Source organism: Tribolium madens, unplaced genomic scaffold, assembly GCF_015345945.1.
Source record: "Tribolium madens isolate multiple individuals breed KSU strain unplaced genomic scaffold, Tmad_KSU_1.1 Scaffold_20;HRSCAF=117;Tcas5.2_LG4, whole genome shotgun sequence".
NCBI lineage: Eukaryota > Metazoa > Arthropoda > Insecta > Coleoptera > Tenebrionidae > Tribolium > Tribolium madens.
The window spans coordinates 7,078,202-7,218,365 of NW_025400985.1; the positions used below are offsets into that span (position 1 = coordinate 7,078,202).

Here is a 140,164-nt window from a genome sequence, read left to right on the forward strand (position 1 = left end):
TAAAAATCGAGTCAAACCAAATTGAGGAATTTGTTGAGTCCCTAAAGTCTCTCAAGACAATTGTACGCTCATCTGTAGTGACTCAAAGGTAACTCAAATATAATCTTCAACCAAATTTGATTGATTTTTAAGAGGTGTGTGTAAATTTTGTAATTCGAAACTCTTACAATTCGACCTAACGCAATCCGAATTCGACGAAATCAAGCAAAAAATTATTGATAACGTAATCATCGGTAAAGACGTCTATGCTCGAACTACTGCTGAAGAATTATCAAAATTCAAAAGCTTTGTTTCAAATATGCCGAGCTTTGACGTCGTAATCGACGGCTTGAACGTGGCATATTCTGCAGGGTTGAAACAACCCCCACAAGTCACCTCCGGATTGGTATGTCTTCCCAATTCATTAACTTGTTATTTAAAAATTGTTTAGGTCCAATCAGTAGTTGCACATTTTGTTAGCCAAGGCAAAAAAGTGCTCCTTTTAGGGCGCAACCACATGAACAAGTGGCCTCGTAACAATTGGGGTTACATCAAGGAAAACGCTACGATTTTTCTGACGGAAGATCTGTCACAAGACGATCCGTATCTGCTCTACTGTGCCCTCAGTTCGGGCAAAGACACGGTAATAGTGACCAAGGATTTGATGAGAGGTCACAAATTTCTTCTCAAGGACGTCCGCTTGAAAATTTTGTTCGACCGATGGCTGAGTCAAAGACAATACCAACTAGTTTTTGCTAAGGAGGGTGGGAATTGTATTTTTAAGGTACGTGGAACGAAATCACGAGTGGAAAAATACGATTTTGTGTTACAGAAACCTCCAAATTACACGCATTTAGCGCAGAGGAATGGACATTTCTGGCACATTCCCTGCAAATCTGAGAGTAGGTTTATCACAAATAAAACGTATTGGTTGTGTGTGCAAAAATAAATGACCGATTCCTGTAAATAATAATTTTATTAATTAATATTATTAAACTAAGAATCTTTACACCCAGTGCAAGCTATATTTGCAAAAAATAAAAAAAATAAATAGTGAAAACAACCAACTTTAATTTGTTTCAGTCGAATTGACTAGAATTTCGTAACAAGGTTTACAAACTGCAACATTATTCTGTTCCAAATGCCCCGGAAGTATCGTTTTTTTCGTTATACATCTCGTACAAAAAATATTACCGCACCGTCGACAGTGCGTTTTTTTACTCATTTGATCGAAATAAGACGAGCAAATACACTCGTGAGTGTTACGTAATGATTTCCAATCGAGAGCCACTGATTCCAAGTCTTTTGACAAGTTTTCTGCAGTGATAGAGGGCGCTTCTTCTTTACTCTCTGCTTCCTTCAGAGGATGGTCGTGGTCTGCAGCCTCCAACTCGCGTGTTTTTTCATAATAGTAGCGATTGTCAGTTGGGGTTTCCCGACTTCGACTGTCATTTACTCTATTAAACTTATTCTCCACAGCTTTAGCAATGAAACTCTTCATTGACGAAATTCGTTTCGTCAGATACTTGATATGATCGTCCAAAGAATGTGTGTGATTCACTGTAGCCAATAATAAATCAGTTTGGGGCTCACGTGGATGCACCCCGGACTCGAACCGGCAATACATCCCTCTCCAAAACCTAAAACCTATGATTAAATCTGAGTAAATCAATAAATTTGCTTACGTTATGTTCTGGGGGATTAAAACCGGCACTAGAACTCCGGGAAATTCCCCGGCTTCGTATAACGGATTATCGAATTCGTTCACACAACTTGCCATGAACCCCCATAATGAGTACGTTCTTTCGGATAATCGCAACTCGTTCTTCTCCTTCTCGCTGTTTCCGATAAAAGTCCCATATTGGCAAGAGTGGACATGATCGTGCAAAGTCAGCAAAAATTTCTCATTGAATTCGAACGCTGAAGGAAACTGTTGCATCAACTGCCACGTGCAGTCCAACAATTGGGTGAAAACCGGGGAAATTTCTTTACTGTCACCTTGGATGTGGCCGCAACGCTCTGAGAATTTATGTCCAAAGGCCAACCAATCTTTCTCGATTAAAACCTTTGAATTTCTTTTCAGTAAGAGATAAATAAAATTTAAAAAATTACTTGAAATCCGGTTATTGTACGGTAATAAGGCTCTAATAGCAAAGATGCTAAAAAACACACTTGTGCTGTACGATCCCAGCCGTCTGAACAGTGCACTACGACGTTTATGCCGTCTTCGACAGCTTGTGCGATGAACCAAGAAGTGTCCAAAATCGATTTTATGTGACGCAACCAACCGCTTGATTCTAAACCGCTCAAAAAGCTGTTCATTGTTGGGTTTTTCTGCTCACAAGCTGAAAATATATTTTTAATTAACACTAAATTTTCTCATAAATTATGTATGGATTTGACTCTCTCATACTTCAGTGCAATCACAACACCTACTTTCAACCACTTTGGTTAAACTGTTCCTCATGACGTGAATGTTTTCAACTCCCAAAAACTGAAATTTGATATTTTCGTAAAACGCTTCGTTTTCGTATCCTTTCCCAGCAGCTCTATTGGCCATGGCGTTAATCTGCAATTATTTGTCTTTTCTTGTCTTTTTTCTCTGGTTTTTTACCTTTGGTCGTGTATCAACAACGTACATAAAATTTGAATTGGGGTTAGTCCTCAAGACATGATTCAGCATTTTCTCATCTTCCAAACACCTAGCACTGAAACCTGACAAAGGTTGACTACACCTACTAATACTAGCTTTGTTGTGATGTAAATAAGAGAGAACTGGTAAACGTCCTTTTGAGCGAAATTTGGAACTACCCATCAGAGTTGTAATGTTGGCAGAGACGGGAACAATGAGATATTTGGGATAAGTTTCACATAACTAGAAATACGGAAATGAGGCATTTACGCAAGTTATGTAACAAATTACAAAAACCTCATAATCAGTGTTAAGTTTGGTCACACACCACTGGTCATTTGGAACCCCCATTCGTTCATATTCTTTCTGAAGGTTGAAAAAATCCCAGCCTGTAGCTTTAGGGATGTCTTCTGTAGGCGACGTGTAAGTAAAGCAATACAAATCCTCAATATTGCTCGGTTGGGATAGTTGCTGAAGGCTGATATAAATATCATGACAATCCCTCTCTTTAGGTATCACAAAAGTAACAGACAGGAATGTTTTAGTACGGATTAAAAGCGGCGATCCTGTTGTAGTCAGCGTCAACTTTTCAACGTTGGCAATATGCATGTGCAAGATCTAAAGTTAAACCTTGAAAGTGGGCTAAATTGGGTTAGGGCCGCTCTTACCCATGTCTCCTTTTTTGCGTCAGGATCGACGAAAATCAAATGGGTCGCCGTGAGGTAGAGGGTGCCCAACGATGGGGTTTTGCAGAATCTATCCAACATTCGCACATTTTCGACCTGAAAAAACACAAGTTGGATTTTGTGTGAATGATTTGAAGTCTCTTACTTTAGGTGTTTTAATTAATTCCATAACTCGCTTATCACTGTTGTTTTTGTGTCTTGTGGACTGTTTGTTGACACGTTTTATCAGATTTAATTCGGTCTTTGAACACAGACACCATCAACTGTCATGTGTCAACATTTGACGTTTGTTGACAGTGACAGGAAAATGTTTCAGGCAGCGTGCCAAACAAAAGTGTATTGTTGGTGATCTGTATTACATATTTAAAATTTTTATTTAAATAAATTTATTTAATGCAATTTAAAAGATACAAGCAAACAATTGTATTGTAATAAAACTTTATTTTTTTTTGTCTAATGTTTAGTATATTTTCTTTTAAGCACCATCAGCAACCTAATCAAACAATAATTTAAATTTTAAAAATTATGGACAATCAAATTAAAAAAAAAGTGGTCGTCGATGTGATATTTTAGTATAAAATGAATTGTTTTTGTGTAAATGAGCTTACTTTGAATTGCAAAAATAAATTGTCATGAAGTTTGGTAATTTATCAAATTAATGTTGTTGTCAAAACGTAAATTATTTATTATTTATTAATTTTTTGTATGACACTGACGACCATTTTTTTTTAATTTGACTGTAGCTCATTTAGGTCACGCCGATGACAGGTACTGTTTTTTATTATCTAAATAAATGTACGTTTTTAGTTCTTATAATGTATTTCATTACAATGTTTTTTAATTTCTATTATGCTACTTGTATAGCGCAAATATTTTTTTATTTTTTATGTTTTTAGTTTTATCGTCATAAGAATACTTAATTATTTTTTTTTATCCACAAGCACTCTTTAGAGAGACTATTCCACACTTTAGATCAAGTATCAAGTACCAGTTTATCCACTAGTGGAATAAAGTAACTTTATTCCACTGTTATAGTAACCAGCGCACCCGTAACAACTTACTACATTTAACCGAAAGCACATTTGGCGTGACGTTTAAATGTCAGTTTAATTTTTAATTAAGTTTGGAATAATTTGGGCCTGTGATTATGGATAAAACGTTATATTGCAGTCGTGTGTTAGTCGCGTTTTATCCACTTAAGAAAATTAACCGCTCGAACTGACGTTCTCGCGATTAAACATTCTTGCGTGGATAAAACGCTACCTAACACACTCTTACAATAAATAACTATTATATTTGAATATAGGCCACTCTCTTAGGGAGGAATGCAGAAGAGGAAGAACAAGTTTATTTATGTTATCGTGATTTTATTTAGTTTTTAAAAAAGTGTTTTTGTTTTATGGTGCTTCAACTTTAATTTCTCTGTAACAATAATTTAATGTTTATGAACTCACTAGATAAAAACTTTGAGAATCGAAAACTATTTTTTTTTAGTTAATGGAATTTCGTACTCAAATATGTGCGTGTACCTTTATTTAAAAATTATTTCTTCAGTAAGTATCAGTCTTTCAGTTTTTTTGTCAGTTGGCTGTTTTTCTAATTCGTTATTTTTTTTCGACTTGTTATCCACTACTTACTTACTTACAGATAATTGGATAAAAATCTGGTCAATAAGTTTTGGAAGTTTGTACCAGTTAACATAAATATGAGGATTTTTTGAAGAAATAATAATTATGTACTTAATAATTAAAAATTCTTTATTTTTGCTATTCTTTAATAAAATGAAAATAAGTACCTATAGGTAGTTGAAAAAATTAACTGTTTATTATGATGTTTTAAGTTTAGTTTATTTTATTTTGTTCTTGCGACAGATACCTAAATTGTACCTATTATGAACTAATGCAAAAATTAACAGTTTTATTATTTTGAAACTAAAAATTAATGTAGATCAATTTTTTTCTTTTTTGAATTATGTGTATAATGTAACAAATTGTTCGCTTGTTAAAAAAAAGTATTCACATAATAAAAATTTGAATATTTCACTAAATATAATCACACTTTTTAAAAACTTTTAAACCTAAAACAGTTTATGATTTTTTTCTGCCATTGCAATTAAATTTTTGTTGAAAAAGAACAATATTTTTACTACTAGAAGAACTAATTTCATAATTCAATTTTTATAATAAGACTTTCCTTTTATTTCAATTTTGCAGCGTTAGTAGTAGCCAGAAAATTTGGAAAAAAATCTGTAACATTTTCCAGTTCTAATTTCATGTTTAGGGGAACTAAAACAACTTGAAGAATAAGAAAACTGAAGATTGAAGATTAACTTTTGATCACGTCATATCCAATCCAAGCTCAGAAAACAGTTATGTGTACTTTGTTATGTGTACAATGGACCAATTTTTGCTCTAATTTTTCTTGGACTGTGGTAAAATTATTTCCTTTATTCATTTAATAAAAAACTGACTTTAATCGTCACAAAGACAAAAAAAATAACCACTTAAACACACGTTTTGTTACGAAATTCTGATTTTAATCAATTGAGGTTAAGTCACTTTTTTTGTTTATGGACTGAATTTACAGGTGTTTGTTATTATTTCTTCTAAAATTTGGATCACATATAGAGCCAAGATTTGCGTTTAAAGTTATAGACAAGATTCTAGAAGAGAAGACGCGTATTTTTGTTGTTTCAACCCGTTTAGTTACAAAGCGAAATAATTGCATTTTTTCTCAAAATTTCATGTAATTGTTTGAAAATAACCTTGGAACTGTCTTTTGCTTATGCATCCAAGTATGTTTACTACTTTTCTATCACAGACAAGTCGAAAATTTTGCCCCAACATTGTCGGTTCATTAAACTCTCTAATAAAAAGTCAAGCCAAACCATTCGTGGTTTCGTGCATTTAACAAATTTCATTTCGTGTGTGCAGAATCGCAGTTTGTAACAATGACCGACAACCATGAAGTTCCCAACCCTAAAGATTTCCTCGCCCAAATGGGCCCCATCGAGACCCTTCTGGGTTCATTATCCTACAACGACATCGACAATGTCGACGGTAAAACCCAACAATTACGCACCAGCGCTCGCGTTTTCAAAAAAATGAAATTTGACCTATCATCCGTTGAGAAAAAAGTAGAAAAGAAAGAAGAAGTGAAACCGGAAGAAAAGCAAGAAGTTAAAAAGCCAGCCAATCCGTTCTGGACGAGCGAAGAGAAAACCATGTTTTTTGAAGGGTTGAATGAATACGGCAAGGACTTTGAAAGCATACACGGGTATATTAGTACCAGGATGAAGAAAAAAGGGCTTCCTGAGGACCTCATCAAGAATAAGCTTCAAGTCAGGCATTTTTATTATAAAACGTTTCACATGCTGTTGGGGCCGTTGAAATTTAACGATAGTAAGATAGAAACATTTGATTCGTTTTTGCTCAATTATGACTTGTAGAAATCCCAAAAAACGTGCAAGAGTTGTACACTTTGATTAATTATGGCGAAATGAGAAGAAAACTCGGGAGTGTCTCGAAAAAAAATTGTTCGAAATTGAACGATTTAATTGCAAACGGTTCTGTTCCTTTGAGACTTAAGGGTAAGACTGTCAGGGTTAAAACTCCAATGTGTAGGGCGTTGAGACGTTTGAACCAATTAGATGGTAAGTCATTTTGAGGTTTATTGCCACTCTGGAGTAACAAATTTTAGAAAAATATGATGATCTTAAATTACCAACAAGAGTTTTGGTCGAGCTCAGACCAAAAAACATGGTTTCGTTTCTCAAAGTCCAAAGTATTGCCCAAAATCCGCGAATCAAGGTCGCACTCTCACTCCAAAAGCGTTTGAGCTCACTTATCACTTGTATAAATACTCGTTGGAAAAGCTCCGAGGCTATTGTTGTATCCTTTAAGCTGAAAATTTTACAAAACAGTAAACTTGTATGTTTACTTCCTTAATTAAGTTTTCAGTACGACAAAGCTGTGATTTCGACAAACCCGGTTACAAAAAATTGCGTTCCTGATTCGAAAACAATTGATGATAGTACGTTATTGTTGAATCCACTCTTAAGACTGTCTCCTCCACCGGAGGCTCATGTCGAGTTGCCTTCAATAGATATCAGTGAATATTTCACGGGTCAGAGCATATCACTTAATGCATTTGAATTGAGGAAAGGAGTTAAAAAAGAGGAGCCCGAAGTGCCCCCCAAGACTGAAAAATTGCCGAACAAACCTGAAGACGAAGAAATCCCTAAATCGGTCACTACCGTCGTAGATGAGGCAGTCAATACAATCCTTTCGCTACAAGTTCAGAATAAAACTGACACAAAAAGTGCTACCAGTACAAATCCTAAAGATATTCCAAATGAGGAGATAATGTCGAGGATCGAGCAGATCAAGCAAGGTTGGACTTTGGAGAATTGTGCCAGTTTGACCATTGGCGAAATCTACTTAATGGTAATGATTATTAAACTTAGCATAATTGTTATTGTTTGCTTTTAGTACGGGTGTGACTCAAAAATGGTCCTCGAGTACAGTTGGGACTCTCTTATAAAGTCACCAACAGATGATGAAAATAAACAAGCAAACGACTTGAGAAATTCGCTCAAAAAACTAATGTCCTTAGCACAACTGCAAAGCGAAAAACCTGTGATGAAATGCACCTGCGGTCACGTTTGTGGCAAACCCAACACGCAACAATTTAAAAAACCGGTGACCAACAAAGTTGTGAAAAAAAATCACGTGAGCCATGAGGTGACCCATCGTTGGTCAGTTGTGTGACTTGTTGATAACACAGTTTTCTTTAGACAAATCATATTCAAGAGAAAGTAGAGGTACCTGAATTACCAAAACCGACACCTGAACCGAAAAAAGTGCAGGCAGAGGAACCGTTCCACGATACGAGCTGCTCAGTTGTTCATTTGTTCAGCCAACGTGATGTAAGTTTGTCATTTCAGGCGTAGATGGCGCTCATATCGAGTTTTAGAAGTTCCGAGTGAAGGGTCGAACCCGCTTCAAAAATTTGGTTGTCGAACGTAAATTAGTTCCTAATAAATCTGAGAATAAGCATGAAATTGTGTCTATGGATATAGTATCTCAGGAGAGCAAACCTGACGATATGCCACTTGTTAATTCTAGTGGGCTTCCGTCGATTTTGTTGGGTGATAATGCCACGTGTAGCAGCGGGAAGAATTTCAGCGGTAATTGGTCGGTAGGTGTTCTCGGAAAGGTTACTCATGTTTTTTGCAGGTCTCTTGAGTGATAATCAATCAAATTCGGGCATGTCGACCGGATTGTCAAAAATTTTGAAGGAGAATGAGAATCAATGGATAAATGCGGACGTTGCCGATTATTCGCTTAGCAGTCTTTTGGGTCACTTGGACTGTCCGTCTAAAACGAACCAATCTATGCTCAGTCTTTCACACAACGACACGCAATTGTCCCAAGATGTAAATAATAATAATGCCCATGTAACATAAGTTGTAAACGATGTTTTTTACAGGTCGATGCTCAACTTCGGAATTTACTGATTGAAACGAGTGTCGACTACACAGCCAAATTTGCAGATCTAGCAGCCCAAGTTGTGGAAAATAAAAAGTAAAACAGATCAATTGGCACAAACTTAATATTTGTACTTTTATTATTATTAATTTATGTATAGCGAAAAAAATTTTATTGTGAAAAATTTATATTTCCTAAGGTTGTAAATTTGCAATAATTTTAACATTTATGAGATTGTATGTATAATACTGACATAATAAAAACTCTTTAACTAAATTTTGGTTTCAGTACCCCATTCCTACCATCTCTGATAAATACACCAAAAACAATTTTTTTATTCTCTCAAGTAGGTACAACATTGCCTTTCATTATGACTTACATGATAATTTAAAATATGATGTATAAATTAAATATTAATTAAATAACAAAATGAAAAAGTAAGTACATTTATGAACTAAAAAAATCGTGGTGGTGGGGCCAAAACTAATTTCGAAAATAGTAAATTATTCTTTACATAACATTTCCAAATACAAAGTGATCCAGAAAGACTGTGTATGTTGGTAACAGATTTGAAAGTATTTTTGTTAATAATTTGCAACACTGCAACCGGAAACGATTTTGCTTGACAAATACTTAACGTACAACCCCTTAAGATTGTTGAACTGATGTTAATCAAAAGCGTATTCCAATGGTAACCTTTCAAAATTAGAGTCAGGATTGCCAACAGATTTATTCATTCTGGATCACTTTGTATTTGAATTTTTAAACTATGCTCATTGGTGTGCAATTTTGTTATTTTAATATGTTATTGTTTAAAGCTATCAAAAAGCAATCGAGTACTTAAAAGAATTTTCTAAGGCTTTGATTTTGATTTTGAAAAATTAATTTCTGGCACCAAATAAAACAATGGTCAGTGGCATTAAAATTCTTCTGAAAACACTTGGGTTATTTTCTCAACCTTGTAAAACTAATAGATATACTCTACAATGCAACTCAAAAGCGGTTTTTCTATTTTTACTCTAAGAATACCCAAGAAAAATGCTATAATAGCGACGGGAAATAATCAATATTCCTCAAGTTATAATGTTTGTAACGGGGTTGTTCAGCATAACCGCGCGAAACGTGACCGTATCACAATCTTCTTCCCACCATGTCAGTGACTCCAACGAAATGATAGACTACAAAAGCACTTCCAGTGATCCCCTAATTGAAAGAGTGTCTTCAGCAAATCTCGATGGCCCCATTTCACTCACATGGTTATGGGAAATAATAGTACGCACAAAACGTCTACCAGGTAAAAATCTTTTTTGGAAAACCCCCAATTAACTCAGTAATCAGATGATTTAGATCCGAAAGTTCCTTTTATTGTCCTGCGAGATCGACTGAGAAATCCTGAACGCGAAGTCCGCCAACATGCTTTGAGAGTTCTCGCAGATTTAATTCCGGTGATCGACCAGAATCTTCTAGACAAACACTTGGAGTTTCTCCTCCCGGATTTAATCATAAATCTGTCACATCTAGCACCAGCAGTACGGAAAAGCACAATCGATGTTCTCAAAATATATTTGAAACACAGTCCATACCCAAATGAAGCCCTCAAAAAATTGATGACTGCTGTCGCCGAAGATAGTCATTTGAAGCAAGGACTTCTAATGGCAGTTCCGTATTTTTCAAATTATCAGATTAGTGAAGACACTTTGATTTTTTTGATACGGCAATTATTCGCAGCTACGAATCAGGATTTTCTCAAAGAGACCTCAATCTGTTCTTTGATTAAGACAAGATCTAGACTTGGGACTGAAAGATTTAATAATTTGATAGGGGACAAACTGAACGAGTTTTTGGAACTTTGTAACCAACAAAACATTCATTTGAAAACGATTGAACCCAATGTAATTCTCGAAACTGAGATAACTCTAGAAACAGGTCCAGCTATCACAATGAAGATACACGAAGAGGAAGAAGAAGAGAACTCTTCAAGCAACGAAATTGTAAGGTATGTGTAAAGAGTTTATCAATTTTCACTATTATTCAGGAAATTAATTACAAAAAGACGGATGTGTTATTCTTTTTTTGTCAATCGATTCGCCAAAAAAATTTGAGTTTTTTTTTAATTTTATTTTTTTTATTACTTTCTGATTTTTTAATGAGTGACTTTTAGACACACCGAAAGCGATTTGGAAATGGTCACTCGGAGTCCTCGCAAAGTCCACTTTGGGGGTGAAGTGGTTAAAATGCGGACCCCTGAGAGCGACTCCACTCAGCAATCAAGTGACGATAACGATATCCACACTTCAGTAATTATAGATCGGCCTACCAGCATTAAAATCACCGTCAGTGATAACATTGCTGCTATCAAAACTCGGCATAAGAGTATGATTCCGGTTAGAATTACCACAGGGTCGAATCCGGCAACTCCCCGGAAGAAAATCAAAGCGAGAAGATTATACAAATCTGCGCCTGATCTTGGACGAAATTCCAAGATTCCACTCCCCTTTAACGGGAGTTCTAAAAAGAAAAACAAAGACAAGGAAAATGAAGAAAAATTCAGGCGTCACAGTAGAGGTGAGGACGAGTTTAGTCCAATTCCCATCCACGAGGAGATTGAAGTTTTCCACAATTTAACACGAAGTCCTCAAAGGCCTAACACGGAATCCGACTCTAACACATTTACCAGTTTCCAGATTTGTCAAGACAAAGAAAATCAAGATTCAAGTAATTTGTCTACTTGGGAAATTATCCTTCGTGATCTTAGTCATAAGGTAAGCAGCGTGTCGTGTATAAACACCTATAACTGGGTCAAAAGAAATATGAAACGGAATAAATTAACATAATTTTTGTGTGACTAGCCAAATATTTGCATTTCGAGGGTAATAGCGTGCCGAATTTTCCTTTATTGGTGAATTAATCAGCTATTTTAGGCCAATTTAGAAATATTTTTTTAGAAATGTCATTGTTTATCGATTATTGTATTAGGTTTTGTTCTACATTTTTTTGTGATTGAGGGGGTGATAAAAGGGCGTTGACTCGTCGCAAGAGCGGAAAGTCGGGTCATATCAAGAAATATACACCTTGAGTGATATCACTTAGAACATTAATCAAACTTAAAAAAATAAAACTTATCTTTGGTAAAATAAATGCAATAATGTAATTAAAAAAAATTATTCGCAAACGTCACAAAAGTGACTCTTTTATGACTAAATGACACAAAAAAATTTTACCTTTCAGGCATGGAGTAAAAACTTTGTTTTTTTGCTTAAGCGTTTTTACTTTTACCATGACATATATCACTGTTATCTCTTTCTTATCTCTTTTGCTGCTTCAGCAATTTTTGAAGAGGTACATCAGCATTCGACATTTTGCATTATTAACTGGACTAGTCATCCGCTAGTTAAATAATAAACACTTTCAAAAATCTTAACACAAATTTTGATACTGACGCGTGACGTTTGTTATAATTTTATTGCAAATCGTCTTGATTATTTTGTTCATTTACTTGCTAATTATAGTGTGTAGGTTTTTACTCTTGATCTGAATACGTTTGCGGATAAAATAGTATATGTTATTTGGAGTAAAAATGAGTTTATATGATTTAGGTAATTATTAAATTATTAAATAAATGTTCAACTTCACTTCATAAACTATCATCACTTTTACTCACAATGTCATAATATACTATTTATTTAATTTTGAATAAACAATAATCATACTAGTGTGCTTATTTTTTTCTAGGACGTTTGGATTAAAAGTCGGGCTTTGGACGACCTCAACCAACTTCTCCGCAAAAACACGCCAATTACAATCACATCTCAACTTTTCGAAAGTTTATTTTCGTGTGAAAAACAACCACGCCTTCAGTCACGAGCTCAGGTCAGTCTCATTGTTTAATTTTCTCAAACACTCACCCTTTTCCAATTTTCAGGAAACTCTCATTCTGACTATTAACCGAATCACTCCCCAAACTATCACTGAAACGTATCCTCAACTCGTCAACGATTCAATAAGAGTATCACCACCTCCAGGTGTCCGCCTCTCCCTCCTTCTCATGCAACGAACTTCTCCTAGAAAATTCTTCGAAACCTTGAAAGTCGAGCCAAAAGACCGAGAAGCTGCCCTCCAAGCCCTAATTGCCGCAACTAGGACTTTTCCAAGCTCGGAAATCGACATGAATCGCGGGATTTCAATGGCTTTTGATGCTATGAAAGATTCGAAAAGGGCAGTTAGACAAGCTGCGCTTGAAGCTTTGGCTAGTTTGGCCCAAGTGGCTGGAAATACGATGATACTCGATGCTGTTCATGATATGTCAAAGGATTTGGACGATTCGGAACATATTTTGACTATTGTGCGGATGAGATTGTCGAGAAGACAACTGCCGACTGTTGATTTAAACGGTAGTGTGAGATACTCGAGTCCTCGGGAAGAAGAAGAGTTGGAATGGTTGTGTGGAGGAGGTCCCCATCTGACAAAAACTTCATCTTTGAATTCGATCAAAGTGTCGAATTACTGGAAGCACAATTTGCGGCACGAAATAGTAAGTTTTTGTTTGGTGACGTCAAACATGCAATGTCACGAATGGGTACAGCAATATTGATCAAATGCAGACAATATGTTGTTGTGTCGGCTGTATGCGTTAAAAGCTGTGTCTTTGAATGACTTTTTTGTCGGTTTTTTGACCCCACTTTACAATAAATCAAAAATTTTTGGTTTCAGGAGGAGGTGAATGACAATTCAAAAACTGAAAATGGGATTCTCTGCCCTGTCTACGTCCTTCGCGACACTTCGCAAGTCAATGGTCGCCACTACCGGAATTATGATCGGGGACGGTCAAACTCGCCTCCAAGTCGTCAAGATAGCTTCAGTGATAGCAGTGGGAAAAATCAAGGAAAACGGTTTTTCAGACAGAGTGATCATCAATTCCGGAAGAGTTTTTCTTCGGAGCAAATTTATAACGGAAGTTATAACAACTCGATGTCTAGCAGCAGATCGTCAACGACTTCTACTGGTTGGTACTTAAATATTCTCTAGGTTTCAGGAAGGTTAAATTTAATTTTTTTAAGTTTCTTCTCGGAGTGGTCTTTGGTTGAAGGATTTTCGATCAGGGATTCCAGTTCCAATATCCTCTGATACGAAATTGAAATTTCGAACGCATAGACATTCATCGGACTCTTTTAATGGCCCTTTGGTTGCTCAAGAGCCGATTAAAAACAGGTAAGGACAAGAATTTTATGAAATAAAATGCTTTTTTTATTTTCTTTGTTTTTTATTTATTTATTAGTAATGAGTTGCATAAGTTTAACTTGGGCACTTTACAAGGTTGAATTTTAATCGTGACATTTAATTTTATTACACCCTAGATATTTTTAAAAAATGTTATTGATCACACGCTAACGAAGCTTGAATAATTGAAGCAAGTAAAGTTAGTTCTGTCGACGATAGATAAAGCATTAAATACATTAAAATTAGCACAAATAAAAACAAGCAAAGCAAATTTTTGCTTTTTTACTAGTGGTCTTAACAATAACATAATGTAACACAAAAACACAAAAATACGATCTCCTTCTGTTTATTATTTTTAACGGTTTCACTGCTTTTACAAGATATATTGAAAAAGTTTAATCTATGGATGATTTCGTACACATTTTTAAATTTTAACTGAAAACGGTCGTACAAAATGCCTATTGTGACACCAAAATAGACAAAAGCTCTTGTACGTTTACCCTTACTTATGCTTTGAACACTTATTTGTTCTTATGCTCTTTCTGTTTTTATTATGCTTTGCGTTTTTATTTGCTCTTATGCGCTGTTTTTCTCTCTCTTGTTACACTTATTAAAACATGTACACATGTTTTAAAGTTTACGCCATTATGCGCCCGCCATCTTTTATTACTAATTTGAATTCGTATTTGAATTTGACTTAGTGAAAAATTGCTGACTTGAGCGGGGCTCGAACCCCGGACCTACCTACCAGAAAGCGGATCACTACACGTCGACGTCTCAATTTTTCTAAAGTTTATGTTTTGCATTTTTACAACGTTTTCGTAGTTTTCTAAGTTTCTTAAACCCCTAAGAGTGGGTTTAATTTTGAAGTTTAAAATATTTGTCGAAATTTTGAGCGATTTTTGCAACCCGGAGCGGTTTATTATTAATAACTTCGAATTTATTGACGTTAGTTCTTTTTGTTTGCTAGGTACCGTTGGAAAGAAAATTTAATTTTTTATCATATAACAAAAAGATAATTTTGTCTTACGTTAAATAATTATCGAGAAGCTTGCTGTAAAAATTAAAAATATCCAAAATATTAGTTCAACTATTTATTACTTCTAAACGATCAAAACTTTTGCAGTTTTCTTGACGCCAATTGATTTCTCTGAACATTTTACATATGTATACATAAAAACATTACAACGTTTGAGGTACAGTTTTGCCACAATTTACAAAATAAAAAAAGTTAAAATTTGTAAATCTTTTGAATCTGAACTTCTGAAGTTATGACAACATCGAAAATAATTGTATACAAAATTCGAATGTTTAATTTGGTTGTTTCTAAAGTATAATTTTAGTTTTAATACCACCACAAAAAAGTTTTGTTTCGCTGCGCCACTGTATACAGTACTTATAAAATTCGTTGTTATTTGTTATTCACGACGTATTTTATAGACTAGCGTATATTAACTGCTTACATAAGAGGTAACTTAAATGCACTGTAGAGACAGTATAAGATACTTGTGTTGGAAAAAACATATAATTGAAATCGTCTCTAATTAGATTGTAAACCAAGACATTCTCATTTAGTTTCACCGTAAACCTCATCAACATTTTTTTTCACTCTTCCTACTCGTCGAACTTTATAAAAGCTTATTGTTGTAACCTGACATACGTTTCTTGATTTACTGTCAATAAATTTTGAAAAAGTAATTTTTTTTTCTTGTTCGTAGAACACGTTTTTGTTCGCGTATCTCGTCGTTCTTTGTTCTCACAACAAATTTTCTGGAACACGACGCATTATGATAATAAATTATCGATTTTCCATTTTCCGGAAAACTCTCAAACATCTTGCCCTAATTAATAATGTAGCCCAGCATAACTCGACCTATTAAGGTCACAGGTGATGATTCGCTCGCATGTCTCGTCATAATTACACCCATCTTGAACCCATTTACAAACCCATCGAACTGTCGACGCACCGTTGAATCGATTTTCTACTCTATGTACCTATGTGGGAGCGTACTAATTACAATTATTGATCGCTTTCTGCATACATTTTAAAAAGGTTATTTCGCCGCGAAATCGTAACGTGGAATAGTTCCTGGAATTAACCCCATTGCAGACCCTTATCACCTTTTGATATCGTTACGACGTATTCTGCCATCGACCTATGACCGTCTGCTTTGAGGCCACGCGGAGGGGTAGAGGTGGTCAAGACAATCAATGCGGCCGGAAAATTAGTTCTAAAACACTTTCAAGTGGGAAATGTTGTGCACAAACGCTGCGTTTTTCAGTGAGAAAAGTGACAAAAAAGCGAATCCGTGGGGCCTTCAAGAGCAGAATTGGTCATGGTCGTGGTGTATTTGTTTCAAAAGAAAAATTGTACCAGTTGATACTCCAATCAAAAATGAAGAAAGCACTCAGTGAGTGACTCTGGGCCTAATTTTTACACCAAATCTTGTTATTTCTTCTAGAACTAAACTAGAAACTACCCAACTCACTCCAATTCGGCTGAACTCAACTCATAGTTTTACTCAACAAATTCCTCCTCCGTCATCAGGGTCTGAATCTTCGGGCTATTTTACACCACCAGCTGAGCATCACTTGAAAGAAGAAGAAGGTGAAGAAGAGAATAATAATTTACAAGAACCTAATTTTCAAATAGTCGAGTCTGAAAATTCTGAAGTTCACGAAGTTGAAGATATTGTGAGTTAATTGAAAAATTTATATTTTTTTTAATTGAGTATTTTTAGAGACAATCGTCGGCAAGTTCTGCTGAAATCCGTGAAGTTTCTTACGATGAAGTCGACAGGCACGAAATCAAACGTTTTAATTCGTTGGAAGATGTCGATTTTACGGAAAATCGCCATTTTTCCGAACCTAGGAGCAAATCCCGGACTGAACCCTCAATCAAATCCAGTTTACCGGAAATATCTGAACGCAAAAACAACTCTGCCCCCCCACTCGAACTCCCTCTAGTGCCTTACAAATCCCCCGAAGTAACCCCAATTAAATCGCAACTCCCGGGTTCAGTAGCCTCCAACGAAACCACACCCAAGAAACTATCGGTAAGCCAATTTAAACCAATTTTCTTTATTTATTTTATGAAATTTTTATTAGGGTCAATCACCAAGACGCCTTACCCGACGCAACACGAGTTTGAAAAGAACGGGAAAATCGCCCAAAACACCGGCAATTAGTCGACCCAAGGAAATTCTAAACCAGGCTTTAGCCCAAATGGAGAGCTGTGATTGGGAGACAGTAATTCAAGGCTTAAATTCTCTCACCAGACTCTCACATACGACTCCGGAAGCTTTAGAGCCGCAAATGCATCAGATTTGCATGACTTTAGCTAAAAATATCAAAAATTTGAGGTCTCAAGTATCCAGGAGTGCGTGTCATGCCTCGAGCGAACTTTTCAATTCGTGCAAAAAGGGCCTAGAAATGGTAATTTTTTACGATATAGTTAAAATTTTGTTTTACTTTTTTTATTTCAGGAGTTAGAGGAACTAGCCACTCCTCTCCTCCACCGCACCGCCGACACCAACAAATTCTTGCGAAGTGACGCAAATGCGGCCCTGGACGCCATGGCTCTTAATATGTCGGTGCCCAGAGTCGTTGCTGTGATTGCCAATAAAGGATCGACTCACCAAAATGGGGTTGTTAGAGGAGCGGCGACGAGACTTATGAGTGATTTGGCGATGAGACTCGGTTCTGACAAAATTTTTCAATTACCGAAGGAAACCAGGGATAAATTTTTCCTAGTGGGTGCTAATGGTTTGACTGAAGGGAGTTTGGAGACGCGAAAACATGCGAAAGCACTGATGTCGGCGCTTGTGGGCCACGGGATGTTTCACAAAGTGTTGGTTGAGGCTGTGCCTCAACACACATTGAGGCATATTGCCAAAACCATAGCTGGGTTGAAGTGAGCAGGGCACTTCTTCCATTTATGTTTCTAGGAGGTAGGAGAATCAATTGTTTTAGGTTGAGGTTTTTATTTATATAAAATTTATGGCAAAATAAAATATTAAATATAAAAGGGTGTTTTTTTTTTTAATACATTTTTTTTTCACAATTATTATTTTTTTCAAACAGTCTACAGATAAAAATAGAAGCTTTTGATTATCAAAGGCATATATTTTAAACATTTAAACAAAAGTTCGAATAATCAAATAAACACCTATTACCTGTAATCTCTAATGTGATTTTATTTGTTAAAATATTTTTGACAATCCTGATTTTAAAATGGGAAAAAATTAAACGCTAAATTATTAAACTAAATGAAAAATACATTTGCTAAGTAGAAATACTAAGCACTAAGAGGTAAAAATATTAATCGCTAGGTGAAAATAATAAAGTTTTATTACCCATAAAAAATTCTTACTAAACAAAAGTAAATTCCCAATAAAAAATGTTGTCATTGCTGGGAAATGGTTAAAACAGGCATGTAGGTAATAATAAATATCGATACTATTAAATTAAATTAAATATCGATTAGAATATTTTACTAAGCAAAACAGTATTATTTACTTAGCATTTGATACTTGGCATTATTATTTTTTTACTTATTACCTAGCAAATCTTATTTTAATACTTAGCATTCTTACTTAGCATTTAGATTACTTGTTTGTCGTATTGACCATCTAATTCTTATTTTCACCACTAGAGGTCTCTAATGTTCCAAAATTCGATTTCTCCGAGTCAAGTTTTAAGAGTCTTCAATAATAGGTAGTTCAATGTTAAGAAAAGTACTAATTGTATAAAAATGTTGTCTTTGAACATAGGAGATATTTGTGTTTAAGTTTAACTTAATTAAACTAAAAATGAAATATTTTTTGCAGGATTATGAAACAGCAGTTTGCTTTATTTTCTGTTTGTGTGAATGTCACTAGTTGGCGCTCTATTCTTCGCGGATAAGCTGTTGTATTTTCCAACATTGAAAAGTTTGTTTGAGAAAATCCTGAAAATAACAATTCTAGTTGTGCCAGTAAATTACATCGATTCTTTGATTACAAATAATTTTAGTTTGTTAAATAAATTATTTTAATAAAATATGTAATTGTTTCTGTAGTAACATATTACGATAGTACCAACAAGGCAATTTTAGTGTTGTATTATTACTAAACCAGGAACATAACATGCAAACAAATTAACCCCATGAAAGAGGCGTAGAGACCGTGGGAGAGCGCCATATGGATGCCCCTTTATGAAATCATTTATTCATTAGAGTTATTACATTGTTCTTCATTAATGCTGTTCTTATTTGTTATTGTGCGTTTTAACTTTAAGGATTTGATAATTGAGCATAATGATTTTTGCGATTTACGCCTCTACATACTTATAAAAAATGTTCGGTTCATGTGATTAGAGGCTTCTTAGTAGTTCTTAGTTCTTTGTGGTACCGCAGCTCCTCTCAAATTTCTTCACTAAGGCCCGAATGACAATATTAACGCGGTGTGCCGTCTCAAAGGCTTAAAACGTTTTGAAAATACGAATCGTGGCTTGAATAGGAGCGGAACTGTTTGTAAGCCGAGACAATTATTGGCGTAACTCAACACCCTGTATAAATATTTGATTAGTGCGTTGGGTTTTTTTGAAGAATTTCAATTCGAAGTATGATCATTAAGTGAGATAATGAGAATTGCGTGCTGGTGTAATGAGTAGGTCGAAGCGGTAAAGGTGGTAGCGCCATATAATAAGATGTGTCAAAGATGTGATCCACTATTGTGAAGAGTCTGCAAAGTCATCGCTCACAATGGACATGTAAGCTGACTATGCTATCATTACGGCAACACTATCACGTGTGTTAACAAACACCCTCTTCTTTAATTATCAGTGGACCGCGAGAAGAGATTTTGATGAAGGGAGATTTACTTGGAAGAGGAATAAAAAATTTTGCAATGATAATAGGTAGCACTTATTTTGCTTTTGTCTTGTTTTTTACTTTTACCAGTTTAGTGCTTTTAAAATATCTACTTATTAGGTAGTAAGATGATTATAGGACTAATCTCGTAAAGGTTCACTTTGCGACGTGTTTTGAGTCTGCAAAATAGTCATTCACTCTCTAATAAAATAATAAAATAAAAAAAGGTAAAAAATTTGCATTAAAATTTTTCGTAAAAGACAACCGAATTTCATTACCTCAAATGTTACCGATTATTGGCAATGTAAACTGAAATAAAGTACTTACCTATATTAAAAGATGCAAACTTTACTTACATTGCTTTTTTTGTCAATTTTCCAACGCGAAAATGCAGATTGCACCCATTCAGATGAGACCAAGTTGAGTTATTTTGACTTCCTTAAAACAGCATTTTAGAGGACTAATCCTCTGAAAGTCCATTTTGCGGCGTAATTTGGGTTTGTAAAATAATAATCTTAGTGAGCGAATGCAAAAAAAATATAGTAGGTAAAAATATTGTACTATACAGTATCTCCCCGGATTGAGTTTACAAGAAGAAGAAAAAATTATCTTTGATTTTACGTCAAATCTGCAAAGGAAAAACATTTTTTGCTTCATCTGAAAGAGAAAATCTGTAATTAAAACATCATTATTCTGATTCATTGGGAAGAAAAGTTCATTTTTCTCTTGATTTTGGATTAATTTTTTCCTGCTTTATAACTCCTATCACATTGGCGGTTTTATTTTCTTGACAATGATGTCACTTTTGACAATTAATTAATTAATTATTTAATTAATTATTAATTTAATTATTAATAATTAATTAATTAAATGATTATTGTTGCTAAAAATGACTTTGTATTTTTTTTCTTAAAGCTGTTTTTTTGAGTTGCCGTTTATTAAAATTATATTTTTCACCCACATTTTTGTTATTTAACTTGCGTAAACTTATTTATCAAAGTGACATCGTTATCAAAAAAGTAAAACCGCCAATGTGATGGAATTTAAAACGCAGAGAAAAATAATTAGTCCAAAGTCGAGAGAAAAATGAACTTTTCTTTCCACTGAGTCAGAACAATGAAGTCTTAGTTATAGATTTGCTCGTTTTAGGTGAAGCAAAAAATGTTTTTCCTTTTCAGTTTATATGTATTACATCAGCTATAAAAATCAAACTTTATTTAACTTAAAATCAGAAATAAATTGTAAAAAAACTGTGAATTAGTGAACCAATTAAATTAAAATTCAAACACAATATAATGAAAAATATTAATATCTTTTATATTTTTTAGAACCTTAAAACTAGGATGGATTTTTAAAATATTTTTTCCAATTACTTAGCTCTTTATTTCAAGTGTAACCTTAAAACTAATATGGGTTTTTAAAATATTTTTTTTAATTACGTATCTCTTTATTTCAAGTGTAAAACTTAAAAAAACACACGTTTATTGCAAAAGTATGTTTTACTTCAAGTACAAATTAGAAAAATAATTTAAAACATTTTTGTAAAAAGTTGTGCTCTGCTGAAATGACTCCTCATATTAGAATTTTTAGATAAGAATTGGTTAAGTCTTCCGAATATGTATATGTACACTTTAGAACGCACTGAAAATAAAAAGAAAAACTAGTTTTAGGGACAGTAGGTACAATTTGTATTTTCATACATTTGTATGAAAAAGTAGGTACATCATAATCAAATACTTACAAATACTTACTAATTATTATTTATTATTATGAAACAATAATATTTTTTAAATGGCTTATAGCACAGCGCTCCCAGGGAGTTGAAGTTACCTATTTTTTACGATTTTTACCTTATTGCAAACAAATACTAAAAAATTTGTTAACAATAAAATATTTAAAAAAGAAATAATATAATTTTTATATATGTTTTGTGTGTACATATTTTGTGTCTTTTATTGAGTACAAAAACATTTATAGTAAGGTAGTACAATAACCCCGACAAATAAAAATAAGTTTTTTATTTTTTACTTTTTTTTTGTAAAATTCACATTATTTAAAGTATGTAGGTAATCACAAAAAGTAAAATCACATTTACATATATTTTTAAAAATATGTTGAAGTAAATATGTGTTACAACAATTTAAAAGTAAATATTTCCATGATTATACCTATTAGCTTTTTTATATTTTTGTAATTCGTTATTTTTATTTAGTTTATTTTGATACATATTGAAGTCTAAATTTGACAAAAAAAAATATTTTTTTTTACAAAAAATAGCAAAAAAAGGATAAAATTTCTCCCAAGAAACTGATTTTTTTGCCGTTGCTCAACTCAGTACAGATGTAATTAAGACGGCAACAACCAGTAAAAGTGGCATTGCCACTGCACTGGGCGTGCTCGCCTCTGTTTACGCCCAGCCATTCCACAACATCAACACTTGTTCCAGTGTAGGATAATCAAAAAATCTTCAAGTTTTTCCATTAGAAACAATCAGATAAAAAAGCGACTTTATTATGTCTAAACTAAGAAACAGCAAATTGTTTTATCAATATTCGAGATCTTTAACATCAAAACGCGATTAGAAGGGTCATAGACTAACATTAATTTAATTATCTTTTGTATTAATGAACATGTGTCATGTGTCAGCGGCTCATAAATATTGAACAAATATTTCTTGACATTATAGTCTTGATCGATTGATGGAAAGGTATATCACGTATTGTAATGAGAGATATTTCCCATAATGCACCGCGATAATTTGATTAAATCTTCTTTTGTACCAGAAAAAATAAACATCCACCTGTCACTCTTTGTCCCTAAATTTTGTATGGCTTTTACTCTAATTAAAGAACAGCGAAGTAATGGCGGGTGTGAGGTGCGGTACAATGATGGCCGCCTTGACGTCTTCTCGACATATAAATACGATTAATATAATGCAAACCGTGAACATGAATCCCCTTCCGGTCGCTGACGGCTTTCAGCTGTCGACATGTTACCACAGACCTGTAATTTACACCGCAACCGGCCATTGTCATATGAAAATCCCCAACAATGCCCTTAGTTTGTTTTTACTAATGTTGCAACATCTTCCAGCAAAATTTTTCCAGCTGTAATCGGATTAAAACGGTCACCGCGATTCTCATTTTGATTCCGAATGACTGAACTTCAAGTGTCACTTTGATGAGGGAATACCATAGGTGGGCACTGGCATGGAAAACGCAAGCGACACACTTAACGCTTGAAATTTTTTTCAAAGCTTTTAAAACGGCGACAGGACACTTAAATTTCTACATAAAAGACGGGAAACTTTTGTCGTGGTGTGAATGACGGGAGATTATTAGGTCTAAGTACTAGAAAGGTAACGAGTTCAATTAGAATCTCATTGTTGCCTAAAGATTTTTTAACTCAAAAAAAAATGTTTTAATAAAGAAAGAAAATTGACAAAAATATATGATACTTACTTCTTTTAAAATCAAAAATGCCTATGTGTTTAATTATACAGGGTGTTTCACACAACATTACGAGGCTTGCGCCTATGTCAAACTAATCACTGTTTCATTAATAATCATAAACTGCAGTTTTTCAGAAACAATTATCATTTGTTCTATCAAGAGACGGCATAAATATGATTCTAGTTTATCTATCTTAATCACTAACTAACTAAAAATGTTGTAATTCTTGTAAGGGTGAACAAATAGGGGAGATTATCCAATTTTTCAAAATTTGTAATCGAGTTCGTATCGGAATGTGTATGATTGATTGCATCTTACAGGCGGAGGCCTCGTAAAATTATGTAAAACACCCTGTATGTATGTAAGTGAGAAAAAAAACAACAAAAATATGACTTTGCTCACTTGAAAATAATATAGTGTAAGTGTGGAGTAGTAATAAAATAACAACTAAATTGAACGAATTAATTAAAAATTGTATTCTCCATTTTTTTGTTGCGCACCATTGTAATTGAGGTTTACGATAGGGTAGGTAAATGTAGGAGAGTTGGACCAGTGGGAAAGACGGACTTTGAATTTTAAAAGCTCTCATAACAAATGTTAATGTTTTAAATTACAGTAAGAGAGTGGTTAAAGAAAGGTGATTTAATACAAAATTAAACATACATATTTTACGCAAAAATTTAAACCACCGCCTCCTTAATAAAATGTATCAATATCCCGCCTGGGCATTTCGTAAAAAATGCATTGGTGCAGTGATTCCGATTTTTTCGTAGTTACGGGGGTTACTAAGGAAAAACAGAATAATTTTTAATTATTAACGAAAAATAACGCAATTAATAAAAGCTGGGAAGGAAGGATACAACAAAACAAGATACTCCAGAGAGAATTGATATTATGAGGTTGAACCCTTTAAGCTAAAAAACTAGATTTGTCAAAACTTTTCCCCAGATTAAAGCGCCAACGGGAATCAGTTGAACTCAAAAAATGCCCAGGCGAGAAAAGGATTATTTCTATGGAGACGGCGATGATTTAAACCAATACAAGTCGGCATTACCCCAAGTGCTCATGTATACGATCGAGAGGCGCCAGCACCGCACAAGAATATTGCCATTCCCACCGAGGTTTATGTATGCTATTTTATTCACAATCACATTATTTTCAGTCAAAAATTTGAATAAAATAAAATTCTAGCAAAGTTAAGGTCCAAACGTGGTTGGCCATTCAAATTGCGTTTGGATTTTAACATTTCAGATATGCTAAAGAAAATAGGAGAAATAATGTGTAAGTGTGATATTAAAATTGTTGAAATGGAGTAGTGCACTCTCCCAGACGTAAGAAAAACTGCTACAGAAACAACTAAATACTAATTTAGCAAAATATTAGGTATTCGTAACTTCTTAACGTTGGCAAACCTGCATATTATCGCCCAAGGGATAAAATGATATTACTGCTCACGGGATTTAATGATGTGTTTTCCAACTTTTAAAAGGTTCGTAATCGACATATTACATTAGTGATTGTGAATATAATTAATTAATGTCCAATTCTCATATCAAAATTTCTCTTTTTCCCATCCCAGTTTCAGAGCTTATGTATTCGCGCGTTATTATGTTATTATCATATACCTTCCCAAACTTTTCATTTTATATCAATAGTGGGTCAGTGGCGTACTTACTTTCTTGAAATTTTTTCTCTTACTGTGGACTATTTTTGTAAATGAATATAATTTTCATAACTCATAGTATTTTCAGGATCTAATAGTATAGTATGTACATAACTAGTAGTAGGTATAAACACCACTTTAAACAAAACTCAAGCAAAGAGAAAAATGCCAAGTAAGATAATAAGATACCAATAACGTCGAAAAAATGTTTAAGTAAAAAATTATATCTGTCAAGAAAATTTTGATATATATTTGACCTTTTCTATGTCTATTTACTATTACCTACCGATAATCTTGTTTGTATATGCTTTTTCATAATTATCCAGTAAAGATACAAATACTTTAAATAACGTTAAACATAATTACAATTCAGGATACAGCTTCTTTGTCTCTCCTTCTAATAGTCTGCAGCAAAAAAAGTGTGAAACTATTTTTAAAACAAAAATACCTAAATAGGGTCAAAGTGCTAAATTTAAACTCTCACAATTTCGAAATTTCAATTGATAGAAATTTTTAAACTTTTTCCATGTTCCTTACTTTCATCTTACTTAACAATATAGTATATAAAAATCTACACGTTGATAATGAAAAAATTAACTTTAACAGAACGATTATATTAATTTTTCTATGTAGGTATTTAAAAACGAGTTTTTTATTTAATTTATAAAGAACATATTATGACAAAAAATATTAGTTCATATTTCCCCTTCTTCTCCTACGAATAAATCTAACAACAATTTCAACAGACTGTAGCTAGGTATTTCGATAAAACAAATAAATAGTTTTTTCGAATTTACGTACATACAAATTCATTTGAAGTTGTTATAAAAGTTATGGGAGTCATATGTTTATGGTTTCAAAATCCAAAAACCCCCAAATTTCCTTGTAATCGTAGATGCCGCTCATCGACCCTTATAAATCACTAATAGGTTTTGAGCCCTTTGTTTAGAGTAGATTATGTAAAAGTTCCGTGTTTGTGTGCTTTATGCTGTGAGAGCCGGCAGATGCCAAGCGGCTAGTTGCCGTCGACCAGCATATAAATATTTCAGCAGCTGATTACTGGCCTCTGACCGCAACAACTCGGTAACAAGTACTACAACACGATCGTCGTTTTGAATTAAATATCTTTGTTTCAATTATTAACAAGATATCATCCAGACAATTTATTTGCAGTGTAATTAGAATAATAACATGTGTGATGTGGGGACGAAACTCTGAGGGGTATTTTCAAGCCGTGAAAAGAAACGAAGAATTCCGACGGTGCGGTCAGAGGACGATTGTATCGTGTTTGGTGCATATTAATATGGTGTTAACATGTCTCTACATCGCACCCGCCTGCTGGGAACCAACAGACCCCTGCTGGAAAGCAACGACCATCAAAATGTTCAGTTTTCGATAAAAATTACAGAAATCTTCTAATTTCTGAGAATTGATGGTAACAAACTTGCCAAAACTTTACTACCAACTCTGTCAGAATGACACTTAATTCCCCCAACTTGTCATTGCGAACTGAAGTAGACAGTCATAGTGATTGTTTGAGGATCACTCGGTATCAAGATTGGAGTGTCAATTCCACGCAGCGTTTTATACAAATGTTGGAAATAAAAGCAAATCTTTCCGAATGCAAAGTTCGATTCGCACTCAATTAATGTTATTGCGAGTTTAAATAATAAATTCGAAGGGAATCATAATTGGAAGCGAATCTCGTTGCTTTGAAGAATTATTGGTGGTTTATTGTTGAAATATTTGAAGGGTGAAAAGAGTGAAAAAAAACGAGCGGATTTATTGTCGATGTATCGGATGAACTTTATCGACGTGTATATCAAATTCTATTAATTGTAGAGAGTCGGGTTGGCCTTTTATCTGATCCGTTTTATTCTGTATCAATGGCCGAGCTATTAGGCTTGTATTGTGCCTATACTTCAGATGTTATTTAAGACGTAAAGAAGTGCCGCCGCCGCAGCAGCGAAAGGATATCGCATTCGAACCGTTACCAAATTTTATGGAGGTATAAGACACCTTGTATTGTTATTGTAATTTTACAACAGGTTCTGAAATAAAGTGCAAAAAAAATCGCAGTGCTTGTGACAAAGCAGATTTAATGGAAAAGCACATTTTAAACCAATTTTCAGTTAAGTTCGAACAGATAAAATAAAAATTATGTCTAGTTTAGTTAAAAAATACGAGTGTTTTTCCCAATACTTCATCATTGAAGCGTTTAGTCAGGGATTTATTGCAAAGCTGTAGAAAGTTTCAGTTTAGTTACTAGTTTTTAGTGGATTAAAACATTAAAGCTAATTTTGTTATAGGGTAAATGTGGAATATATGCCGCTCGAAATGATTCACTCCCAGAGTCAATAACTGAAATCTGTGCAATAGATAATCTTAGAAGCTAGTTTACGTATTATTGTACAGGGTGTCCTAAGTTTTCGGGCCGGTGCAAAAATAAATATTTTTAATTGATTAAAAAAAAAAATTTGCTAGTGCAAACGATAGAGGATTACCTATAGTATAGTTCTCAATTTGATTTTTAGCGCATATCAGTAGGACTCTAAAAATCAAATTTAGAAAAAAAAAGTTTTAATTAATTGAAATTTTTTCTACATGATTTATTCTAATGGTAACTGTGAAAATTGAATAATGTAAAAGTTAATAGATTCTGAGTAATTAACATTTTAATATTGAAAATTGGGAATTGTGGTAATTTATGGCCAAGTTTGAGATGATCTGCTGCTAATGCATTGACAATAGAGCGGAGGCTTCACAATAAAGCTGGTTCGTCATAATGTCACTGCGGACCTTTTTCTTTTGTTTCCCATAAATTATTCCAATTTTCAGATTTTTACTATGAAAATGTTAATTATTCAAAACCTATCAACTTTATCATTGTTCTATTTTCACAAATACCACAGAAAAAAATCAGAAGAAAAAGAATTTTATCATGTAGAAAATATTCCAGTTAATTAAATGTTTTTTTTTTCTCCAAATTTAATTTTTAAGGTCCCACTCACATACGTTAAAAAATTTGTACAATATCAAAAATCAAATTAAAGTGTATTTAATCCTCTATCGTTTACACTATCAAAATTATTTTTTAATCAATTAGAAATAGGTTCTTATTTTTGCGCCGGCCTTAAAACTTGGGACAGCCTGTACACTCTTTGTCAGTTATTGTCTTATATGATTAAGGTCCGATTTCTGGTACGATTAAACTTCAGTTAAAATTTAACTGTTCGATTGTTGCTAAGGTAGCGTTGATCTGATTGGTGTTGCCATGGTTTAATCGAGGTTTAAATTTATCTATCTGTTAAATAAGTTTACAGAAACCGGACCTCAGTTATGTATTTAGTTTTTGAACAATAAATTTGCCAAGTTTTTTTCTACAGGCTATTAGAAGAGGAAACAAGGAAGCTCTATTCTAAATTCTAGCTCTGTTTAATGTTATTTGTTATTCACAATTGTTGTACCTTTACTAAATAATTGTAAAAAAAACATATACAAAATTATCATTATCATTAAATAGACATAAAGAATGTCAAATTTCAAAAAATAAATGTCAAAATTTTTTGACAGATACAATTTTTGAAACATTTTTTCATTTTTCTGGTATCTTATTTTATTTGAATTTTTTCTCTGGGGCGCGAGTTCTGAGACATCCTGTATAGATCCCACATTTACCCTAAACTAGTTTTTGAACACAAAAAAAAAAGAATATAAAACATTTGCATATAAAGTTTTGATGCTACACCACCTGCAGTTTTTGTTAACAAAACAGATTTTTATAAAAATGTTTTGACAAGAAATGGTTCTATATTGTTTTTAAAACTGAACAATTTATAATAAAATATTTTATAATCAGAAAGAAATCAAATTCCATTAACTTAACCCAATTTCAAACATTTTAAAATGACATAGTTTCCAAAAAATTGTGTCTTCATTCAATGGACAATGAAAAAGCAGATAGCGAATTATACCTAATTGTCTTTTTTATGTTTAAAAGAGAATAATACAATTCGTGTCAGAATTGTTTCCGGCTTGTGTTATGAAAATTATAAAATAACATTAATTTCTGTTTTAATTTTGTATTAATTTCGGCTGTGTTTGAAGAACTGTTTATCGTCGAGATTTGCGTTATCAAATGTGCAAGTAATGTGAAAAACATTAATCTCAATTAGGCAATGTGAATAGTTGTAGAGGCTTCTGTCTGATTGTTTGTAGTATCCAATGTCTGGCTTCTCAACACGGCAATTAATTTGAGAATAAACCGTAAACAAACGCGTGGGAGTCTCTCCGTTTAAGTTAATTAGTAGTTGAAGGGTGAAAACGAGCATGCATCATCATCGTCGGGGGAAAGAGGCGAGGGCTCCGACTCAAACATGACACCCGGCCAGATTCAGAGATAATATATAAAGAGATCAGCGATCGGTTAAAAGCGGCAACTACAACTTTATTTACGAGAAAAAAGAAAACACGCCGCTTAATGTAGCCGCGTATTTTTATACGCTAAATCATAATCGGACGGCGTTAGTCAGTAAACGGGCGACTTTAAAGCCGGGGAGAAAAAGACAAGCTTTCTCGACTTGTGATGGATGAAGCCGTCCGAAAGCCGAGATGAAGTTGTTGTGGGCACCTCGTATGGGTGAGAACCGGAGTCAGGTCGGCCGATAAATTACAATTATCTGCTTATAGTGAATGGGCACTCAAAGAGAGAGACAGCCGCCCAGCTAAACAACGACTTTATTAGTGACACAAAGAGAGCCGATAGGAGAACCCGAAATAGGAAATCGCGGAATACATCAACACCTTTGATGAAGACCCAAAATTCTTATCCGTAAGAAGATTAAAAGAGGAAATTTTTTACCCAAAGAAAAAGGAACAGTACGATGACTTGACAACATTCCATAAATCCGCACAAGTTTAATTTACCCGACGCTGAACATGTTTATTAATTAATATTAGCTTATGGCAATTAATGTTATCTCTAAATAACAGCTACATTAATACTTGTACAACATGTAATTACTCGGTGTAAGTCTAATCTTAACTCATCTAAACGAGTAGATGAACAAAAAATTAAATGCAAATGATTACAAATTTACATTTGAAATATACTTACAAGAAGATTTATTTCTTTGTAAATTTTAAAGAAGCCGCCACTTTGCCTCCTTAAAAATTACACATTCGCTTACTGGAAAAAAACTCAACTAAAATCAAAAATTCTGCAAGATTTTTATTAAATTAAAAAGTAAAGTAATTTATTGGTATTGTACTTTAAATGCTGATTGACAAAAAGCAAGTCAAATGTTAATTCGAATTCAATTATCAGTTACTTTGCACTGTTAAACGTTAAATTAATCTCGAATAGAATTTTTTTCATGTTCCTGGTATATTATCTTACTTGAAAATTTTCTCTGGGGCGCGAGTTCTGGCCATGAGTAAATAATTCAGTTTTGATCACGAGAGCTTTTTTTTCGAAGTAAACTTGACATTTTAATGAGTATTTTGTTTTCTGGCAATTTAACGAAAAAAACTGCTCCTGAAAAAATTTCCGTAGGACGAGCAGTTTTTTGAACTCAATTAAAAATATCAAGTTTTTTTCGTAAAAAAAAAACAGCTTGAATGTAATTCGGTAAGACAATTTAATGAATACGTAAATCCGATGATGCAGACCTACTAGATTCAGACGCTTTCAAAAGTTAGGTTCCGTTTTGTGGCTGTAATAGTTAGGGCCATCGCCGTCTCCATAGAAATAATCCTTTTCTCGCCTGGACATTTTTTGAGTTCAACTGATTCCCGTTGGCGCTTAATATGGGGAAAATTTTTAACAAATCCAGTCTTTTATCTGAAAGGGTTCAACCTCATAATATCAATTCTCCCTGGCGTATCTTGTTTTGTTGTATCCTTCCTTCCCCGCTTTAATTAATTGCCTTATTTTTCGTTAATAATTTAAAATCATTCAGTTTTTCCTTAGTAACCCCCGTAACTAAGAAAAAATCGGAATCACTGCTCCAATGCATTTTTTTACGAAATACCGGGGCGGGATTTGATTAAGGAGGCGGTGGTTAGGTAAACTTTTGTAGCTGTCATAGTGACAAAAACACCACGGCTTATGAGATTTTTAGTGTATGAAAAAAATTGTCAGTATAAAATGATAAATGATCGGTGTTTAATTTTTGCACAGTAAAAAAATTAAAAATGATCAGTATAATATAATATTTTGCACAGTAAAAATAATAAATGCTAAGTAAAGCAGGCACAGTATTTTAGTGTAATTTGTTCAGTATGTTCAGTAAAAAATCTAATTTGCACAGTAAAAATAATAAATGCTCAGAAACTTTAATCAAAATTAGTAAAATAACAAAATTTAAGAAATTTTCAGTCTTGGTTACATAACAATGTATCGCCTTTGCTCAAGAATGTTATTTATTATTATTTTAGGGAGTATATTTATTAGCAAAGGCCGGTGAGCAAGAATAATTTTTGCAAGGGTTGAAAACTGTGCACAAGTGGTAATCAGTCTAATCAGCGTATTATTTTATTTTTGAACGGTTTGCGACATTCCAGTTTTGCTCGAAAACATTTTGTTTGTAAATGTGGAATAATAATTTAATTAATTTTGCTAGACATTCATTCATTTCTTTTACTGTGCATTTATTATTTTTACTGATCAAAAATAGGTACTTGTCGTTTAAATAATATACTGTGCAAGTAATTTGTTGCCTAAAGCTTTTAGCTTTGTGGCTTTTACGAGTAAGTTTGTATTTCTCCGAATCATTTAACTTAGAGTGTAGTCTGTGATCAATATTTTTTTTAAACGAGGATCGGTGGTGCGTACATTAAAAGGAAAGGAATATTTTTTTGTAATAATTGCATCTTGACGTTTTGTTGAGTCACTTTGTATGCGTTTATGGACTGGTTATGAAAAATAAAATTCTCTTCTCGTCAGACTAGCTCACTTGTCACATGCTAATAATCTCTAATTGCCGTTAAGACTACTAACGCTCGTCTTGATTGTTTGTCAACTCGAGAATATCCAAAGTGTACAAAGTATCTTCCATATCGTCTTATCTCGCTGTCAAATGATCATTCGATCGGAGATCTGTAGATGTAAATCGTTTTAAAAATCGTCTCATTTCGTCTTTGTTTCTCCGAATTCTGTAGCGTGTTTGAGCGAGACACCACTACTCCAACACACATCTTTTCCAGTCGACCAGGTAACTATTTATATGGATCTTTTAACAATTGAGTGACAGTCAAAGAAGCCGCCAGATGTACATTTCTTACATGTTAAACTTTTTATTAATGATTTTTCATTTTAATCCTCTGTGACCCTTTTCACCTATCAGCGAGTCAAACGCGGCTCGATTTTTTCTCCTCCACTATTATTAAATATTGACGGGCGCAAATTATACGACATCACAAAATTTTTGTTTGTTGTGATACAGTTTTGTAGAGTGGCGTGTTTTGTGATAGGATCGGGAATGTGGTGCCGAAGATGGATGAGATAACTTCAAATCAAGAGCGAGAGCTCATCGATCTCTGCGCATTTTTATGTATGTACCGGCCGTCATTATCAGCCATTAAATGCCGCTGACAGTTGGAGGGGCTATCCATCAAACGGGGCCCGGATTCCGAGACAAATGTCATCAGATAGCGAGCTATACGAAATTGTTTCTTCGATTATCTTTACCTTGTCTGAAAGCACCGATCAAAAAATGCAAATTTTTAAAACAATTTTTTTGCTGTCCCCAAATTGCTCAATAAAATATGTAGCACAAGTAGCACAACCGAATGGTATTGACGTACGAAATTAGAAAGTCGAACAAAATAATAACCGGATTGAGATTAATGAATCTAACAATATCCTCAACACAAACATACCACTTACAAGTTTTTTATCTCTTAATAAATTATTAATCACGCTAATCGCTTCTAAACCTTTTAATTAGTGACATATTTTCATACAACAAAATGGGATTTAAATTTCTAATTGAGTGGTTTTTTCTGATATCAAGGCCGAAATCGATTAATCGGAGTCGCCCTTCCTATGTCGAACTTTTTCAATAATTAATAAGACAACTATTCGACATTAACAACTTTATTTACAGTTTGTACAATTAATTATTTTTAGTTATCACAGTGACAGGTTTGAGAAGTCCTTCATCCTCCCTCGGTACCACTGGGAGAGGTATCTGGATGGGACACTGGGGGGCAAGTCGCAAATTTCCATACATTTCAAACATCCCAGGTCGTAGAAAACTTGGTCCTGGATAAGGACATCGTTGATAAAGCATCGGGTACAAGTGTCCGAATGGGGTAAAAGGTGGGTAAAATCCCCCCAAGGCTATTGTCCGTTTAAACGCCGCCAATCGTGTCCTGGAGGCGGCTGTTGATCGCCGCCGAAGCTTACCAGTGCTGCTCCCTATAAACACATCCTCAGCTGAAGGATCAAGCATCCAGTAATTCCCTTTCCCTGGATCATCATAATGACGAGGAACCTTCACGAAGCATTTATTAAGACTGAGATTGTGTCTAATCGAGTTCTGCCATCCTTGTTTATTCTCTTTATAGTAAGGGAAATTCCGGATTATGTATTCGTAGATTCCGTTCAAAGTGAGGCGTTTTTCCGGGCTATTTCGGATAGCCATCATGATAAGGGCATTGTAGCTGTATGGTGGTTTTTCGTTGGGTTTGCTGTTTTTTTCTAAAATCAAAAATAACTACAGGTAGAAGAGTTATTAATCATTACACCCACACATGTGGGAGCTGGAAACTACTTGTTGACGGGTTTTAATTAAATTTATTGGAGGCACGGAACTAAGAGAATTTTAATGGGAATGGCTGAGTTATATGCTTGATTAGCGTTTGAAATTCTTCTTTGACAAGAAATATGTAAAAAATTGATTTATATTCACGGAATTTTAAAAACATCTGCCCGTGAATAGTTACATATCTTCATAAAATATAGATGTAGAAGTGAAAAATTCAAATTTTTATTCACACACTTAATATGTATATTTGATTTAATAGTAAAATCATAACAATAATACTTATTCCAATACATTATTTCTGTATTTTTTTCCAGCACTGGACATGCGTTTCTCTGACTTAATAAAATTATTATCAAAGCAATAATAAATATAATTACTATTCAAATTATAAGAAAGACAATTTTTCTTTAAATTTATTTTATTTGATACGAGCAATATCCATAGGGTAAACATTTTTTTATCGTAAAAGCTGATAATAATAGTTATTTAATTAAAAAAGTTATGGCCCAAAGGAATGTTTAAAGTCCGACGTTAGGAAATTATAATTTAATATTTTCAGCGAACTTGGTGTAAAAATCGAGAACGCCTATTTTGTCGTTATGAATTTCATATGATTCTGTATGTTATGATTGATTACAAGTGCCTATAAAAGCCAAATGATACCCGCTTATAGGTGATTAGAAACAAGTTTATAGGACCAAAATACAATAAAATTTATTTTTACTATGCTTTCATCTTTATCTAATTTAGGTATGTTTCAGATACTGAAGTTAAACCACGAATCTTAAAATAAACGTCGAAAACAAAATGAAAATTAAATATTGAATAATAAATAAATATTCTCTTTTTAAAAGCCTTCTCACCCTAATATTTTCGGCTCATAGTTATAAAACTGTATCCAAACTCGTGAATAAATTAGAAACAATCACTAAAAATTTTCAACTAACCTTCACTTTCTTCCGCTTCTTTGCTCCCTGCCGGCTTTTGCGAGCAATCCAGAGGTGGCGTGTCATCCCCCGTCACATCCAAATCGCTATCACTTTCACTATCCTCTTCTTTCACTTCACTTCCGGCCAAAATAGAGTTAATTGTGAAAGATTTTTGTTTTTGTGCCATAACAAGTTTTGAGTCGGGTTTATTAAACACCACCATATTTATATTTACATTGTTGTTGAGTGTTCAACAAGGATTGTAATGTGCAGATGTGTCGACACTGCCATAATCCTTGGCAACTGTGTTGTTCATTTATTCAGGGTGGGCTTATATAAAGTTGGGGCTACGCCTCTTCGGTGTTTTGTGCCGTTTCCTGACCAATGGTGGGAAGATGAGAGAGACCTGTTGGCCGGCCTACGGTGTGTATTGCCAATAGGTCTGGGTGTGGTTATTCGAGCAGATGTTTACCAAAATAATTTTACTGTTTTTAGACAAACAGTAAGGGAGACGGTGGGAGAGACAGAAAAGACTTGGAACTACAAAAAATGACTTTGGAGCTATTTTGTTAAAATCTAAATATATGTATTTACTTGTGTGTTGAATATACCTAAATAAAATTCGGGGTCAATTTACATTAACAGATTCCTACAATTTTATTGAGAATAGAACCAATTAGGGTTCAGTTGTATGTATGTACTCACATATTTTATTAATGTTTTACATTAAGTCAAAAAATCTAGACTCTTGTCATCTTTCGAAATTCTTGGATATCTGATTAGGTATTGTCTTGATATCCAGAATTGATTTTTCTTAATTTTTGATTATAACTATAGGTAGAAAATTGCAACAGTAATTACCTATTGCTATAATCTCTAGTATCAAAGTGTTTCGTTTTTATTGTTACAAATTTAAATAGGAGAATATTCAATTTTAAGACAAAAGTTTTTCTATATGAACATGTATCGCAAGGGAGCTACACCCCCTCAAAGGGATGCATCTTTTAATGAATTTTTCCAATATTTCCGAAACCATTGTAGATAAAATTACAAAATTTGGTACAGATGATAAACTTTATAGGTACACGAATTCAAAGATAAAATGTTAAAATTTTAGCGTAAGAAGTATCTACTCTTTTGTAAAAGTAGGTAATATTTTGGCTGTAGTATCCAGCCACTTTCAGCAACAAAATTCGCAAAATTTTAAATTTTATATTTTCTTTATAAAAAAAGGTCTTTTGTGTTTTTCCGATACAACTTACCGATTTTGAGTAAAATCATTACATCATTATATCATTAAAATTTATGTTACAGACCATAACCATCATAAAAATTAAAAATTAATTTGGTTTTACCTTTAGGACATCTCTGATTAAAAATTTGGATATTTTACCAAAGAAAAATTAAGATCAGTAAAGTCGTCGAGTCATCTTGGAATTCGTTTAAGTGTATATAAAGGTTATTAGCTGTGTACCAAATTTTATAAGGGAACAAATTAAATGCACAGTATATTATTTAAACGTCAAGTATTTTTAATCAGTAAAAATAATAAATGCACAGTAAAATAATAAATGCACAGTAAAAATAATAAATGCACCGTAAAGACAAAAAATTACTACCCATTTTGTAATTTTGTCTATTCTGGAAAAAAACCCTTTAAAAAACGCACCCCTTTTTTTTGAAACATGTTTATAACAAACTTCTGTTTTAAAATCGAATATTCTACCATCTATTTAAATTTGTAACAATAAAAACGGAACACCTGTATAGTACTTCCTGGATGTTCAATCTTTTAGCTAAAACAACTTTTTTTTTACGTTCACATTCAACTCTAATGTTGAATGACAATGTGTTTCAAATTCAATAGTATCTAATTAAAAAAATGTGTAACAGTTGGTTGTCATTATTTTTTTTGCAAAACCCGAAAATTAAAAGGAATTTTGAAAAATGTTATTTTTGATAAACGGTTACATTTTAATTGTACCTTACGCTACACTAATTATTTTTTCGTAAAGTAGTTAGTTTACGAAAAAAACGCTTGGTTCTATACTTTTTATTCACCGTGTACCTATAACAACGAACAGTTATTTGTATAAATATAAATTTTTGTCTGATGAGCAAATTTTTGCCCCGACACTATATTGGTTGTCAAAGACTTTCGGGGTTAGTTGCCACTAGTTATTTAAATAAAAAAACAAAAAAATTAGCCAAAAAAATTTAATAAGAACAATAAAACTAAAATTTAATGTTGAGAATAAAAAAAATGTTAAAAGTAAGCTACTCGTAATAATTTAAAGAAACTAAAACTAAAAAAACTAAGGTTTTTATAATTAACCATCTCGGAGATTTTTGTGACTATCAATCCCTAACAAATATTTCAGATAAATCATGATTTGACAAAAACACTATAGAACCAAAATTTTGATCATACAGCATACAACGTTGTAGAATAACAGAAAATAGTTGAGAGATTGATTTTATTAATTAGAGATAATGGAGAATACAGGTTGGCCCAAAGCTAATTTTTTAAAATACATTAGTTTTTTAAACAAAGTTGTGTTCAACTTTTGATTAAAGTAGTATCGTCATGTTTTTAAAAATAATGACGTTATGGCCTAGGCTGTTTTTTACAATGCATCCTCTAGGTATAATCAAACTTAGTTAGTACATCGTTCAATAAAGATTTTCAGCTGCAAAAATACAAAAACACCAATCATATTATTCAGAGAATAGTTTCAAAGCATTTGAAATTACGTTTACACACTAACATTGATGTAAGTACAGTGTAATCAAAAAGTCTTGCTATCACGTAGGAGTAAGTACTATGTTACTAGTTATGTTACTTACTAGTTGAAGACGTATGTCGCTGACAGTTTGTATGTCAGTTAGATGTTAAAAAATTATTTAACAAAATTAAAATATTAATCTAAGCAAATTGAATTACTGTATAAAACACCCTATAATGAGATGTATAGTTGGTGGGTCCCTAGGTGGCAGCCGCGACAGAGTTCTGAGACGTGTAACAAGCAACCCTTGTGACAATCTGCCCCGGTCTCCCCTACCTAAAGGAATTTTTTTGTGAAAAAAAATTATAATATACACAATGTGTGGAAAATAATTATTATTATTCTTTGCTAAAAAAAAACAATTAACTTAAACAAAAAATTGATGTGCAAGTTTATTTGCTTTAGGTATTACAACAATAATAATCAAAAGGTAGAAATAACGCCAAAAGTGATGGTCAAAAATCTCTACGACCCAGGTAGATATAGTATTTTTTAATTTGTATTAAATAAAAGCCCAAGAGAGGTCCGACAACTTTCAAAAAACACCTAGACAGGTTGAGCTTGTGGCATGTGACAATTCTAAAGAATCCAACATCCGAAAGATGAAACGAGTCGAGCGACCAAACTCCTAATTTAAATTTAAATGATCGCACATTTACATGATTGCAATAACTTAGTCTAAATTATATGCAAAAGTTTCAGATTAATAATATTTTTGAAGCAGGTGTTAATCCCTTAAAACTCTTTTAATTAATATCGCCGAAAAGCGAAAATATTTATATGAATTAGGAGAATTATCGATGAACGTTCGTTTGAAGATAGAATCAGCCGCCGACGTTGCTGTCAATTCCTTTATCTTCGGAGTCGAAGAACTTAAGACATTTTTCGATATAAAAATGAAGGATGGCATGTTTGATTACTTAAAAGCACCGATTAAGTCTTTTATCTTCGGTAAATAAACAAGTGAACGTTTGAAGCGTAAAGCGGGATTATTTTGGCACACTATAAACACTTAGTGTAGAACAAGAAACCATCAAAGATGTTTCCTACTATCAATAAATATTTTAATTCCTTTGAAAACGTAAATAGATAAGCAAATGGTACACGTTTCCGCTCAGATAAAATTATACGAAACGATGCACTCCAACTCAAGAAAAACTAAAAAATTCATTTTGCTCAACTAAGTAATTTATTTTTCAAAGAAAAAATTATATGATTTAGGTCATTCCTCCAAGAATTGTTGCAATCGTATAAGCCAGACGTACCAACTAAAACAATGTGAAGAAAACAAGAATTGCAATCTATACCAACAAAAATTACTCCAACGTATTCATTCCTGTTAACATGCAACATCCCTCCCCCCGTCACACTTAACTCCTTCTGCGACTTCATCAACATGAAAAGAATATGTTTCCGAATTTTCATACTCCGAGTATTTTCCCAGTTCATGTTATAAATTGCAACTGAAAGATTTTCGGCCTTTCAACCAATAAAAACAATTCTTCACCACACTAACCTCAATTTCAACATTACTGGTGATAATAAAATATAAACCGACTTGAAACAACATTCCACTTAAATAACATGCACTTTTGATCGAATCGCCAAAACTCGGAGACCTGAAAAGAATGTTCAACCAAAAAATCATATTATGTTTTTACAACTTGCTTGAAAAGAATTATGTAAGTGTGCATTGAGGCACAAGCCACAGTTACCAAATACAAAACAATAAAATATGATGAAAAAATTGTGTTAAGCTTGGCGTGAAAGCTGAAAATTTTTTCAGGATTATTTTACTATTGAAGGAAGAAAGTACTGACTGTAGGAGAAATTTGTGGTGTTGGGTGCAGTGTACCATTTTAGTGAAGCTTTTCGCATCGTGGTTTAATCCGAATTGAAGCGATCTGATCATTCTTTGAAGGAGGATAAACTGGATTCTGAGGTCAGTACAAATAAGAAGGTAAAAACAATCAAGAGAGAGAAGAGCCCACATTATTTCAAACATAATTAGTACTTCCATTGCGTAAATTATGCTGATTTGGTAGCTATCTTCAGGCGTCCAACATACCAAAGGTACCACTTTTGACTTGTCAGAAACTGTGGTAAGACAAAATAGGACGATAGTTAACACTCCTCCCAAAACAACGACTTTGACAATTTTGGTGCAAATTTTCATTTTTTGTTCGAGAGTTTGTCCTAATTTGGTGCCAAAAACGTTGTAATCCCAGAAGTACAAACCGCGTTCTTTGATTATTTCAGATATTAAACCTCCATGAACAAACATAACGTACTTTCTAGACAAAATCTGGAAAAAACATTTCGCCTTTCGTAAACAAAACTGTAATTGGGTAATACGTGTGCACAAGTAGTCAGAGATTCGAATAATTCAGCCCAAAGTAGCACATCTTTATTTTCTCCATCTCTGGCTTTTCTCACAATCAGATAAATAAGAAAAAGCGTAATTGGTGTGAAAACACCAATAGAAATAATTTTTCTTGATAACTTGCTCTCGGGTAGTAGACCGGTCCCAACTAAGAAACCGGTCGGAAAACTTAAATAATTTTTCGTCGACATTGTGTATGAACCAAATGAATTTCAACCTTTTAAAGCTAATCAGAAATGTGATGATTAATTGATAAGACAATTAGTGCGTGTACTTTAAAATTCTGAAAGTTTTGCTGAAAATTGGGTCGGTTTTTTCTTTGGAAGGAAACATCTGGAGTCGATCAGAAATTTGTTATGAAGGCTTGCATCGGATGCACACTTGAAACAGGGTCAAAACCAGTGTGTGCAAGTTCGATCGTAATTTTCCTGTCTAATTAAGGGATTACAAAGATCGCTTTTTATTTCGTAGTCAAAAATGAGTTTCCACGAAACTTTGTAACGAAAGCGCTACCAATAATAAACAAAATGAAGCGGTCGGAAAGAAAATAAATAAATTTTCGACGAAAAGTGATTTTTGTGTTTTCCCCTCAAATAAAAATATTTTGAACGCGCCTTGTTACATTTTTAATCACTTATTCAGAATTTCATTTTTATAAGAAAACTTTAAGTTATAATTATACGTCTAAATACAAAGTTAGGTTTAGGAATAATTAAAAGAACCAAGAGAAATGTTCGGTGAGTTTTATTTTTTGTAGTAAGTGAAACAACTCAATTTATAATTACTTCAAATTGCCTAAAAGAGTATTAATTATTTTAATAAAAAACAAAAAGCTAAAGTGAAATTGTGTAAAGCATGCTCTTTAATAATATGGCTCTATTTTATAATAGTATAACTTCTCCAAAAAATTTTCTATACCTAGATATTTGTATCCTGTAATTTGTAAAGCGAAATTTAACATTTAGGAAAAAAAGTAGAAGAAAATAGCATTTTGATAAAATGTTCCTGAAAGGGTGGATATTAGGTATATGTAGAGGCTAAACTACTACCCCAAATATGAGTGGTTAAAGTTGATGCTGTATATAATTTATTATATTTATGGGCAAACTAAAGACTAATGGTTCATTATAGTTTCTGCTTCCAAGACATTTCCGTTCATTTAGAATAACAAAAAAAATAAAACTAAAATTAACAGAAGTACGATCCACAAATCTATTTTCAACAATAATCTAAGTTTTAACTATAAAAATTATCCAAAATTAGATTTAGGAACACAAGAACAAAGAGTAATGTTCGGCAAATTTAATTTTGTCCAATAAGTGTAACTCGAATTTCCAATTAGTTCAAATTGCCCAAAAGAGTAGCAATTGTTAATGCGAGACGAAACATCTGAAAAAAAGTTTTTTTTATTTTTCTCATAAATTTGTTACTCACCATAAGATATTCGTTTCGATTTATATGCAACATGCCTCCGCCTCTCATTTCCAATTTTTGTTGTGATTTTAAAAGCATGAAAAGAATGTGATGTCTAATTTTTACGTTTCCGTAGTCTTGCCAGTTTAGAAAATAAATTGCTGTTGACAGTTTTTCAGCCTAGACAAAAATAAAAAATATAACCTTCTATTCAAAAGGTATTGCGTTTTTGACTTTCAAAGAAAGAATTTTGAAACATAATTATTATACTTGCTTCAATTTCCACATTACTGGCAGGAAAAAAATAAAGAGCGACTTGAAACAAGATTGAAACTGTGTAGAAAATGCTTTTTATTTCTATTTCGATAGTGACTTGACTAAAAAAAAATTAGAATCTTTTTTTGGGCAGGATTGTTCTTACCTGTACTTTAAGGTGTATGCTTGAACCGTTATTGCAGAAACCGACATAGCATATTGCACTAAAAAATATTTCGAAAACACTTTATTCAATTTTTTATGAAGCCTAAAATGAGTTGTTAATATATATTTTTTTAATTTTAACTGAACTAGTAACATTAACATCTTATTGTGATGTTTTGCCAACTCCACCAACTTCTCCCAACTTTCCTTTTCTGAAATTATTCTAAATTTGATCGACTTTAACATTTTTCTCATCATTTTATACTGAATTTTTATATCCATACAAACCAAAAGATAGAATCCGTCTGTGAGTAAAATGTAGTATAAAACAATCGTTAAAAGGATATATTGTGACAAAAAAATCAGTTCGGTAGCGTAAGGAAGATTCGGTACCCAGCAAATGAACGGTAGTGACTTTTCCTCATCGGTGAGGGCACTTACACAAGTAATAAAGATGGTTACGAAACCACAAGTAATAAGAAATTGAGCCAGAGTCCAACAGTTTTTCATTTGTTTTTTGAATTTTTTTTCAAGCTCTGGTCCAAACAGGTCAAAGGGCCAAAGGTTATAACAATCATTGAAAATTTCCAATATTAGGTTGCTATGAACGAAAATCAGATATTTTCGTATCATTAGCTACAAAATTTCGAAACTAAAAATTTGGAAAATATGAAAAAACTTACTTGAGTTAAAGTTGATATAGATTCCAAGACTTCCATAATGAGAAAAATATCGTTATTTGTATCCCAAAATTTGTAAGCTGAGAAAGCAAGCAGGAGCAACCCGAGCGGAGCAAAAATGTATTTTGATAAAAATTTTCTGTAAAGGGGACTGTTAGCTGCAAGTCCAGTACCCCCAACATAAGACTGACAATTATTTAGATACTCCATGACTGGTAGATGAAACCAAACTGAAGTCTTTGATAATGATCAATGAGTGGTCAAAGTTGGTATTTCTTGCAATTATTTTATGAGAAAAGTAATGACTGGGTGTAGGTTTCAAGTCTTTTCATTCATTTTGTATGAAGAAAAAATTAGAATTAGCCAACTTTTTCCAACAGTTGCAACTGGTTCATGGCTCATCTAATTTTAAAATAAATTATTTAAGATACCTTATAATTATTTAAAAAAATAATTATTTTTTTAATAATCATATAGCTACTGATGACTGTCTCCTTTTCTCCCACATAATCGATTTTTTTCGTCTTTAGAGCAATTTTTTTACGATTAACACACTTTACTCCTTTAAAAAAAAGTGCATCAGCTGATGTAAGTATATCATACTTTTAAAAATCGGGAACACCACCACCAGTGCGAATTTACAAGTCCCATAGTAAAAAAAAACGTTTTTTGAAGTCAAAGATGAATTGTAACAGATGCTCTACCGATAACTAATAGGAGTATGTAACAAAGAAAAATAAAATAAATAAAATTTCCACGAAATGTAGTATTCCTCCAAAATCTATAAATATTCTGAAAATGGATTATTACATTGATAATCACTTACCTACCTACAATTTTAAATAGGTATTTCAAACAAAACCTCAAGAAGAAGATTATTCCAAGTCAGACTTAGGAGTAATTGAAAGATAAAAGTTTTTGATAAATGAATGAGTGGGCAAAGGATGATTTTTATAAAAATAATGACTGGGTGTTGGTTTCAAAACTTTTCCATTCATTTTAAACAACAAAAAATATAACTAAAATTAACAGAAGTACGATTCATGATTCTATTTTTAACAATAATCTAAGTTATAACTATACAAAAATTATTCAAAATTAGTTTTAAGAATAACTACTAACTACAAATATAAAGAGCAATGTTTGATAATATTTGATATTTTGTCTAGTAGTTAAGTGTGTAACTCTAAATTATAACTATACAAAATTATCCGAAATTAGATTTAGGAGTAACTACAAGAACAAAGAGCAATGTTCGGTGAATTTTATTCTGTGTATATTCTGTGTTCTAAGTGTATAACTCGAATTTCAAATTAGCTCAAATTGCCCAAAAGAGTAGCAATTGTTAATGCGAGACGAAACATCTAAAAAAAAGTTTTTTTAAATCCTTCTCACTAATTTGTTACTCACCATAAGATATTCGTTTCGATTTATATGCAACATGCCTCCGCCTTTCATTTCCAATTTTTGTTGTGATTTTAAGAGCATGAAAAGAATGTGATGTCTAATTTTTACGTTTCCGTAGTCTTGCCAGTTTAGAAAAAATAAAATAAATAACTTTCTAAATTGCGTTTTTGACTTTAAACTTTTAAAAAAAGAATTTTGAAACATAATTATTATACTTGCTTCTATTTCCACATTACTGGCGGGAAAAAAATAAAGAGCGACTTGAAGCAGGATTGAAACTGTGTAGAAAATGCTTTTTAGTACTGTTTCAATAGTGACTTCACTAAAAAAAAATAGAAATTTTTGTGGCAGGATTGTTCTTATACCTGTACTTTAAGGTGTATGCTTGAACCGTTATTGCAGAAACCGACATAGCATATTGCACTAAAAAATATTTCGAAAACACATTATTCAATTTTTTGTGAAGCCTAAAATGAGGTTTTAATATATTTTTTTTTAATTTGACTGAACTAGTAACTTTAACATCTTATTGTGATGTTTTGCCAACTCCACCAACTTCTCTAAACTTTCCTTTTCTAAAATTATTCCAAATTTAATGGACTTTAACATTTTTCTCATCATTTTATACTGAATTTTTATATCCATACAAACCAAAAGATAGAATCCGTCTGTGAGTAAAATGTAGTAGAAAACAACCATTAAAATTATAAATTGAGATAAAAAAATCAGTTCTCTGGCGTAAAGAAAATCTGGTAACCAGCAAATGAACGGTACTAACTTTTCCTCCTCGATAAGGGCACTTACACACATAAACATGATAGTTATGAAACCACAAGTAATAAGAGTTTGAGCCAGAGTCCAACAGTTTTTCATTTGTTTTTTAAATTTTTGTTCAAGTTCTAGTCCAAACAGATCAAAAGACCAAAGGTTATAACAATCATTGAAAATGTCCAACATTAAGCTGCTATGGGTGAAAACCACATATTTTCGTATCATTAGCTGCAAAATTTCGAATGTAAAAATTTAGAAATTTGAAAAAAAACTTACTAGAGTAAAAGTTGATATAGATTCCAGAATTTCCATAATGAGAAAAATGTCGTTATTGGTGTCCCGTAATTTGTAACTTGACAAAGCAATCAAGAGCAAAGTGAGCGGAAAAAAATGTATTTGGATAGATTTTTTTCTGTAAAGGGGACTATTAATTGCCAGACCAGTACCCCCAACATAAGTCTGACAATTATGTAAATACTCCATGACTGGTGGATGAAACCAAACTGAAGTCGTTGATAATAATCAATGAGTGGTCAAAGTTGGTACTTCTTGTAATTATTTTATGAGAAAAGTAATGACTGGGTGTTGGTTTCAAGTATTTTCATACATTTTCTATGAGAAAAAAATCTAAAATTAGCACATAACTTTTTCAAACAGTTGCAGCTGCTTCATGCCTTATCTAATTTTAAAATAAATTATTTAAAATAATAATCATTTAAAAGAAAAATTATTTAATTTAATAATCATAACTACTGATGGCTTCTTCTTTTCTCTCACATAATTGATTTCTTACGATTATCACACTTTACTCTCTCAAAGAAAAGTGCATCAGAAGTGGTGACAACTAATGCGTATACAAGTTCCATCGTAATGTGTATATTTTGTAAACGGCTTGTTACATTTTTAACAACTTAAAACCCCAATTACCAGATTATTCTATGAAGACTTAGAAATAATTGAAAGATAAAAGTTTTTGATAATCAATGAATGAGTGAAGTTGGTGGTTTTTGTAAAAGTAATGACTGGGTGTTGGGTTCAAGACTTCTCCATTCAATTTGAATGAGATAAAAATTTAAAATTTTAGCACACAACTTTCCCCAATAGTCCCAGTTTCATGCTTATCTAATTTTAAAATAAATTTATCAATGCTACTAATGGTTGTCTTCTGTTCAATGCTCCCACATAATCGATTTCTTTTCGTCTTTTGAGCAATTATTTACGATTTACGCACTTTACTCGCTGAAAGAAAAGGTGTGCCTAATTGGGCAAATAGTTAAGAATTCGTAGAAGCATTGCCCGGTTGTAAATAATTCAAGTTAAATTGCTTTCCGGTATAACATGAAACCAACAGAGACATTGAGAGGCTACCGGCGTCCAACAGCGCCTCCACAAAACGGTCATAAACAAGAAGCGATTTCTTGGACAATGATTTGGCAGTAGTTACCGTTTCGACCGTCTGTAAAATTCGAAATAATGTTTTTAGTGCCGTTATTGTGCGAGAGATACAACAAACGCATTATGGGTGATAATGGAAGATTCTTGGTGATAAATCACTGGTTTGGTGTATTTTAGAGATCCGTTTAGCTCAATCATGAATCACGAAATATTTAAATTGTATACTCGGCCGTTATCATGTTTGTTTACGTTTCATTCATGCACAACATCGGCGTCTTTGATCTTATAATACTCTTTTTTGTTGGCACTCGGAGTTTGAAAAGATTCCGTCTTAATAACTGCCGACGTTTCATACGAATCATTACCCATCTCGTGAGTTAATTGCACGATCACTCCTGGTCGAGGCCCCCTTCCAAATGCTTATTTATGTTTTCGGCATTTTTGTCGGGATGTTTTGATTAAAAAAAAATCCGAGCCGCGTTCTATCAAAACAATAAAAAAGATAACTATATTAACGTGTCGGCAGTAAATTCGAACCTTTATTAACGTCGAGAGACGTTAACGTTGGTAATTTGTTGCTTGTTTAATATACATATGCCGCGTTAAATATTTAAATTCACGGTGTATTAATTTATTAAAAATATTTATATGCCCAAATGGTACCTGTTTGGAGCCGACTCGCACCGGGACAGGTAAACTAATTAGTAGTTTGTATGGATAAATATAAGCGGCGACGCTATTTAGAGCCGTAACTCCAACCCTAATGGCGACTACACGTCTTAATTACTTTTTACACGGGTTCAATCAAAACAGCTGCCCACGACACCTGAACACTTAAGAAATGAACATCTACATCGAATTTATTAAACCGCTTTCAGGATTTTTTGCTACAATTCCAATTTACACAAAATTAAATTTTTGCTCAACCAAACAGCATTTTCCCACAGGGGAATTTTTTCAAGTGAAACCAAATCAGGCATATTGTTTGAAATTTTAAAATTCTGTCACAAGCATTTTCTGCACTGAAATCCTTTTTACTTTGCGAAACATTTATTTGGTTGGTATTGCTACAGTTGAGATAAACGAAACCATTGAATCCGATTCACAACTTTTTTTAGGTGGCAGATGAAAAACTGCTTCGTTCGTGACAGTCAAAGGATGACTGTGACAGTATAATTGACAGTTTAATCTGTCAACAACCCATCAGCAAAAAAAAACTAAATTATGATAAATTATTTTTTTTTAAGTTATTCGTTACAAAAAATATTGTACCTAAATATTGTACATACCTTCCTGCGGTCGTGCTACAAACAAATTGCTCATGTGGGAAATTGTATTTTCCTAACACGTTAGGTAAATTACTATTTCAAAATTTAAAGTTTTAATACTGCACAAAGAAAAGATTCTCATTTTCACTAAAAATATGTTCATATCGTTTCATATTCAAAATTACCACTTTTTCTATTGGTGACAACATGTTCACCTGTTCTAAATCCACTAGATTTTTATCCATTGAAGTAAACATCAGAGATAATCATTACTAAGTTACAATTTTGTTAATTCTGTTATGAAGATTTTTTTCGTGTAGCGAATATGAAGTGTGTACGTACGAGTAATTTTATTTTCATGACTATGTCTTTTTTATTTTGTTATTTTAATTATAGCATTTATATAAATTAAATTCATAAATTTCTTTTGTTTAGTAGTAAGTTTTTTTTATTGAAGGGTGTCTAAAAAGGCTTTGATATCGGATATGAATATCCTCATGTGAAAAGCTCCAACTCCAATTTCAAATTAGACAAATTTACAATCTTTTATAATCTTTTTTTTAGAAAGAAATATACCTCATATTTAAAATATAATTGTATATATTATATACAACATATTTTTCAAATAGTGGACCTAGAAACAATATTTTTTTTAATTACTCCTTAATATGATACGTTTTTGTTATAATTTGATTCACCTTAGTGCTTTTTATTGTTTTTGACTTGTTTTGTCTTATGATTTTACCAAAAGTGTGTCTAATTGGCAAAAGCTTGCCCGCGCGTCTCCTAACGAGTAAAAAATTGCCAGAACTACAATAGACCTAATCACCATCCAAGCAAATAAATCATTTCTAATCCAAATGTGACCGCTCAATGAAATCACAAAAGCGGTCTCAAACACAATAATAGAGATATTGTAACCATGGGTTACAAATCACTCATCATGTTATCCTTAAAACCCCCACCATAAAGCCCACATTGAAATGGTTTATGTGGTATTGCCCGAGATTAACACGTATGTTTAATAAATAGCAAGATTTGGCAGCTGTGTTCGAGCACTGGTGCTATTGCCAGGGTAGTTAACCCTCCTCGACTCGCCCAATTTATTTTTCACTCTCTCCAACACACCACCAACTCCCATAAAATAACTGAACCACCACCTTGACTATTGTTGTGACACAATACCCAAACAATTTGTAATAATATCGATGCGCTTTTGTGGCCGGCTGTGACATTTTCGAAAAAGTTTCCTCAAATTTAGGTTAAAGAATGAGCCGCGCTTCTAAAATTACACCGCCAATTAACTACTTAAGAAGTAATAAAGCGAGTTAGGGCACGACGAATCCCACGGAAACGACGTGTGGGTCACATTGTATACAAATATTGACCTCTGACAGATACACATTCCCATATCTCAGACTACCTACACTCAATTAGAGCTTTTAAGTGGACTTTAACTCACTACGCATTCAATTGAACTGTTTTCACGATTATACACAAAAAATACCCTCCCCCTTAGGCAATTGATGGGTTCCAAATGCCCCCTTTTCAAAATTTGAGTAATTTAACTTTTTTCAATGAGATTTTGACCAAAATTTAGCGGCCTTTAATGACACGTAGGTGTAGTGACTGCGGCCTGTTGGCCTGCGGGTCAATTAGGCATTAAATGAATGTTGACGTGCCTTTGATGCGACACTAAATGACTCATAGTGGAAGATTTACGTAACTTGAAATGAATGAGAAAATATTTCACCACCGGTTCCAGAAAATCGCAACAATTGTAACGTTGTTCCTGTCCATCATCTATTCTCCCTTCGCTTTGTCAACTCCACGCCGACGTTGATTGGCCTAATTTCTCATCTCGGGCGTCCCAAGCGTCGCCGCCGTCACGACGCTCTATCGTCTCATCGTGTGGTTTGTCAACTGTGCAAAACCGTCTGCTGACTCTGTATCAATAATTACACCGATCCCGTCTCAAGCTCAACACTCCTGTCATCGTTTTTTCCGGAAAAGGGCTCCAAGATTAACTTAACCGGCTTTGGTCAGCCTGTCCAAACCCAGGCTTTCGATCCGAATTTGTTTACGGGTATAAAGAGATTACACCAAAGGATAAGACCAGCTAAGGAGCTTACAGGACCTCCACGGAGACGTCCATCTTAAAAGTTTCTAATTACCTGAAAGATTTTCTGATATATGTATAGGGGGGACTCCCGGGGCGAGTACCAGGAGTCATTGCTTTGTGCCCCTGTTATTACGTTGGATATCACACTGAGTAAATCACAACAAGCGCTTTCGAAAGTCCATGTTTTTCTATTGCCGAAAGCTCAGCAGGAATGCAGTGATAAACATCATATTAAGTGATTGGGGCGTTCTCACGACTCTTTCATGTGCACACTTATAACAACACAATCAATGTAATAAAATATTCAGTTTTTTCAAAAAGTCGAGTGGGTAGGGCAAAAATTTCTCACGATTTATTGTGAGTTATTCAATGTAAATTTTTTGTGTTTAATCAAAATCGGTGGTGACGTCGCGTCTTCTTCAATATTTCCTGTATTGGAGAGTCCTCGACTTGTTGAGGATTACAGTGAAACAAAGACATTGCAAAAGCCACCTTCTGCACTTGATAGAAAACACAAAAGTCGAGAGCAACTACGTGAATAAACGCCAGTATCGTAAAACCCAAGTCGTGTTCTAACAAAAGAAGGGTAAAATTTCGAGTGTTTCCTCAGCTACTGATTGAATTCCGAATTATTTCTGCCAATAAATACATCATCTCTTTGTTAAATTTCCACAAAAGAGTTGACTGATGGCACTGATGGTCCCGCAGGGACTCTCGCACCTTTCAATTGTTTCCGCTAGCCGTCCAATTTGTTGGTACCTGGTATTGTTTTATTCGCACCGTCATCGTATTCAAAGCCATCTTCAGGAAGCTCGCGATGTACCCCGTTATTACTCCTCTCCACGTTGTCTAACTTGTAATTAAGTCAGCAAGCCGACCGAAAAGCTCTATTTTGAATAGCAATACAAGTAAATTTCACAAATATTATGGTCGGGAAGCTTAGACGTTATGGTAAAGTTTGAAAAGGAGACCATTAATCAAGCGGTAAAAGCGCCAAAGTTGAAACGCTCATGGGCGGAGAAGTCTTTATAAGAGCGGCGACTACAAAGTTGACCGAGGAAACACAGTAGCCTGAAGACGTTGATGTCTTTATGTTATGGTAACGGTGACAATGCCACGTATTGACTTTGACTGAAATCGACCGACATAAAAGCAGAATTTTGCCGAAAAGGACCAACAAAATAATATTATTTATTTAGGGGCCAATTTCAACTCGGGGCGGAACTGGCAAAGTCAACTCTAGGGTAGGTACACGCAAAAAAAAATTCGTAGTTAATCACTTTGTCACCGCAACAGCCGCAAAAGTTTACAAATCGACTCTCCCAACGAAAACTAGAGTAACTCACAATTTACAGTTTTGAGAAAAACTGCATTGAATCTTTGATTGTTAATAAAAAATCAAGGAACTATGTATTTAATATTATTGAAAATTGCTGATGGTTTAAGTTTTGGTAATAATATAGTTCAAGTATTCAAAAAACAAATTTTCTCATTTTTTTTTGTATTTTAGGCCCTACATAAGCCATTGTAACTCAAAACCAATTTTTATGAGTTACTATACCTAGTTTTCGTTGGGAGAGTCGAAATATAAATGATAATAAAAGTAGTAAAAGTAGTAGATTAAAAATAAAAATTGTTAAAAAAATTTCATTTAGGTGGGTACGTTTATAATTAGACGATGAATTTTCTCCAAGAGGATTGGGTGAAATTAAAACAAAGTTATAAAAATTTTATTCGCCAATAAATTGCTATCATCCATGTGAAGATTTACATTAAAAAATTTAAAATCGTCAAAAAATTATTAAAATCTAATTTGAAACTAAAGGAGTAGAATTAACTCATTATTCCTGTGGCTATTTAAAATTATAAAAGTGAAACGGAAAGGGTGGTGAAGCCAACAGTTTCCCGAAGTGTGTTTGTAATTAGTTTTGGAAAATATTTTTTCTTCGTCAGTTTTTTTAATAGACATATACATTTCACATTTCGTTTATCTATGTAGAACTGTAGAAATTTTCTATAGTATTTTAGAAAGTCTCCAAACTTTTGATGTGAAATGTAGGTATTATTTTACGTTCTGAATGTTATGTAACGTAGAAAAAGTAAATTGTATTTTTTAATTTACGGGGCCACAAGCAGGTAACCTTTCGATTAGGCTTGATTTATTCTCAGCATTTGCACCCCTCAGCCACAACGTAACCTTCTGTTCACAGGGTGTACGCATGTAAAACATCCCCCAAATAAGACATCTCAATGTGTTTGGTTTTGTTTGGGGTAGCGGCCTCAAATAAAATATTTCATAAATCATATTTAGGACGTATTGTGGGGAGGTGCCTTAACCGTAACGGATAAATCGGTTCACGCGTTGGTTCCTCGAATGTTATTTTTTTAATCGGCGAGTGCTTTATTTCAGCGTGATTATTAAATGTTTATTTAAACTAAGGCACGTGGCTTTTGTATGAGATTTTTCGGAGATCAGATTTGCGGACATCGCGGACGTGACATAACAAAGGGATCAGAGGGAGGATGCACCCTATAAATGCACTCTTCGAGAGCACTTGGATCAATGTTACCTACTACCGAGTTTAAGTTTTACGCTAAATTGTGATGAGGGCTTTTGTCTAACTTCAAAGAATCACGTGCCGAGATAAAACGAAACGATTGCCTCAGAAAACAAAATAAATTAAAGCCGTTTCAAGGGTAATCAAAAATAAGCAAAAGTTTCAGGGTTTTTTTTCCCGTCAGGCAAATTTTGTTTCCTTTTGACTGTTCCATTCATGCCCAAAAGAAACATTTTTTTAAGTTTATTTTGGGGAAAGAACACAATGGGTGCTAATAAAGCCGTTGTTGTAATCTGAATCGAATTTTATTCAAAATGTAACTAAATATCCTAATTCGAGGTTCAAGATAATCGGACGGGGGCAAACAAGCTAACAATAGCAAAACACAAAGTATTATGTTGCTTATTTTGTAATTTTACGATCAACTAGCCTAGATAAGGCCGTAGAGGGAAACATGTGTATTCAACGACCCATCTTTAAATAAATAGATACAGTTTCATGACCGGCTTTAGTACACCCAACTAGAATTTTTTTTTTTTTGATAAACCTAGTCAACAGATGTTTATTCAGCTTAGTGAAAATTTGTCGGTGTCAAAAGTCGAATTTGCCTCGTGCTCTAGTCCAGCTGCTTCTCAAAACAACACCGGATTGAAAAAGATGAACCGCAACGGTCAATTGTTTAATTCGGGTTAAATTGAACGGCATTTGGTAGTTTTTAATGGAACAGGCACGAGTTATAATAAATATTATGACCCCACTTCCTTTCCAGCCACTCGCTTAATTGGCTAAGTAAAGAAACAACCATAAAAAATAAAACAAAGCGTTTACGTTGTTAAACGACACGATCGTGGACCAGTGGCGTTGCTAACTAAAAAATCTCAAAAAAAGTTCGTCGTTCAATACCTACCTAGCTAATAAGTTAGTTATAATTATGTAATAATAAATCAGTCCACTCCTTGGAAAAAAGGGTAAATTTACAAAACACAATTTATTTATTTTGTACTCAATGTTAAGAGTGCTTTTATCAACTAATTTCAGTAGATAAAGTAGTCTTTTATCGTCTTGTAAAATAAAGTAATTTTTATCTACTGTGTATATTCAAGAAATTCTGGTAGGTGAGTACAAAATAAAATAAAACACGACGATAAAGATTGTTTATATACTCGTGAAAAAAGTCCACTCGTGACTTCGTCACTCGTAAATTTAACCTTTTCACTCCTAGATAAACAATTTCTTTATCGTCTTGTATAATAATAGTTATTTATTATACAAGACGATAAAATTGATTTTTATCTTTGAGAGCGTCGGTTCGTCAGCCGAGACGCTAATATGCTCGAAAAAATAATGCAAATTTTATCGTCGTGTACAATATAAAATTTTATTCAATCCTCACTAATTTTGTAGTCAACTTGGTCGATATTTATAAATGTCAATGTAAAATTTAACAATTAAATCTAACGTCAAAAATGGTTAGCAACTAACAACCGCAGATATACAACAATGGATGTATTTTTTATCATCTAGACGATAAAATTTCATTTTAATATGAAGAAAAGAGTAGATAAAATTCAATTTTAACATAGAGGATTGAATAAATAACTTTTTTTTTTGGAACGTTAAAACCAATGAAAAAATTATATTAGTACAAGTAGAAATATTTAATAAACCAACTGTTTTCTTCAAGTAAAAACACTCAGAACATATTTTACGCATTTTCTGGTGAAAAATCGCTTGTGTTATATGGTTTGTATCCCGTCAACTGCAAGAAACAGTCAGCGTTTAATTTGAAAGGATTTTTTTCATGAAGTTACCTATATGCAAACTTCTAGAATTTGTCTACTCGAAATATGTCGATCAAAAATGTATAAAACTGTACTATCTGAAAGCTTTTTAATAAAAGTAATTTAAAATTCTTCGAATTTATGATCATAGGACAAAATTAACTCTTATTTCTTCTTATTTAAGGTGAAACTAAATTAAAAATAATTAAACATATCAAAATTGATCCTTTTACTCCTAACACTTCATTTGTTGAACCATTATATGCAAGAGTAGCTACATACATTCTGCCATTTTTTACAAAGATATTAGCCGAAAAGGTTTTAGCTGATATCCTGTTAAAAAATGTGCATCGATGTGCCCATTTTCCTTCATGTGTGTCGCCCCCAGCCGTTAAAATTTCGTAAAATATCCTCGTCGACATCTCCCAAGACGTAAAAGCTTCGTTTTTGTTCCAATCCATTCTCGTTTATTGTTCGTGTAGTCGCCACAATCAAAAATTTGTTAAGGTGCATTTAGTTAACTGGTGCGCTTAATGCCTCACAAAAAGGCTTTTCGAAGCGATCGCTCAAACGTCAAGGGGAAAGGTTTTAAAGCACACCAACACAAAACACAAGCCGCAATGTAATAACATTACTTTAATAGCGCAGAGATCAGATAAACAAACTCCGAGCCTATTCAAAGCCCGAATCAATCAAGCGGCTCTCTAAAACGTCTTTAGAAAGCGGCCAATCAAAGCTTTGAAAAAATTTTTGACACTCGATAACAAATGTGTGTATAAATTTGATTTGGTTGTTTGCAGCTTGAGTCGGAGTGAAGTTTTAAATGGGGCAATCGCGAATAGACGTGGACGGAATCTTGAACGGATTCTCAATTGGCTCTGAATTGCGCTGTTGACTTCACATTATCATTCCCTACATCCTGTTTTAGTTAACCAAACAAACACGTGTACCAACTAAACGAGACGAATTTTCCAAAATACAACGAGTGATAAATCAAAAGTGTCAGATGGACACAAAAGTTTTAGAAAAATGGTACAAGTGTCGGAGCAGCTGATGAATGGGCGAGTAAACAGTTGAACTCTTAACTCTTTAATGAGATAATCGAGTCCAGTCAGCTGCCCAGCACTCGGCCATTCATCAATTAGCTTGCATTAATTGCAACGGAAATGAATCATTTTTGATTCACAAATATCACTCATTCACAAATCAGGAACGAATCCGAATCCAAACTCTGATGAGAGAGGCTTGACCTCTGCTAGAGTTCAAAACAGTGGCGTAACAGAATAAGTGTCCATTTTTTTCAAAGTTTACTTCAAACTTCAGAGAGATATGATTAGTCTTGAAGGTTTGAAGGCTTTCCTCCAACCCACTCGTATTCTCCGAATTGTGTTCTCTGATAAATCTCCTTAAGTAATAAGCCCTAAACATTTTCAATAGGATTTAAATCCAGAGGTGGTCAGGATAATACCCTTTTTCTTTTTCAATGTTGGATAAATGAGCAACGTGAAATATTTGTGTGCTGAGTGTGAGTTCAGTTTGATCCAGTTTCTTCTAAATAGCCGCATCCGTAGGTGTCTCAAGTGTCAGAAGCCACCAGTTCGAATCCATCTGAAAATTACGTCGTTATTTACACAGTACGAATAAATTCCCCTCTCCCGCTGAGACATTAATGGTGATTACAAACGTAAATTATGCTCAAGAATCGCCGTTTAATCGAAGAACACATCGAGTGATATATTCGCGATTTCTTTGACTTATTTAAAGGTCGGCGATGATTGTCGTGTAGGTGTTGAAATCGGTTACGGAGCCCAGCTGAGGAATGTCTGGGTTAGATATGGGCCTATATCGTGTTTGGCGTAAATTAACACGTCTTATGCCTGCTGGCACTCACAAGTCCCGCTGAGTATCCAATTTTGTAAACCATCACATGCGTTTTACTATCGAACAAAGTAGCCCCCTTATCGGCCGATTTTTCGGAGATTCTTCGAGTGGGCCACCCAAGAAAGAGTGACATTTCTGCATAGCGTATCGATTCAGGAATGCCACCCCGACTCCAGGGTGGTAAAATGATACAAACGAACAACCACCAACTTTGAGACTCAATGTTTTGACACGGCGGCCATGTGTTCACTGTTAAATAATCTTCAGCGTTTGATCTTGCCGAACTACACTTACACATGCCGAAAACTAAATATTAACGAAAATTTTAATCTTAAGCCTTCGGTGAAAAGGCCAGTCTTCCGGTTTGGCTAAGTTGGACAAGAAACGGATTTTTTGGGTAAATATTTATCTGGCCAAAACACAAAAGATGGATTTGGGCCTAATTTGGAGAGAGCTTCTGCAAAGTGACCGCCCGTGAAGAGAAAAGCTGATTATATTATATCAATTAGTTTTTTTTTCTCTTAACGTTATTTTTATATTCTTACTATTTCTAACTACTCGTATATGTTTTATTAGTTTCTAGATTAGTGTTATTCCACAAAAGTCTAAATAAAAAGATGAAAAATGTTTCCTTTATTTTATTTTAAAATCATTTTATTTTAACATCGTTTAACTTTTTTAAGTAAAGATTTAAGATTCATAGCTATGTGTACTTATGCAAAGTTTTAATTATTTCTCTGGAAACATTAAAAGAAACCTTTTGCAATATTTACTTTTGTTACAAATATCTAAAAGACAGTTTTCGCGGACGACGTTTCCGGAAGAGGTGAAACCGAGTCTGGAATAGCAGATGAGTCCGCAAAAATGTTTTAACACGTAACAAACAACATTTTTTTGTTAAAGATCCCAAAACAGGAATTCACACTTTTTATTATTTAAAAAAAATTCGCCACCATAGTAACCAATTTTATTTTTTAGTCCAGAAAAACTGTTTTTGGGGACTGAGTACCTAAAATAACCATTTTACGTACTATTTTATTGAGTCCGGAAAAAAATCATTTTATGGACTCAAATGACTGTCTAAAAAAGCTGTTTTCAGGAGCGTGTACAAGAAACGATTTTTTAAAACGTTTTCATCGTTATGATAATAATAACATTGTTAGCCAAACTCATTTTAACATTCTACAATAAAGATTTAAGGTGTTTGTTTTCTTTTTGTTTTAAAAATAACGCGGTTACAAGTTACAACAACAAAACAATATTTGAATTTTTCAATGTATTGAACAAAAATAGGTACTATATTTTTTAAAATGCCATTATGTTATAAACTAAGAATACCTATAACTATATGTATTGCTTTACCTATACTTGGTAAAAACAAAACTATCCCATCCCTAATTTTTTTTTAAGTAAAATCAGAATAGGTAGTTGATGATTTAAATGGTAGTTGATTTAAAAAATGATTTAAAAAATAAAAATGTACTTACCTACTACTTTTATAGACCACAACTTTTAATAGTTTTACATTTTATATTTCAACCCTCCTTTAGACATACTTACTTTATGTTTGTGAGAGTACTGAATGCAAATTTTAAATCTTTATAAATTTTACTTAGAGGAATTTAAAAAAAAAAACACTTCAATTGAAAATGATTCTTCTTGGCTGTTTTTGACTCTCTTTTTTCGTTAAGAAACAAGGCCAAAAAATACACCTATACTTCTTAGATTATACTAATATGCAGAATCTCTTTTGTTTCTATTGGTCTTACTTTTACATTCTTCTTCTTGGATCTTCTTGGTATGGAAACGATGAACAAAAACACGATTAGCCCGTCACACCAAACTTTTATTTTAATAGCACAACGTTCTAGTTTTTTTCTCACCTGAGGATGACCACTTTGTGGTCGAAACGCGTTGTGCTATTAAAATAAAAGTTTGGTGTGACGGGCTAATCGTGTTTTTGTTCATTACTTTTACATATAACCATGTTTTTTTAAGAGCCATATTACAAAAATGTTGTCTCATTGAACCTACCTAGATAAAGCAGTATAGAAATAACTTCAGAAATACCTACCTATAGTAATCAACTAACATATATGCTTATCTATGTACTATAGATATACCAAAAGTTTACAAATATCCTATTGTACCTATAACCTTACAAACATACGAAATCTCAAGCTTTACAATATTTTTTTTACATTTAGGTTAAAATTTGGTGTCGTGAAAATTTTTTCTAATGCCTATATGGTATTTAAAAAAAAAGGTTATTATAAGAAAAAGATTGAAACAAATGAGTTTGAAAACTTAAAATCTACATAAAAAAGTTAAAAGAGAGCTTTTTGATCTTTTTTCTAAAAAAAATTAGATATACTAATAAAACCAAAAAAGCCAAAAAGCCACTTTCAGAACTTTTAACTTTCAGAGGGGTTTCGAATTCGTATTCAACAGATGTAGGTATCTTTGTATTTCAGGAAGAATAAATAGGTATTTAATAAATAACTCCAGCATTTTTTCTATAGTTTTTATTGCAAAATCTGGTCGCGTAAGTAAAAAAATATATTATTAAATTACTAAATAGGTAGGTTACAGGTATAAAAAAATTATTAAGGGTTATAACATCAAAAGACGCGCACTTTATCATTTAAAAACAAAAGATTTCTTCCTTTAATTATTATAGAAGTAGATATTATTTTTTATACCAGAGCATGTTATAACGGATATTATTACTCTAACTGTATATCATATCAATAAAATTTTAATTTCCTTTAATAACAATTTTATTTGGAATATTTACGACTTCGTTAATTATTCTCTTTGCGTGTTCATAAAATAAATTATTAATTATTTATCAAAACAAAATTATGTAAGAATAAAACATTTTTCCAACATCGAGATAATTTAGTGATTTGTTGAAACGAAATCTTGTTTAACAACTAGGTAACATAGGATTTACACAAATGAAATTTAAGCCAACAGCGAGAAAGCATAAATTATCGAATTGCTCATTATAATAATTTTCAACAGTGTAATAATTCGTTTTCTAATCCACAAGGACAGCAACAAACACCCCGTCAAGAAATAATTGACACATTTGGGTTCAGGGCATTAACCTTTTTTGTGTTTGGTCAACAGGTAGCAAGCCATAAACGGTAATAAATTAAAAAATAATGACATTTTATGGCCACGGTTATTATTTAACAAAAAACCGAATTTTATTTCAATACTTACCTGATGGCCTTTGCTAATTGTACTAGCCGTCGGACGGAAACCAACACCCATGAAAACTCAGTTTATACTTGTTCAAATATATATTTAAATATCTCATATACACTATACAATTCTACATAAGGTACATCACATTCTATCTTAAAATCTACTCGAAATATACAAATATTTACAAAACTATACACAAAAAATAAAAAACTGGACGTTTCTAATGAGATCAAAAACTCGGCCACAATCACCATCAACTCTGCCTCGAGATCACCGTCACTGGTTTAAACAGACTTTCTGGACTTCGGGGCTCCGGTGAACTCGATGTGCTGGATGGAGATTGCAAAACTTGGTGCTGGGGCACCCGGAAGTTGTACAAATCAAGAGGCTGTCTGAAGAACGGCGCTGAAACTTCAGTCGAGGGGGCTAATAACCGTTCCATGTTAAAACCTTGTTGGGGCACTAGTGGTGTAGGCTTGGGTAGCATAGAGGCGGCTTGTAGATACGGGTTGTACCTTTGATAGGCCGCCAACATTGCTGAAGTTCCGGGATAAAAGGGATACGGAGGCGGAAATGGTTGCAAGGGCTGGTAGAAAGCACCCAGAGCAATGGTACGTTTGAAAGCGGCAAGGCGGGATCTGGAAGCGGCTGTTGACCGCCTCCGGAGTTTTCCGGTAGTGCCTCCAATGAACACGTCTTCGGCAGAAGGATCGAGCATCCAATAATTGCCTTTTCCGGGGTCGTCGTAATGTCGAGGGACTTTGACAAAGCATTTGTTCAGACTTAAGTTGTGCCGGATTGAATTCTGCCAACCTTGCTTGTTTTCACGATAGTACGGAAAGTTGCGCATTATGTACTCGTAAATGCCATTGAGAGTGAGTCTTTTCTCCGGACTATTCCGGATTGCCATCATGATAAGTGCGTTGTAACTGTACGGAGGTTTCTCTTTACTTTTCTTCTCTTCGGACTCTTTTTCCGGTGAGTTTTTCGAACAGTCGAGCGGCGGTGGCGTTCCGGTAACATCCAAGTCACAATCCGAGTCACTTAACTCTGTTTCTGGATGATTTTCCGGACTTTTCGGCGCTTCTAATGCCGTCTCCGGCAAGATCGAACTGATCGAAAACGACGATTTGAGTGGAGTTCGTGCCATCGTCGGAATAACTAAAATCGTTTCTTCTCTTTTCACCATATTTACATAACAAACACTATGAGAGAACACGTCTTGACTCAAGCACGACAACGCTAAGACTGGTCGACTAAAACTGGTTTTGCTTGCGAGAAAGCTTTTAAGTTGTGAACCAATGAGAAGTGGCCAATCCGAACGCTTAGATGTTGAAAGCTCCGCCTCGGAAAGCGAGGACAGGCCCAGGATTAGTGGGGGTTTTGTCTGATGTATTAACTTGTTTGCTGACACAAGAGGGTTGTTGTGTTTGTTTTGGAAATTTTGCTGCTAACATTTGGTAACAGTGGATGGTGGTGGTGAATGCAGGCTGAGAAGTTTGGGGATTATTTGACGGGTACCACCTGGTTAGGCTTGGGAGGTTATTGAGTTGGGGGTACAATAAGATTTTTCTCAAGCGGATTAGGAAGTTTGATTTAAAAAGTGCTCAGGAATTTCGTCGGAGATGAGAGCAGGAGAAAAGGGTTTAGATGACTAGATTTTTTTCTATATTTCTAACCCAATTTCTTAAAAAAAAATATCAAGACAACTCTTAATAAACTTTAAGTTGTAATTTTTTTTTTAACATTACTAAGCTCAGACAAAATCTAATTCAAAATACTTTACAAAACTTTACAAAAAAAGTAAAATACCTATCTCCTTTTATCATCTTCCTTTATAGATAGTTCAAATTTGCAAACAAAAGAAATGTGGGTAATGTGTGGTATTTCTTAAATATGTACCTATACTTTTTTAATACTTTATATATTCCTTCACTTATATTGGTGATCAAAATAACCTGTATACCTAATTTCGCAATTAAGTTGGTGATACATATTGAAAAATGTAGAGAGAAAATATTGAACATGTCAGCTTTCATACCTATATATTTTGTATGTACCTATATACTTTGTCTCTATTTAATTTAGGATTGCAAAGTTAATTTTAGAATCACTGAGCACTTTATTTTACTTAAATGAAGGCACATTGGGGCAACAGTATAGGTAAGTAGGTATATCAACTTTTCAAAATATGTTTTCTTTTTAGGTAAACATTGTAAAATCAATAAAATGTAAGTACTTATACCTACAGGCTGTATTATAAAAAAGGCCCCAGGCCATAACTTCATTATTTTTAAAGATATGATTTCTTCGAACAAAGATAAACAGTTTTTTATGATAATCTGTTTGGCATAGATGGTCAATCAATGCTGTTTCCTGTTTTGCCGAAAGTAACATCCTGTATATTTCACTATTTTTGGATTCCTCATTAAACTGTCATTCAACAACCTCACTTAAATTAAATTAAAGAAAGTAGGCTGTGGAAAGAATAGAACATTTTTATTCATTTTATCTATAAGACAATCAAACGATTGATAACGAAAAACTGTTCAACTTTGAGCAAAAAAGTATTATAACGTCTTTAAAAGTAATAAAATTATGGCTTACGGCGTTTTTTATAATACAGCCTGTATAAAAAAAAATATTAAGAAAATATTTTAAAATAAAGTTGTCACTTTAAATTTAAATCTTTTTTGATTGTCTACCTATACTAATTAAAAGAAGAACACCAATAAACACCTAAAAGAGTAATTGTTTCAATATTGCGAGTATATAAAAATTTCGAAGTTATGAGAGTTTAAAATTTGCACTTTGACTCTTTTTATTTCTGTTGAAAAATAATTTTCTAAGTTTTTTTGCTACAGTCTATTAGAAGAGAAAACAAAGAAGCTGTATCCTGAATTTGTAACTCTGTTCAATCTTATTTGTGGCTTTTATTAGGAAAATTTTTGTACCTTTACTAAATAATTGTAAAAAAAACATATACAAGATCATCAATATCATTAAATAGACATAAAAAAAATGTCAAATGCCAAAAAATAAATGTCAAATTTTTTTGACATTTTTTTCATGTTCCTGGTATCTTATCTTACTTAAAATTTTTCTCTGGAGCGCGAGTTATGGCGCACCCTGTATATTATAGTTTTCAATAAATTCAGTATTCTTTAATAAATAAAATGTGAACGTCATTTAAATTTTTGAACAGCAATAACAAGATAAATATAATTTTTTTCCAGTCACAGATAACAAAAAAATAATTAAGTATGATTTTTCTTTCCTTCTTTGGGCATTTAAGTTTGTAAATATACCCTCAATAGATTTTTTTTTGAAATGTGGTCTTTTTCTTCTAAACCTTTTCTTCTAGACCTTTTCTTTTAAATTGACGCGGTCTAACCCAAAAAGACCCAGATTTTAACCTGACTCTGGCCGCGAGAGCCTATGTTTTTACATTTTTTTTTTTGTTTCACAGCAATTTATATCTAGGAATATATCAGTGCCACCATCATTAGTAAAATAGCCCGCATGATCAACTTTTAAAGGATTTACCCTACAACCATCAAAATTCCAATTTTGTATTTTTATATTGCTGAACTAATATTTTAGGGTTGTCAAATAAAAACGCTTATTTTTATAGTAGACTGTATAACAGCTTTGCGCAGATAAGGGTGCAGCTGCTAAACTGGCGCTTTAGTTCTTAAAAAAATCATAAAATTCAAATTAAAAAACTTCAAACAAATAAACTGTCGAATAAATCAGAGTAACATAATCTCAGTGGGTGTTTTTTCTTGAATTTGAAAAAAATGTTCAATCTATGAAAGCAAATATCGCAATACGATCCACGGTTTAAATTTGGGTAATAAATAAGTGGCTTCGATCTGTATCGCGTTTCAATTTGTGTATAATATTTATAGTTATTGGCTCCACCGGGACGTCTCAGCCCTTATTTGGTGACTTTGCAGGGGTTGTTTCATGTACTCGGACAGCTGTTTAGCTTCTCCGGTTCAACATCTAATTGACATCCGACTCCAGCGTGATTTTATTATCATTTTATTTAGCTCTTTACGACCGAAACGTCGCGAAAACCGCGTAATTAGAAAACCAAGCCCTCAACAAAAGACTCAGCCAGCCTCTAGGCGTATTGTTGGAATCAACAATTTTATTGTTTAATCTCAACAGACTGCGAATTCGGCTGTTCCCAAACCCGGAATTTAATCGTCCGGAAATGAGGGTGATTTCGTAAAAAAAGCACTCGTTCACACTTCATTTACCCATCGAGGAGATCCAGCCGAACCCGCAGTGGGACACCAACAATGGGAAATGGGTCAGAACGTGGTCAATTCTTCGAACGTTTGAACAATCCCTTGACCGCATGCGGTTGCTCAAACCACTGTCATAAATTTTAATAAAATCGGAAGATTTTATTGAAAATACGGAGATGCTATAAAAGTAGAGAAAACTGTCATAAATGGTGGCCAACCTTCCATTTAGTTAACTTTTCGAACAGCAATAAAAACAAATCGTAAATCTCAACAAGATTTTTGGATAGAAAGTCGGGAGGGCCAATTAAATGGAAAGTAAAACGTGAAAAGCACTAATTGTTAGTAAATATTTTGCTTGGACGATTGTCAACTTGTGAGGGAGTTGGATACGGGAGCTGACACTTTTATGTTTACTCTAAACACATCACAGGAAGTTGGGATTTAACGAGATGAGATACAGGTATTTTACTCAACCTTTCATGTCGCCGGAGCTTAAGATCTTGATTTAATTGACAGTCTGAGAACTTTGAAAACGTACAAACTGTGAAAAAAATCGAGAACATTTAGGTATGATAAAGAACGCATTTTTATTGAATTCAAACGAAAGAATACAACTTTTAATTTGATTTTAGTTTTTTTTTAATTTTTATTTATATTGTCATTTAAATACATTACTATAAAGGTCAGTTTCATAATCAATTGATGTTGATTTAAAATGTAAAATTTTTGTCAACAAGTCCATAGTAGGTACCTAATCAGTTCATTTTAAACCATTTAATTTAATGCTCCTTGGAATTCGATTATGAAATAGGCAATATTTTAATATTCAATACACCAAATATGCATTTGCTGTGAAATCAAACCGCTTGTCATTTAAGAAATGTCAACCACAAATGTTAACGGATAACCAATATTGCCAACATTTGGTAAATTTTTTGAAAACCTAGGGTTGTTTTCGGACAATTTTGACGAATGCAAAATCAACGTTTCTGGAAGAAAAACCAAAAATAGTTATTTTCGATACAAGGACGCTGTCAAATTATTTTTCAGGTCTGAGATCGAATTTTGCGGCAAGAAACGAAGCTGAATAAAACGTGAATTTTTTGAAAATTTTGAGGTTAATTTTGACAGATGTCAAATCAAGAATATAAATTGAAAAATTTATATATTTAGTTATACCACTGTTCACCTTATGTATCTAAAGAAACGATCATGAAAAAAAATTACATTATTTTAAGTTTTTTGTTTTGCACCTATGTTGTGATCTAACACCCTGAAGTTATGTTTATTATAACATGAGAAATAAACTAAAAAATAAATAAAATTTAAAATTTTATGTTTTTCATTAATACAGGTACAAATATTAAATACAATTTAATTTTAATTTAAAGTTAATATGTATAGTAATAAACCATCTACTAATTTAAAAAACAATATAAACTCTCTTTCTTGCAACAGAAACGTCAAACATACAAAGTTAGACGATGCTAAAATGTTTTTTCATCTCATTTTAATAAAAACATAAATAATAATAAAAACATTTAAATTTGAGAATTTAATACTTAAACAAAAAAATGAAACAATATTTTAATCGGTCAGTTTCACGTAGGCATAAAGAAATCTTAATTTAGAATTAAATTCTTAACAAAATTTTCACCACTTTTTTAACGAAATTTTGAAAATTTATACTTTGATTTGAATTTCTATCTTAACAGAAAAGTAAATTTTTATAAGTAGATTAATTAGCCTTTGATCTGAAGTTTGATATACAAGGTGTGTCAGAACCCGCGCCCCAGAAAAAAATTTCAAGTAATACAAGATACCAAAAACATCGAAAAAATGTTTGAAAAGGATTTTTTTAACAGGATATTTGTGAAAAATTTTTGACATTTATTTTCTGACATTTGACATATTTTATCTCTATTTAATGATACTGATGATCTTGTATATGTTTTTTATAATGATTTAGTAAAGGTAGAATAAAAGTCACAAATAACATTAAACAGAGTTAGAATTTAGGATACACCTTCCTTGTTTCCTTTTCCAATAGCCGGTAGCAAAAAACATGGTAAATTATTTTTCCAACAGAAATAAATAGAGTAAAAGTGCAAAATTTAAACTCTCATAACTTCGAAATTCTTATAGATTCATTTTTTTTCACATTTTTCCATGTTCCTGGTACAGTTGGAGACAAAATACTTTGGTCGTCAATGTCACTTGAGTGACATTGAATTGTAAAGCATGCTTTAGAACTGTTAACCTTATTTTTAGCTACTGTCATTCATAGTTGACAAGTTGTATGTACATATTTTTGATAGGAAAATATAATAGCTGTCATTAATTTGAAATTGTCATTCATTTTAACGTTAAAGCTTGAATTACATTAAAGTGTCCAACTGTATCTTATTACCTTACACTGCATTTTTCTCTGGGGCGCGAGTTCCGGCGTACCCTGTGTTAATGTTAGTACTTGTGTATTATCTATCAAGGTTTTAACTGGGAATGATAATACATCTAATAGTTTTTGTATTTCACAATAACATTGTGTACCTAAGTGAAACAGTTTGTACAATTTTGTTTTTGACAACATTTTATGCAAGATTTTTGTCGTTTTAAATAAAAAAAAATGATGGAGATTATATTTCATTGAAACTTATGTTTAGTTATTCTTAAATGTCATCATACCTAGCCTGTATTATTTATTTACTTAAAATGTAGTGGCATACTCTAATTCAAATTTTTAATAATTATTTCAAACTATTATTAAAGTCGGAATCTTTGTGATGTGTCTACGAAACGTTGGTAAAAATGTGAAGTGAGATCAAATCAGCCCTAATAATAGTTCCTTTCTCGATACACGTGTTTTTATCACTCCAACCATCCCAACAAAATGTCATTGTTGTACAATCTCACTTCGTAAATTTCTCCGACATGTGATTGTGTTCCATTTACGCCTTAATTGAAGTATAGTGCAGTATATCTATTAGAGAAGTGAGTAGATAATAGACCCGCATCCTAAAAGTCCAAACACGCACAATCCTCATTGTAGAAAAATTGTAAACCGCGACACCCCGTCACCTAATTAATATTTCCAAGTAGTTATTTCCCCAGCACCCCTATTTATTTTAACTCTGGCTTTGTTTCAAGCTGTTGTGATGGTGGTTTCGAAAATAGATTCGTCACGAAAGTCGATTTATCAGCTGTAACGAATTCCCAAAGCAGTCAAAAATCTTTGGAATGATTGAGAGGTTTTCGAGAAACATATTGAAATGTCGACTTGTCTTTAAAAATAAAGGGCGGCCTAGTTCTCCGCCCCTGACCGGTCGGTCTCTATTCAAAATCTCAAACATTCTTTCTGCAAAAATAATCGAGCTTCAGGTACCCCAGAGACGGAATTAATCGGTTCAATTACTGGATGAGGGTCATTTGATTCATTCATAATTCGGATATTTCCATTTCAATGTTTAATTCAAGCACCCGCATGTGTGGAGCACTTCTCACGATATTTTGACTTGTGTTAGGATCGGTGTTGGGATGAATGGCTCCCATTTTGGACCAATTTAAGAAATTCAGACGAGTAATTGTGAGATTGTTTGCGTCACAGCTGCTACGACAGGAAACGGACGAGCTTTTGGCACGAGTTACATCTTTGTTACGTGGTTTAGCAGCTTTCAGGTATAAAAAGTTTTGTGTTTGAATCCTTTTAATTTCTTCCGAAAGCTTTGTAAACCCAATAGACAGTCAAAAAAATAGCCACGTTTTTTAACTACTTTCAATTTTACATCAGATCAGTTGGTCTCTGCAAATAACCCAAATTCAAATTGTTAGAAAAAATATGAGTGACATCTGCCCTATTTTTCCTGGCCACATTGTTATCTCCATGGTCAACTTTATGGCACCGTCGTAAATTATCTAACTATTGAGAATCGTTTCTTCCCTGCAGGGTTACATTTTTACTTTTCGTGTTATTGTCGTGTACTCTTTATTTGATTCAGTGCAAGAGTATGGAAGGTGTCGACTTGTCAATGTTGAGCCTAATTTACCGATTCGGTGTGACACGAGACCAGGTGGGTTATGTCCGCGTAATGAGCGGCTTATACTCTCCCCAAACGGTGTCATGTGGAACCAACAAGCTCTCACTAAGACGGGGTGGATGGGCTTTAATAAAGCTCTCATTCAAAAAATTGTATAACGAGGACAATAATAGCACACCCTGTAAGAGTACATTTACCATCTTAGTCAATTACCAGAAAAAACAAAATTGGTAGGGCGTTTTTTCGTGATAGGTATACAACTTTAACATCAACATAATTTTTGAGTTCAACTATAAAAAAATATAAAAATCTTCTTGCTGGTGACAAAGTACCTACTTATAAATGTGAAATATTAAACAGATCAAAAAAATTCTTATTAATAATACTATTTATACAACATTAAAATTTAAAATCGCTTAAAATAGGTAAAAATAAATAATATTTTTGAGTTTTCAATGTCATATTACGCTCAAGAGGCTTGATACCAATATATAATTTCGTCAAAACTCAATTTCTTCTGATTTTAATGTTTTTAGGGTACATAAAAAGTTCAATCTCTTTTTTTTAATTTAGGTTTTTGATGAAAATTTTTATTTAGTATTACTATTACTACCAAATAACCGAATAAATTTTAAGGTGCAGATTTTTACCGTTGCTTATCTAAACTTGCATCTTTCACTTAAACATTTTTTCCCTCCATGCATGTTGGGCAACATGTGAAAATAGTAATAACAATTTAACGACTTTGTGTTGTAAATCACTGTAAATAAGACAGTTTTTAAGCCGTTACATATCAAACAATCCACGTTAAACATGAAAATATTGTGTGAAGCATCCGTCTTTCCGTCATAATTTATTTGTTGAATTCTTCATTCCCAAATCGTTATGAATTGTTAATGGTTTTTCCCCGAACCGGACATAAGTCACTCTGATTTACAGTGGGATTTTATGTGCAATAAAACATTGTTGGTTTACGCACTATAATTACTAGTTTTTATTGATTTGAGAAACGTTAGAGATCGTAAACCTCACTCGTACGTGCTGTCAGTTTCAGTTTTGGAGATTTTTCGTATTTTCGAGATTAAGACATCTCGTTAAAATCTCGCGTCGTCGGCGAAACACAAAGTCCGCACAACAAACACCTCCATTTATTTCGCCTTAGTGACATTTCGCATTGGCCACGGAGCTTACAAGCAAACACGTGGTGTTGCCTTTGTTAATTATTACCTTTTCAGCGCATCCAAACCAAATCCCGTCGTGCACAATGACGCCAAATTGCAGACAATGTAAGCCGAAAAGTCGATTTTTGGCCACAAAGAAATGTCATTTCGGCGTCAAAATCCAGATTTTCGAACTCTGAGAGAAACTCGATTCACGTTTTGGACGGATTATCGCCACGGGAGGGCCCCTAGACCTTTAATTATTTGCTATTTATTTAGATTTAGGACGCTGTAACAATAGGGTAACAAGAACCGAAACGTGGATTGTTACGTTATCCCGACAGTGTGTTGTTTGAGCCGCGTGTCAACTGTTTTCACAACGTGCGCACTTTTTTATATCGAAAAACCAGAGGGCGGCTTAATGAAATTAATTAGGAAGAAATAATAATCATCAACGGATTTTTGTAAAAAGGAATAAAGCCGTCAGCAGTTTTCGTTTAAACACACGAGTTTTTCTTTGTTTTCGGGGTTTTCCAACTTGCTAACGTTGTTGCCAACCCTTAGCGGACAATAATTGATTCAATAAGTGGAAAAACACGCTCCTCTAACCCAGACATCACCAAACATACCGATATCGCAAACTACAATAAAAATAAATAGGAGGGTGAACCGTGCCATTTTTAAACAAACAACAAATTTTCTTCGAGATTTAATGAAATTTGGGGCAGTTTCGAGTGACCCCCGGCTCGTTATTTTTAAACGCGTATGGCTCACGTCTCCGATATCCAATTACGGACGCGTCCAGTTGTACCAACTTTGCTAACGACGTCCTTTGTTCTCACAAAACTTGTTAGCAGTTCTGACATTCTATAAATTCAAATCCGAAACAAAAAATTTTCCAAAAGCTAGTTATTTACACTATTTTTATAAAAACAATCTTAAAATAATATCTCCGAAATATTACGTTTATTAGTCCATTGAATTGGAATTGTTACCTACTGAAATTAGTTTTATTTGTTCTGCTATAAAATTTATGCAATTTACGTAATGTGAGAGTAGAGCCCAACAGATAAGATTCTTCTCTATATTTTCGTGTTGAAATTTTGCACACAGAAAAGTCACAAAGTAGGGTAATTCTAGGATAAATGTCTATAGTTTTTTCAATCAGTTGTAACTTTTTTCTGAATTAAAGTATGTTGCTGGGAAAAGGGGAAATTTTGAGGAGTTAAACTCCCCCGCCAGAACAAAATCAGACAAAATTATTTTGTAGCAGAAATAAAACTAAAATTATCTATATTTTAGAAACAACAAAATTAAATATTCGAATTTTGTATTTTCCAGGTTTTCATCACTTCAAAAGATTCACAAATTTTTACTTTTATTTGTAATTTGCGGCTAAACTGTACCTCCAACGTTGTAATGTTTTTATTCATACATATGTAAACTGTTCAGAGAAATCGATTAGCATTGAAAAAAATTGCAAAATTCTTGATCTTTCTTCTTGAAATTGGGTACCGAAAATCTACCAAAATTTCGACAAAAATCGGAAAAATTAAAAACTTCAAAACTGAACCAGTTGCACTTTTAGAGGTTCAAGAGACTTTTAGAAAAGTACAGTAGAAATGCAAAAAATAAATTTTTGAAAATTTTTGTATAAGTCTATAATGAATAAAGGATGTGCCTAAACTCGCGCCCCAGAGAAAAATGTAAGATAAGATACCAGAAACAGAAAAAATGTTAAAAAAATTCTATCTATAAAAATTTTGAAGTTATGAGAATTTAAAATGCATTGCATTTTAACTCTACAGGTGTGTTAGAACTCGCGTCTCAGAAAAAAAAATTTAAGTAAGATCTGGCAAAAAATTTTGCCATATATTTTTTGACTTTTGACATTTTTTTATGTCTTTTTAATGATGGTGATGAGCTTGTATAGGTTTTTTTTTAATAATTATTTAATAAAGGTACAAAAATTTTGCCAGTAAAGCCACAAATAACATTAAACAGAGTTACAGTTTAGGATACAGCTTCCTTGTTTCCTTTTCTAATAGCATGTAGCAAAAAAAATAGGAAATTATTTTTCCAACAGATATAAATAGAGCCAAATTGCAAAATTTAAACTCTCATAACATAACTTCAAAATTTTTATAGGTGGAATTTTTTTAACATTTTTTCCATGTTCCTGGTATTTTACCTTTCATAGCATTTTTCTCTGAGACGCGAGTTCTGGCGCACCTTGTATTTATTTCTGTTGGAAAAATTATTTTCCAATTTTTCTGCTACAGCTTATTAGAAGAGGAAACAAGGAAGCTGTATCTTAAATTATAACTCTGTTTATTGTTATTTGTAGATTTTATTGGTAACATTTTAAAATTTTTATTAAATAGTTATAAAAAAACATATACAAGATCATCAGTATCACTAAACAGACATAAAAAAGACAAATGTCAAAAAATAAATGGCAAAATTTTTTGCCAGATAGAATTTTTTAAACATTTTCCCATTCCTGGTATCTTATCTTATTTGAAATTTTTCTCTGGACCGCGAGTTCTGACACACCCTGTATATTGAATTAAAGCATTAAGACTGTCGGCGGCGTAGTGGTGTAACGGCATAAAGTCCCGCTTTCCGACATTGTCCGGCGTTCGAACCCCGCTCAAGTCAGCAATTTTTCACTAATTTAAATTGAAATACTAATTCAAATTAGCAATAAAAAATGGCGGGCCCATAAGAGCACAAACTTTAAAACATGAGAGAGAGAAAGAGAGAGATCATAGAAGCAAATAAGAACGCAAAGCATAATAATAAAAAGAAAGAGCATAAGAACAAATAAGTGAACAAATCATAAGTAAAAAAAAGCGTATACAAAAGCATTTTTTGATGTATTTCGGTGACATAATCGGCATTTTGTGCGACTGTTTTCAGTTACACAAACTACTCTTTGTGGCATCGTTTTTAGAAACATTTTATGCTACATTTTTACTATCACTGACTGCGCATGATGTGAGAAATTGTTGTAGATCGTATTTCTTCAAAACTAACGCAATTTGAGCTATTTTCAATTTGGGTAGCACATACGGCATAAGTGAATACATAAAAACATGCCCCTATAAAACAATAAAACTAATCGCCAAATTTAGAGTCAATTAAACATTCAACAATGTTTAATTGCTCATCACAAAATAGTGTTTCTTTTTCCTTCAATAACCGTTTTACCCCTACTAGGTAATAGGTATCTTGTTTCAGTCCCCGAATTTCCCATATAAAAAAGAACAGTTAAGATAATATTTTTTATTAATTCGAACAAGAATATAGAATAATATAAATTCGAATAAAAACAATTCACGCCTAAAACTAGAATACAAAAGTCTTAAAATATGAGATACATTGTGCACTTAATCTACTGACTCGACTGCGTACTCGGAGATAAAACATTACAATTCGAATGAGGCTTCGTACACGAATGCCCTTCACACTTAACTTTAAAAAACCTCAAAAGTGGGCTTCTAGGCGAGGAATACTTCTTCGGAGTCGACTCCAACTTGGCCACTTTTGGAGGCGTAGAAGTCGACGCCGTTTCAAAATCTCGTTTAAACTTTCTCTCGGTACGCAATTTTGTCAACCAGTCTTGATCCTTTTTTTTGGGAGGTGAAAAATTCAAATGAGGAGCTACACCGTCTATTACATAATTAGGCAAATTCATAGTTAACGATTTATCATCATTGTTTTCCAAATTTTGAAAAAGTCGCCTCGGGCCTAACTCGCCATGAAACCTTTTAGTTTCGTTGGAAATTTCTTGATCAACTTTACGTTTGTTGGAACAACAGTTTTGACAAACGCTACTCGTAGAGGGGCTATCACACTTTTTACAAGCAACTATTAATTTTTTATGAAACGAGACCACTTCATCAGATGGTCTTTTAAGTTCTGATTGCACCGGAATTAGAGGCAATACTTCGGCTTTGCCACTCCCGTCTATTTCCCAATTTTCCGGTAATTCCTCCGGACCGACTCGCCAAATCCGGTGTGACATGTCATCAGAACATGTGACTAAAGTCAGATCATCTCTCTCACACCATGCCACACACGTGACTTCCGCCACATGTCCGGTTAATCGAACTAAAGGTCTTGAATAGCTAGTATTCCAAATATAAGCATTCTCGTCACTACTCCCACTAATCAAATAACTACCATCACGACTTAGAGATGCTTTAATATAAAAAGTGCTGTTTTGGTGCCCCGTATACCTCATAACAGGCTCAGGATTACAAGTACCAACATTATAACTATAAATTGTATTGTCTAAACAATTGGCATACAATCTGATACAATCCCTATCGATGATAAGACTGCTAAAGCCATTCTTTGTCGTAGTGCCCCCATATGGAATTTTGTTCTTCGGCAACGGTTCGTGTTTATAAAAAAGATAATTTTTTCGCAAATCCCAAATTTTAATAACCCCATCACCGGCCCCGCAAGAAATCAACGTATTATCATCTTGGAACACCAAACCCGTGACTGATTTCGCATTCGACGCCCTCGAGGGGCTCAAACACGTGCATTTTTTGCGTGCCTTGATCGGCGTTTTAGTATTGTGTGAATTAAAAATCGTCCTATCAACTTTTCCAATTAAACTCCCACCACAGGTCCGCGTGTCCCAAATTATAATATTTCCATCACGCCCCCCAGTCGCGAAGACACTCGAGTCGTCTTTACGAAAAGCTATGGTTTTAACTGAGCGAGTGTGGCCAAAAAAAGCCCTAATTTCCCTCACATCGGCCTCCGCTACATCAAACAGTTTCGCAGTGTGGTCCCCTGAAGCTGTTACGATTTTCATATTGTCGAACATCCAGCACAGGTCGAAAATAGCATTGTTGTGAGCTCGAACACCGTAAGGTTCCTGCTTCTTGCTGGTATCATGGATGGCCAATTTGCCGTCTTCGTTGGCGAGGGCCAGGAAGTTTTCGTTGGATTTTTGTTGGGCGAATTTGCAAGCAAAAATTGGAGTATCACAAATAACGTCTTCTGAGGGCAATAACTGAGTGTATTCGTCGTCTTTGGGGCACCGAAGGCGTTTAACTATCTCATCATAACGTTTCCACCGGCCTAAAAAGCAAACTTTTTGTAACTTGAGAGTAGAATTATAAACAAAATGTGTTACCTAAGCCGGTTTGTTGTTCAATTAGCCTCTTTACAGGCTGCATTTCGACGATTTAACACTGATTTCACCGATACCTTTAAATTGTTGATGTTTCTAGAATGTTAGGTTAGAGCGGGAAATGTCAACGAACGTAAATAACACGACGGTTATTGCTCTTTCTCTCGTTTCACCCATGTTAGAAAGAAATGACACTATGGTCAATTAGGGAAGCTTGAAGCGGACTAGTCGATAAAATAGATGGCATAACTTTGAAATGCTACAAAATAAAGCGCGTAATTTGATTAAAATTTAAATATCGTTTCCTTGTTCGGTTTATTTGTCAAAATAAGCATGATCACAGGTCGGTTCAACTTTAACAAAACTCTAATTGGCTCATATCAGCAACAATTAACTAATCTAATGCTTTGGCTAAGTTAGTCTAACTCAACAATTTGATTTATTGCAGCTTGCACTTAGGATTATCTTCATATTTACTTCGCAATTCCTTGATAATTCTTGAGTAGTGTTTGGAATTTTCCTGCTGAAAAGTCATCCGCCAAAAATTTTTTACGTAAAATTTATGTTTTTCTTTTTTAATCCCGGGCCAGTGAACGAGGAATGCGCCATCCAAAATAATAAACTGATATCCTATAAGGCACATTTCCAACATCTAAAAGTTATAATTAGAATAAATCCTTAATTTTTGAACCCAACCTGAGTCATCTTATCTTGTAATCCCTCCCAAGATAAGACTTCACTGTACAAAGGGTCTGTTTTACTTCCTATATAAATGGGTTCCCAGCGATGGAAAGGGTACTCTCTTTTGACGGATACAAAGGGCTACAATTGCAAGTTAAAAAAAGATTTATCCCAGTTTTAAATACCTTAATGGTGTCACCGCTGGCACTTTCGAGCCAGGTCTTAATCCCTGGAAATTTCTGGCAATGGGAACAAGTATATCTATGAAAATAAACCGCTCTTTCCTCTTTCACCATCATCATAAGTTCGTCTTTCGTCCTCGGTATGACATCATAAGCCTCAACTTCAAACACAGGCACTACGAAAACGCGGGACGGACTTTTCTTCAAATGTAACAATTTTGCCATTTTGATGAATCTCGAAGCCAAGTTTTCGCTTGGTATAAGCTGGATATCAGTGACCATCACAAAATCAGTTTGTGAGTAAGTCCGAGCAATGTTTCTGCATATGTTGATGGGGTACATGAGCTCGTTGCTCATCCGAAAAGTGGCCAATTTTGACGAGTCAGGAAGCTCGCAAGTAAGTTTGTCTTGATGGTTTTGCAAATATGGGGGCTCCTTGAGAGGAAATACAAAATGAACAGCTACTCGCCCCATTTCAGGGGCACAGAAACATAATTGTGTCAATTGCCGGATTGTTAAATCGGCGTCGGAATCCGGTACAAAAGCGGCAACGCTAATCGGGCCTTCCCAAAATCTGTAAGAAAAAATGCAATTTTTGCCAAAATTGGGGGCTTTTACCTGATTATTTCTGCAATGTAATTGATAAAATCCGCTGTCGAATGTGTGACATAGGTAACTTCCGATACTGTTTCGTCCCATTTGGCTTCAATCACATTTTGAAGAATGCGGTATGGACTTTTATCTTTTTCTTCAAATGGCACAATTAAATCACTTTCTTCGTATAAAAGTTCCTCAGGTAAACCATACCTGAAGTTACAGTAACTCTCATTTGGTGTTTTCGTGGACAAGTAACTCCCCGGTACTCCATGAAAATGAATTTGGTAGTTGTAAAAGACATGGCGAAGAAGTGAACCGTTATTTATCACAATAACAGTCAAAGTAATCAAAATTCCGACGAGTAAAGGCGGAAGCAGAATCCTTAATCTATATCTGAGTCTATACATGGCATCTTAAGTATTGTAAAAATTTTATAGGAATATTTCTATCACATTAGGCAACTGGAAGAACTGTCAGGAAGTCAAAATTTGAAAATTCTTCTCTGGAAACTTACTTGGAATTATATTTTCACATTGTGTAAGAAAAATGACACGGTGGCACACCCTAGTGGTGGAAATGCGTAAAGAAAACTTACAGAATGCGGGAAAATGGCCGCAGTGACAAATCAATAATCATACGGAATTTTCCCGAGACGTGATTCGTTGCTCATCTGATCCAAGTATCAAACAATTACTACAAAACTATCGATTACTGAAATAAGTTGAATGACTTGGACTAATTTTCCAAGTAGACGCATTATAATTAGACAACTACATCATGTCGCAACCCTCTAACTGCAAATTATTTGAATGATAGTGCTTATACACGCTACTGTTTTGCAATGATAAATGGGAGAAAATAAATCATTGCTGTTTTTTTTGTGTTAAATCGATTTGAACTGGAAGCCCCATCAATAAATTTCGCTATATTTGAGAACTGTAACATTCTCGCGTATTTTTTTCCCTTAGCATCGGCGAAAACAGAATGAAAGAGTAAACAAGTGATATAAATCAATCTATTTTTAGAGCATTCATTGAAAAGAATGGAAATATAGCGTCTACAATTGTAGAAATTTGCTAAAATAATGTAACAATGAGTAAACCTATGCACAGTTGTAAAGTTTTGATAAAATAATGATGATAAACTGTTAGAGGAAGGTGGAATATAAATTGTAGGTAACTAGAAAAAACATACAGGATTAACAACAATAAAGTATTAAAAAAATTGTATAGTTGAAAAACCTTTTGTATGGTTGATAAAATGTTTCAAAGAATTTTTAAGTATAACTTTTTACTTAATAAATAAAGGTTTTCTAATCCATTTCTATTTTACCGTTATTAATTTGACCAAAATACATTTGTAAAAATTCAATTTTATTCACATTTATTTTATTCCACTTTCCTCTACAGTGTCAACAGATCCCTTATCATCTAAATTGTTATCGCATTATTATTATCCAATATCCCTTCAACTGTGATAAGTGAATCGAAATAAAATTTGATTACGCCTTTGCCTCCAGAGTAATCAATTCCCAAGCAAGAATAACGATCAATTTCCCCCAATAGTCCTAAAATTAGCGTCATTTACTCGTTGATTAAGCATTTGCATTGCAGAAGACTTTGCCATTGATAACAATTAGGGGTGGCCTGGCGGAGGCGCGTCCGCCGTTCCCAGTCGTGGTGCGGCAAAAACAGTGTAAAGAGAAGCGTCGCGACGCCGACACGCTGTCTCACCGCGATGAAGCGCGTCGTTCCCAGGCCCCAGTGGCCTCAAAACATCCACTAAAGATATAATTTTCGAAAAAATGTGCACATTTCGGGCGATTCCCAACTTAAAAATTAATTTCAAGAAGATTAATTTTAGATAATCGAAATGTACGAACCGGTGGATCGTTGTGTTACCACTATCATTACTCCGAATTTTGATAGTATGGATTTTGAAAGAATGGAAAAGCCACCGGAAAAACCGCCGAGGAAAAATAAATTAAATAAGCAGCTGAAAGAGGAATCGAATGAAGGTGGGTACAGGTGTGTCGGGTCGAAGACTGATGGGGAAGTTTTTCGTTCGATAATATTTGTTGTCAGTTTTATGAATCAATTATTCATAGTTGAGGTCTAGTTGAGAGAAAGCTGGACAAGAGGAACGGTAAGAGAGTGTTTTTGGCACGAAATTTGTGTGTGGATGTGTCCTTGACTTGTTGCACTGGACAGCCCTGTTGTGTGCCAAAATCAAAATACCAAACTATTCTGCTTGAATATCAAATCACCAAGCTATTTTAAATTGATTTTAGTTTTAGACAGTTGGTGTCTATGTAATGTGACAAAAATGGAGATTAACATTTTTTTCTTCAAAAATAGAAATAAACATCTCCAAATAATATTCTTCTATTCTGATACAAAAAATTAATTTATTTTCTATTCTTCCAAACTTTCATTCAAATATCAAAAAATTAACAATTTGAAAATTTTGAAAATAGGATCCGTGCATAATTTTTCTCTTAGTCAAGTTTAAATAACATTTCAATCGTGAGTTATCAATTACAGTCATAAATATCTTTCCGTACAGATACCTAGTCATAATACAACAGTTAATTACCTAATGATCCTTCTGTTTTCATTTTGGGTATCATTAAGCAAGTATCATGTTAAAACATACGCAAGCGTGCCACAATTAAATTTATGGTCGGCTTTCGTAACTCATTAACGCTAAATAACCCATTTTTCAGAAACCAAAAACAATAGAATGAAACCGGGTGATGCTTGTGTCGACATTGATCAAATCAATCTCGAAGCCAACAACTACAAGAACAAATTCACAAACGCCTCCGTCCAGACTTCCCCCCTTATTCCATACAGACTCAGGTTTTGGCCGAAAAACTGCGATTTTAAATGTGCTCCGGAAGAAAATTGCTGTAGTAAAGTGGGACTGACTTGCTGCTGTCGAATCATAAGTCAATGGGTGCTGTCCCAGGTGGGGCTCACTATCGTGGTAGTGCTATGGGCCTTGCTGGGTGCCTTCGCTTTTTACAAAACCGAGGGTAAGAGTTGTGTTTCATTCATTATAATTAATGACACGTGCAGAGGTAATTAAACGACTCGTGTAATTAAGGAAATTGTAGATTTATTTTAGTATTGTAATGGTCATTTAATTACACTTTCGCTTCGACAATCTTGATTCTCAGATGACCAGTTGAGTAACCAAATTAATTATTGTGATTTTCAATTAAATACTTACATAAAAATACAAACCTTGTACTCTGACACTTTTGTTTAAACATATGATACATTACTCGTAGAACATTGTTTGCATAAGATACAAACCCTAGAAAATTTCCACACTACACAAAGCATTTAGATATTTTCTGTAGAGTTTTCTTAGTAGAAAAGTTTGCAGCTTGACTAATATTAGTTAAAATCTTTTTTTTTTTATTCCAAACTAAGAAGTTAATCTCATTGTGGTTAAAAAATCGTTTCAGGGCCTCGAGAACTCGCACAATCCGAAAACTTAGTCAAACTCCAACGCAATCTATCTGCGAACTTAGCCAGCGAATTGGAGAAGACGCCACGTGAAAATTGGAAATTCACAATCGATAAATATTTGCAAAAGCATGAAACGAATATTTTAGAAGCTGTGAGTGCCGGTTTTGGAGAAGGAGGTGGAGGAAGCATTTGGACTTATCCTGGATGCATCCTTTTTGCCGTGTCTTTATTGACAACTCTCGGTATGTTTAAAATTGATTCATCGATTGTATAACAAAAAAGAAATTACAATCGATTGTTTTTTCGAAAGCTCGATGTAATTGTCCGAGAGAATCACGCCAAGTTTATATTATGCAAATTTAAAATGTTTTGTTAAATTTCTTGCACGCGGCGTGACGTCAAAACGTTTATTGAACGAAACGAAAGTACATGAGTCGAAACATTGATTTATTATCGCTAATTACTACAAAAATAAATTTATTACGAAGCCACAAAAACTATCTTTAATAAATTTGAAAATAAAAAGACCAATTTTTTGAAGGAAAAAATTAAACGCTATATTATGCCTTCCAATGTTTGTGGGTAGTTGTTTGGTATTGAAATATCACCATACTTAATAATAATAAATAGTAATACTTATATTTTAATACTTAGCATTCAGATTATTTCACTTAGGAAATCAGTATTGTTTAAACTTAGCAGTTTATTACTAGCCATTTTATGAAACTATTTGGAAAAAATTTTTTTAGAAAAAAACTGTTTTCTTTTATAATTATGTTTTTAAAATATGTTTGGTTAAATTTATATTTTCCGCGCCAATTCATCCAGGGGCTTTTTAAACTCTCAGAGTCACCAACTCACCACTAGAGAGAGTTATAACTTTAATAATTCTCTTTTTTTTTAGCTTGTCAGAGCTCTTTTTAGCTTGTCAGAAACAAAATTTAAAGTAACAGTTAAAGTTCAACTATCCTCTTTATTAATACATTTTAATTTAATGACATTTATTTTATGCCGTGCGATCAAATAAAAAATAAATTAGAGTAGGCATCGATTAAATACTACAGTTGGCAACACATTGGCTGGGAATCTGGGCTGGAAATTTTCCACACTACTACAAACTGAAAGTGAAAATGACCAACCACCGTTTTCCTCTTGTACAGCAATAAAAATTTTCTGCTCTGAAGTGAACATTATTTCACTCAAAAGGAATAAAACGCAAACTTGTCAAAGTTTCCGCTGACATTTGATGTCAAAAATCAGGATTGTCATCTGAAAGATTTTAATCACCGCCTACTCTAATATATTTTTTTTGATCGCACGGTATATTACTTATTTATGTACTAATTAGTAGTTACTTAACAAATTCAAGGTTGGCGTCACTTTGTACATTTTTTAAATTTAAAATGTCAATGAAGTGATGTGTGTTGTATAATTTAAATTCACTTTTTTGTAATTTTGTAACTGTATTATAGGTAATATTTTTCTAGAAAAATGCTTTATCTGTGCTGCTGCTACAGCAGCTGTATAAAATCACCCGTAAATAAGTATAACTTATTATTATTTCGTCGTTTTTTCAGGTTTTGGAGCCCCTGTGCCCCGGACTGCGCTTGGCCGCGGCTCCGCCGTACTCTTCTCAGCCATCGGGATCCCCCTTCACTTCCTCCTCATTCTCAACATGGGCAATCTTGGGGCCGTCCGCCTCCAACAGCTCGCTTTTGGCACTTCCTCCGACGTACCTACCTCCGAACGCCCCCGCTGGCTCAAATGGTTCCCCTTCGTCTCCATTTTATTCTACTATCTCATGGGGGTTATCCTATTCGGCTTTGTACGGGGCCGTGATCCCGTAGATTGTTTCATGTTCCCGTTGGATTTCACGGCCGCCGGGGGCGTCGCCACCACTTACGGACACGTTAGGATCCTTTACGCGTTGTACCTGGAATTTGCCGTCACGTTAGCGGCCCTTGTCTTATCTCTAATTCAAGCTTCCGCGACCAGGGGCGTTGTCGACATTGGCCTCAAACTGGGGCTCTTGACAAACACTTGAGCTGTGTAGGAAGTGCCTTAGTAGTCGCGTTGCACTTTGGTTTGACATACATATCACTTCCGAGGGGCGGAGAGTAAGGGTGCGTCAGGGCGATTGAAAAAATACAAATTGTAACCAAAGAAAATGTGAAGTTGTTGGCAGGAAGGTATGTACCGACAACTAACTTTTTCGTAAATTAACAAAAAAAATAGTTTATTTCAAATCTGTAAAACACCTCATTGAAAGTTTGTTAAAAATAAAATTTGCAACTAGAATTAATTGAGTCATGTGACTGTTGTGGATAATTTGAATGTCTGTGATGCAACATCGCGCTGATGTAGCCTTAAGAAGGACTGCCTTAATGTGAATAAAATAAAACGTTAGATTCTAGTCGTTTTATTCTTTCTTTAGAATAACATTTTAATATAAAACTAGATAACATTATGGCATTTTATTTCTCTTTGCTTCTTCAGTGTCGCTAAGATTTTCATTTTCAACATCTCTATCTACAACTTTCTTAGTGGTTTTTTGTGAGTGATTTTCTTTGGCGTTCTCAACATTCTTACCTTGTAGCACTAATCTAAGGGCTTCTAAAAGTTCTTGTTTGTCTTTCGAGACAAAAATTTTGCTACCTAAAAAAATGTATTAATGTTAACAAATGACAAAAAAAAATTCTATTGTATAGTCTATTTATTTAGTAACTTAATTGTTATATACAAATAAAAAATTCAAGCTATACATTGTTTTAATTAACCAAACAATGCCGATTTGATTTTTGAAAGCAGACTCGGTTTCTCTCCCTCCGCTTGAGATTTAGCTTCAGAACCTGCGAGAGGCATTTCGTCCTTGTCTTTGCCTGCCAACAAAAATTTATGTAAGTTTTGCAAAAACAAGGAACAAAAGCTAAATTTCAAGCCCCCTTAATCCCCTTAGAAACTTACCATCGGTTTTTAACGTCACTCCCAAAATTTGACCGGGAGTATCAGTTTCCAACTCGGCATATGCCTGGGCTAGGGCTTTTTGTTTAGGTGAAAGTTGTTTTGGTACTGCTATTTTAAAAGTCACATAATGGTCGCCATGTCCGTAGCCATCTACTTTTTTCATGCCTTTACCGGCAAGTCTAATTCGAGTGTGTGATGATGTCCCTGGCATTACCTAACCCAAAATTTTGTCTTTTAGTATAAACGCACACAAATGCTTGACAAAAAATACCTGTATCATGTGATCTTCGTACAACCCTTCTATACGAATAGTGCCCCCTAGAAGTGCCTGCGCGACGGAAATTTCAGCTTCCGTGTGTACATCGGCCCCATCTCTTTTAAAATACCGTGATTTTTCAATATGGAACGTTATAAACAATTCTTTTTGTCCCACCGACATTCTTACAGTCTGACCATCTCCAATACCTGAAATAACCTTTAAAATAGTCTCTTTTGCTTTAACCGTAGAAATTTATCATACCTGCTGGTACCGGAACTGTAATCTTTTTTCTTTGAACCGTTTGTCCCTTTCCTTCACATTCTGTACACTTATGTTTGATAAACATACGACTCCCTTGGCAGTACCTACATGTTGACCTCATAATAAAAGGCCCCCGTGTTACACTTTCCATCCCTGTACCATCGCAATGGGTGCACCGTGTAGCTTTGGTGCCTGGTTCACACCTCGACCCGCGACACTTGGGACAAGTGTCCACAACATTGACTGTTATATCCTTATTAGTCCCTCTTGCCGCTTGCAAAAAGCTTAATTTAACCACAACCTCTTGTGCTTGACCGAAACCAAAAGTGGATTCAGCGAAATCGTCAAATCCTGCATTTTTTCCGAAACCCGCCTCTCCAAAAATCTTCCGAAAGAGTTCTTCCGGGTTGATGGTCGACTGGTATTGCCAACTTTCAGCAAAACCTTGATGTCCCGAATGGGGGCCACCACCGCCGCCTCCCATACCGCCCATTTGCTCGGACGTGGCCCCCCATGTATCAAACTGCTTTCTTTTAGTCTCGTCGCCAAGAATCTCATACGCTTCGGACACTTCTTGGAACTTTTTTGCGGCATTAGGGTCATCTTTATTGACATCAGGATGATACTTTTTGGCTAATTTATAATAAGCTTTCTTTATTTCGGCCCCAGACGCATTGCGACTAACCCCCAAAATTTGATAGTAGTCTTTCGCCGCATGCAAAACCGAGTTTAAGTGGATTTTTCGAGATGAAATATGTAAAACTGAAAAGTGGGGTTATGTTAGAAAAAATGCTAAAACAAGCCCGGAAATAGCTCATAATTTTGCAATAATCATTCGCTAAGATTATAAAACTAGGAAAAGCAAAGTTCAAAGGTTTTTGACTGATAAATGATGCAATTTTGAGGACATGCTGTAACTTACCGTTTTTTACCGGGGTGTTTGCGACATTCAAATTTACCGAAAATTTGTTACACTGTAGACAATTATGTAGAAATCTTGCTGATATTTTGTTTACTTGAGGTGTCACGAAGATATTTAACTGTTTTGTACACAAAATGCCAATAAGACTTCTGACATTCGCCATTTTTTTGAGGAAAGGCAGAGTGTGGTGGCAACACTGTCAATAGTGTGAATCAATGAAGATCAGCTTGTGCCAACTCGCTTCAGCGCTAAATATTTTTATTTAATTTTTTGTATTGTTTATTATATTTGTTTATATTATATGATATTACAATATTATTAACGTTGGTAATTAATTTATGTATTTATTTACTTATAAAAAGCTATTAAAACAAGGGATTTTGGTTCTTAGGCTAAGGCAACTAACAATACACTTTTTACAAATTCTATTTTATTGAAACATAGAAACTGATATTGAAACTTTATTATTGTATAACTAAATGTAGTTAATAAAAAAACAATAAAAATGTTTGTTTTTTTATGTTATAAGTATTTAATAAGTTAATTTGTGCGATTGAGCTCTGTTTGCTTGTTTACTACGTCTGTTTTTAGGACAGTAGGTTGTACATATTTACTCGTTGCTAACACAAACTCGTCAGTAAGTATTCAAAGTCGTCGCCAAAGTATTTTTGGCGCTCTAGAACGGTAAGTAAATTTGTTAGATATTTTATTAAAATAATTAACAAAAATTTCATAAACATCATGAACGACTTACCGATCAATTATGTCTGAGATGTTCTTAGCGTTTTTGATGCATAATATACTATCTTGTTCAAATTTGTAGTTCCGGTAGGTAGTACAATGGAGGACATGGAAAACTGGGCAGATGTGTCATTCGATTGTCAAAATTTCTAAACTAAACCTTAGGTACTCATAACCAAGCTTGTCTCCATTTCTGCACGATCAAATTCACCGTACTTTTTGGAATCCCCAGTCACTTGCCGCTACACATCCCTCTTTGAATAAAAGCTATGGCTCGAGATTTTTTTTAAAACAGCTGGCATTTTCCAAAAATTGATGTATGTCAAAGTTAATTTGACAGGTTTTTTTTTTAATATTAATAATGACGGTAAAGGTGCATTTACATTGACATTTTTTTGAAATGACAATAAAAGACTGCCCAGGATTCCGTGTCCCCAACTGTATTTGTGTTTAAAAGTTTTGATGATTATTTTTTTAAATGTGTTCAGAAATGTTTTTGGGAAGAGTTAAAATAAAAAATATTTATTGAATGTTCGTCAGCTAGTTCTATTTTTGATAAATATAATTTAATCCCAGTTTTTCTACAAATTTACAAATCTACAACTACACATAAATATTTCTGACTTAAGCTTTGATCATTTTTCTTGGTTCCAATCTAACTTTAAATCCTTCAGCCCTCTTAAGAATAATATCACCTTGAAGTTGGAAATCTTTTTCTTTCAAATCTGAATAAATGCGGTAGTTTCTCAAAATCGTAGAGAGCAAAATTTTTAGTTTTAACATAGCATATTTGCGACCTAAAAAATCACTTAAGTAAGAAAAAAAAACAAAAAACTTTTGTTCAAAACTTACCAACACAGCTACGAGGTCCGGCACTAAACGGAATGAAAGAATAATAATGCCTATTGGCAGTTTTCTCCGGAAGGAAGTTATCAGGATCAAATTTATCCGGGTTAGGATAATATTCCTCAAGCCGATGGATTTTAAAAGTACCAATAACAACAGTACAACCGGCGGGAACAGTATAATCACCAGAGGCTATAAAAAACATATGAAAATGGAAATAAATTAAGTTTGGGAAAATTACCTAATTTTAAATCTTGGTTTAACTGTCGGGCAATAATGGGTACCGGGGGGAACATCCTCAAAGTTTCCATTAAACATCTTTCCAAATATTTCATTTCGAGAGTATCGGCAAAAGTAGCAGGCCGGTCAGAGTCACCAAAAATATCGTAAAGTTCTTGTACGACTTTTTCTTGAATATCCTGGTGGACACCCATCATGGAGAGGAAGAAACTACTTCCAGCAGCGGTGGTGTCGTGCCCTTCAAACATGATCGTATCGACTTGTTCTTTGATTTCTTCATCGTTGATAACAACGCCATTTTGTGAAGCTTCAATCATCAAATCTAAAAATGCCATTCTCTTCTTTTCACCGATATCGTTATCGTCCACGTCTAAATCATCCTTAAGACCGGCACTTTGTCCATATGAGAGTCCTTCAACAACGGTTTTGGATTCAGTTTTGTCGTAATTTTTGGTTTGGAGTTCTGGCGGAACTTCAGCAGTTGAGCCTCTAATACCCTTATCAAAATCGGCTCTCTTCCGTTTAATGACTTTCCTGGTCAAACTGTGGATGGTGTTAATTAAAGATTTTTGATATTCAGCGTATTTAGTTCGGTTGAAAATAATATCAGGCCTCAACCAGAATTTGGTGTGTCTCAAATGCAAAATATCGCACATTTTCATAACAGCCATGGCATAGTCGTATCCGCTTTGGTCTTGCGTCTTTTTGCTCACACCCATGGCGGTTTCGAGGAGCATCTCAACAGTGGCCTCAGACATGTAGTCGTGGCAATCAAATTCTTTCCCGATTTCTTTTTTCAATTTGTTGATGACATCGCGACTGTTAGCGTTAAATAAATCAATGAAGGATTTGAGGACGTTGAGATGGAACGTGGGGGCGATGAGTTTCCGATGGGCTTTCCATTTTTGTCCCGTGGAAATCAAGAGACCATCGCCGAGCCACGGTTTGAAAAACCTGTACTCGGAGGACTTGTCAATGTGGACATAACTGCTCAAAATCAGTTCGACGTCTGAAGGGTCAGTCAGAAAGACCAAAAGTTTGGGACCAGCCCACATTTTTACCACTTTTTTGTACTCAAAGGACTTCTCATACACATGGCTGAAGACCTCTAAATTTTTCGTGATTTGAAAAATCGATAAAAATTCTTTACTTACGATGTGGTTTTCCGACTAAATCTAGCGCGTTTCCGATGATTGGTAATCCGGGGGGTCCTGGGATTTTAGCGGCGAGTTCCAGCATGTGCCTTTTGGATATCCTCCAATACGTGTACCATAACAGAAGGGCCGGTATTAACAAAAAGTAGAAGACATTGGAGGCGGAAAGTATCCCCGAAGGGGTACTTATGTCCGGTGTTGGTACGGTCGTAGACATCACTAAACTAAACGACTGCCACCAAAATGTGCTGTGAAAGCATGTACCAGCCCCTTTTATAGTCGACCTCCTTGACGCAAGTTATTTTTTAAACTCATAAATAAAATACAATGGACGGACTTTTGTCAATACAATTTTTCGATAAATATACACATAACCTTATGGTAATTGGAGAGGAAGTGCGCTTGAATATTAAAAAGGGATGATTTGTGGATTTCGGTGACCCGCATTTGGAAATTTTTTGGGGGTTTCCGAGGGTCGTTTAATTCCCATTACTGGGAAGAGCTCGTTCGGTGAGATTCGGAGAAATAGACCTTGACAATGATTTTTACAAAATAGACCTTAACGATTTTTACAAACGTGTGGAAAATACGTGAAATGTAAATTAATGTATTGTCAGTGAATAAATTGGAAAATTTGTGGGAAAACTTAAGTTTGATGGGTTGATGGAATTAATTGACCTTAAAACTATAAAAAGTTAAAAAGCAATCAAAGAGCAATTACGAATTACAAATTGCGAAAATTACGAATTACAAATCGAATACCAGTTTATTTATGAACCAGTAGTAAAACTAAAAAATATACAGGATATTTAAAAAATGCCGCACTAAAACTATAGAAGCATTTGGTGACTGAGGGCAAAATATTTAAAAAATTCTTGGTTTTTATTTTTCTGCACAGTGGGGGTTTTGTGTAAGAATCTTCAAACATTGTTAGTTGTACTTATTATTTCTAACTAACACTCAAAATCCAATTAAAATATGCAGAGTAGAAGGTAAATTAATAATCTTTAACGCAATGTCTGTGGTCTTTAACATTCAATGCGATTTACCTCTTTTAAATTATCTATAATTATGCAAAAATCGATGCGGCAACGTTTAAAGGTAACAATGAATTCAAATATTGAATTATTCAACTCTCTTAATTTTCTTAAGGTAGGTACACGCAGTTGCCAGATTTACCATAAAATAAACCTTCATCCAAGTGCAAATTTAACATTAAGAATTTTTTAAATGTTTTTCTCTCACTTACCAAATACTTCTAGACACCGTACTATAGTTTTAGTGCACCCTGTATATAGAGTGATGAGCATTTAAAGCAATGGAATACAAGTGTCATATAAGAAAATTTGGTATACCAATTTAGTACAATATCGATTTATTTCTAGTTCTTCAAAAACATTCATATAGGTATTTTATAGGTACAGTGATGGACAGTGAATTTCGTCCACCCAATTTCTGTGAATTCACAAGAATTCACTGTAGTCTGTGCTTTATTGTCATGATAACTGACATTCAAATACGTATTGTCAAATTTAATCAAATTCGAACATACCAGCAGTAAGTGCGTTTAATAAAATAAAAATCATCTCTCTGGTACAAGAAGGTATGCCTCAAAGACGTACCTCTATACTTTTGGGCATACCCAAGGACTACCATTTAAAAGGACAAAGGTAAAAAGTAGCAAGAAGCATCGATCATTCTGTTAACATGACAAACGTTAATCAAAATTCTAAAATAAGGTTAAAAAACCTAAAGAATAATTTACTTTTTACCTAAAGAATAACTAAAACCTAAAGAATAATTTACTTTTAATCTGTCAGGGAAATTGGATGGACGAAATTCATTGTCCATCACTGTACTAATATTTGAATCTTTAAATATCAAAATCAACTTAAAATTAAATGGTTTTTAGACACAAAATTCATAGATTTTATAATTTTTATTAAAAATTAGTCATAATTAAACAAATTCTTGAAAAATAATTTTTATAATAAAAATTTGACATTCAAATTTTTTCGATGTGTTTTCATTAATGACTTGAAAAGAAACAATTTTTAGTTTCTGAAGTTTTTATTTCTAAAAAAAATAATATAAGCGCTTTGTTTATTAAATAAATAATAGATTTACTTCTAAAAAGTTGAATGCTCATATTGTACAGTTACAGAATTAAAATTTCGGGCAGTATTTTTCTGTAACTTTAAAAAGTTCACTGTCATCATGACTGACATTTGACAATTAAACTTATTTTTTTTTGTTGTTAAAATTGTTAATTAAACAATTTGTCTGTCTTAGGAAATTTATTAATTGAACTAAGTGTAATTAAATAAATCATCGCTTTGATATGCTGCCTACCCGTTATTATGCCACAAATTACTATTTTTGAAAGTAAATAAGAAAGTAAATAAGTCAAAATGACATAAAAAATAAAACTGAGGTTATCAATGTAAAGGTTGTTTTAGTGTTTACATTATGAAAATAACAATACTGCCTGAAATTTTTATAGGGTGCAACTGTATAGGGTGCTGCATTTTGGATGTCCGAATAGGGAATCTCCGAAACTAAGATGTTTAGCCAAAAACGAGTGATACATTCTGGGGCTCATTTTTTGAGAAAATAATATTGGTTAAAACCGCATCCCGCTATTGTCTTTTGTTTTCAACTTATAGACAAAAATTGACATTTTAGCGAAATCTAAAAAAAATCATATCTTCGTTATTATAGAAGATACGGATTTGAAATAAAGACATTATACAGGCACTTTTTTACGAGGAATTTAATAATGTAGTTAACAATTTTTTTTAGTTATTAGTTTAGCCGTAATAAGATAAACTTGTATTTTTTTAAATGGAAATCATAGGCGGCTATGGCAATTTTGAAAAGCTTATTTTTTTCTGATCTAAAAAATCTATATTTGTAACAAAATATTTTTTTATAACTATACTTAAAAAGTGAAATACATATTTTGTGTGATAATAGTTGGCCATGGAAAAACTATTCCACTCCAAATGTGTAAATAATAATCAATAAGAGTTCTGTGAACTGTAAAATAGATGAAAAAATATATAAAATCATAAAGATTTAAAAAATACGATACGGTAGAAGCATTGAACAAATATCCGAGCGCCTCAGAACAAAATTATTACATATTTTTAAAAAATCCACAAACAGGAAAAACAAATATGTCAACAGTCAACACAATTAGAAAAAGTTAGATTATGAAAGCAAACTTATAATATTGTACAGACTAGCAAGTAAAAAACAAGATTTGATGTTTTGAATTATTATTAGTTAGTGTCAAAAATTCTTTGAATTTACAAAAATAAATATTTAACAGAAAATGTTTGATCGACAACCAGCAATACACAAGTGTATTATATAGTCAAATAGCATAACTGTTAATTAATCCAGCAGTAAAACAAAGTTGTGTATGTGGAAATTAATTCATTATTGAACAGTTTTATTTTGGGAATTAGACAAAAGAAAACTTGGAGAGTAAAAATTTTTATTCAAAACCTTATGAAATACTACAAATGCCGACCGTTTTTCTCAGACCTTGACCCTTTCAATAATCTCAAAAATACCACTCTACAATATCGCAAAACCCACTTTAATTTACAGAAAAACGGTAATTAAATATATTACAATATATAAAACAGTCTTAAAAACATGAGCACAGTACAAAACTTACACTTAATTCATAAATATATCTAATCTAATGATTCTATCCCATTTTTTTCGCGGCGGCTTGACATTCTTCGCATTCCAAATCACCTTCAGGGTGTCCTCTGGTGCATTGTCTGATTTCCTCCAATTTGTGACTCCCGTATTGCTTCAAACTCTCAACAGCACTCACTGCAGGTTCGACAAAAGATTTGGCTTTCTCAACAGCGGGCTCGACCAAAATTTTGGCTTTCTCAACAGCGGGTTCGACGGCGGTTTTGGCAGTTTGAACCGCGGGTTCTATCTTCTCGTAGGCCGACTTAACCGCGGGTTCGACGTAAGAGTAGGCAGCCCCTACGGCGGGAGTCACGGTATTGTTGACGTAGTCTTTGGTAGTGGTGTACATCTGGTAAATGAGCTGATAAGAGAATTATTTAGAGAGGGATGATTGAATGAAATGAAAAAGTAAAATGATCGGATGAAAGTATTTACCTCGCCAGGAGGAAGTTTCACAGCTGGGACTTTAGTCTCAACGTAGTCCAAGCCGGTGCAAAGGACTCCATCGACCTTTTTAATGGGACCTTCGAGACCTTGGACGATGGGTTTGCCCACTTCGACGGCCTTGTGGACCACGGTTTCAGCGGTGTTGCAAGTCCACTGAGTCATTCCGTTGTATTCTTTAACCTTCTCGTAGACATTTGTGGCCGCTTGAAGGGAGCTTTCGATCACAGGGAATTTGGCGATTCGGTTGACGGATTCCATGCACGTGGGGGCGGTTGTGCTTGTAGTTACTTGAGTATCAGCCATTATGAATATGACTAGCAAATTAAATAAACCAATTAGTTTTATTGTTTGAATACCTACGACTGAATTGAAACCGATTTGAGTGACTTAAATGGTTAAATTGGTGTCTGAAAGAGGACACAATCTGATAACAACGAGAAAAAAAGAGATAAGAGAGTGTTATCGGACACAATTTTGTTTTTCTTATCCAAAGGTCAAGCAAAACAATTTTATTATCAGATATTTCAAACTTATATTTGTACTAAAACTGTTAAAAAAATAAATAATTGATTGATTGTGTAAGAATCAATTAAAACAGAAAAAAAGTTTGATAAGAAGGGCTCTAATCGAGTTAGTGGCTAGTCTCAGACGCATTTAATTGGTTTCAAGTGACTCTAGTCACGTACGCCCTTATTATACTTTGAGAATACGATAAATCAAAACTTACTGGATTAAATCACCGGTAGTAGACAAAATATTCTATGTAACACAAAATCAAATATCACTATACAACAAACTGAACAATTCTAAAGCCGGCTTGTCCTCAACGCTGTATATATAGAATATACAGAGTGGGGGGTCCCCTAACTCACCTCATCTCATTCTCATTTTCTCTATCACATGATACGCGGTGTAAATGGGGGCAAAGTCCATTACGACCATACGTTATGTTTTTCTAGAAGTAGAAACACATACGTGGCTTACGTTACGTTACGAAATGTTACTTTTTATGACTCAAGGGATATAAAGGCAAGGGGTCGTCCTTGGCTGACCTCGGAAAATATTTGGAGTAATAAGTTTGGTGTAAATTTTTTATCTTGAATGAGTCATTTCTTACTCAATTGCACTACGAACTGCGTGTTTTCAGGTCAGGGGGCAAAGTTTACTCGGAAGGCGATGGTAATTCAACCTCGTGTTTTCTCAAAATTAAATTTTGCGAGTAATGGAGCAAATGAGTCAAGGGGGAGGAACGTATAAAAGCTGGAATAAGTTTTAATGTTTATTATCATAAGAAATTGCTTAATTGCGAGTGGCTACAAGCTACTAACTGATATTTCTGAAATTAGAAAAATGCTAGAGAGGATATAATTATTAAAAGCTGTTATGGATAAAACTACTTTTTTCAACACTAACATTTTGTACTGTTTCTATGTTGCATTTAAGCTTACGTCTTAAGTTGTGGTTAATGTATGATCTTCTATAAAATACGTCGTCAAAAGTACATAAAATACTCTTTTCTTAGCATTTTGTTAATTTTGACATTATTTTGACAAATTTCTTTACAAACATTTTTGAATTTAGTATTTTTTATTTATTTTCTTATTCAGTATATTATTAATGTTGGTAAACATTTTGAAGACAACACAAGTTTTATAGTTTAAAACTCTTGTTGTGTTCATAGCTATTAAAACAAAAAACTAATTTTAAGAAGTCAAGTCACATTTTTTTTATAATTTGAATTAATTATTTTTTTTATTAAAAATAAATGGTTGACAATGTTTTATTAATTAAAAAATTAAATTGGTACCTAACAATGGCTGTGAGTGACTTCCTACTAAAAACAGTAAAGAAGTTCAAATTTATCATTATCAAAAAATAAATAATAATTCAAATTTCTATTTTTTTTTTTAATTATATTTCTGTACCTTAGAGGTCACATGATGCAAATTGTTCAGGAGAGCGCATAACATTATTAGAAACGGCCAAATATTTAATTGTGGGATCATAAAGCATTACAAAAATTTGAAAAAATCCTATTGTTTTTAAACATACTCCTCGTGACTCTGTATTTTAAAATTTATTTATAAGATTTTTTTTTAATATTAAACACATGAAAAATGAAAATTTGTGACTTAACACAGTTGACCTCTAATAAGGTACAGATTTGTATGTAACAATCTTGGTAGCAATTTATTTGATTTTTAATAATAAAAATAAAATAATTAGGCGACGTTCCATGGTTTATTTATTCAATACAAGTTGCATAATTGTCAAATCGAAAGTTTTGCAAAGAAAAAATAATACCTACGAATGAGCTGCGTAATATGTTTATAGTGTATACTATTTTTTGATGTATCTTTTTTATTTAGGCAATTAATAGCAGCATTTTTTTAGAGAGAAAAACTAAAGTTAACATAAAAAAGGATTAAATCACAATTTTTAAAAATGTTTTATTTTTGATAATTTTTATAACAGCCTATATTATGTCTAGTTTTTTACAATTTCTGTTTATCATAATAAGTTAACAATAGCCTTGTAGAAATAATAAAGATGTATTGTTGAAACCGTGGTTCTCACGTCATCGTCACTAGACAACAAAATTCAATTGGTTTTAAGTCCAATCGACCTCAACATTGATATGAGTCAGAATTCCGACGTTATGCAACTGTGATAAGATGTCGACCTCTTCAAACGGAACTCTCATAAATAACAATTTGGACCATCGGTGGCTTCTGTTCAACGGCTGCTGTACCCACAGTGATATCTCTTATCACTGCTTCGATGGCATCTTCCCATTCCTTCTGTTTGAGTTTCTTTTCCTTTCTCGAAAATGCATTTTTACGCGACATCGTCACCTAAACAAAATTACTCATTTATCAATAGTGTTTTATCACTTTGTACCTACTTCAAACTTGTACCAAGGACAAAACAATTGAGATTTTTTTATTTTGCGCTTTAAATATTTATTTTCTATGACCGCGACTAGTCTGATATTCTTTTACATTTTATTTGTTTAATGAAATTTGTTATTACTGTGTCCGCGTCTAATAGTAGTATTTACGACTATCAAAAAAATTCTCCTCTCAATAAATAACCGTCTTGTCACCTACCACGGTTAAAACTTTCATGAGATCCTGCTGGAAGGCCATCACGTCTAATCCCGGCGCATTGTCGGCCAGCTTCCTGAAATTTTCAGCGAGGGGTCCACGAAGAGCCTGGAGCTGTCTCCAAGATTGAGCATATTGTCGTCGCACTAACTCTATTATAGTAGACGTTAAGGCAAGACCCACCAAAATGTACAACGTGCAAAGAAGCATATAAGTCGGCTGTTCTGCGTGAAGAAAAAAAAACAGTTTTATTATAACAGTATTTTTGCTATTTGATCTCTCGGGGGAAATACCCGAACCTTTTTTGCTGAAGTCGTAAATCCGGAAACGAGTGATTCAGGTTTCAAATTGTTAAATAAGCAATAAGAGATTTGTGAGTGGTATTAAAACGACTTTAATATGGCCACTTTATGACGCAAACATGGGCAGAAATAGACGAGCGCTCATAAATTCAATATTTCTTTACACATAACATTACCTGCAAAAAATCAAACCAAGTGAGAAAAGTGTCTTTGTTTTTTATTATAATTATTAATATAATAATCTATATATTAATAATGATATTATAACACTCAGTCTATAGACTGAGTGTTTTTTTTTTATAAAAAAGCCTTTAAATTTTGGTAAATCTAAGCGAAACAACGTGTTTTTTTTTAACCTTCCGATATCGACTTTGGGGTCAGTGTCATTTTGTGCACTATGCGACCCGTAAAATTAGGGGAAGAATAACGTCGCCACCCTTGTCTCAATAAATATACGCGACTCTATAATTACCTCTTTAAAACCTCTAAATTTAATTATAAAGTTTTTAACTTAAGTATCTAGTCTTAATTCTGTGGAGGCCTCATAAAACTTGTCCCTTCTCATGAGTCTGCTCTCATAAATTAAACAAACAAGAAATTTATATCGATTTTGTCCGCACTCCTATAGAAATAGTGAATTTTTCACTCGACCTTGACTCACAAATTCGCAACACCCTAGAGACGAATAATTTAATAAATGTTAATCCTTACTCGGGACTAAATCCCCGAATCCGATCGTTGTCATTGTAATAAAACAGAAATAAAATCCGTCAAAAAACGTCCAGTCGTCCTCCCAACTGACGAAAATTCCTGCTCCTGCGGCGAGGTAAACGAAGAGAAAACAAACAGCGGAAAAGGCGTAAGAAGACGTTCTGCGAGCGACCGTTGCATTCCTATAATCACAATTTATTGATTCGTATTAATTTGCAATTCTTGTTGACCTGAATCTTTTAGGCATTGGTGGTGTGTGTTTAACTAGGGTTGATACAGTCGATGCGAAAAGCCGCCCCCAATCTGCAATCACGGTCAATGTCAGTGGAATTCCCACAAGAGCGAATACTATGCAGAAGGCGCGGCCTTCAGTTGTTCGTGGAACGATGTCCCCGTATCCTGCAACAGGGTATTTATCACAAATTCCAGGAAAGATTTTGCACGTGATTTAAGGTTTAATTTAAAGCTTTTAGTTTCATTATGGAAGAGGAAAACTAATTAAAAGATGAGACGTGAAAAAACTAGGAGAAATAAAGTTTACGAAACATTGTAGTGTTTATGTGTGGAAGAGAGGAAATGATAGAAACGAAAAAATTGGTGGATGCGCCGGTTTCTTTTGAATAGCACACATAAGTCAAATAGTTTGATATATAGGTGCTTGACATGGCAACGTTTGAAAAAATATAAATATCAAGAACGTCACAAATATTTGTCTTTAGAAACAATTGTTTTTTTTACGATAAAGTGTGTAAAATACGTTTCTGTGGCCACAAATGTTTCCTTTTAGAGAAAGTGATTAATTTTTCGTGTGTGAGGGCAAAGTTTGAAACTACCATGTAAGAAATCTACAAAAAAATTAGGAGAACAGGTTTCAAATACTCGTAAGACTGTGTTTACACCGGCACTATTTCACGAAATTTCCAAAAAACTGCTTACACTTTTTACATTTTTTCGCCAAGACGATAACATTGAAAATCAGAAACTTCAACCCGCCAAGCCCCAGTTTGATCTTTTATCTCAAGGACGAGTTTGATAATTACTCTACAAAGTTTTTACTACGATACCCGCGCAATTAAGATGAGTACGATCAGACCCCCTATAATTAATGCCAAAGGCACAATAATAAAAAATACGTTTTGCTATGTGTGAAATTAGACAGATATTGAAATCAATCGTTTAAATAATGATGAATATTTAATTTGTTACTAAATATTTTATTTTCTCAAGTTTGTTAATTTTTAATAATCTTATTATAATTCATATAAATTTGATCTATCGAACTTTTGTCACTTGCAACAATGTATGTAGGACTTGAATAAAGGCATATCTGATAATATAATTTTATTTAAAATAATGGGCCACTGGCCCTTTAGAAATCCAAAAATATACAGAGTGTACAGTCATTTCGTCATGATAAACATGTATTTATACAATTTGACAAGTTTGATAAACATGCTGAAAAATCTAGACAACACTGAACAAGCTACAGCTACGATTTACAGTCTTTTGAGTACGATGGCTGTCATAATTAAAGCAAATATTTTTCAATATAACTTCAAGCACGTTCAAACCATTGTCAACATGTTTGAATTGAAAGAATTTCAACCAAAAAATAAGCAACAAGAAAAAATCTTAAGAAATGAGATTTTTTGGGCCAAATTAATTTTTTATTACTTTTTATTTACTGCCGTTTTTGCTGTAATCACGTGGATTCTGCTTCCCATTATGGATGGTGAAAGACGTTTGCCTTCAAACGCCTGGTTTCCTTATGATTATCTTTCGGGCCATAACTACACCCTGACTTACATTTGGCAAAGTATTTTTATCATTTATCATGCTTTAAGTAACGTTTGTATGGATGGTCTTTTTGCAATATTAATGATGCAAACCGGGGCTCAATGTAATCTTTTTAACAACCAAGTGTCACATTTAGGAAAAGAAAGTGTTGATTTTAAAACACTTAAGGGTGAATTAAAGAATTGCATACACCATCATAAGTTAATTTTAAAGTAAGTCAAGTTGTTTTTCTCTAAAACAAAATAAAAACATTTGCAGACTCGCTAAAACCATCGGCTTGACTTATGGTCACATTGTACTAGTCCAGTTTGCCACAAGTGTGTTAGTCTTGCGTGAAACAATGTTTTTATTATCACTAGTGAATACTCTTAACGCTACTTTTATGACACTGATGTTTTACCAAGTGGCGGTTTTTACGCAAATTTTTTTGTACTGTTGGTTTGGAAACGAACTCGTTTTGAAGGTAATTAAACCAAAAAGCTTTAAGTTTGAATCAAGCTGTTTTCACAGCGCAAATTTTTATTATTCCGCTTATGAAAGTTTTTTATGCAAAGGACGCAAAAACCCATCGTACTTTTTGTTGGAAAAATGTTTCCAATCACTGTAATAACTTTCACAAATGTAAGTGATTGTTAAAATAAAAGTTGATCTAATTTACAATATTGATGCAGATACTGCGATCATCTTGGGTTTATTTTATAGCTTTGAGGAAGATCCAATATAAATCACAAAAATAAAAATTAAGTAATTTTCAGAAATGCATCAATGTTAAATATTGATATTAGAAGAATAGTCGAAACACAAGTGCAGAGTTACTCTTATTTTACATGAATGAATTCATCGTTATTGTTAAAATGCGAGTTTAATAGTTTAATTCTAAACTACAGAATGTCGTATCTATTTTGTCAAATAAACATTTTTTGTAACTAGTTAAGTTTGACAAAGTTGAATATTTCGTAGTAGACAACAAATTCTACTATTTTAGTTTTACACTTTTTAAATTAATGAATTGAAACAAACTCTTTGTTATTTTTTTTTCTAATTGAATTCAAATTGGTTGGATAAAATCGGCTGAAATCGTCGTAAGGTCGTTATTTATGGCTCGTTGTGTTTCCAATTTGCTGTTTTTTGTCTTAAACGGAAATGAATGCAAAGTGCACCATAAAAAATACATTTTGCTGCGGGTGAGATTAGACAGACATTACACTGATTCGAGGTGTTGTAAAAAATGGGGTGGTCTTAAAAAGGAAAATAAAACGTTTAAATAGTAATGAATAATTTTTTCCTGAACACAAATTGTATGTAATTATCGATTAACTCGACTGGTATTCAGTCATTTGTTAATAAATATTTTATTTTTCCAGGTTTGTGAATTTTTAATAATTTTATTATAATTCATATAAATTCGCTCTTTCAAACCTTTGTCACTTGCAACAATGTATCTAGACTTGAATAAAGGCATTTCTGATAATATAATTTTGTTTAAAATAATGAGCCATTGGCCTTTTAGTAATCCAAAAATATATAGAGTGTACACTCATTTCGTCATGATAAACATGTATTTATACAATTTGACAAGTCTAATCAACATGCTGAAAAATCTTGACGACACTGAAGAAGTCACAGCCACGATTTACAATCTTTTGAGTACAGTGGCTGTTATAATTAAAGCAAATATTTTTCAACACAACTTCAGACATGTTCAAACTATTGTCAATATGTTTGAATTAAAAGAATTTCAACCAAAAAATAAGCAACAAGAAAAAATTCTTAAAAATGGAATTTTTTGGGCTAGATTTATCTTTTATTATTTCTTCCTCACTGCTGTTTTTACTCTAGTCATGTGGCTTTTGTTTCCCATTATGGATGGTGAGAGACGTTTTCCTTCAAACGCCTGGTTTCCCTATGATTATCTTTCGGGCTCTAACTATACCCTGACTTACATTTGGCAAAGTATTTTTATCATTTATCATGGTTTAAGTAACGTTTGTATGGATACTCTTTTTGCAATGTTGATGATACAAACAGGGGCTCAGTGTGATCTTCTCAACAACCAAGTGTCACTTTTAGGAAAAGAAAGTGTTAACTTTGAGACAATTAGAAGAGAATTAGGGAATTGCATACACCACCATAAATTAATTTTAAAGTAAGTCAACTTGCGTTTTGTTTAAAAAAATTAAAAATATTTTTAGACTCGCTAAAACCATCGGTCTGGCTTATGGTCACATTGTTCTGGTCCAGTTTGCCACAAGTGTGTTAGTATTGTGTGAAACAATGTTTTTATTATCACTAGTGAATACTCTTAACGCTACTTTTATAATGCTGATATTTTACCAAGTAGCGATTTTTACGGAAATTTTTTTGTATTGTTGGTTCGGAAACGAAGTCGTTTTGAAGGTAATTAAACCAAAAAAGGTTTATGTTTGAATTAACCTGTTTTTAGAGCGCAAATTTTTATTATTCCGCTTATGAAAGTCAGTGGTATGAATGTCCGCAAAGTTTTAAAAAAGATCTGTTGTTTTTTATGCAAAGGACGCAAAAACCCATCGTACTTTTTGTCGGGAAACTGTTTCCAATTACTGTAATAACTTTCACAAATGTAAGTAATTGGTAAAATAAAAGTTAATCTAATTTAAAATAATGCAGATACTGCGATCATCTTGGGCTTATTTTATGGCTTTGAGAAAAGTTCATGATAAATTATAAAAATAAAAATTGGGGATTTTTAGAAGTGCATCACTGTTAAATATTGATATTAGAAGAATAGTCAAGGCACAAGTTTGCAGAGTTACTCAGTTACTCATAGAAAACATCAAGTCTTATACTTTCAAAATAGACACGTAAAGGCCACAATAGTAGATTACATACCAAGGTACGAGTTGCTTCATCACTAAGGCGATATTTAATAAATAAGCGCCATCAGTAATAAGCAAAAGAACGATGATGCAATGACCACCAAGGTTTGTATACTATTTTATTCAGAATCATCTTTCTTAGAGAACAGAAAACCAATAAAAAAATATTAAATTTTGAAATTGCATTTTACGTTTTTATGTATTAAGTAGACAATAAAACAAATATTCTTTGGCCAAAAGACATACTCGTATGACAAAGTATTATATTTCATTATATTAAACTATTATATTTCATATCAATTATACTTTCAACTTTTTACAAGCGAGATTATTACCTACTTGATGATTGTGAATAAAATAATTTGTTTACTGATAGAAGAGAATTAAACACTGATAACTTAAAATAGATATACAAAAGTTTGTAAGTTTAATATGTAGTTTAATTCTAAACTAGAGAATGACTCACCTATTTTGTTAAATAAACATTTTTTGTAACTTGTTAAGTCTGACTAAGCTGAATATTCCGTATTAAACAGAACAAATTCTACGATTTTATTTTTAAACTTTTCGAGTTAATGAATTCAAACAAACTTGGCGAATGCTTTTTGTTAAAATTTTTCTCTAATTCAATTCGAATTGGTTGGATAAAATCGGCTAAAATCGTCGTAGGGTCGTTATTTATGCCTCATTGTGTTTCCAATTTGCTGTTTTTCGTCTTATAGCAAACGGAATGCAAAGTGTATCATAAAAAGATTCGGTTTGCAACTAGTGAGATTAAACAGACATTACATTGATTTTGGGGTGATGTAAAAATTAGAAGGTGTTAGAAAGAAAAATAAATCTTTAAAATAATATTGAATAATTTTTTTCTGAATAAAAATTGTATGTCATTATCATTTCAAGTTGACTCGACTGAGGTCAAGTAATTTGTTACTAAATATTTTATTTTTCCAATTGTTAATTTTTAATAATCTTATAATTCATATAAATTTGCTCTATCGAACTTTTGTCACTTGCAACAATGTATCTAGACTTGAATAAATGCATATTTGATAATAATATTTTATTTAAAATAATGGGCTATTGGCCTTTTGGTAATCTAAAAATATACAGAGTGTACACTCATTTCGTCATGTATTTATACAATTTGACAAGCCTGATAAACATGCTGAAAAATTTTGACAACACTGAAGAAGTCATAGCCACGATTTACAATCTTTTGAGTACAGTGGCTGTCATAATAAAAGCAAATATTTTTCAACACAACTTCAATCACGTTCTAATCGTTGTCAACATGTTTAAATTGAAAGAATTTCAACCAAAAAATAAGCAACAAGAAAAAATTCTCAAAAATGCAATTTTTTGGTCTAAATTTATCTTTTAACTATTATTTTTTCACTGGCGTTTTCACTACAATCATGTGGATTCTGTTTCCCACTTTGGATGGCGAGAAACGTTTGCCTTCAAACGCCTGGTTTCGCTACGATTATCTTTCGGGCTATAACTATAGCCTGACTTCCATTTGGCAAACTATTTTTATTATTTATCATGCTTTAAGTAACGTTTGTATAGATAATTATTTTGCAATGTTGATGATGCAAACAGGAGTGTGATCTTCTTAACAACCAAGTATCACATTCAGGAAAAAAAACTGTTGATTTCCACACAGTTAGAGGTGAATTGGGAAACTGTATACACCACCATAAATTAATTTTAAAGTAAGTCAACTGTTTTGTTTAAAGAAAAATAAAATATTTTTAGACTCGCTAAAACTATTGGTTTGGCTTATAGTCCCATTGTTCTGGTCCAGTTTGCTAGTCTTGTGTGAAACAATATTTTTATTATCACTAGTAAATACTCTTAACGCTACTTTTATAATGCTGATATTTTACCAAGTGGCGATATTTACGCAATTTTTTTTGTATTGTTGGTTCGGAAACGAAGTCGTTTTGAAGGTAATTAAACCAAAAAGCTTTAAATTTGATTCAATTTGTTTTCAGAGAGCAAATTTGTATTATTCCGCTTATAAAAGTCAGTGGTACGTTTGTCCGCAAAGTTTTAAGAAAGATCTGTTGTTTTTTATGCAAAGAACGCAAAAACCCATAGTACTATTTGTTGGAAAAATGCTTCCAATTATGTAATAACTTTCACAAATGTAAGTAATTGTTAAAATAAAAGTCGATCTAATTTAAAATATTGCAGATACTGCGATCGTCTTGGGCTTATTTTATGGCTTTGAGGAAACTTCATAGTAAATCATAAAAATAAAAAATGAGCAATTTTTAAAAGTGCGCCACTATTAAATATTGATATTACGGGAATAATCGAGACACAAACCTGCAGATTTACTCATAGAAAAGACAAAGTATTACTGTCAAATTAGGAAACAAACATAAGCTGATAAAATGTTATATCTAAAATGTTTTGAATTCAGCAATTTATTGTTTTTTTGTATTTTACACAAGATGTTTACTGCACAAAAACAGTAAAGTAGATAACTTAGTATTAAAAAATGGAAATACATAGATGAAACAATAAAAATATTTCTCGTTTCATACCGGAAATTTAGCAATTCGCTAAGCGTTTATACGAAACATAAATCTTCAAAACAAATGCTATTTTTATTTAGTTACTTAGAAGTAAAAAAAAATTTTGTTGTAAGATGTTAACGTATTGATTGTTATTCATTTAAGTGCCTATAAATCAAAATCCCTGATACATATTCTCCTTTCGTACATTGTGGCGTGACTACTTATCATCATACAAGGCATCGTTGACTTATGTTTAACCAAGAAAAAAATTATAGCGCTTTCAATAACTATTACAAGTAAATAAAGAATTTTTGGGTCTTGGCGCATCCACCACATTTAGGTTACGAGTACAAAATAAAAAATTAATTGCAAATAAAAAAAGGCTTTCAGATTTTTGGCGGAAATGTGGCAACTTGTTACCATTGAATCGAACCATAAATTTTCCAAATAAACAAGCCAATGTTTTGAATAACATTTAATTATGTGCAAACAAAAATCCCGAGCTATCCCATCTATCGATTCTTCATCTCTAATGTTTGTGAAACTTTTTGATTTCGGTGTAGTAGGTAATAAACATATTAAAAGCCATTATAACAAGTCAACACGCAACTTTTCCATTTTTGGCTTGGTACGCTTGGCGCGAAAATAAAATAAATATTTGTGCCACACGCATTTTACACTGTGTGGAATTTCCACAAACCGGTATCAGTCTTACAGTGTATTATTTTATTTGATAGAGTATCCTTCAAAGGATAAATTGAAGTCTCAATTTTCGTTATTTTGTCACTTAGGAGTTTCGTAAATTGGCTCATGCATGATACATTTGATTATCTCCCTTGTTTGGGAAAAATGTGGCTCAATATACACACCGTAAAAATAAATGGATAAAGAGAAATTTTGTTCGGATAAGTGTGATAGGTCGGTTGCGACGTTTATGAATTTTTATTAGTCACGTGTGTTTAAAATTTCAGAGTTTGACTTTGCAGGCGTTAAAATTTATCAAGTTGTTAGGCTAACTTATGATTAATTTTAAATTTTAATTGGGTCATCCTTACTATGTGTTGGATCTAATAACTTCATTATAGCCGACAAACTCAAGCTAGTCCAGTATATTTAACAACGTGTTTAAAATTTAACTGAATTAACATTAAGTTTTTTCTCGGGAAGAATCAATAATCGTGTCTTCGACGTGATTAGAGCACCTTTTGTAATGTAATTCTAATCACAAAGCGTTTTCAGTCTTATTTTAAGCCGTGTTTATAAAATTTTGAATTTAATTTGCAAAACGGAAGAGAAACCATAATAATAAATCAACTTTCCAGTTTGGACTGACATTATGATAAATAGAATTCCACTTTTATATTTGTAAATGTTTCCTATTTGATTGTGATTCGTGAAAAATGATTGATTGTTTAATTGGTAAACAAATTAATGTGGAAATTAACTTATTACCGTCTCTCGAGTCGAGTGGTGAAACTGTTTACTTACCAATAGTCGTTAAAACCGTCGATGAAAAAAACACCGCTTTCAGTGTGGTCCATTTCGCAACTTGTTCTTTGGGAAACAATGGTATTCCTTCCCTACACGCACCTTGTAGAATTTTTTCATAATTCTCTAATTCGCTCGATATGAAATAATCTAAATTTTTCAAATCGGTGTTATTTACAATTTGTTGTATAAAATTTTCTCTTTTTAGTAACAGCGTGTTATTGAAGTGATTAAGTCGTGAAATTTCAGCAGGATATTCGAAACGTCGGAAAATCTGAAAGAAAAATATTTACATAAGGAAAGTGGGCTGAATTGCTCGTTTTAAATTTAGTTAAGAATAGTTTGCGTAAATTTGTTTCATTTCGAATTGTGTGGCTGTTTATTTGCCAATACACGAAAAGCATTAACGAAGAAAGTTTTTCGTCCAATAAAAACTTGATCTTCGCTATGTTATCGCTTTTATTTGAAACTTTTGTGATTTAAGTAAATTAAGTCAAAAGCTTTAATTTGCAATAAAAGCAAGTCGTACCAATCCCCCCGCGACTGTGTACCCCATGAGAGCTATCAAAAGGCCGATGTGTTGAAGCGCAGCTTTCAATCGTAATCTTTTCCACCAATTCCTAATTCGGGTTTTAAAGTCCATGGGAGAGCTTATGTAAACCGTGGTTTCCATCAATTCATCCATGATTAGATGTAAAAATCACAAACACGAACACATTCACCCTTTTGAACGAGAAGCTGGGCTGGAGTCAACTAGACGCGAAAGCGTCGCGACGCTTTATGATACTGTATCTTGGAACTATACAGATGCGCTTAGCGCTTCCAAATGATGCTTTATCATTCTGGAAATGTTTTTTTCGATAATGGAACGGAAAAGGAATCCAAACAAACAGAATAATACTTTATAAACTGCAAATTTATATTATTGCGTCATTAATACAGCTGCAATTTTGCTTAAAATTAATTAGTTTTAATTTGACTTGTATTATAAAGTTAGTGCTAAGGTAAAAAACACGAGTTTTAGGTTAATTTTTGAACTTAATAAGTTGTGCAAATTTCAAACATTGCGCCATTATGTTGCGACCTGCGCAGTATACTGCCAAACAAACGTTTTACATTAAAAATAAAACGGCTTAAAGTTGAGCATTGTAGAATTAGAAAAAAAACTCAGTTTTTTGCAATTTAAGACAAGAACATTGTGTTAAAAGTGAAGTAAACGGTTTTAAACGTCAAATTTGTCACTGTCTCAAAGTCAGTCATTTTTTAGGTTATAATGTCTGCAGTCACCCAAGATAAAAACGAAATTGATATCCAAAGACTACCCGTAAACTCCGAAGAGCACATTTTTTACGACTGGGTCATAAAATACAAGAAATCACATATTTTACACTCGATTTGTGCAAGTGCAGAGAAATGCAAAGACCTGTCACAAGAACCTTGTTTACTTTGCTTGTAAGTTTCGAAATAAGACAAAATTTGGTGTAATCGTTAAGTTTAAGATATACGCGAACTCTGGATATTCCACATTTGCCTGAAATGGTGTTTCCAAATAATGTTTTGACTCTTAAACACAGTTCAGGGGGGCAAATTGAATTTAATGCTTTGGATGCGCTTAAAACTGTTGCTAATGGGAAATTGCCGATAAAAGTGGCTTGTTCAGAAGAGTGGAGTGAGTCAAGGTTTGAAGATCGTGTAATTTTGGGGAGAGAAGTTGACTGTTTTTTTTAGACCCCCTGAACATTTGAACCAAAAAATTAAACCGTTTGATTGGACGTTTAGTAATGATTATAAAGGGACAATCACAGGACCTGTACAAGTAGTGACAACTGAGGAAAGGATCAATATTGAGAAATTAAAAGAAAAAGAAAAGATTTTATTTTATCAAGAATTAATGCTTTATGAGGATGAATTACATGATAATGGAATTTCGTCATGCACGATAAAAATCGTAATTATATGTATTATGCAATTCTCGTTTTAATTTTGATTTTTTAGCGTGTAATGCCCAGTTCTTATTTTATTCTGCTCAGATTTTTTCTAAGGGTAGATAATGTTATGTTAAGAGTAAACGATACAAGGCTTTATCACGAATTTAACACAAATTATATCTTGAGGGAATACACAAATAAGGAATGTGCATTTGGTGATGTAGAATTACCATTAAATGTTTTTGGTAATCCAAATGTTTTATCCCCTCATATGCCTGTAAGGACTGCAGTTTATGAAAAATTAATTTTTGGTGAATGTAAACCTCCAACAGAAGGGGCCGCGGATGAATGTTCTATACAAAGTACAAGCAGAAGCGAGTAATTTTCAGTATATAAGTGCATTTAATAAATTATTTTTTGAAATCATCAACTTGTTTCATGAGTTCTGATAAAAAATAAAATCCCTAAATATTCTGTCAAGGAAAGGACAAAAACAAAATCCCTAAATTGAAGCATGTCTTTTATAAACCTCATGCCAGATTGTTAAAATTTTTCACAATTGTTGGTTTACTTATGATAATTTTTACAAATAAAGTTTGTACTAGTGATTTACGTAAGTTTACAAAATGGGCAAAGCGAAAAAAAATCGTAAAGGAGCAAAAGGAGACGACAGGTAATAATCGAGAGAAAATGTCAATTTAGCTAATTAATCGGTTTTTTCATTATTTAGCGAGTCTGAACCTGAGGTAGAAACTCAAGAATCAACGGACAAAGCAAACAAAAAAAAATCTAAAACCTCTAATAAGTAAGTATGTGAAGTTTTAGTTACACTTTTGAGGTTATGTTTGTTGCGAAACACTTGGCATATTTTCGCCTATTAAATCGTTATTTTTATTGTAATTTTAATTTGTTTATAGTTTTTGGATTTAATTTGAACGATTCTTTCTGATGAATGTGTATTTCTAACGTAGGTCAAAGCAAATTCAGAGTGACAGTGATGGTGAAGTGGCAAAAAAACCAGCCCCAAAACCGAAAAAAGAAAAGAAAACCGAGTTATCTGATGACTCAGATGATGACCCAGTGCCAACTACAAAAGTCCAGAAATCATTTGCTCTTCTGCAGGTAGAAGATAGTGGATCAGAGGATCATCCAACTAACGATGGTGATAGTGATAGTGATGTTAAGGCTGTTAAAAAAGACACAAAAAAGAAATCAAATAAAAGCAGTGACGAAAACAGGACTAAAGAACCTAAAAAGGGAAAAAAAGCAAGAAGAAAACGCGACGATAGTGACGAGGATATTGAAAAAGTATTAGCGGAACTAGAATTAGAGTATTCAGGAGTGAAGAAAGAAGAGACACCTAAAACCGAGCCAGAGAAACCGCCAGAAGAGAAGACGTCGAAAAAGAAGCAAAATGACAAAGAAAAATCGGTTGAACCGTCAGAAGAAAAGGGAGAAACTGAAGAAGTGACAAGTACCGTGAAAACGGCGGCGCAGAAGAAGAAAGAGAAGAAAGAACGGGAAAAGTTGAAGAAAATGGCAAAGAAAGAAGAAGTGAAGAAGCAAGATAGCGTTGAAGTGGAGGAGCAGAAACCTGACGAAACTGCCACTGAACCAACTGAAGAAGATGGCGAGAAGGAGAGTAAAAAGAAAAAGAAAAAGGGTGTAAAAGAAGAAAAAGAAGCAAAGGAGCCTAAAAAAGGTTTTATTCGGTGTGTGTATCCACATTTTGTGACATTACGTAATTTCAGGTCCCGGCAAGAAAACTATAGCGGCAATGCAGGAGGCTTTGAAGAAACTTAAGGAAGAAGAAGAGAAATTGAAACGTGAAGAAGAAGAAAGAATTAAAAGGGAAGAAGAAGCGGAAAAAGCTCGTTTAGAAGCATTGCGACTCGAGCAAGAACGTAAAGAAAAGAAGAAACAGAAAGAAAAAGAACGTAAAGAAAGACTGAAAGCCGAAGGCAAACTTTTGACAGCTAAGCAAAAAGCTGATAGGGCAAGAGCTCAGGCACTTATTGATAGTTTGAAGGCTCAAGGAGTCGAATTACCTGATGTTGGAGTGAAAAAACCCAGACCTGGCACAAGAATCAAGCCTTCCAAACCTAAAAAGGAACAAAATGAGGTTACCAAACCGGAAGAAGAAGAAGTAAAACCAGTTGAAGAAACGGTTTCGGCTGTGGAACCGGAAGGTCCAAAAGAAGAACCACAGAAAGAACCGGAACCCGAGGATGATGTCAAAGACGCATGGGATGCTTCTTCGGATGACGAAGAATCAGAAGAAGTTACACCGACGGCGAATAATAATGTTGCGAAAGTGGAAGATAAGAAGGAAGCTGAGGCAGAGGAAGAAAGTTCAGAGGAAGAATCGGAGTCGGGGAGTGAAGAATCTGAAGATGAAGACGACGATGATGAAGAAGAGGAAGAGGATGGGAAAACGGCAGCGGAAAGGGCAAGAGACCGTGCATTGGAGCGAATTAAAGTAATTTGTTTGGTTGTTTTTTGATTATTTTTAATTGTATTTAATTAGGCGAGGAAAGAGGCGGCCGAAAAAGCAAAAACTTTGGATAATTTACGAGCGGCAATTGTGTGTGTTTTGGGTCATGTTGATACTGGCAAAACAAAAATTTTGGATAAGTTGAGACGGACTAATGTTCAAGATGGCGAAGCGGGGGGAATTACTCAACAGATCGGTGCTACAAATGTTCCTATAGACGCAATAAAAGAGCAAATCAGAATTGTCAAAGGCGTAAGTATTTCGTTTTCTATTATGTCAAAAAATAATAAATGATAAATAGGCCAGCGACATGGATTTGAAAATTCCGGGTCTCCTGATTATTGACACTCCCGGTCACGAGTCTTTTAGTAATTTGCGAAGTCGTGGCTCATCTCTCTGCGATATCGCAATTCTAGTCGTTGATATAATGCACGGTTTAGAGCCCCAAACTATCGAGTCGATAAATTTACTCAAAAGTAAGAAAACTCCTTTCATTGTGGCTCTCAACAAAATCGATCGTTTATACGACTGGCAAACGATGAATCGCAAAGACGTCCGTGATATAATCAAGACTCAAGCCTCCAACACTCAACTCGAATTTGAACAAAGAACAAAAGAAGTAATCGTGCAGTTCGCAGAGCAGGGCTTAAATGCGGCTCTCTTTTACGAAAATCCGGACGTTAGGAGTTACGTGTCTCTAGTACCGACCAGTGCAATAACAGGTGAAGGAATGGGAAATTTATTGGCTCTCATAGTGGAATTTTGCCAAACGAAACTCCCGAAAAGACTCATGTATTCGGACGAGTTGCAAGCCACGGTTTTGGAAGTAAAGGCGATTCCAGGGTTGGGCACAACCATTGATGTTATTCTAGTCAATGGTACATTACGCGAGGGTGACACTATGGTGTGTGCTGGCACAGATGGGCCTATAGTGACCCAAATCCGGTCTTTACTCATGCCTCAGCCCTTACGAGAGTTGAGGGTCAAAGTGAGTTACTTTCGACAATCAAAATTTGTTTTATGACGAGATTGTTTGTAGAATGCTTACGTTGAATATAAAGAGGTTAAGGCGGCTCAAGGCGTGAAAATCGCCGCTAAAGAATTAGAAAAGGCCATCGCCGGTTTGAATCTCTTCGTTGCGCATAAGTCGGACGAAGTTGATATTGTGAAAGAGGAAGTTTCGCGCGAGTTGAAGTCTGCGCTGTCTAATATCAAATTGCAGGAAAGGGGAGTTTATGTTCAAGCATCAACTTTGGGGTCTTTAGAGGCACTTTTAGAGTTCTTACGGACGAGTAAGATTCCGGTAAGTTGATATTCCGGTAAGTTACAATAGAATACATCCTCGTTACACGGAGACAGGATGCAGATCATTGCAACCCTCCGTGTTACTTAAATAAAGAGGTCACGGATAGGCTGCTTCGTTTCAGATGAGATTTGGACTTATATTTTTACGTTGGTATTTTTTTACAGAATTTAACTAGTATTTCATCTTATTAATTGACATAACAGTTTTATCTGCGCGGTATTGCTAAAACAAATGGATGTTCTTAAAATTTTGAAGTTTTTGAGACCATTTTTATTAGATGATTGGAAACCAGTACCGTTTTTTTTTTAAATAATAGGTACATTATACAACACCGATGTTTTGGTTTTCACCAATTTTTTAAGATATGTGATGTAATTGTTTGTTTAAGACATTACCAAACGTCACAACAATCCCTCAATCTATTAAAGTAAAAAATTGGTTTAAAAACGGCATAAAGTGGGTAAATTACAAAAAATAGTATGAAAAACTTATTTCATAAGACTTTGAAGCACACATTTTTTAAAATAACTCGTGGCTACGCCACTTGTTTTATAAACTTGAATTCGTGCTTCGAGACTGGTCTTATGAAACTTATTTTTTAATATACTATTTTTAATCAGAAATGTTAAACTGTCTTAACGTTGTCACCACTGGCAAATTCGTTCATGGTAATTTTAATATAGTTCCGATTTTTGATTTAATTTGAAAACACTGTTATTAAACGTCAGCAAAAAAGCGTCTAAAATAATATAAAGATGAAAACACGAAACGGGATAAATTAGGTACCGCTAAAACAGTTTTTGGAAATTTGGAGACAAAAAGTGTGTATGCAGAAGTCAAAAAAAAGACAAGGCATACTATATGGAAATTTTAGGACCACTTGAATTGGTTAATTTTTATATTAATCAACCCGTCTCAAAAAGCTAAACAAATCAAACGTGGCAAAGGTGTAGCTTGATTAGATTAAATATGATAGGTTGCAAAGAGAATAAATACGAACGAAAGAAGAGTGCAAAGTGAAATGATTTAAATATGTATTTATACAAAACACTTTTGCACCATATGTGTTCATATTTTGTAATTAAAAAAAGTTGATGTGATTAAATTTGTATTTAAAAAATCATTAGTGACAAAAGCGATTTCTAAAATCGTAAAGGGTCCAATCTCTATGTACCAGGACCTCATCCACAAATTATAGTTATAGGGCAATCTCCAAGATTTACAAGCTCTTTGAACATACCGAATAGACACCACAATGATTTTCTTATGGGACATATCTTGACTTTGATTGCAATTTCTCCCGTTTCCGATTAAGTTACACGTTTAGCGCAATGACATGATTAGTTCAGCTTTTTGAGACGCGTCGATTGGTATAAAAATTATCGAATTTGAGTGGTCCTAAAATTCCCATGTAAAGTGGGCCTTGTCTTTCAGACGCAATTTGTAGAGCAAGTTTACTAATCATTCTCAAGGAATTGACGAGAATACAAAGTACACATGAATGAAAAAGAATGCAATTAAATTAGTGTGTCTGGTTGAGGGGTTTTGAGGAAGAAGTTGAAAAAATAATTATTTTGAAACTAAACTTGAAGAATTTAACACATGCATTAAGCCTGAACTCATTTCAATATATGTATTACATAAAATTTATTGCCAATTTTTATAATACTTGCTTGTTTCTTTTGCAAAATATTTTTTTGGGTGTAGACACTCTTTTTTCATTAAAGTTTTTGTAGCAAGAGGCCCATTTTTGTCCATTTTTGTTATAGTGTGCTTCTATCAGTGTCATTAGTACTAAATTCTGTCTTTAAACATTAGGTAGTAGCTTTCAAAGAACAAACAGGCAGACAACATTCATAAAAATCAAAACTTTGACAATATTTCAACATGAGAACATAATTATAATTTTTTAACAAAAGCTTTAAGAGCAAAAACAAGAAGCAAACAAAATTTGTGGCTGCGAAAAGCTGCTGCCAATTCATTCACCAAAATTTTGTCTTGGTGATTTGCTTTAAAAGAAAACATATTTTAGTTGACTTTAATACAAAAATTTACACTTAAGTGAATAAAGTTTCTTTCGATTCAAATTTATTTCTACGAAAGTGCGAATAAATTTTCCGCCCCTGGTTCGTCCTCTAATTATATCCCTGCGCCGGAAGCAGTTAGACCTCCGTGCCGTCGTCTTGCTGGGAAGCCACTTCCTGTCAATATTTCTCTCTCTAAAATTGGATGAATTACATAATTGGCCCCGCGGCCGCGTACTCCACTATTATCACCAAACTAAAAATAAACAAGTCGAAGGTGGTGAGACAACGATGACGTCCATCTCGTGGCACCTTATATCCTTCCCGGATACTCCATCGTGGGACGTTTGACAAGAGCGCGAGAACCAAAAAAAAAGAGATCGTTTGGTGTAAACGCGTGGGTCTTTCGTGACGTAATAGTAAAGGAAAATCTCGGAACCATCATCCCACAGCCGGCATCTCTCACGTTCCATCTGCCACGATTTGAATTTAAAATGAGCAAACGAGCGATTTTCCATTTAAGGACATTCGATGTTAATATATGTGTGTTTGATATCGGCTGTCTGTTGAGGTTTTTTTTTTGTGTGTGGAAGCCTCCAGATGGACGGCGGCGAGGGTCTATAAGGCGATCGGTCGATCTTTCGCCGCCTTTGCACCGGAAGTCGGTGGGTGTCTCCCGATTCGAGGAACGGCAGCCGCATTAATTATACGGCATAAGAGATTTTTTATTTTTGCAAAAGCAATCGAAGTCGACAATTTCCTTGCGTTTGCATCGAATCATTGTTTATATACATTTATTTATAGCTTTTGGATTATTTACATTGTCAACTTTATTGATAAGGTACACGATTTGTAATCTAATATCCATTAGATTCAATGACAGCTTAATTATCCTAATCACCTCCATTAACTATCGCCTATTGTGTTGAAATTTCAATTCGGTTATCGCACATTCGTTCGATTTACCCCGAAATTTCCTCCACCTACGAAATTTTTCTATTTCTATTGCGTTAAATTGAGGACATTTCTCATTTACTCAAACTTCGTCAACGATAAATTTTTAAAAGAAAAACAAACTCAATAATCTATTTCGGTGCGGTTTTATTAAACATCCGGTGATTAAAATTTCAGAAAAAACACATCTCGAGATTAATAAAGTTACGCAAAACGTCCGGTTTCCTGTTTTTCGCAATTTTCCGATCGCAAATATTTGTCAAAATGGAATTGACGAAAAATAACATCACGGGTGGTGCGGCGGTGGTGGTGGTGTCTCATTCATGAACTGCGCAACTTTGTACTCATTGATTTGGTTCTGTCGGTCGAGGTCGACTATGAATGAACGTGTGGGTTGAATCGGGGACGTTTTATTGAATTTTCGGACAAGAAAAATGAATTACCAACCGACAAAGACGAGTCTGGGGGTCATTTATACAAATCATAGATAGACCAATTAATAACAAATTTATTTTCGAACGGGATTTATCGTGTGATGTAATAAGTTGTTTTTTTTACTGTTATGTCATTTGCTACGATAAGGCACGATATAACATTTGGTTTGTAATAAATACATAAAAAATCGAGAATTGACACTTGTGTTTTTATTCGAAAATAATTATTTCGAGTCGTGAAGGCGTGAAACCGGCCCTTTTTCCAAGCCTGAAATCGTCTTATGAATATTAATGAAAGATTATTAATCGACGGAAGTCCAATGTTATTGTCGTCCTGATGTCTGGAGGATCCTTTCGAGGGGGAGACGTGTGGGATGTGGTGGCCACCGCCACGTAGTTAACGTCTTGGCACGTTCCTCGCATCCGGTAAGCGGATGCTGCCGCTATATACCGACATACAATTAAAAAAATGCGCATTTTTTAATGAAAAATTAAACAATAAAACAATGGAGACGGAATCGTCTTTGTTTCTGACGATTCTGAAACAAAAAGAAGTATTGGAACAAAGAAACTATTTTCTGGAGATTTTACTTCAATTTTATCATATTACGACAAATTACTGAGAGCAACTTAGAAATTAATATTACAATTATTTAAATAAATACAATCGTTATTTATTTTTTTATTACTAATGCTGTTTAAAGATATTTCAAGCAATACACATATGGTTAAACATACGAAATGCATATTTAACAGAAAATAAATTAATAATCGAAAACAACTAAAAAACACAATCATTTAAACTTCTAACATAAAATTATGGTCGTTTGAAAATTGGATCGTTTTTACATATCGTCCTATTATTAATCGAATATCTATCAAACCGTTTAAAACTTTACTTTTCTGGGTTCATGAATTAAAAAAAGACTTAAAAATGCGAAATCTTTAAACAAAAATATTATGTAAAAAAATAAATACGGTTTTGGAGTAAAACATTCTTTATGTACTAGATGCTCTGATGAATAAGAAGGAAGAATAATAATAAATTACCCTCCTAGCATTTTTTGTGGTAGCTACGTAATGTTCACTTTTTCTGGACCTTCAAAGTAAATTGCTACGATAGATTAATACGTACAGTCGAACAAAATGAAAATGACGCCTCAATAAACCAGCCCCTGCTGGATGCCGACCCTTCTAACAGCAAGCTGACAGCGTCGTAAATTATCGGATTGGAGTTTCAACATAAATTCCTCTTGAAGCTGGTTTACAGAAAGCCAAATTAAAATTTAATTCAGAATTAAACGAATTTGAATTAATTTGCCATTTACTTTGCATTGACAAACGTCAAATTAATTAAATGAAAATATTAAATTTTTTTAATGAAAAATTTAACAAACCATTTCTTAAAGAAAATTATGCATTAATAATGACATTGACGAAAAAACAAATCATTATTAACTTAATATTTTTTAAACTGTTTTTTCAACATAAAATTAATTAACATAATTTTTGAACGAAATAAGTTTTCTCTATTTTAAACTAGATTTTATGTAAAACAACAAATGAATTAAACTATTGTTTATTTGCGAAAAGAAAAATTTATTCCACGTGTGCCTTTACCACGAGTGGTGTAATTCTTTGAGTAGAATTAGAGTAATTAAAATTTAATTCAGAATTAGGTAAACTAATTCGAATTAAGCTGCCATTTATTTTGCATTGACAAACGTCAAGTTTAAAATTTAATTGCGATTAACACGTTCTATAAACTGGCCCTAAGTTTTCTATTAGTTTTGCAATTGTCATTGAAAACGAATCAAAATTATTTATTTAATTAAACCAGGAAATAAACGGCAACATTATTTCAAATATTTTAGTCCTGCTTTTATTTTTTGGTAATTGTAATACTTTTAAATTAAATAAAAACGTTTAGTTTTATAAAAACACTATTTAACAAAAACCAGTTCTTAAAGAAAATTATGCATTAATAATAAAATTAAATTAAGTAACATAATTTTTGTACAGTGATGGGCAGTGAATTTCGTCCACCCAATTTCCTTGACAGATTAAAAGTGTAACATAGTCTTTAGGTTTTCCTAACCTTGTTTCAGAATTTTGATTAACGTTTGTCACGTTGACAGAAGGCTCCATAATTCTTGTTACTTTTTACCTTTGTCCTTTGAAGTGGTAGTCCTTGGTATGTCCAAAAGTATAGGGACACGTCTTTGAGACATACCTTCTTATATCAGAGAGATAATTTTTATTTTATTAAACGCACTTACTGCTGGTATGTTCGAATTTGATTAAATTTGACAATACGTATTTGAATGTCAGTCAACCTGACAATAAAGCACAAACTACAGTGAATTTTTGTGAATTCACAGAAATTGGATGGACGAAATTCACTGTCCATCACTGTAGGAAAGCGGCTTTCTCTATTTTAAACTTGATTTTATGTAAAATAAATAATTTATGAAATAATTTTATTTTAAAACAGTTAAAAAATATTAAATAAATAATGATTTGTTTTTTCGTCAATGTCATCATTACCTAATGCATAATTTTCTTCAAGAAATGGTTTGTTAAATTTTTCATTAAAAAAATTACATTTTCATTTAACTTGACTTTTGTCAATGCAAAATAAATGGCGACTTAATTCGAATTAGTTTAATAATAATTGTGAACTAAATTTTCATTTGGCTTTCTGTAAACCGGCTCCTAAAGGAATTTATCTTGAAACTACGTCAGTTTGCAATCCAATAATTTACGATCTTGCCTGCTTGCGGTTAGAAGGGTCGGCATCCACAGCAGGGGCTGGTTTATTGAAGCGTCATTTTCACTTTGTTCGACTGTACCTAACTATAGCGAAATATTTTCGTAGATTTTCCCAAAGTGGGAAATAGCCAATACTGGTTTGTTACTATTTCGGAACTGCCTAAATTGCGTTTCAACGACTGCATAATTACCACGAATTTACTCAAATAGATGTTAAAGCAAATTGTAGTCAAAAAGATGTCAAAACCTTAAAACCAACTCAAGTTTTCTGATAAACATTCCGAAGAAACTTGTATAAAACAGACGCGCTCTCAAAATTCTAATCATTAATCAAAAAAACAATTTTTTTCAGATATTAATGTAGTATATTTAAACATTTCAAAGCTATTTTTGTGCTTCTATTTGCCAGTAGTTCCATTTATATCTTTAATATTTAAGTTATTCTTAAAAGAAATATAATAAAACACTTTTTTAAATTTCATCAAATATAACTGCACATTTGTACTTCATGAAAATTACTTTGTAGTCGTTATTCCTTGTCAAAGTATGTTTGAAGAAGAAATTACTTAGGAAGAAGTAGCCATTACTAGGCAAAATAATGATAATTCTAACCAAAAAGTAACTTTTACTAAGTACCTAGTGGTCAAACAGTAAATTCAACTACAAAGTAATTTTTAAAGTAGCTATGTCTAAAATTAAACAGAAAATGTTACTAAATATCTACCCCAATTTAAGTACGTAAAATGACGTAGCAAAAACGTTATTCTGATTTCATCTTTTACCATAAAGTTATAATAACTGATAACTACATATAAGTAACATTTTAGTTAGATTTAATAGTCACTGCCACTACATAATATTACTTTTAACTAGGAGTAACTTAAAAGTAATTTATTAGAGTAATTATTTAGTTTTCAATCCCAAAAAAAGGTACTACAAAGTTTCACAACTCTATCGTTTTCAAAACGGTAAAACATACGTACTTTTTACTAAAATTGTGGTTAATAAAGTAAAAATTACTTAATTGTCCAGCAGTTACGATAAATCTACTCAGACAAAGTTCCCCTTACTTTTAACTGGTTGTTGTGACTCCTGGTACTATTTGGGTACTATTTGGGTACTATATTATTTTTTAATAAATGAAAACTAAACACGTTCCTACTGTACGTAAATGTCACACATTTCTTTGAATTTCATTAGAACTTAGACAAAAGATCACTTTTCGGGCCTTTCTAATTGTTTTTTTTCCTTTTTTAGTATAGCGGCATCCGTATCGGCCCTGTGGTCAAAAAAGACGTGATGAAAGCCTCCATCATGTTGGAGCACGAAAGCCAGTAAGTTTTCGATGATTTTCCAAAATCTTAATTTCTTGAAACACCTCCTCAGAACTACCGTATTAGCTTTTCTCACATAATCCATCTGTTTTGAATCCTAACCAAATAAGATAAGAATAAAATCCGTGTGTGTGTGTCTGTTTATTTACACGTCTCGTGAGTGACATCTTCTGCAGCCTATGTATCAAAACATTATTATTTCAGATACGCTACCATTTTGGCGTTCGACGTGCGTGTCGAGCGTGATGCTCAAGAACTCGCTGATTCGCTCGGCGTAAAAATTTTCCAAGCCGACATTATTTACCATCTCTTCGATAAATTTATGGCCTATCGTGAAGAATTGAAACAGAAAAAACGCGAAGAGTTTAAACACATTGCCGTTTTTCCATGTAAATTGAAAATTTTGCCTCAGTTTGTATTCAATTCGCGCGATCCCATCGTTGTGGGGGTTATGGTCGAGGCGGGGATCGTCAAAGAGGGCACTCCCATATGTGTTCCGAGCAAAGAGGTGAGCCAAAAAATAATAATAAATTGGGCGAAGAAAAACTACATTTGTGGTTAGTTTGTGGATTTAGGGGTTGTTACTAGCATTGAAGTAAATCACAAGACGGTCGAGACTGCTCGAAAAGGACAAGAAGTTTGCATCAAAATCGAACCAGTGCCAGGGGAAGCCCCGAAAATGGTGGGCCGCCATTTTGAAGTAACTGATATGCTCGTCAGCAAGGTAAGTGACGAATTGCGTAACTCGGACAAAATTGACTTTCAGGACAACAGAACTTGGTGATTCGATAAAAATTTGAATTTTTTGACATTTCGTATATTTACGTTATAAGGAATAAGAAAGCGTGTACAATTTCTTGTACAACTTCTTCAGAGCTTTTAATATTGGTATCCTACCATTTCCTTGTCACTTTTTAGAACTCTTTTTCAACCATTATTTAGTCCCACATTTAATAATAATTTTTGGCGTATTTTTCGGAATGTCATTTAAATTTTGAAACTAGTTTTTGAATTACAGTGTTTATCATCTTTCTTTCATTTTTCGAAATTTGTCTTTTGGGATAAATACATGGACATTTTTTAACTCTGAACACAGTCCTGTGTTCAATTTGAAAAAACACAGATCAATCTATTGCTGTCATTCAGTGATAGTCTCAGTATCCTGCTACAATATTTAAGAGCAACAAAATAAAAAAAATGCTTTATTTAAATGATGACAATGACAAAACAGCAGGGAAATTACATACAGATAGGACATTAAATACTTATTAGGACTTAAGTACCGGTAAAAATTGATGTTATAACAAAAATCTTTCTGAAAACAATAACTAAAAAAATGAAAACTGAAATTTTTGCTTCGCACCATTTTTTTGATCTTTTTGTAAACGCTGTAAATTCTTTACATCTTTAATCGTTGTGTCGTTGTGCAGCGTTTTCAAAAAAAAAAAGTCAAAAACATGAAGCAAAGCGAAAATTAATGTTATTATTAATTTTTTCTATATTTTTGTTTCTTACTACTGTGAAGTATTTAATGTTGTTTCTGCCTGTAATTTTTGTCTGTTTTATCATCATCATTTAAATGATATTAAATTAGAGACACGATACCGAGACTTTCATTGAAGAACAGCAATGGATTGATCTGTGTTTTTTTTTAACATCTTCAGATTTTAAAAAGTGGCTCTGTATTTATAACTTTTCGGGCTTAGATGTTTTTAGCAAGAAAATTTTTCTGTGTTATTTTTTGTCATCTTTTAAGTTTCAAACTCTATTATCGAATGTTGTTATTTCGACCCAATTTACGTCCTCGCTGTTCCGTCCATTGATCAACCCCCATTGCAGTAAGTTGAGGGCCATTCACCCGTCGTCGTCGCCGCCACCACCGGATCAATAATGCACCGCGACGCTCCTGCTGGCCCACCGACCTCTTTATCTCAATGAAACGACCCTTGCTTCTACTGGCCGAATCACGTTCCATTGTTTGTGGGAAATGTTCTTTTGTCTATATGCCGGTCGTGACTATTCGATCATGGGTTATAAATTCCGATATACTTGAGAGTATCGTACGGGGTTAGAAGTTATAAAATAGGTATGTCAGTTATGACCGCCTGCGTCGCGCAGAGTTTTCCATGTAATTGAGTGAAATTTAAAATTGTTGACTTTGAATAATGTAGGGACGCATATGCGACACTCCCTCTGGATTTAATTATTTTAGTGGAATTTCAGCTAATGGAGGATTAATTGATCTGTGCCGACAGATACACGTGTCGGGTGGGTCGAGGGTTATACACGTGTCGGGGTTCGGGAGTAATAAAAAATATGTTATGCGTCACTGACGTGAGCTAGAAATATACATCCATATTTTCTTACAAGATTCGGGTAAAAATATTTGATAGGTTTTTCTCATTTTGTTGTTTGTTTGAGCAATAATACGGATTCATAGTCTCAACTGGGTCGAAATCCACGTAAATTATGTTAATTTCAAGCGGTCGAAACCACGTTTTAGAAAAAATTATTCACCGAATTTTTGTCGGGCAAACGACCTAAAATTGTGTTATCAGTACGAGAAGGCAGTTTATCATCGTATTCCCCGGAACGTATCTGTCTCGTAGCGGAACCGGACGTTGCTAGGGCCGGATGTAGGCCAGATGCGTCGTCATCACTGACGACCCCGTTTCAATATCCGGAGAAATATTTTCGAAATACGGCGGCGGCGACTATTATAAAATCGCAAATATAAATCACCAAGAAAGGAAACGTCGCTCGGGTAAGTTAATATGTACATCGATACGACCCTGGAGGCTATAATAATTAATTTTGCCGGACGTTAACTTGCCATCTTTGGATTTTACGGCGACCGGATATTAAGAGTTTTTATGGCGGTCGGCCGGACGAAGGTGCGATTATTTTTTTATTATTAGAAAAAATGGCAAGCGGTTATCGCGAATAAGCATCGTTTGCACGGGAAATAGGTGTGTGAAGCTATTTCGCACGTGTATCTTATGATTTTTTTTCTACCAAGATCAGGAAATGTGGAATACCAATCTTTCTTTTCTTTCCCTTAGACGAAAGATGTACTTTGTCTTTTTTGGAGTACGGAATGCAGATTTGAAATTTGTTTAAATTTTTATTGAAGATAATGCCCTAAAAGTTCTGAAAGTCCCCTTTTTTGAGTGTTTTTATGGTCACTTTCTTATACAGAGAAAAAGATGAAAAGTTGGTGGTTTCATTAATTTGATGCAAAATTCAAATTTCAGATCATTTTTGCAATGTTGGACAGTGTAATTATTTTGATTATTCAAACTAATGGAACGCAAAATTATCTTAATTAAAAGTTTTATTTGAGCCAATTCACATGCAATGAGCGACGGATTCGAATTCCTCTGAGGGTTTGATTTAGATAAAAATTTATTTAAAGTCCAGGTTTGCGTGATTTCTAGAATGCCCGATTCTGGGATTGTAGAAGAAATTCGTATTTTTTCCATCGTTTCTCTCATATTCCCGTGCATTTTTTCACCCTTGTAGGACTTTCAGGAGGTTACATTAGTGTTCTAATTTTTTATTTTCAGATATCACGACAAAGTATTGACGCCTGTAAGGACTATTTCCGAGACGATTTGGTGAAAACCGATTGGCAATTGATGGTAGAACTGAAAAAACTCTTCCAAATTTTGTAACAATTAGAGATTTCTGTCAATCCTGCTTCTTATATGCTTGGTTTTATTAGCACCGCTGTGTTTTTTTTTGCGCATGAAAAAAACATGGAATATTTTTAACCCGGCATTGTGTTTTATTCAAAAATCATATCTAAGTTACAATTCGTTGTGGGTTTTTTCTTTATATGCATATAAATTGGTTAAAATGAATGTATATTTATGATATAATAAATGAGATACGAGAAATGTGTTTGATTTTTTTGGGTGAAAGATCCATCGAGTGAAATTTAATTCGAATGTTTACGTTGTTAGCAATTAAAGCGCCTCATTCATCCGCCCATAAAAGATTGTTTACAAAAACAATTTAACACTTAAACACATAAAAACAAATACTCCATAAAACCAACGTGTTAAAACCGCAAGGTCGCGTTACAATAAAACTCATCAGAGAAACAATAACAAGCAGTCTCGTTAAAAATAGCATAGTAGTATGGGCTATAAAACTAAAATTAATTAGTTCTGTAATAGAACATTCTGCTGACATTGGCTCCTTGCAAAATCCTCAATGAAAGTTTTTACGGCGCAAGCGTCGAAGTTCGATCAATGGACTAATTCACGTCTTGTATGAATGATTACACTTCCGGTCGTGTTGGACACAATTTTAACAATTAAAATAACATAGACGTTGCCAAAGACCTTGCGATTACGCACCGTCCAGGTGTCGCAAAACACGTGTGCCACCGATATTTTAACTTTCAATTGTGCCAATGCATATCAAGATAAGGCTGCAATGAGCCGTTACGTGACCATTTCGAAACGATGAGGCGATGATTTTCCGTTTCCTCGAAAGAAAATTAATTATTCAAACGAGTTTCAATTAAAGCAAGGATTTTAAACAATCATAAGGATGAATTACTGATTAGACATACAAAACAACTTGCTCTCTCGTTAGCTGAATAATTATCATAGCTGCCATCACTGAACTATTTCACAACGCATTATCGAGACAAAAAACTGAAAAAATTGTTGCATAATAGCAACAAACATAATCGCGATATAAAGTTCATTCTAAGTCTAAACAAACAGGTTTTAGATTCATTCAATTTTTTCCTACAGTAATAAACAACAAAACAGGGAGGTAAGTAAATTATTACGGTACAGGAAAGTTGTAATTTATAAAAAATAAGGAAGTACCTAACTGAGGTAAGTATGTTTTGAAGAAAGTAGAAAATGACGCATTTCCCAGCCTTCGTGTCTAAATAAATGGTCCTAAAAATGTTCAAGACCACTCCATTCCGTTTTTTTTTTAAATACACTTTTTAAATACATATTTACCAATCATATATCACGAGAAAAATTACATTTCTTGTTGTATTAACCTAATAAAACCCACATTAATTAAAACAATGTTTCGGTAAAGTTAATATTTTTTAACTTAATACATTTGTAAACAGATCATGTTGACAATAAGACTTATTTACTTTTTTATTAAACTAATAAAATGTGAATTAAGGTTCAAATCCAAGTCATTGCAAAATTCTCTTTCGTGTTGAAAATTAAACTAGCAATTGTGGGGTTATGTCAGTATTGACATTTAGAATAAATAATTACTTGGAGTGAAATGTTGTTATTTCAACACCGCGTGTCTGTGCGTAGTGTTATTATTTATTACCGTTTTATTAAATACAAGAGAGTGGAGGCGCCATCTAGGAAAGCAAATATTGTAGTTGTGGGTAGTGAAGCACCTTAATAAAATATTTAAATAGTTGCAGTTGGATTTCTAAGATTGAAATCAGTGATGCAGTAATGGATAATTTATTAGTGCTCTAATTATATTTATCATAAATACATCTCAGTGGTATTGCTCCATTCGTTTGGCTCATTTAAAAATTGTCTTTTTTGTAAAATTTTTTGGCCACTAGTTGCATTCGTATTTGTGTATTTCTAAATAGGAATGTGTGTCAAAGGATTACAACGAGTAAAATAATAAGATTGAAGCGCAGTTGGTCGCAGATGTTTGTCCGATAAATAATTTATAAAGCTTGGCCGAATATAAAAATAAAGCAGTCATTCATGTAATTGTCGGCATTAAATAACAAATCCATATAAACCGTCTCCATGAATGGTCGGTCGCGTCACACGACCATTGAATTGCAAATGGTAACATTCCGACTCTTCTCCATAATCGTTCCACGACCAAATTCGACCAAGGTGCATCCGGTGCGAATATAAATACACATTGTTGCCAACAGCTTATCTACGTACCAAGACAGAAATTGGCAATTTACGCAGCAGGTGACGACGTCCCGTAAACTCCTCGCTTTAATTAAATTAACTCACAATATTCTGATTAATGCACCCACGCGTTTGATGTTTTTTTTACTCTCTCTATTCACCCGAATTATCGAACGGTGGGCGGTTTCGCAGCGGGAGCGTGGGCGAAAGGGGGTGGCCTAGACCTACGCTTTCACGGTCGTTGCCATGGCAAACATTTCCACCCATCCACTCGGGATGGATGGAAAAACCAAGCCCGACCCTGGACACCCACGAGGGCATCCTGCCTGTACAGCATTGCAGTTACCATATGCCCAATTGTTACAACTAAGCGACGAAGACATAACGTGGAAAAAGCGGCAACTTTACACACGGGAGGTAAGTGATATTTTATACAAGTGTGCACTTTGCACTTTACCAAAAATATCCTTACTGCACTTGGATCTATACCTATAGAATGTTCAAGGTGGACCTTTTTTCTTATATGTTACTGTTTTTTTTTAACTTCACATAATCAGTTATTTACCACACTTTCAATAAAAAAAATTGTCATAAGAACTGTAAAGTTTGTTTTTTTAATTATATGCGTGTGGATCAATTAATAATTCGAAAGATGTACCAAATAGCTATTTCTTTTCAACATTTGTAAACAGCCCTGTTGCTCTCTCGCTACGTATTTCCGTAAGGTCGGTCACGCTATTTACCTCACTTTAACAAATGCGATTAAAGTAACGCAGAGCTAGTGACGTACGTCAAAAGTGTGTCTTACCGTCACGTAGATCAATTTTAATGGAAAAAAACTGTTTTGAGGCTAATATTTATACCCTCTATATCATAATAATAATCGTAATTCAAGCTCTATAAAAATCCTAATGCCAGTGAGTAGCTTTAATTTTTGACTTTAGTACCGAAACGTCAGAAGCTGTCTAATGTCAAAAACAGACAGAGGTCATGTCGTGTTCTTAATTCACACTACCCCCACCATCAATTCATTTAATTATAAACTTTAATTATTCACTTATCGTCTTTAGAAAAAATACAACAACATACTAGATTAATATCGCATTACATTTGGCAGATTAACATTTTTACCTACATAATACGTTCATTTTTGTTTTAGGCCAGAGTAGGCTATTTTATTGTCATTCAGCCAACCTTACCATACAATTCGCCATATTTCCAAAGCCTACTCTGATCTAAAACAAAAATGAATGTACCTATTATACATACTTACAGGATATTTTTTTTAAGACGAGTCACCTGGATATCACAGAAAAATAAACAAAAATTTTAAAATCCCAAGACAAACCAATTTTTATTTACAGAGGGAGACACCTTTTAGTGCACTTTTGAAAGTTGTAACATCAATTTTCCTTGTAATACAAACAATTCCTTCAAAATTTTAAATGGCACTACCCTATTTGTGATACCTTAAAGTGACAACCAAATTCCTGGTCAAAATACCTTTTATTTGAAGAATACTTTACTTATAAAAATACTTGTAATAACAATGAGGGTGGTGCTATTTAAAATTTAAAAAGGGGTGTCTCTAATACCAAAGGGGTAGGTATACTACAAATTTCACTAAAACGCGTGCTCCTGTAAATAAAAATTGACTTGTCTCGGAATTTTCTAATTTATGTTTATTTTTATGAAATATCAAGGGTGGTTCGTTTTTAAAAAATCGCCCTGCCATAGATGTTTTTTTATTTTATTTGCTATAATGTTCTAAGATGAAAGTATGTAAATTCATAATGAGAATATTGAACACTGGGTACATATACTGTACAACCTATACTTTTTTCGGCCAACAGTTGGGCGGGAAATTTGAGAAAAAGTGAGTGTCTGTCTTTTCACGGCTTGCTTTGATCGATGCTCGTTATTCATCTGGTGGTGTTTACGACGTGATGGAGTGTCGAGGATAGAAAGTCGTCGATAAAAAATCTTATCTCCGAGCACATAAGAGTACTTTTCATAAGAAGATAGTTTATATCCGGTGGATGTCGAAACTATAATTAAGTGATAAGCTTTGAGAAACAATGCGCCTGCTTTATGAATGACGCTTTCATAAGTGTATAGTTGGGCCGGGATGAGTGAAATATGATTATATGGCTTGTTTATTTTGTTGTACAGTGATATTAACACCACCCATGCCTATAAACAACAAATAAACCTATCATAAAACATTGCGACTCTTTCACAACTCAAGTACGAGTGTTGACATTCAAATTTGGGCGCGCGCGCTTTTTTTGACAGCCCCCGTCGAGGGCGGGAGATTTAAAATTAGGTTGGGATTAATTGACTGTCTGTTAAAGTTGTTTACTGTGGAGTAACCTACGCGTTTTTAAATTTTTATGGCCCAGACTTCCGTTGACGGTGTTGTGGGGGCGGACGTTTTAATATGTTTTTAAATTGATTCTTTATGTTGAGTGTGTGCCAAATATCGCAACGGAATTAAATGATTATGTAAAAATACGCAAATGAAGGAACTAATTAGTGCAACCAGTCGAGTGTTCAGGTGAATGAATGAGAAGCCCTTCTGAAAATACGACCCTCCTTCCTTCCGTTCATTGACAACAAATAGACTCGGATTTAATTGGTCGGTTCCGATGTAATAACTTATGAATGAACGAGCAGTGTTTCAGAAAGGTGATCCGAAAAATAAACAAACTCATACTGGAAAACCTTATATGCAAATGCGAAATAAAATCTCTCGTCATTGAATTTTAATGCAAAATGGTTTTATGGTCTGGAAGTGTATAATTATAGGAGAATTTACGTTTGAAGTTTTTTATTTTGCTATTGGACTGGTTCTGGAATTGGGCTGTATTTCATTCTATCCGTAATTTATGGGACGGTATATTTGTTACTGCAAATTGCGAAAACTCGGCTTTCTGATTATGGGACTCGACCTATTTGGCTTATTTTGCCAACACCTGTGCTGCATCGAGAACAATAAGGTTTTTTTCACTTGGCCCAGGTTTAGATAAGTAGAACATCATCCTCGCAGAGCGAAAAACATTTTATTGCCATTCTCTCATTCAGAACCTGTTTACGTATCCCTTTTTAATAGGTTTGCATTTAATGCAAACTCGGCTATTTATATAAGTAAAATGTAATTTCCAATTTGGAGCATCCGGTATACTAATGTAGACGACTAAGATCGAAAAACCTATTATCTATTAACGTAAAATATCGATGATATTAAAATATTATCGGGAAAACATCGTGTACATAATATGCTAGTCTCATTGATATTATCGCAAATTAATTCCGAATTAAACAATTAGTTTATTCATGGCGTCTCTAGAGTTAATGAAAAAACTTCCTTGTGTTTTTTGAAAAAAGGACAAAAGTTGTTTTTGACTACCTACCAATTTTAAAAGTTTTAATTTTGGACCACTTTTAATCCCAAATCATTAGATAAACAAAGAGAGAAAGTAATTTTCATCTAAACTCAAACTCTTTCGTTATTTTAAAGGGTTTAGGTGTTTAGGATGGATATTCCCAAGTCATGCAAAACGAGAAAGAATGTTTTTGCCCAGCCCTGAGAAACTTTTTGTTAAGGCTGTTTCCTCTATAGTTTTCTTTTTCTGTAACGAGTGCAGGAAATAGCATTTTTTGTATACGCTCCCGAAAACAGCTGTTTTAGGGACTCATTTGAGTCTCTAAAATGAGTCTTTTCCGGACTCAATAAAATAGTACGCAAAACTGTTATTTTAGGTACTCAGTTCCCAAAAATAGTTTTTGCAGACTAAAAAATAAAATTGGTTACTATGGTAACGACATTTTTTTAATTAGTAAGAGGTGTTTTGGGAGCTTTAACAAAAAAAATCTTGTATGCATCACGAACGCAAAAGGTTTTAGGTAACTCCTCTCATTAAAGACTCGGCTCCTACGTCGTCTCGTCACTAATTACGATTCGTCCCCTGAAACCCTATTTTGCGTACTTGATACATAAATATCTATTTCATCACTGATACGTACTAAAATCACCGAAAAAAATGCATTAAAACTCCCAACGCTTGCAATAAATACATCAGAAAGTTTTTGTTTTTGTAACTCATTTTACTAATATACAGGGTGGTTTTGAAATAAGGCAATATTGTCTAGACCATGACATGCACAACATAAGTCTTAATAAACTTGTAATTCTTACTTAACTGTTAACTGTTTTTTGTTTTGTATGTCATGATGACATAAAATTTTGCGTGTGAAGAAAAGTATATTTTTGCACTGTAGAAGAATGGCAATTTCTACAAATGTGCAATATATACATTTTTCCCTATAGTTATGAGGGTGAAATTAGGTAATTATCTTTATGACGAAGCTTGCAACTAATCTGTGGGTTAAATCATCCTAAATCCAAATTCCGCCTCAGATAAAAAGCTTATCGTTGTAACGATTAGATATTATAGTATGAATCACCTTCCGCAATTAAAATTTTACGGGATTTCTATCAAAAAACAAGATCAAAATGACGTCACAGTTTTGCAACCAATCATATCTCGTCTTTGTTCCCTCAATGAACAATTCATTAAAGAAACGGAAAAACTGAAATTGAATGGAAGAGCGTATGACAGGTTCCGGTGCAGATGGTTGGTTACTTCCGGTGTAGTAGTTTCCAGATGCGCTTTTTATTTAGATTCATGCGTGACTTTAGCCACCAAACAGATTTAAGCAGACCTGGTTGTTAATTAAAATTTCCCAGTGGTAATGATTTTTATTCACAATCACTAATGTAATATGCCGATTATACTAACCTTTTAAAGGTTGGGAAACACATCATTATATCTCATGAGGAGTAATATTATTACTTCTCTTGGGCGGTAATATGCAGGTTTGTCAACGTTAAGATTACAAAAATACCAGGAATTTTTTCTTTCAAATTGTCAAGTTACGCATATTTCGCTAAATTAGTATTCAATTACTTCTGTAGCAGTTTCTCTTACTTCTGGGGGAGTACACTGCTCCATTTCAACGATTTTAAATCAGATTCACACAAAATTTCAATATTTTCTTTGATAAATGTCACAAATCAAACGCAATTTGGATGGCCTACCACGTTTGGACCTTAACTTTGTTAGAATTTTATTTTACTCAAGTTTTTGACTGAAAATAATGTGATTGTGAATAAAATCGCATACAAACGTCGATGGTAATGGCATTACCCCTTGTGCTTTATCCGATCTCGAGGCTGGCGTCTCTCCATCATATACATAAGCACTCGGGGTAATGCCATATTTACCACCTCGATTGTAATACATAGTATTTATGGTGGGTGTAACCACATTGAAGAAATGAAAAATTGGAAATGAATTGGAATTGGAATGAAGAGCGTGACAGATTCCGGTGCAGATACTCGGTACTTCCGATCTAGTGTCTTTAGCTACCAAAGCACCGACTTGATGGAACCGGTAGGTGCTTACGAGCTTATACTGGTTGTTAATTAACTTTTTTTTTTGTCCACGGTGACCACAAATTTGCTAAAAAAACCTGGAAGCTTTCTAGCAGTGGTCACTTCGATCAACGTGGGTTTTTGCCATTTCCTCTTGGAAGTGGATCGGGTGACGGTTCTCCGGGGTTGTCTTTGTTGTATGAATAGTGGTTGTTTTGGGTCGGTTCCGGTGCAGATGTTGTTCAACTTCCGTTCGAGTAGGTCGCGTTGAAGTGTGCAGATGCGAATTCTCACTCATTCATCGTTTTGTCAGTCGTTCTAATTCCGTATATGTATGCGTCGAGGTTGTTTCTGTGGATGAATGAATGGCGCGTTGTCGGAGCGAGCGGGAGGGGGGCGCAAGGCGAGGCCTGGGCCTGCGCTCTCGCCTCCCTGAGTCCGCTTCTCGCAGAGTGCCCAAGGTGTCGATCGACAGAACAAGTCCGCGTGGAATCGCCGATTTCCAGTGAAGTGTGTCCAGGTTTTGCAGTGCTAAAGGGCTAGTGAGGGTGTCGAGTGAGGCGAGTGCCGAGCACACAACATGGCCGCCGCTTGAGTTGCCGCCTCCAGTGCAGTGAGTGCCACCCCCGTGGAGTGTGCTCTGTTTTGCCCCAGGTGCCGACGCCCCAGCGGACACGCCGGGATCACTACCGAACAGATTCATTAGAGGTAAGTGGCCCTTATTTATATTTATCTGCGTGTTGGCACCACTTGGGTAAACAACTCATTTCTCCCATCGCCAGGATGCATCACTCCAATTCGCCGCCTATTTCAATGACCCACCAAGGAAACGTACAACCAAATACTATTCTGCATTCATAACCATCAAAATAACAACAATTTTCAACCATTAATTACAACCACACTGGTTCAAACCAGTTCTATACCATAATCTACCACCAACTGCAACACACACACACCACCCACATTTCTAGAACTTCCAGAGTTCCAGAATTCTCAAAAAGTCCCCAAAACACAAGAAATTTTAATACTGACTGTTATTTACACTCAAAGCTTCACAGTTTTCAACTTTTAGAGTTTGCCTCTAGAATGGTTATTTCTGACTATTTTGAAAATTTTAAACTTCACCACAGGATTTCCAAAATTAACCCAAAACAGGATTTTGGAATCTTAATCTTCACTTAGAACCACTTTTTATCTTCCAAAGTTTGCTAACAGTTATCAAAACGAGGGGGAATATTATCTTCAGTCAATGATGTTTCCGAGACGGTAACAAAAGTATCTGCATTTTTCGGTTTTATTTAAAGTTGAATTTCTGAAAACTATTTCCGTTTCTCAGAACTCTTAAAACTACGAAAACGGTCATTTTCTGTCTTATACTAGTGAGAGTTCTTATTTTCTCGTGCTAGAGACCAAATGGTCGTCAAAATAATTTTAAAAATCAGTTTTACTCTCAAAGAATTGTTTCAATTTTTTATTCCACCATAGTGTGCTTTGATTCTCCGAAGTCTTCTAAAACAACTTTTAGTTAACGAAATTTTGGCATCTCTCATTATGTCCTATTAAATTGTTGACTAAAATGTAATAGAATTGTAGTTTTGATTTGGTAAAATGTGTTTTCATGGATGAAATTGTCAAATGAATTATGTACCAACTTAATATCAATTGGACCGGTGTATTTCGCACTTTTGGCATTGATTACACCTCATTTCAAGCATGTTCAGTTTCATGGAAGTTTAAAACGAGACAATTGGCGTATAAACTTCGCTTTTATTTGACCTTTGGATTTGTATAATCTTAAAATAAATATTTTCGCACCACAGGTAGCTAACTTTTTTCTCGGAAGTGTGCTGCTGTAAAAATTACTCGTTCAAAGATCAAACATTTCAAGGGTGGAATAAATCTCGGTCATTGTGGGTTGCCGACTTTTTAGTTTCTCGCGATCCGATTCGTCTATAATAAGTAATAACTCTTTATTTGCTATAAACGTTTATTGTTAGTAAAGAAACAAAAGTTTTAATAAGCTTCTGCAATTTACGAGTCACGTCTGAACTTATTTCACCTTCGTTTCGATCAAGCAAATAATCCGAAGGTGAGCTTAGACGAGTCGAAAGATGTCTGTTTATCCAACTTGCAGTTTTTTTAACACGACGACTAAACCATATGGTGAACATATTTGGGATTAATTGTAACGTTACGTATTTCCAGATGAAATTTATTTTAAAGAGGTCATCCACTTGTTTCTAATCGGAATTTATGGACAGTCGGGTCGGGAGCGATTTCCACACTGTCAAAATTCAACCACAATTTTTCGAATAGTTTGAATATGTATTAATTTAGAGTCAAATTATTTTTACATATGATACATAATTAAGTTATAAGTAATAACATGACTTCATAATTTAGTTAAAAGTGTTTAAACATGAAGATTTATAATGCGGGTTTGCTTTGTGGGTTTTTTTAAATTTATGAATGAAAATCTCTCAAGGTCTGATAATAGAATGAATTACAATGGAATTAAATGAAACGAAAATTGTTGCGAAATTAAGTCGATTGTGTCACGGAACGGAAGTTGCGTCAATTTGAATTTCGAAAAATGTAGGTGCGATGTGATTAATCGTATCGCATTTTGCAGGAGTCTGTAATAATCACTTTATAATTATCAAGGAAATCCAGCGAGTTTTCTTTCACGCTTGAGGCCCACCTTCAAGGTTTTCACTTTTGGTGATTTTTTTGTTCTTTCCTCTCTTTTGATTTTCATTGAATCTTGGTCGAGGTTCGTTCACCCGAGCCCGCAGCAAAAACTCAATATTAAATAGTCTGTTTCCGTTCACTGGGGGAACTTTTTCTCAAAGATATGTTTTCCTATCGTTATTTTTAGATTCCTTCGTTGTGTCGTCGTTGTTGATGGAACACAAACAGGTTTTATTATCTTTTATACCATCTTTGACACATATCGCTATCCCGAATAATTTTATTGGACAGGGAAACCCGATACGGATTTATGAGACGGTAATGTGAACGCGACTTTTTTGCGCACACGTACCGAAAAGTGGCGCACTTTGGCCAGAGGCAAGCTCGCAATTGACTTCTATTAAAAAGCGGTCGGGTTATTAAAGCTGAATTCGTTATTAAAAGCGACCATGGCTCTACTTACTCAACTCCTCGCGAGGAAAACGTTTTAAACACTCGGTGAACTAATTTGTTATTTTTTTAAAATATATATAAAATTTAACTTGAATCAATGTATTAATAAGTAATCAAAAATAAGTCTTTGAAAGTAAGCTTTTTACACACAGTTGTTCGCAAAGGTAAAGATTGGAATTTGAGGTGAAATTGAATTTTTTTTTGCTTGATTTCATCGAAGATGGTATACAGGACAGAGGAAATAAAACCATTAAATTCGTCGCGACGTTTCGATACTTTTATTGTATCTTCCAGGAAGAACTTCCTTGACGGTGTTATGCCTCCCACGTTCAGCCAACGAAAATTCTTCGCCTGAGGAAGATGCAATACAGGTATCGAAACATCGCGACGAATTTAAGGGTTATTTCCTCTGACCTGTATATCATCTTCGACGAAATCAAGCAAATATATTTTCAAGGACAAGCATCACAAAATGAAAAATTAAAATTTTTGTTGGTGAGTGTTGGACGGGGCACACTCGGGCTGTGTTATAGCATCGGCTCGCATTCGACACAAATTTTTGTAAAGATAGTTCAAATGTTATCGGTCGGATGAACTGGTGTAAACATTTATGATATTTTTTCCGAAAAGCGATTTCATATCCCTTCATATCAACACACACAGCGAGTGTATAACGGCAACGGCGGACATCCTACTTACTTGTAATAGACTGTTTCCCGGGAATTATATCTGCCATCTCGTGTAAGTATCCATGCACGTACACATCGAATCGTTAAATTACTACGTTTACAATAAACGGCGAAAATTTCGCCAATGTTCGGCAGACTTTTCTTAATCCGGTAAGCGTTGAGCGTTGTCGGTTTCCGGTCATTTAGGGATGTAGATGGCAACATCTTCCTGCCTTCTAGGCTAAGTATAAGGCCACATCCGGAATCGACATCCTTTTAGAGGGTTTCCGGTGGTCTTTTACGCGCACCGACGCTCCGACCATTTGCATAACACATTTACAGGAAACGAAACGTTTCCCTTTATAATAAACGACAAATTTAATTTCATGGAAAAAGCAAATAAATTATTTTAACTAAATTTGATCTTTTCCTTACACCTTTCGACGATCCTCAAAACGCATACAAAAGTTGTTATTCAAGACAACACAAATCTGGTATTAATTTGTTTTGACTCTTAAATAAAATGAAATTTCAAACTGAAAACTTTTTTACACCCCAAAATAGTCATTTTTATATTAAGTGTGCGAAACGAATTTTTTTGTCACAGAATATGCCATAATAAGGCAGTGGGGCTTTAATATACAGTTTCGCACACAAAATATAAAACGTTATTTTTACAATATTTAAATTAATTATTTAAAACACTTCAAAATTTAGTTGGCAATTTCGCGCTCGTAAAAAAACGTTAACTCAACGGATTTTTTCTATGTGTGAAGTTCAGCTTCAAATTCATTTATTTCATCATATCGAAAGATTTCTACATTGATAAACTGTTCATCATAGATATCATCTTGACAATTGATGATAAAAAGTGTCATTGCATTTATAGCGCCAACTTGATAATAATGAAACAGATTTATAAGTGAATGGTGGAATTTCAAACAAAAAGTTTGTCAAGATTTTGGAAAATAAGTGCTAGCAGTTTATTTTTATAACCACAAAAGTTTATTTTAATTATGTTGAAATGTTGTCAAAATTTTGTATTTACTTTTGCCCTATCAGCTGTGGAGGGACATTACTACTTCGCTTCGAAGGACAGAATCCATTGCAAAAAGACTTTATTGTTACAAAAATTTTAATGAAAAAGGATGTGAATATAAAAAAATTAATACTTCTTCAGCTTTAGTTTTAAAATTGTCACATTTTCAACTTTTTTCTCAAATATGCTGCAAGCAGACTTCTTATTTAATTATCTTAAGATTGTCTTGTTTGTATTCTCGACAACTTCTTTGCAAAAATTGGGACATTTAGCAAACCTGCGTCTCCAAATTTTCTTAGACTTTTTATTTTGCTAGTGTTTAATAACATTTTTGTCAAAATAAATCAGAAACCGTAACTGCCGATTCCTTTGATTTTTAGCTAATTTTATAACAGTACAGTTTTTTTAATGATGCAAACAAACTTGTAAGTGCCAAGTGTTCAAAATTGTTTATTTTAATCTCGCCTGCCTAATATGTCCAAAATGCGCCTTTCTATCTCTTGTCTAGCTGTTTCTGAAGTCGTTTTCTCCTCTTTGTACATATACGGCGTAAAACCAAGCCCACGAGCCCTAATCAATCAAAATAATTTCCAACGTTCGCGCTAACATTAAATATACGGTACCGCCAATTAATTTTAATTATTTTGTTGCAACACCTTTATTGCAAAATTGCAATTATTTATTTACAGGATGTCGATTGAACTTGGACGTAAACTATTAGTTTAATTTATTGTAGTGTGATAATGCAATTAGGAATATTTATTTAGCTTTCGGTCAGATTTATAGAGTGCTAACATAATTTCGACGGTGTTTCAGGTGTGGCAATTTTTTTATTATTATTTATTGCTTTATGTTTAATATTTCACTTTTTCTAACGAATTTCTGACGTCAGTTCAATTAAAATTTATTAATTGGAGTTGGAAATGTAAAAATTTCGTTGGTTTACTGTGATAGCGTGTTAATGAAACAGATCACCGGTTGAGACCGTTAGAGATTGATTGGTAATTTCCTTCATGATTAGTAAAATAGGGAGAGTGGGAAAGCAACCACACGATTTTGATGTAAATGAGAAAAAAATCAATGGGACTCCCAAATAAATGCACAGTATATTATGAAAACGTCAAGTATTTTTGTTCAGTAAAAATAATAAGTGCACAGTAAACTAATAAATGCACGGTAAAAATAATAAATGCACTGTAAAGACAATGAATAAATGTTCAGTAAAACTAATTCGTTTAATATTCACACATTTTCAAACGAAATCTTTCGAAGCAAAGGTGGAGTGTCGTAAAGCATTCAGACTGATTACCATTTACGCACAGTTTCCAGCCCTTCCTAAAATCATTCTTGCGCAGGGGCCCTTGCTAATACATACATACCAACCTCCAATTATAATAAATATTCAGTAATACAAAAATAAGTTCCAATAATAAATAACATTATTGCGCAGGGGCCACACATTGTTATCTAACCAAGACTGAAAATTCCTTAAATTTTATGTTATTTTACTAATTTTGATTCAAGTTACTGAACGTTTATTATTTTTAATTAAAATAAAATACTGTGCGTCCTTTAATTGACATTTATTATTTTTACTGTGCAAAATATATTCTACTGATCATTTTTTATTATTCACTTTGCAAAAATTATTTGAATTCTCATCATTTATCATTTTATACTGATCAAAATTGGATTATTTACTGATCGCTTTATTACTACCCAAAATCAATTATCTGAGGTATAAATAATAATTGTAGATGGCTGAATATTTATATAATAAAATTGTTTACGGAGCCGTAAAGAATGTAAAAATACCCAGGAGGTATGTAGACCAATAGCTTAGCATATTTCAATATTCAATGGAGCAATAAGAAAATGGGTGTAGCTAAAGCGAGGCGTTTTAAATATAGGAAAGCTGGTTGCTTGCAAACGGTTATGAATGAAGCAAAATTATTTTATATAACTCGGCTATTCTCTCACTTTCTAATTTCGCATTTACTATTGGAAATTTCGCGTCTCGGTGGATCGTCGTCGTCAAAAAACATATTTTTAGTTGCGATATGTTTTCGTGACGTTTGTCGAAGACGTACTTCAAATATCCGGTGGGTGTCTATTTATAACCACCAACAAATTTAGATCGGTTGCTTCTGGATTCTAGGATTCGAATCACTGTGTTGCAATTTTCGCTTTTCTTCGTACTTTTCGTCGAGCTCTTCTTCGTTCTCCACCACGTATTTCAATATGTTTATGCAGTAAGAATATAATAAGTCAACGTTCTCTGGTGCAACGAACGGTGGCGACGATCGCTGCTCCGTCCTCTTCTGACGTCGCCTTAAGCACAGGAAGCCGCGAGGTGGGGGCAGGATATGCCGAGGACTTCAACATGATCACTGCCATGTCTCCGACTTGTTTCTCTCGAACGCAAAAACTAGACAACAAACTCACTTATTATACTATGAAATCTCAATCCGCACACCAAATTTCAGATCAGTAAAAAGTACCAAAAATATGGAGAAAAATAGAAACAATGTTTTCGGTTATACTCGCGGTAAAGCAGAAGTTTGGAGTTTGTTGTCCGAAATTTCTGTTTGCTTTTCCCAATTTTGTTGATTCTTTTTGTGGCCGTGGTGACCCGGTTGATTGAATCTCCCGGTATAAAGAATCGCGAATTCATGGAAGAGTGAACGAACGATCATTTCGTGTGGTAAATAAAGCACACTGTTTGGTTATGAAAGGTAGACATCACTTGTTTATTTAAGTTTTTTTTCAGGTATGTCTTGTACCGATTAAGAATTTTATGCAAATACAAACGGTGGAAAATATGTCTCAAAGTGACGTTATTCGTTTGTATTGCGTATCAGTAAATCGCCCTACATTTTTACTATTTATTTTTTTCTTCCAACAATGCGCGATAGTTTTTAAAATGGCACTCCTTTAAAATTATCACCACGAGCTGTCACATTAAGAGATAACGCCCCATGGCTACTAAAATCATCGAAATAACTCTGATGGCTATAATCGTTTCCACTAAAAGCTTCTCGTATCTGTTAATCAGGTTGGTTGTGTGTTTTTTTTTTCCTTTAATGCAAACAAAATTTTTACTCCAGGCCCTCTTCGTATTGTCGAGATGACCGTCGAGTGATAAACATGCCTACATCTGCATAGATACAACAAAAGGACCCTCTATACAACTCAATGCCTATCTTCCCTTTTATAAATTTTATATACGTTGGCACCCACGTGCACTGGGGCCGGTTTAATTTTCATTCTAATGACACGTCCTACGATTATTGCGAAAGAAAGACGCGACAGGACATGACCATACATCGAGTGAAGAGCTCATTCGAGTGTCCCTATGGTTTTGCATTTTTTAAAGAGCGCACATAAGCCTGTTTTAAGGGAAGATGACGGGATTAGGAAGGCTATTGACAGATCCATGCCACCTTTTTATTTCGTGAAAAAGTTGGCATAAATTTTCGGAAAACAAACAAAAAATGACTTTAGGGTAAAAAGTGAAATTGTCAAGGTCTACTACGTTTTGACAGTTAACATACGAATTTAAATAAAAGAAAAATATTTTTCTACGACTATTATACAGTGTGTCCCCAAATAGGTGAAACGACGCTTGTAAAAAGATAAAAAAATCTCGATTTATTTTAATTTTTTGGGGTTTAGTCCTAGTTGGTTAAAAATTAATTTCTAACATAATTTTAGTTTTGAAAAATCAAGTTGGAGATTTTCAAAAAACTATTTTATTTTTTTGCTGAGTAAAGTGCTTTTTATGTGGCAAATATGACAAAAAGTTATTGAGAAAATTTGTTTAGTATCAACATTTATGCCCCTTTACCAAATTTAAAAATTATCGGCCAACTATGATTTTTCTTTTTTTTTTCAAGATAATTGCTGTTTATTAACAGATATACATCAAAAAGTTATTTAGTACTAATAATCTACATTTATTTTTTTATTCGTAATAAAAGAACTGTTTAAAATAAAATTCTTTGATTTGTGAAATAAACAGAAAAATGAAAAATCATAGTTGGGGGGGATGATTATGAAATTTGGTATTTGGGTCTTGGTGGTGATTCTAAACAACTTTTTTTAATAACTTTTTGTCATATTTGCCAACCAAAAGGTACTTTACAAAAAAATTGTTTTTTGTTTTTAATTTCTAAGACATACATACTTGATTTTTCAACACTAAAACTATGTATAAATTAGTCTCTAACCAAGCAGGGCTGAATCTTAAAAAATTAAAATTTTAATCGAGAATTTTTTACCTAACCGAGAACACACTGTAGAATAACAATATTCTTGATTGATTTTTAATTACAGAATACTCATATCCATTAAAACTGTGCGAGAATATTCTCATACTAGTGTTAGAATAGTTGACAATGGTTAAAATTTCTAAATTTTAGTCGTAGTCTGGAACTCGTTAAGAGAGGCATATAATTCGAAACTTCTTATACTATTCTTTCGGACTTTACTAAAATAAAAAGTACGTTCTGACAGCTTAGAGAAATAGGATAAAGACGAGTAATACATACATATCTTGTTTTAAAAGTTGTTTATTATTACATTTTTTGATGTCAGCTAAATTGATTCCTAGTTAAATTGATGACAGATGGAATTCCACGATGTAAACTATGTATAGTAATTTTAAAACCGGAAACTAAACAATTGATGGTAGGTAGTCGGAAACATTTTTGACGTTTCTGATTTGAGCATCATTGCGTGATATTGCCAACTTGATAAGAGTAAATTACCATTTTGGTGTCTTACCTCTAGGTTCACTCCTTGTTGAAATTTATTTGGTACAAAGTTACCAGTATAAGAAACGGTACAGTTGATTTGTTACTAGATTGTATCACGCCAAAAAATTGTAAAACGTCGAATTAATTAGCTGCAGGTATAAATAATGTGTAAGTGGGCCAAAGAACATATGATCATCATTGGAAAAATGCTATCTCTTGTTTGGCTCCGAATTTGTGGCCTTCGGCTGGCGCCTATTCACTAAATAAGGCTAATAATATTAAGGTCGAGCCAGAAAAAGTGTGTGTGTGTGTGTTTCATTCTTCAAATAAAAGAAAACTCACTAAATCGAATAATTTAAATCAATGTGTATGAATATTATTCATCATTTTTTTCTTCGGCGCTATCTGTAGCGTTGTTGACCCTAGGAATTTCTCGATAAGATTGAAAACGTACGAGAGAGAATAATACCAAGAGTCGATTCGATGGCAGTATGTTTTTTGGGTAAAAAAGTTTGTTTTTGTTTATACTCGCGGCGATTAGAGATATGTCCATTCAGCTTATTTACTCATTGATCTATTTGGAGAGAAAATGAAAATAGCATAGAGGAGCGATTGTTTGCTCGGGCCCGGATATTTTTTCGACACAGATAACCCCACATAGATTATTTCATTTCACGATAAACACGTATTATAAAATGCGATAGCGTTTTTAACAACACGTTATTTTTAGGACGGTGAATATAATCGGAGCGTCGCCGAATAAAAATGCGGAGAGGAGAAATCAAACGGCCTGTCCCCTGGCGAGATCTCGAGAGGAAGTGACGTAGAAGGCTTCCATCGGTTCGAATCTCGCAGCAATGTGTAATTATACTGCTTGTCTTGGTCTGGGGGACATGGCCTCATCGTCTTCCCCACATATGTAATTGATATGGTTATCTCACAAACGCGCTATTTTTATAAATGCAACCGATCGAAAACTAGATCGAAATAGCACCATCAATTTTCATCAAATTTGTGATAAACACTTTGACGTTCCGAGAATAAGCACACATTGCAAAAATTACTGCTGTTGTAGGAATTTTAAATCTCCACGATGCTTACTTGGTCAATTCGAACAGTCAAAACAACTGATTATTTGATTTAATGTCTTCATAAATAATCCCAAAACCGTTTTTCACGATTACAGCGAATCCACAAGAAAATTCCAAATTCGGTTTCTTTATGCAGATATTATGCATTTTATTACGTTTAGATGACGAGCTTGTTTGATTTATTCCGTCATAAAAGCTGCAGTCGTTCTTACAGGAAACTGCCCATAATGAAAATTTACATCCATAATATCGACTGCTTATCTTGTTACGGGAGATTCTTTCCAAAATTTTCAACAAACTGAAAATACCGAATCCTGTTCTATCCAGCTTTGTGTCAAGTTCTGAAGGTGGCTACATTTACGACCGAAACTTGCAAGCGTATCAATATTGTATGTATTTTGATACCCTCAGAGGTCATTCGTAATTTTGGAATCATTTATTTAAATTTGTCAGTTTTGTCAAGTAATTGAATATAATTTAACATTAAAGCCATTAAATAATAGTGATACAAGCTTGCTTTGTGTTGCGGGAAACCACCAAACGAACATTTATAATTGCTTAATCCCCCACTGCTTAATTTGTAAAAATCTTTGGCACTGTTCCTTTATTTTAGGCCAAGACTTCTGGATATTATAATGGTTTGAAAAATCAATTTGTTCAAGACTCAAAAATGCTAGAACTAATTAGTTTTTTTGCTGATGTTTTTTATTGCGAAGAAAAACCTGCCAAAGCTGGGTAAACCTGAAACTTTGATTGGAGGGAAAATATTTTTCTATCAAATACTCAACTTGTAAAACTTTTCTTGTGTTGTTAACGTTCAGCACCAGTGTAAAGTAGTCTAAAGGCACAGTACATACGCTGTCTAAAAATGAAAAAACAAAGTAATAGCCGACACTCACACCATTTTCATAGATTTTAAATACATAAAATAATACCTAATATTGGGTGTCAGAATTCGCGCCTCAGAGAAAAATTTCAAGTAAAATAAGATAGGTACTAGGAACATGAAAAAATTTGACATATGACATTTTTTATGTCTATTTAATGATACTGATGACCTTGTATATGTTTTTTTATAATTATTTAGTAAAGGTACAAATATTTTACCAATAAAAGCCACAAATAACATTAAATAGAATTACAATTTTGGATACAGCTTCCTTGTTTTCTCTTCTATTTTTTCAATAGAAATAGATAGAGGCAAAGTGCAAAATTTAAACTATTAGTCTCTTAGAAGTTCGAAATTTTTATAGGTAGACTTTTTTTTAACATTTTTTCCATGTGGTAATAATAATTCAAACCAGAATTTCAACAGAGCGCCGCAAGAATTTGCTTCGAATCTCGTTTATGCAGTAAGGAAAAATGTATTTTGAATAAACTTAGAAATGAAAATGGAATTTTAAATTATTTTTGCCCCGAATGCCACAAATCTGGCTTTGTTTTGTTGCATTCTGGGAAATGACATGTCAGTTATGTTTTTTCGGCATTGCGTTGATTAAGGTCAGGTGGCATTTTTTGTCCGTTCTCGAAAGAATGTCATGCGTGCTGGAACGCCTGCACGTCTAAAATTTTTCTTAATAGTTTCGTCGTATGGAAACAAAAAGTCGTTTGTTAATGTCTATTACATAATCGAGTTTAGCGATTTCGTTTTGGTTGGCATAATCCGTGTTCGTCATTTTGGTTCTAATAATTTGGTATTTGGTATAGGTTGGTATATGAAGGAAGTGAGTTAAATACCAACCTCGACATTGACAATTTTACCAGAGTATCACAGTGAAGTACCGTTTCACGAGATCGAAGTTGGTTTGAGGTGCGATTAAAGATGGGAGAGGGTCACATTCTTTCCACGGTTTTGTTCGAATCCGGGATAATGGCCTGAAATAATTGAGCAAAAAAATAGGAAATTCCAACGTAACCATCCTAATTTTAATTCTTTTGTGTGTCTTTTCGGGCAATTTGTGATGCTCGACTCGTCGACGATTTTAAGTTTCTGTTTATGTCGACGTTTAACTAGCACTTATGAATTAATTGATCATTGTATTCAGTCCAACATTAGACTACTAATTAAGATACCATATTACTTATCGCATCCTCTGCGCACGTGAAAAATATACTTATCTCCACGTAACTTCCTGTCTATTAATAAACAACATTTTTCCCTCAATTCGCACCGTCTTTTTGAAAATTTCGGCTCAGGAAACACTCGTCTCCACCCAACGAAGAACGCAGGAATTTCTCAATAATTCGTGGGC

The 140,164-nt window shown here is 33.6% G+C and overlaps 16 protein-coding genes, 1 long non-coding RNA gene and 2 pseudogenes across 24 annotated transcripts in view; 7 read left to right on the forward strand and 12 right to left on the reverse strand.

The window, feature by feature from the left end:
* Window positions 1-1,037, forward strand: part of LOC123005059 (mitochondrial ribonuclease P catalytic subunit) — a 1,953-nt gene extending 916 nt beyond the window's left edge. For both annotated transcript variants that reach the window (XM_044398661.1, XM_044398662.1), the window contains 4 exons: window positions 1-88; window positions 133-385; window positions 431-763; window positions 812-1,037. The exon at window positions 1-88 is cut by the window's left edge and continues 117 nt beyond it. In XM_044398661.1, the coding sequence (XP_044254596.1) occupies window positions 1-88; window positions 133-385; window positions 431-763; window positions 812-928 (791 nt within the window). In that variant the 3' untranslated portion in view covers window positions 929-1,037. The remainder of the gene's footprint in view (window positions 89-132; window positions 386-430; window positions 764-811) is intronic.
* LOC123005058 (myotubularin-related protein 6) lies at window positions 937-3,581 on the reverse strand. Its single transcript, XM_044398660.1, has 8 exons — window positions 3,443-3,581; window positions 3,280-3,393; window positions 2,909-3,229; window positions 2,594-2,854; window positions 2,416-2,548; window positions 2,092-2,324; window positions 1,665-2,044; window positions 937-1,619 (listed from the first exon to the last, which is right to left on the reverse strand). The coding sequence occupies exons 1-8, from the start codon at window positions 3,464-3,466 to the stop codon at window positions 1,049-1,051; spliced, it is 2,037 nt and encodes a 678-aa protein (XP_044254595.1). The 5' UTR covers window positions 3,467-3,581; the 3' UTR covers window positions 937-1,048.
* Window positions 3,582-5,602: 2,021 nt separating this feature from the next.
* LOC123004978 (protein cramped) lies at window positions 5,603-9,056 on the forward strand. Of its 3 annotated transcripts, none has more exons than XM_044398549.1 (10): window positions 5,603-5,728; window positions 6,231-6,698; window positions 6,746-6,949; window positions 6,997-7,187; window positions 7,257-7,742; window positions 7,788-8,039; window positions 8,093-8,224; window positions 8,272-8,485; window positions 8,535-8,734; window positions 8,788-9,056. In XM_044398549.1, exons 2-10 carry the CDS (start codon window positions 6,248-6,250, stop codon window positions 8,884-8,886), a joined length of 2,229 nt encoding a protein of 742 aa, XP_044254484.1. In that variant the 5' UTR covers window positions 5,603-5,728; window positions 6,231-6,247; the 3' UTR covers window positions 8,887-9,056. The 3 variants fall into 3 exon arrangements, with proteins under 3 accessions (XP_044254484.1, XP_044254486.1, XP_044254485.1); XM_044398551.1 differs by having other exon boundaries at window positions 7,788-8,027; XM_044398550.1 differs by lacking the exon at window positions 5,603-5,728 and having other exon boundaries at window positions 5,760-6,698.
* Window positions 9,057-9,869: 813 nt separating this feature from the next.
* LOC123005190 lies at window positions 9,870-18,011 on the forward strand. Its single transcript, XM_044398844.1, has 11 exons — window positions 9,870-10,080; window positions 10,125-10,782; window positions 10,948-11,548; window positions 12,519-12,656; window positions 12,709-13,317; window positions 13,497-13,788; window positions 13,844-13,994; window positions 16,466-16,697; window positions 16,745-17,059; window positions 17,112-17,438; window positions 17,489-18,011. The coding sequence occupies exons 1-11, from the start codon at window positions 9,870-9,872 to the stop codon at window positions 17,918-17,920; spliced, it is 3,966 nt and encodes a 1,321-aa protein (XP_044254779.1). The 3' UTR covers window positions 17,921-18,011.
* A 15,061-nt stretch (window positions 18,012-33,072) lies between these two features.
* LOC123005390 (fork head domain transcription factor slp2-like) lies at window positions 33,073-34,962 on the reverse strand. Its single transcript, XM_044399116.1, has 2 exons — window positions 34,688-34,962; window positions 33,073-33,673 (listed from the first exon to the last, which is right to left on the reverse strand). Exons 1-2 carry the CDS (start codon window positions 34,890-34,892, stop codon window positions 33,087-33,089), a joined length of 792 nt encoding a protein of 263 aa, XP_044255051.1. The 5' UTR covers window positions 34,893-34,962; the 3' UTR covers window positions 33,073-33,086.
* Window positions 34,963-41,176: 6,214 nt separating this feature from the next.
* Window positions 41,177-42,561, reverse strand: LOC123005603. Its single transcript, XM_044399422.1, has 6 exons — window positions 42,355-42,561; window positions 41,826-42,307; window positions 41,673-41,774; window positions 41,526-41,628; window positions 41,273-41,431; window positions 41,177-41,227 (listed from the first exon to the last, which is right to left on the reverse strand). Exons 1-6 carry the CDS (start codon window positions 42,559-42,561, stop codon window positions 41,177-41,179), a joined length of 1,104 nt encoding a protein of 367 aa, XP_044255357.1.
* Window positions 42,562-43,664: 1,103 nt separating this feature from the next.
* On the reverse strand, window positions 43,665-45,012 carry LOC123005612. The gene is made up of 6 exons (XM_044399434.1): window positions 44,806-45,012; window positions 44,276-44,757; window positions 44,124-44,225; window positions 43,961-44,080; window positions 43,762-43,912; window positions 43,665-43,715 (listed from the first exon to the last, which is right to left on the reverse strand). The coding sequence occupies exons 1-6, from the start codon at window positions 45,010-45,012 to the stop codon at window positions 43,665-43,667; spliced, it is 1,113 nt and encodes a 370-aa protein (XP_044255369.1).
* A 13,820-nt stretch (window positions 45,013-58,832) lies between these two features.
* Window positions 58,833-60,334, reverse strand: LOC123005272 (annotated as a pseudogene).
* Window positions 60,335-71,476: 11,142 nt separating this feature from the next.
* LOC123005215 (protein lethal(2)denticleless) lies at window positions 71,477-73,497 on the reverse strand. Its single transcript, XM_044398872.1, has 2 exons — window positions 73,362-73,497; window positions 71,477-73,306 (listed from the first exon to the last, which is right to left on the reverse strand). The coding sequence occupies exons 1-2, from the start codon at window positions 73,402-73,404 to the stop codon at window positions 71,601-71,603; spliced, it is 1,749 nt and encodes a 582-aa protein (XP_044254807.1). The 5' UTR covers window positions 73,405-73,497; the 3' UTR covers window positions 71,477-71,600.
* A 159-nt stretch (window positions 73,498-73,656) lies between these two features.
* On the reverse strand, window positions 73,657-75,428 carry LOC123005362 (beta-1,4-glucuronyltransferase 1-like). Its single transcript, XM_044399070.1, has 5 exons — window positions 75,333-75,428; window positions 74,840-75,288; window positions 74,225-74,795; window positions 74,055-74,180; window positions 73,657-74,010 (listed from the first exon to the last, which is right to left on the reverse strand). Exons 2-5 carry the CDS (start codon window positions 75,223-75,225, stop codon window positions 73,798-73,800), a joined length of 1,296 nt encoding a protein of 431 aa, XP_044255005.1. The 5' UTR covers window positions 75,226-75,288; window positions 75,333-75,428; the 3' UTR covers window positions 73,657-73,797.
* Window positions 75,429-76,502: 1,074 nt separating this feature from the next.
* Window positions 76,503-81,056, forward strand: LOC123004683. The gene is made up of 4 exons (XM_044398055.1): window positions 76,503-76,835; window positions 77,544-77,855; window positions 78,294-78,539; window positions 79,875-81,056. Exons 1-4 carry the CDS (start codon window positions 76,691-76,693, stop codon window positions 80,339-80,341), a joined length of 1,170 nt encoding a protein of 389 aa, XP_044253990.1. The 5' UTR covers window positions 76,503-76,690; the 3' UTR covers window positions 80,342-81,056.
* On the reverse strand, window positions 80,707-82,901 carry LOC123004682 (protein tumorous imaginal discs, mitochondrial). 3 transcript variants are annotated; one of them, XM_044398054.1, is made up of 6 exons: window positions 82,704-82,901; window positions 81,782-82,543; window positions 81,533-81,726; window positions 81,262-81,475; window positions 80,887-80,952; window positions 80,748-80,836 (listed from the first exon to the last, which is right to left on the reverse strand). In XM_044398054.1, the coding sequence occupies exons 1-6, from the start codon at window positions 82,864-82,866 to the stop codon at window positions 80,823-80,825; spliced, it is 1,413 nt and encodes a 470-aa protein (XP_044253989.1). In that variant the 5' UTR covers window positions 82,867-82,901; the 3' UTR covers window positions 80,748-80,822. The 3 variants fall into 3 exon arrangements, with proteins under 3 accessions (XP_044253987.1, XP_044253989.1, XP_044253988.1); XM_044398052.1 differs by having other exon boundaries at window positions 80,707-80,952; XM_044398053.1 differs by lacking the exons at window positions 80,748-80,836; window positions 80,887-80,952 and adding an exon at window positions 80,991-81,176.
* Window positions 82,902-83,969: 1,068 nt separating this feature from the next.
* On the reverse strand, window positions 83,970-85,936 carry LOC123004726 (cytochrome P450 4g15). The gene is made up of 4 exons (XM_044398128.1): window positions 85,685-85,936; window positions 84,532-85,638; window positions 84,297-84,482; window positions 83,970-84,241 (listed from the first exon to the last, which is right to left on the reverse strand). The coding sequence occupies exons 1-4, from the start codon at window positions 85,899-85,901 to the stop codon at window positions 84,069-84,071; spliced, it is 1,683 nt and encodes a 560-aa protein (XP_044254063.1). The 5' UTR covers window positions 85,902-85,936; the 3' UTR covers window positions 83,970-84,068.
* Window positions 85,937-89,169: 3,233 nt separating this feature from the next.
* LOC123005255 (lipid storage droplets surface-binding protein 1-like) lies at window positions 89,170-90,708 on the reverse strand. Of its 2 annotated transcripts, none has more exons than XM_044398928.1 (3): window positions 90,576-90,708; window positions 89,837-90,162; window positions 89,170-89,750 (listed from the first exon to the last, which is right to left on the reverse strand). In XM_044398928.1, the coding sequence occupies exons 2-3, from the start codon at window positions 90,149-90,151 to the stop codon at window positions 89,406-89,408; spliced, it is 660 nt and encodes a 219-aa protein (XP_044254863.1). In that variant the 5' UTR covers window positions 90,152-90,162; window positions 90,576-90,708; the 3' UTR covers window positions 89,170-89,405. The 2 variants fall into 2 exon arrangements, with proteins under 2 accessions (XP_044254863.1, XP_044254862.1); XM_044398927.1 differs by having other exon boundaries at window positions 89,170-89,762.
* A 1,617-nt stretch (window positions 90,709-92,325) lies between these two features.
* Window positions 92,326-103,396, reverse strand: LOC123005051 (TWiK family of potassium channels protein 9). Its single transcript, XM_044398652.1, has 6 exons — window positions 103,169-103,396; window positions 102,640-102,913; window positions 94,199-94,367; window positions 93,969-94,150; window positions 92,959-93,179; window positions 92,326-92,703 (listed from the first exon to the last, which is right to left on the reverse strand). Exons 1-6 carry the CDS (start codon window positions 103,322-103,324, stop codon window positions 92,536-92,538), a joined length of 1,170 nt encoding a protein of 389 aa, XP_044254587.1. The 5' UTR covers window positions 103,325-103,396; the 3' UTR covers window positions 92,326-92,535.
* LOC123005052 lies at window positions 99,642-100,882 on the forward strand (annotated as a pseudogene).
* Window positions 103,397-103,695: 299 nt separating the features above from the next.
* LOC123004603 (TIP41-like protein) lies at window positions 103,696-104,993 on the forward strand. 2 transcript variants are annotated; one of them, XM_044397926.1, is made up of 5 exons: window positions 103,696-103,851; window positions 103,907-104,091; window positions 104,139-104,318; window positions 104,368-104,587; window positions 104,635-104,993. In XM_044397926.1, exons 2-5 carry the CDS (start codon window positions 103,913-103,915, stop codon window positions 104,947-104,949), a joined length of 894 nt encoding a protein of 297 aa, XP_044253861.1. In that variant the 5' UTR covers window positions 103,696-103,851; window positions 103,907-103,912; the 3' UTR covers window positions 104,950-104,993. The 2 variants fall into 2 exon arrangements, with proteins under 2 accessions (XP_044253861.1, XP_044253862.1); XM_044397927.1 differs by having other exon boundaries at window positions 103,707-103,851; window positions 103,892-104,091.
* Window positions 104,994-105,044: 51 nt separating this feature from the next.
* LOC123004602 (eukaryotic translation initiation factor 5B) lies at window positions 105,045-119,778 on the forward strand. The gene is made up of 11 exons (XM_044397925.1): window positions 105,045-105,240; window positions 105,298-105,372; window positions 105,539-106,269; window positions 106,319-107,046; window positions 107,095-107,313; window positions 107,363-108,049; window positions 108,101-108,364; window positions 115,809-115,885; window positions 116,090-116,393; window positions 116,448-116,609; window positions 119,452-119,778. Exons 1-11 carry the CDS (start codon window positions 105,194-105,196, stop codon window positions 119,557-119,559), a joined length of 3,402 nt encoding a protein of 1,133 aa, XP_044253860.1. The 5' UTR covers window positions 105,045-105,193; the 3' UTR covers window positions 119,560-119,778.
* An 18,748-nt stretch (window positions 119,779-138,526) lies between these two features.
* Window positions 138,527-138,945, reverse strand: LOC123005320. Its single transcript, XR_006412738.1, has 3 exons — window positions 138,848-138,945; window positions 138,701-138,774; window positions 138,527-138,653 (listed from the first exon to the last, which is right to left on the reverse strand). It is a non-coding gene; the product is annotated as an uncharacterized LOC123005320 (long non-coding RNA).
* Window positions 138,946-140,164: the final 1,219 nt, after the last annotated feature.

Excerpts from the sequence above, each read along its gene's own strand:
- LOC123005058 (XM_044398660.1), bottom strand. The coding sequence starts at position 3,466 with ATGGAATTAATTAAAACACCTAAA. Across the intron at positions 3,230-3,279 it reads ACGCAAAAAAGGAGACATGG|ATCTTGCACATGCATATTGC; the intron begins GTAAGAGCGGCC and ends GTTTAACTTTAG. Across the intron at positions 2,549-2,593 it reads TTGTTGATACACGACCAAAG|ATTAACGCCATGGCCAATAG; the intron begins GTAAAAAACCAG and ends AAATAATTGCAG.
- LOC123004978 (XM_044398549.1), top strand. The coding sequence starts at position 6,248 with ATGACCGACAACCATGAAGTTCCCAACCCTAAAGATTTCCTCGCCCAA. Across the intron at positions 6,699-6,745 it reads GCCGTTGAAATTTAACGATA|AAATCCCAAAAAACGTGCAA; the intron begins GTAAGATAGAAA and ends TATGACTTGTAG. Across the intron at positions 8,040-8,092 it reads AAAATCACGTGAGCCATGAG|ACAAATCATATTCAAGAGAA; the intron begins GTGACCCATCGT and ends AGTTTTCTTTAG.
- LOC123005190 (XM_044398844.1), top strand. The coding sequence starts at position 9,870 with ATGTTTGTAACGGGGTTGTTCAGCATAACCGCGCGAAACGTGACCGTA. Across the intron at positions 16,698-16,744 it reads TTCACGAAGTTGAAGATATT|AGACAATCGTCGGCAAGTTC; the intron begins GTGAGTTAATTG and ends GAGTATTTTTAG. Across the intron at positions 17,439-17,488 it reads GCAAAAAGGGCCTAGAAATG|GAGTTAGAGGAACTAGCCAC; the intron begins GTAATTTTTTAC and ends TTTTTATTTCAG.
- LOC123005390 (XM_044399116.1), bottom strand. The coding sequence starts at position 34,892 with ATGGTGGTGTTTAATAAACCCGACTCAAAACTTGTTATGGCACAAAAA. Across the intron at positions 33,674-34,687 it reads AGAAGCGGAAGAAAGTGAAG|AAAAAAACAGCAAACCCAAC; the intron begins GTTAGTTGAAAA and ends TTTTGATTTTAG.
- LOC123005603 (XM_044399422.1), bottom strand. The coding sequence starts at position 42,561 with ATGGAGTATCTAAATAATTGTCAGTCTTATGTTGGGGGTACTGGACTT. Across the intron at positions 41,775-41,825 it reads CATCACAATAAGATGTTAAT|GCTTCATAAAAAATTGAATA; the intron begins GTTACTAGTTCA and ends AACTCATTTTAG. Across the intron at positions 41,432-41,525 it reads CCAGTAATGTGGAAATTGAA|GCTGAAAAACTGTCAACAGC; the intron begins GCAAGTATAATA and ends ATTTTTGTCTAG.
- LOC123005612 (XM_044399434.1), bottom strand. The coding sequence starts at position 45,012 with ATGGAGTATTTACATAATTGTCAGACTTATGTTGGGGGTACTGGTCTG. Across the intron at positions 44,226-44,275 it reads CATCACAATAAGATGTTAAA|GCTTCACAAAAAATTGAATA; the intron begins GTTACTAGTTCA and ends ACCTCATTTTAG. Across the intron at positions 44,081-44,123 it reads GCATACACCTTAAAGTACAG|TGAAGTCACTATTGAAACAG; the intron begins GTATAAGAACAA and ends ATTTTTTTTTAG.
- LOC123005215 (XM_044398872.1), bottom strand. The coding sequence starts at position 73,404 with ATGCAGCCTGTAAAGAGGCTAATTGAACAACAAACCGGCTTAG. Across the intron at positions 73,307-73,361 it reads TGAACAACAAACCGGCTTAG|GCCGGTGGAAACGTTATGAT; the intron begins GTAACACATTTT and ends TTTGCTTTTTAG.
- LOC123005362 (XM_044399070.1), bottom strand. The coding sequence starts at position 75,225 with ATGTATAGACTCAGATATAGATTAAGGATTCTGCTTCCGCCTTTACTC. Across the intron at positions 74,181-74,224 it reads CCAGCGGTGACACCATTAAG|CCCTTTGTATCCGTCAAAAG; the intron begins GTATTTAAAACT and ends TTGCAATTGTAG. Across the intron at positions 74,011-74,054 it reads TACAAGATAAGATGACTCAG|ATGTTGGAAATGTGCCTTAT; the intron begins GTTGGGTTCAAA and ends TATAACTTTTAG.
- LOC123004683 (XM_044398055.1), top strand. The coding sequence starts at position 76,691 with ATGTACGAACCGGTGGATCGTTGTGTTACCACTATCATTACTCCGAAT. Across the intron at positions 76,836-77,543 it reads GAAAGAGGAATCGAATGAAG|AAACCAAAAACAATAGAATG; the intron begins GTGGGTACAGGT and ends CCCATTTTTCAG. Across the intron at positions 77,856-78,293 it reads CGCTTTTTACAAAACCGAGG|GGCCTCGAGAACTCGCACAA; the intron begins GTAAGAGTTGTG and ends AAATCGTTTCAG.
- LOC123004682 (XM_044398052.1), bottom strand. The coding sequence starts at position 82,866 with ATGGCGAATGTCAGAAGTCTTATTGGCATTTTGTGTACAAAACAGTTA. Across the intron at positions 81,727-81,781 it reads TACAGTTCCGGTACCAGCAG|GTATTGGAGATGGTCAGACT; the intron begins GTATGATAAATT and ends AGGTTATTTCAG. Across the intron at positions 80,953-81,261 it reads AGTGACGTTAAAAACCGATG|GTAGCAAAATTTTTGTCTCG; the intron begins GTAAGTTTCTAA and ends ACATTTTTTTAG.
- LOC123004726 (XM_044398128.1), bottom strand. The coding sequence starts at position 85,901 with ATGTCTACGACCGTACCAACACCGGACATAAGTACCCCTTCGGGGATA. Across the intron at positions 84,483-84,531 it reads AAACCAAGATTTAAAATTAG|CCTCTGGTGATTATACTGTT; the intron begins GTAATTTTCCCA and ends TGTTTTTTATAG. Across the intron at positions 84,242-84,296 it reads CGGACCTCGTAGCTGTGTTG|GTCGCAAATATGCTATGTTA; the intron begins GTAAGTTTTGAA and ends GTGATTTTTTAG.
- LOC123005255 (XM_044398927.1), bottom strand. The coding sequence starts at position 90,151 with ATGGCTGATACTCAAGTAACTACAAGCACAACCGCCCCCACGTGCATG. Across the intron at positions 89,763-89,836 it reads TGAAACTTCCTCCTGGCGAG|CTCATTTACCAGATGTACAC; the intron begins GTAAATACTTTC and ends TTCTCTTATCAG.
- LOC123005051 (XM_044398652.1), bottom strand. The coding sequence starts at position 103,324 with ATGGATGAATTGATGGAAACCACGGTTTACATAAGCTCTCCCATGGAC. Across the intron at positions 93,180-93,968 it reads ATTCGGGGATTTAGTCCCGA|AACAGCCGACTTATATGCTT; the intron begins GTAAGGATTAAC and ends TTCTTCACGCAG. Across the intron at positions 92,704-92,958 it reads TCATGAAAGTTTTAACCGTG|GTGACGATGTCGCGTAAAAA; the intron begins GTAGGTGACAAG and ends AATTTTGTTTAG.
- LOC123004603 (XM_044397926.1), top strand. The coding sequence starts at position 103,913 with ATGTCTGCAGTCACCCAAGATAAAAACGAAATTGATATCCAAAGACTA. Across the intron at positions 104,092-104,138 it reads GAACCTTGTTTACTTTGCTT|ATATACGCGAACTCTGGATA; the intron begins GTAAGTTTCGAA and ends GTTAAGTTTAAG. Across the intron at positions 104,588-104,634 it reads CGTCATGCACGATAAAAATC|CGTGTAATGCCCAGTTCTTA; the intron begins GTAATTATATGT and ends TTGATTTTTTAG.
- LOC123004602 (XM_044397925.1), top strand. The coding sequence starts at position 105,194 with ATGGGCAAAGCGAAAAAAAATCGTAAAGGAGCAAAAGGAGACGACAG. Across the intron at positions 105,241-105,297 it reads GGAGCAAAAGGAGACGACAG|CGAGTCTGAACCTGAGGTAG; the intron begins GTAATAATCGAG and ends TTCATTATTTAG. Across the intron at positions 115,886-116,089 it reads ATGTTGGAGCACGAAAGCCA|ATACGCTACCATTTTGGCGT; the intron begins GTAAGTTTTCGA and ends TTATTATTTCAG.